At 47.7% G+C, this 117,868-nt stretch overlaps 2 protein-coding genes across 2 annotated transcripts; one reads left to right on the top strand and one right to left on the bottom strand.

Annotated features, from left to right (window-relative positions):
• Nucleotides 1-19,945: 19,945 nt before the first annotated feature.
• Nucleotides 19,946-47,755, top strand: LOC149346877 (uncharacterized). The gene is made up of 5 exons (XM_089541440.1): nt 19,946-20,024; nt 38,486-38,605; nt 41,903-41,975; nt 43,582-43,679; nt 47,553-47,755. Exons 1-5 carry the CDS (start codon nt 19,946-19,948, stop codon nt 47,753-47,755), a joined length of 573 nt encoding a protein of 190 aa, XP_089397566.1.
• Nucleotides 47,756-56,808: 9,053 nt separating this feature from the next.
• LOC149346876 (retinol dehydrogenase 11-like) lies at nt 56,809-70,363 on the bottom strand. Its single transcript, XM_089585462.1, has 6 exons — nt 70,110-70,363; nt 68,634-68,870; nt 62,151-62,243; nt 61,370-61,549; nt 58,642-58,751; nt 56,809-57,882 (listed from the first exon to the last, which is right to left on the bottom strand). The coding sequence occupies exons 1-6, from the start codon at nt 70,297-70,299 to the stop codon at nt 57,715-57,717; spliced, it is 978 nt and encodes a 325-aa protein (XP_089441588.1). The 5' UTR covers nt 70,300-70,363; the 3' UTR covers nt 56,809-57,714.
• Between the last annotated feature and the right edge of the window lie 47,505 nt (nt 70,364-117,868).

The following is a 117,868-nucleotide window of genomic DNA, read 5'->3' as shown; positions in this document are numbered from 1 at the left end:
GTGATTGACGAGAGTGCAGATTCGTATATAAAACCTTATATGCCTGTCAAACTTGACAACGACGTTTTGACTCACGAAGAGTTGTGATGTTGGCAGGTCTGTTCGTAGTGCAGTTTGCGGGAAAGAAACTGCAAAAGAAAAATGACAATACCTCACGAAGAAACGAAAGGCCCATCAACTTTCGCACTTTCGGTGGATGCATGACCCTCTCAGTGAAAAAAATGGATGCGGAAAGGAGTTAAAGAAGGAATAGAGATAAATGCGCCATATTGGAGGGCTAAGGATTTTTTGAGGGCGCTTCTAAGTGACCAGCGACCACTATGTCACAGGGACAGAGGGCGCGCACTGAAAACTTAAAGATTATAGGCGGGAATGCAACCCCGAGTCCCTTAGGAAATTCAGGAGCGCTTTCACCGCTTTCCGTTGTCTGGAAGGTTGTGTCCAAGGCCCAGAACGTTAGACTCTGTTAAAGGACGCGAGTCCAAGCGGAGCAGAGAAGCAACTAGGGAACCGCGCTCTCGCTCAAAGCGAGGGCAGTCACAGAGGAGGTGGCTAATCGTCTCGTCACAACCACACTGGCCACACGCAGGAGAGTCAGCCATTGAGATGAGATGGGAATAGGCGTTTGTGAACGCCACTCCCAGCCACAGGCGGCACAACAGCGTAGTATCACTGCGGGAGAGGCATTTCCTTGCCGCTCTTTTTCCTTTTTTCCCCTTTGTTCCCCTCCCCAAGTGTAGGGTAGCCAACTGGGCATCGCCTGGTTAACCGCCCTGCCTTTCCGTCCTTTTCTCTCTCTCTCTCTCTCTCTCTCTTTGAGGGCGCTAGCCCTGTATACTATGTTTGGCGGGAAAGACGTCGGAAAGTCCAAAAGTGTCTATAACAGGCACCAAAATAAGTAAATAGGCGTTCAGTAATTGTTTATTCTCAGCTTACATCGTGGTCCGCTTTCATTCGTGTTGTGGCAAGAACGCCTCAAGCGTATTTCAAGCTGTAATAATGAATCAAAGGTTGGTAGGAGTTTAACGAAATTAAACCGAATGTACATGCGCAAGCAGGTATTCATTTTTCAACTGGAGGGGGCATTTGAGCTCAGCCTTAAGCGTATGAAGCAATAATTTTCGTGGGTTAATGTCCATATATGCAGAATTGGTCATTTTGGTCAAATATTTAGAGAAATCTCCCAGCAGAAAGCAACCGCGGTGCCTCAGTGGTTATGGCGCTCGGCAGCTGAGCCGAGAGACGGGGGTTCGATCCCAGTATATACAGTTGCATTTCGATAAAGACGAAATGCTAGAGGCCTCTGAACTGTGCGATGTCAGTGGACGTCAAAGAACCCCCGGTGTTCGATATTATCCGGAAACCTCCACTACGACGTCCATTATAGCCCTTGTAACTTTGAAATGTTAAACCCTGTAGATAAAATCAAAGCCGCACGCATCCACATTACGTTCGCGCCCCAGCCAGGTCACGGCCTGCAACTTCGGCCAAGCCCAAAGCCGGCCCAGGCCCGTAACTTCCAAGCCCGGCCCGGCTCGACCCATCCCCCGCAGAACTAGGCTTTCGGGCCGGCCCGATGCCGTGCTGGGCGCTTGGACTCTCCATCGACAGCGTCGCACCCTCAGAAAGTGCACGGGTTTCTTTTCGACTTCATCTCCGTCGAAGTGCATCAGCCACGGCGAACACATACTTGTGCGACTTAATGCTCAGTCGTCGAGCGTCCTGATCACTGGGCTTCCACAGTGATAAACAGTGCATGGCTGCTAAAGACATAATACAAACACGATGCTGATCATAATAGCCCCATTTATAGTTCAGAATTTCATAAACAGGCGGGAATAGGGAAACTAGACTCTGAAATGTTTCATTTCCCATGTGTATAACCATTAAAACATATTGGTTGCATGTCAGAGTGCTGCTACTAGTCTTCGTTTAGCTCCGTCACTTTCTTTTTATTTATATGTGGTAGACACCAATGAGTTATGTCATAGCCTACGCCGGCTTTCGCGTCAGATTTACATCAAACATGTAGCAGCGATACGCCACTTAAACATAGCACTAATAGTGCTAGTTGCTACTGGCGCCTAAAACGACGCAACCGTTTTTCTAAGATCGATGGCCCCTGATCAGATCGCCTGGTAACTTGACAGAATGGCTCAACTGCCGGTGGACACCATTTTATTTTCAATCGCCATTCTTCGAAGAGTGCCACGGGTGTGATTGTGGCGGTAGCCAAATCACACTGAATTCTAGAAACTATTGTTGCTACGCATCATTCAGGCCGGGTACTCTACGCAGTCGACGCAGTGAATGTGACTAGAGTAATGTGACTCCAGTGAAGTGACAGGCGTAGGGTGCGCTACAACTTCGGCCAAACCATGAGGCATGACATCGCTCGCATTTCTGATCAACGGCTGCTCTACACTGCTATGCAAGTTTTTCAAACCGTTTGAAGACCGATGGGCAGAGAATTTTTGTTATACTTTCAAAATTATAATCAGTCACGATAGCCGCAGCCTCCCAAAATTTTGAGAACAGCACCAGCCACGCGAACGGCTTGGTGAGAAGATCATAGCGCCCCTGCATCCAGATAACCGTGTGCGCTGCTATACAGCAAAAGAGACATCTGGTGCGCTCGTGGGCTGCCAAAGAGCATGCGGTTTAAGCAACCGGTTGCGAAACCATCAGTTCGGTCTGTGCAGCACCCCAAGCACACAATCGATGATCCCCGCAGATAGAAATGTGCAGTCGTTCTCAAAAGTATACAGACCAAGGGGCCTGCTTCTGAGCTCTACAGCGTGGTTCCTCTTGCATACTCAGAAACCCTAATCTCAGGAATGCGGGAGGAATTTAATCTTCAACCCACCTAAGCTTAGAACTGTCATATGCGCTAAGGAGCGTCACTACACGCCTTGGAAGTAAACCCCTTGGGCTGTATATTTTTAACGAATACTGCACAGCAGCCAGCGTTCAGCACCGCCCACCCGCCAGAAAAAGAGTCATCAGTAATACAAATGGCAGTTTTCTAACAGTATTCATATGCACAACTACTATCAGGAGGTTGCAATCCTGACTCCACAATAGGAAAAGGCGATTCAAAAGAATCATTAATAACCCGTGAACCGTAAAAAAGTATAGCCTGCCTTCAAGCGGTTTTCCTGTATCCGTTTGATTTATATTATTAAGCGCAAAAAAACGCGGTTACTAGACAATGTGTTGTAATGAAAAATATATCGGAGGCTCTTAACGTAGTCCCTGATTTGCAAAAAGAAGTTTTGATTGCTGATAGACACTTACAGCGAAACAAAGTTGACATCTGGTTTAATGCATAAGCACTAATCTCATGGGTACCAACCACGAGCAGAATCGTCTGTTGTCTGTTCGCCTAGCGCCAGCGCTCCGTCCTACACCACAGCCCGTTCATCGTCGTCTTCGACGTCAATAAAGCTTGGTAAGGGGCTAGTTGCTCGTGCATACTGAGACTGGGGGGCGCTAGGTTCTAGACAAGGGAACAACACACACAAAGGAACAACATCAGACATGAGCGCAAAAAGCAAGAAGCCATACTTTCCCACTGATTCGAGCGTAGTAAACATTCTATGTAGTTATTTCTGCTTCAGTTGAAAAAAAAAACGAGTTTGAAATTTTAGTTCAAGCGCGTGGTACTGACCATGATGTGCTAAATTTTGTAATGATTGGCTTTCTTCCTCAAGGCCTACTTTGATGTCAGGAGCCGCATTTCATGGTTTCCAAATAAAAATAATGCTGTCTGTTCAGATTTGTGCTGAACCTTGAAGAGCAAATATTATTCAACACAACGAAACGAAATTGCATCTTTCAACCGGGTCTTAGATTGGCTAACAGACTTTACCAACGCTACCTATCAGAAGAGAGTATTTCGTTTTATACTCGAGAGTTTTAGCACTATCTTGCATGAGAAACTCACGGTAGAAAAAGCGCTCGAAATTCCGGACGAAGACATGGTCTCTTCTCGAAGTGTTGGATAGCGGAGTGAGGCTCCCAATGAACTTGTTCCCTTTCTTTTGCTTGTGAAATGTTGTTGAAGTGACTAAGCTCTCTTCTGTATTCATTAGCGAATTTGTTTTCTTCTTTCGCGCTTACCTTTCGCTGTTTATGTCAAGCAGTGACCGAGAAAAGAAAATAAACCACTCAACAATCGGGATGCACTGCATCAATGACGTAACTTAGTCAAGGTAGTGCTGACATAAGTGCCTGAGTTGTGAGTGGCGCAGCGTCATGATGAAGGCCAATAGGAAGGTTCCGTCATACGTGATAATGGTCACGTTGTTCCATTTTTACGGCTTACATCGTGTGCTTGTCAGCTGATTTTGTTTTCATAAAATGATAGATGTTCAAAGGCGAAAACCTTGGCAGAATTCAAACCCGAGCTGTAGTCTCGAGCGTTTTGGTCCTAAATGTTTCTTTATCGTCGTCATTGTCTCTTTGCTTTCTGTGTTTTCAATGGCAATGTCGAAACCAATTTTCTCCAAGAGCTCGTAGCTTTTTGCAATTGAATTTAAAGAACGCCTCAATGGAAGTGAAGCAGGCTGCGTATCAGGCATATGTGCGGCCGATATTCCACCGTGTACATGTCGACGGAGTTGAGCATATATAATCTGTTGCTGCTCGGTGTGTTACGAGACTACTAATATGAAACGTGGACTCAGATGGTACCCTTTAAATGAACGCCGCAAAAATCTGAATCTTAGATTGCTCTTTACCATTTTTTAAACTGTTCTTTACCATTTTTCGTAATCACATGGAATCAGTGCTGCGAACTAATTACGGCAACCACATTATGTTTCGTCTTGAAATGACCATACATTGAAGATTCGTCCATACCAATGCCGCACTGATTTGTTTACACCATCGTTTTTTCCGCATATCATAAACGATTGGAACATATTATCACAAGATGAAGTTTGCAGCAAAACTTTGGATTTGTGTATGATGTTTTGTGCAAGGTCACTAGATTACCTTGAAATAGGTTTTTCGGGCACAAAGCACAGCAGGGCACAAAGCACAAAGCGCTGAACGGCGTTCACCGACAGTCAGCGGTTGGTTGGTTGGCCTCAAGTAGAATGGCACATACCCACTACGGGGGAGTGGCCAAGACACAGGCGAAGCACTAAGGCGAAGCACGAGCTCGCCAAGAGCAGTCCCGCCGCCGCGCGGGCACTTCTTCGTCATTACGCTAGTAACGTTGGTTTTGTGCCTCCCGCTGTAATGCCCTATATGGCGCGCGAGTATCGCACGAATAAATAAAGAATAAATAAAGGCAACGCTCTGTCACGCGCCACCTGTGAAGCAGGGAAGAAGATGACCACCGGCAGACGTGCAGATCCGATCTCACAACGTAGCGTCTACCTAACCTCCAAGGAGGCCTTCACGGAATACGATCCGCCTAGTCCTCCTCTAGGGCTCGCCGTCTCCCGAACCCCAACCGCTACGGTCTCCGGCCCAGTCCTTCAAGTACAACAGCCATTACCCCGAGATTTGTTTGTCACCGCGGACGCCGGCGCCTTTTCTCCAGGCATCCAACGTTACCGATCCCTCTCCCGGCCTGGTGCCTTTCAGCCCTCAGCAAGAGCTACTGCCAATACAGTCGATGCCAGCGCTAGACAATGGACTGGAGCAGCCGCAGGAGCCGAAAAAGGCGAGCCCGTCTTGTGGTTCCTGTTCGCAATGACCTATGTGATCGTCACGATCGGTGCGCTGGGATTAGCCGTCGCGTACATCATGATGACCATCGACAGGGGACACATTGCAACAAGGGACCATAGCGACGTCGATTTTACGTTGATGCCCACGAACGCCTCGCTGTTGCCCCAGGCCTCAATGGAACCTACCGCGCTCGCACGTCAAGCTGTGGCATCGGCAAGTTACGACACCAGGACCACACTCTCGCCGACGCATGCTGAAGAAGTGTCCAGCATAACCGAGGGCGCGGACACTTGAATACCACCTAAATCTGCTTGGCGCAAGCAGCCTTTTCCTTTTTCCTTAATGCTTGCTTTTTAACAGTACCCTCAAATATCGACAAAGTTCACGCCAATATGATGTTTTCCCAGCCTACTATGCTCGTCCCTTTATTTGACATTCTGCAGTTGTGTGCAGTGTCGTTCCAATAGGAACTAATAGTTCTGGTTTGTTCAACTCTCTGAAAGCAAATAAATATTTTCATATATCTCAGGGAACAATATTGATCAGTTGTCGTAGTGGCCTTCTGAGGTGCACTTATTCTGATCGATCACTTGCCACACTCTGATCCTCCTTTAGGGATACAGCGCCATGTCGTTGCTCCAAGTCTAGATCAAATATTAAAGCTGCGGATTCATATCGTAAAAAGTTAGTGTTGTGCATACCTAGGCTAAAGTATCCTCTTGTCTAAAGTGTTCGTAATTGATCTCCCTGACAGGACGAAGTTCAGTCCCGTAGCTCACGCAGGGCTTCAGGAGTGCGTTTGAGCAGGACGCTGGGAGATGGCCTTGCTACTCTTGTTGCGAGTGAAATCCGTAGCTGTGCTGAAGACAACAAGATATTCGTTATGTTTCAGTGGGGTGGACAGAAGTACTGAAATTGCTATTCTGGATACTACAATAATGCGTGCTGAGAAAATTGAAATAGGAGCACGATAATGTGCAAAATATTAGTTACGAGAATTCTTTCAAGCTCCACCTAGAGGCATCCCCTTGTGTACAACGCTGGGGCCACTGTGAACTTGTAATAAAACTGCTGGGGGCACTTTTCTACTTACGTGCTATGAATGCGAAGGCATTGTGCGGTACTGCTGTTTGTGTTGGTGCGTTTGTGCTTTGCGCGTTTGTGTAACTTTGCGTTGGCCACCAAACCGTGCACCATTAGGAGCTCCAGGGCTAATGCCCATATATTCAGAATTGGTCATTCTCTACTTAACATTCAAGGATGGTGGTGAGTCCTCACACTACTGCCAGCGCAGCGGTTAAGCGATACACTACTGCACTGGCAGGCGGCTGTTCCTATTCCAGCCACCGGTAAGGACTGTGCGACCCATGTTGCTCTTCGAGCAACCTTTCCCGCAGCTGTCGCGGCGCTCCTCCGAGCTTAGATAGATAGGTATGTTCATTTGAGTGCGCCTCAACAGCCAAGTGGCCTAAACCAGCGCACACTAGGTCAGATACATCAGAATGACCACTTAAAAACATTTAAAACCAGGCATGAAAACAACAATTAGGCAAATATGTCCATGTCAATAAACGTTTTGTTGTACAGGATTTGTAAACGAGTCACTGGACAGATGGCGTGCAAACCGGGATAAAATGTGTCGAAACATTTCGCGGCTTTTGCATGCGGCACATGAAAATTCAGCGACATCAGTAAGGTCCCAGAGGTAATGAAACCGCGCACGACTTTTTGCAGAAACTGCATGTCACGTATGCGTCGCCTGTCGCCAAGGGTACACATATTGAGGTCTGCCAAGAGAGAATCGTAGTCGTAGGAACGACGGCGACCAATATGTCTATCATAATAGATGCGTATGAACTTACGCTGGACATTTTGAATTCTCATGCAATAGGCGACAGATACGCTATTCCAGGCTACTGACGCGAACTCAAGACGCGGTCTCACGAGGGCACAGTATAGAGTTCGTAGACATTCGTGCCGTCGAAATTTTTTTGTTAGTCTAGAGATAAGACCAATATGCCTCAGTGCGCGTAACACAAATGAATTTACATGCAGTCTAAAATCAAGCCTTGAATCAACAACAACACCAAGGTCTCGTACAAGGGCCACACGAGAAATTTGACCCGCCAAAAGTGTGTAATCAAACGTAACTGTGTCGCGTTTCCTAGTTAGAGAACGGACGGAAGTCTTCTTACCCGAGTAACTCTTGCACCTTACCCGGGTTAATACAAAATATATCCTTACGTCGTTATTAGTACCCAGTAACCGATTTACCGAGTAGTTCAGGTATGCTCGCTTAAGTGTTCATACTTTCTGGTCACACTGTCTGTTAACACTTTCTGTTAACGTTACTCATGAGTCAAGTAGTGCTTACGGATTAAAAAACTTAAACAAAACCACGGTGCAGATAAAATGGTCGTCCCCCATGGCTTGCAGGTCAATATTGACTCTTGGCTGATGATGATGATGGTGATGATGACGTAATCATCCAGAATATGCGATTTTCATTTCAGTCTCCTCAAAATATCTCGAAATTTGTTATTCGCTTTCCTAGATTCCTCAATTTTTAATTATGAGCTGCTTGAGATAAGTCTCGGTGAATTTTTTTCCTCTTTGGATTTGCACCAAACTCTGGCCAATCCCCTATCGTGGGTATGTGCCATCGCTTCAGAGCCAACAACAACAACAATAGGCGGATATGTTCTACTGATTGCGAGAGGAAGAAGCCGAAGAAATGGGTGAGCAATACTCAAGACCCAATGTCTCTTTCACCTGAATTAGCGCAGCTAGGATACCTCCAAGCGTTGTAGGACTGCCTTTCTATAGAAACGGTTCTCTTTTCGATACACACGAAGCGAGTATTATTTTCTGTCGTTAGACGGGGCATTCCTGGCGTTGCAGCTGAATTACCACCGGCAATTCTTCTTGCCGCTGGCAGCGCGGAATCTTTCCTTACAAACTCATTGCGGTCGCTATTAATATTGCTTTCAAATACGCTGCCTCTTCGCGAAAGATTCAAGAGGCGTTCTCGCAATAGGGCAGATTTAATTGTCGGCTGCTAATGGAGTCATTTAGATACTCTGTGTCTATAGTAGAGGCCATTTGTAGGGGTCATGCTCAAGAGGAATAGGTGTAGTACGGTCACAAACTATTGGTCGCTACATTAGCTTTGTCAATCATTTGAATTCGTCGTTTATGTTATGACGACCATTGGTCATATGACCTTGCTCCTTAATGGCATAAAGTCGTCTTGAAAACGACCACAATATATAGAAGGGGAGCGGCCAGGAGGGTCGGGTTATAGCCGCATACGGTGAAAAATTATTACCGACGACTATCATAACCAGAGAATCCTGCGAATACCAGCGCTAGCTTGTGTAAGCACAAGCTAAGGCATAGGCATGCCGGCTGCGAACCCATGATCTCGAGCTCTGTACCAAAACTGCAAAGCCACTGTGGCATCCCGGAGAATAGCCTACTTGTTCCTGATCTTCTCTAATAGGCCCATTTCATTTCATTTATTTCATTTCATTTATTTACCTTAAAGGCCCCTTTCGGGGTATTACATAAGGGGTGGGTTAATCAAAAATTGGTACATTTTTTCACGATGACATAAGAAGTTCAATGTTGGCGTTGAAGAGTGACGGGCAGGTGATAGCAGCAGCGGAGTGGGAGAGGCCGTTCCAGTCTGACGCGGCTCGTGGAAAGAAGGAGGTGGAAAAGGTTACGGTACGGGCACGTGGACGAGTAACTTGAAGGGGGTGACCAGTGCGATGTGATATGCGCGGCGGAGGTGCGCAGATGTATGGTTCATGGCCGAGTGAGCTGTAATAAAATTTATGAAAAAGAGATAGGGTTGCGACGCGACAACGGCAAGAAAGACTTCGTAAGTTGGACAATGATTTCAGGGATGACACACTGACTTCGTATGAGTATTGGGAGTGAATGAAACGGGCGGCGCGATTTTGCACGGCTTCAAGTGCATCGATTAGATATGCTTGATGGGGGCTCCAAATGGGGGATGCGTATTCTAGTTTTGGTCTTACCAATGATGTGTAAGCGAGTAATTTTACCTCTTTTGTTGCGTGACGTAAATGGCGCTTCAGATATCCAAGGGTTCTGTTTGCAGATGAAATAACATTAGTAACATGTTCCCGCCAAGTTAGATCATGACACACAGTGATACCTAAGTATTTATATGAATGAATGGGCTCTACTGGATTGTTAGAAATTCTATAGGAAAAGGACAACGGATTAAGCCTGCGGTGAAACGAAATAAGCTTGCATTTGTTAGGGTTAAGTGTCATTAGCCAATCATCGCACCATTTTTCAATGCGGTTAAGATCATCCTGAAGGGCTTTTTGGTCGGAAGTGTTAGTTATTGAGTGGTAGATAACGCAGTCGTCGGCGAATAAACGGATATTGCATGATAGATGTTCTGGCAAGTCATTTATGTATATTAAGAAGAAAAGAGGACCTAGGACAGAGCCCTGAGGTACGCCTGAGGTTACGGGGGCAGAAGGAGATGACTGGATGTTAACAGCAACTGACTGAAAGCGACACGTTAGAAATGCTTCAATCCATTTTAAGATGTTAGGATGCAAGTTCAGCTGCGATAGTTTTAGCATCAAACGTCGGTGGGAAACTTTGTCGAATGCTTTAGCAAAGTCTAAAAAAATTGCGTCAGTCTGGATATTCAAGTCGAGGTTCGCATGCAGATCGTGAAGAAAGAGTGCTAATTGTGTGTTACAGGAATAGTTTTTGCGAAATCCATGTTGTGCAGGGTGAAAGAATTTGTTACCATCCAGGAACTGCATGATTTCTGAGTAGATGATATGCTCCATGATTTTACACGGTACACTTGTGAGCGAGATAGGACGATAATTTAAAGGTGAATTTTTGTTACCGGATTTGTAGACTGGAACGACCTTTCCCTTCTTCCAATCATCAGGTATGGTGCCTGTGGAAAGTGACTGAGCAAACAGTAACAATAAATATTCGGCAGAAATGCACTTTGTGTTCTTTAAAAGTTTAGAATTTATTTCGTCAATTCCTGCTGCCGATGAAAGTTTCATTTTATCTATTAAATACATTATTCCATTAGCAGAAACATTGGTTACAGGCATGGTGTGCGGAATGGTTGTAGGCAGAATAGGTAAGGGCTCATCAGGCTCGGTTGTGAAGACAGAGGAAAAAGCAACTGAAAAGATATTAGCACATTCAGTATCGCTAAATGGCTCTCCTGAATCTTTATTCAGGGTAACTGAATGCGTATTGGTAGGGTTTATAATTTGCCAGGGTTTATAATTGGTAGGGTTTATAATTTGTCTGACAGGTTGATAACGCTTTATGCCGATTGCTATTCTCCAGAAATGTTTGCTAAGGTACATCGAGAAGGAACGATTGAGCAACTTCGTTGACCTTAAGTTTACTAGAGGTTTAGTGGCACTGTTTTTGTGACGTGAGAGTGTGCCTTAGAATATTTAAATTCGCATACGCGACCCCATGTGGGAAGTGTCAATTACTTGACAGCGATTTGCCCATTAGATCACGAAATCGCTCGACGAGCAATGCTTTCTCTTGTTTGTTGTGGAGCCAAGCATGCAACGATACGCTTTTTTTTTTCACATCAATATCCGGGCCACATATATTTTGTCTGACATATGTCTTTTCCAGCACTGTTCAGCGAGATTTACCATGGCTCCCTGCGTAAGTACTTAACACTCAGTAAAGAAGGTTTTGCTCCGTGGTTGTAACTCCCTTTCATCGCTAACGGAAAGAGATTTCTGGATTCATAGAAGTAAATTACATTCTGCTTCAGTCTACAAGTTTTCAAACAGTCGACAGGCGGGATGGTAATAAGTGAACGCGATTGATTGCGCCATCGACCGTTTTTTTTCGCTTACTTGGGCAGGTAACAGTAGAAATCAGAAATCACAAAGTGGCGTCAATAATTTTAAGTACTAAATGCAATGAAAACACTGCCTTCCTTTTATTCCCGGCGTGTTTTATAGTATTTTCGGCCTTTCGGTGGAACTCACCTTTTTTGAACTGTGTACTCGCAAGTTGTTTACGCCCTGCTAATCGATATTTAGAGGTCAAAAGTTTATACAGAAACGATGGCTGGTACCTGATTACCTATGCTGCCATGCCGGTAGTTAACCACTTCTCGGGCGGTGCTTTTGCCGTTATTTATAAAAAGTTGAATGTCCATCTGCAAATTTTCATGTGCAATAAACGGGAACTCCTTCTTTATCTTTAATTAGATGTCAGCACCAGTTTCGCATCAGTACGTTCTTACTCGGCAGGATTCGGTAATGCGTACTAAAATATGAAAGGAAGAGAGCCGAAAATAAACTTTTTGTTTTGGCGCAATCCTAAGAGGACATGGCATTTATGCGGCCTTTCTCCTTTCTGTGTCTGCATGACATTTTTTGGTTTCTCTTCGGGCACATCTGATGGGCAATTTTTACACACTGCCGTGGAGTTTTTCTTGTGATATGGATTCGTGAAACGCTGTAAACGCAAAAGCAACTTTTGGGTAAGCAATTATATTATTTAAGACATGACCGATTACTGCCGACTTTGACGATTGACCAAGAGAAATCTAGAACTTCACTCTTGCTTTGAGAAATGTGCTATTTCCTGTGCCCAGAAGTCCCTTTTTTTCTCTCTCTTTACCGGCAGGTCCCATCCGGCCGGGCGAGCCATTGCCAGGTAATTACTACCGAATGTATCATTCAGCCAATATCTTCATTCCGACACCAAGTGCGCAGATATTGAGGGCCGTCAAAATTTTCCCAAACGCGAGCTTTTTAGGAACAGCGAGGCTTCGCATTCCTTCAGCCAATGGAAAAGGCCGAATACGGGGCGCCGTTTATCTAGAGCGAATAACGAGGAGCAATAAAGGGAATATTATACCGTGCAAACGCTGTATTGCGACTTTCTTGGTCAGTGCAGTCCGTTGCGTTGTATCTTAGTCAGTCTCAAACCAACTCGCCAAACAAGCTTAATTGAAAAACGATTGTAATATTCTTGCCGCTTTGGATCTCGAATTTTGGCGATTAGTTTGGTGCCGTCATAGCGCTGCCCCGACTGTAGAGCAGGTGCGCCAGTGCCGTGCTTGTGCTTGACTTTACGTAGGTACCAAAATTATAAGTTTGAAGCACCAATCAGAGTAAAAAGTGAGCAGGGTGTACTTTGTATTTCCTAATCACCACATTTTCCTTCTTTTGCAGATGAGTCAAACTTCTTCACCTACCCCGAGCCGACGCCACAGCCTCAATCGTACTTTCCTTACTTCGCACCTCCGGACAGCGCCTATTCCTACGCTGCACCTGAGCAACCATACCCTCCTCCTCCTCTGCCGCCTCCCCCTCCTCTTCCTCCTCTCATTCCGCTTGCCTACCTTCCTTCTGAGATGGAGGGCCCCATCAGCCTCCAAGGTGCGCTAAACTCAACTTACGTACAGTCGCGAGCAAAAAATATTAGCACAGATCACTGGCGATCAGAATTAGGATATCTCACCACGCGGCGCTGCGGTACGCAGAAAAGCTGAGCATGGTGGCAATTGCCACCACCCCGTTTCAAAGGGGGCGCTCCTATCCATCTATCCATCCTGCATATCGGGCCGTTTTCATGTTAACAGCCTAGGGGGGACGGCAGGATGTAAGCTTTATCAAGCGTGCACCGCCCGAGCGTCGAAGTATTGACCCTACGTGACTGAGCATGCAGCATTTATTATGGCTCGGTTAACATGAGCGAAGGAGACTTCTTTCTATTACTGTTTTTTTTTATGTCCGCGATGGTTTGTCAAAAGTAACTTGCGGGAACAATAGATGATAGCGCTGCTTTTAGCCAGTAATTTTGCTGGTCCGTGACAGTCCGCTGAACCCCCCTAATACTGTAAAATGGGACCGGCCCGGCAATCTTGTTATCAGCCTCTTCGCCACCCACAGCGCCACGCGTTGCCATTCCAGCGCTCCAGTGTCCGTCATGTGTGCTAATCTTTTTTACTCGCGACTGCACACTTGGGCTAAAGGAATCACCCATTCGTCGCTGGAAGCCTCCACATTATTGTAGCAACATAAATTCAATGCTAACAGCTGGCAGGACGATGATCTGTTAGGACTTACATTCTATTTCCGACAGAGCGGAAAAGCTTTCATATTCTGTCCTACGTACCACAGAGTCCTGCCTCTTGCAACGTAAATGTCCCTGACCTGCGCTCCCTACGGCGGCGAATTCAGATGTGACAAAACGAAAAATAAGCTACGGCCACGGGTGTTTTGCTGGTCAGTTTGACTGCACCAAAGGAGCTCGTCGTTTTTAAACGATGCATACATATAGTGCGGCAAGTTTTTCTGAAAACTAGGGTAAAATTGCCGCTTCACCTCACGAAGTTGTTTGCGTTGTTTTCTTTGACGGTGGGCGAAGAGAGGGGATCCTAATATAGCAAAGCTACTGCAACTTTCATAAGCACTCTCGGCGTCCTGGACAGTGGTGAGAGATACTTTTCATTCGGACTATAATTCACGGACTGGAGAAATTAGAATGCACGAAAGGCTCTTCTCGCAATCGTGTTAAAACTGCCCCGTCAACACCACCCCTTACGTTGCAACCAGTTACAGAGGTGGGGCATCAATCGCACATTTTAAAAAAGCTAATCAATCGCGTTCTGCTCTTTTATTTTTGCAACCAAGTTTTTCGTAAGATGTTTCAATATATCTTTCTTTAATAAATACTGCAAACCGTACGCAGGTCCAAGCACGGTGGGCAAAATTACCAACGTTGCAATAAAAACGAAGTTAATAAAATGTCGAACTATTAGAGCGTGGCTAGAGGAAATAAAAAATCATTCCAGTCGGTTGCTGCGCAAGGAAAAAAAATGCAAATTTTAATAAATCTGTTAGTGAAAAATACGCCATCAGCGAATTTAGATGATGACGGCGAGTGTGCCTCGACGTTAAAGGAAAAAATATTAAAAAGCGTACTCTAAACCGGATGTTCCAGGTTAAATATTTTCGGAAGAAGTACTATCTTTTGTTTTCATCTTCACTTTTTTCACGTTAATATATGAGTTTCAGAAAACGCGATGTGAGTATTGGCTTATCCAGTAGCGCTCGTTTCGCTTTACTGGAAAAAAAAACTAACAAAAGAAAAGGTTAGTCCGTCTCTGAAGCCCTCATGTGCCTCGAGATGTATTGAATTGTATTCGTGCTTGGAACACGTATTTACTGTCATTTACCTTTTTCAGCCCCTCCGAACACACAGAACGAGTGAGTACCACGCCAAAGTTGAATTACAGGGAGCGCCCTGGGAGGAGCTGGCGCACGCACCTTAGAGCCTCAGCTCAAGCATGCGCAGTAGACTTTTGCTCTTTAGCGCACTTATGCGTGAACAATGTGACGTGTCTCGGAAGGGCCAGCAATTCATGGCCTCTAGCCTCAGCTCAAGCATGCGCAATAGACTTGTGCTCTTTAGCGCACTTCTGCGTGAACAATGCGACGAGTCTCGGACGGGCCAGCAATTCATGGCCTCTAGCCTCAGCTTAAGCATGCGCAGTAGACATGTGCTCTTTAGCGCACTTCTGCGTGAACAATGTGACGAGTCTCGGACGGGCTAGCAATTCATGGCCGCTAGCCTCAGCTCAAGCATGCGCAGCAGACTTGTGCTCTTTAGCGCACTTCTGCGTGAACAATGTGACGAGTCCCCGACGGATCAGCAATTCATGGCCTCTAGCCTCAGCTCAAGCATGCGCAGCAGACATGTGCTCTTTAGCGCACTTCTGCGTGAACAATGTGACGAGTCTCGGACGGGCCAGCAATTCATGGCCTCTAGCCTCAGCTCAAGCATGCGCAGCAGACTTGTGCTCTTTAGCGCACTTCTGCGTGAACAATGTGACGAGTCTCGGACGGGCCAGCAATTCATGGCCTCTAGCCTCAGCTCAAGCATGCGCAGCAGACTTGTGCTCTTTAGCGCACTTCTGCGTGAACAGTGTGACGAGTCTCCAACGGGTCAGCAATTCATGGCCTCTAGCCTCAGCTCAAGCATGCGCAGCAGACATGTGCTCTTTAGCGCACTTCTGCGTGAACAATGTGACGAGTCTCGGACGGGCCAGCAATTCATGGCCTCTAGCCTCAGCTCAAGCATGCGCAGCAGACTTGTGCTCTTTAGCGCACTTCTGCGTGAACAATGTGACGAGTCTCCGACGGGTCAGCAATTCATGGCCTCTAGCCTCAGCTCAAGCATGCGCAGTAGACTTGTGCTCTTTAGCACACTTCTGCGTGAACAATGTGACGAGTCTCGGACGCGCCAGCAATTCATGGCCTCTACTTCGAACCGTAGCGATTGCCGTCATGGGTCACTCAACACCTTTGCCTGATTTATTTTTCTTTGTTTGGAGCGAGTCGAGCTAGTTTTCGCTTCTAAAAACTTGAAAATATAGGATTTGCCACAACTGAACGGTTTCTTGTCACCGCATAAAACATAAATTTCCGTGCTGCATGTACTTCATGTCCGCAGGTGATAACTTTATAATATCCTAGAAAACGTTACATTTACGCCTCAGTTTTTAAGAGAAAACAACAAGGTCGCGGCTCGTGTTTTCGAAGAGAAGTTGAGGCCTTGGAAATGGAAGCACCGAGGAACGCATAGCAAGCAGCAGCACGGTTTCACCCTACGCAGGGTAAACGCTTGCCTCGTTTATCTGCAGTCAGCCCTAATAAAGGCTCATCAGTACGTGCACTGACCCTTGTACTGTGCGATGTCAGTGCACGCTAAAAAACCCCTGGTGGTCGAAATTTCCGGAGCCCTTCAATAGGGCGTCTCTCATAGCCTGAGTCACTTTGGGACGTTAAACCCCAATAAACCAAACCAATCCAAACAGTGTTTTCTGAAATGACCATCAGTTTGAGTTCATTCTGCACGACTTCATGGGAATACGTTCTACTTCTCGGCGGTCACCCAGCGCACACAGACCATTTTTTAATCGTTAGAGCGTCCTTGTATGTTAGTCTTGAATCATCAAAAATGCGTGAAAAGCTTGAAAGCTCTACAGCGTCAACATAACGAAGCGAAAGTCGCTTTGAGAAAACGTACGCGGTAGCCAAAAGATTCTTAGGGTGATTACGGGGCTGCCTAATGCGAACTTCGAACGCAGCTCTGTCGATGTCTCGGGCTAAGTAGGCTACTTGTTTTCGTTTGCTGGGTAGTCGGAGGGTCTGGCGATGATATTAGTTCGATAGTAGTCTTGGATGAAGAAGATGTGCAATGCACAGTGCGCGAATATGCCTATATAGGTTCGATAGCAGTGTTAGTAGAGGTAGACGGCGTTGTAAAATGCACAGCGAATAAGTGTGTTGTAAAACGGAGAGTTGAGCTAGTTGGTACATGTTGCTGGGAAAAAACAGCGGTAAGACGCAGGACAAAGAAAAGAGGACAACAGGACCCGCGCTGACTATCATCTGAAAGCTTTATTAGATGGAGTATTTATTGCGTGTTGTTTCTAACAAAGCTTTCAGTTGATAGTCAGCGCCGGCCCTGTTGTCCTCTTTTCTTTGCCCTTTGTCTTAGCGCTGTTTTTTCCCAGCAAGTGTGTTGTAGTTTAACACGAGGCGTTTTATGGTTTTATGGGGGTTTAACATCCCAAAGCGACTCAGGCTATGAGGGACGCCGTAGTGGAGGGCTCCGGAAATTTCGACGACCTGGGGTTCTTTAACGTGCACTGACACCGCACTGTACCCGAGGCGTGATCAGCTGCCTCAATAGTCTGTGCTCTTGTGCAGTCGCCAACGAAGCTGATCTCTTCGCGGCACTGCGGATTAGAATGTCACTGGCGGCAATGTTTATTTTATTCTTTTATTTGTTGTTTGGCTCGGTCACACCGACCGCGTCGATGTGTCTAAATCCTTTAACTGGCGTTTTAGAGCTGCGCTCTAAATGTTCGTGCCGTTTATGATGTTGCGTTGTAAAAGTGAACGTTAATATTGAAGTAATGGCATCATGAGCAGAAAAAAATAATCTAGTTGGAAGTAGAAACAATTGCTCCGACGAGCACGTTCCTGTTTCTTAGTCAGAGTAACCGTAGTTTGAGCAGTGGCGATGAATAATGGAGGTGTCAAAGCAGCTCAATTGGAGCTTTCTGCTCATTTACTTTAAGGTGGGTAGCCAAATCAAGCCGTAGAATACGTCCAGCCTATATAAATAATGGTATGATTAAAGGTATTGCCAAACATTGGCTCGAAAGTTAAGCTTGGAAGATTTGCCTCCTAGTTGTAGATCCCGGAGTCACCAGTCACACGTGTGCTGCTCACACGTGTGCCAGACACACAGCAGCCACGCATGCTGTTAGTTTTCCATTCGTTTCCGGGTTTATGATGACGTCACCACACATCGCCTGCACCGCACTGAGGAGCCGTTTGAATTGAAGAAGTGGTGCCCCGCACTTCGTAGACGCCAGCAAGGAACGACGAGTGACGACAGCCGATTTGTGATAGCTCTACGCGCACAGTAATGCATTCACATTGGACCCAGTGCACACCAGAGAATAAAATTAAAACTTGAATGGAAGCCTGAAATGTCCCTAGTATTGGCTCTCACCACTGGACACTGCATATGTTATACCGGGAGACCTTTTTTACACGCATTCAAAGCTCGATTTTGATTCGCTGCTGTCCGAACTGTGACTGCTTTGAAGGGGCAATGCTTGCGTATTAATCGTGGTCAATGTTCATGCCCACACCCTAGGCAATTTTTCAGCAGACTAGCTTGTTATTTCCGCACGAGTGCTTTCACTTTCTTTTTTTGCTATTCTGAAACAAAAACAATAACTATTCTACTACTCTCCTCCCTCGTTCAAGATACCTTCGGTCGCTTATTAAAATTAGCGCAGTAAAACTTGGAGGCAGATGCGATAATGGTGAATGGTTGGGCGGAAGCCCCTGGAGTCGGTTTGGCAAACCAGGCCTTCAAAAGCAGCTTTAGGAAACATGGAGAGCTTTGAGAAATGACGACATGCTTGCACTGGCTTAAGGTTTTATTACCATGAACGCAGCTTATATCTGCAAGTTCACAAGCGCCAAATGGTATAACGCGTATAACACTATCGTCGCTACCATTCCTTGCTGCGCAATCTGGACGTTACATTGCAACCAAATGCAGCGAATCCCCAGCAGTCTTCCCTCCCACCTTTCTCCCTTCCCTTACGGCGCGGTTCAGGTGTCCGCCGAAATGTGTGACACAGATACTGCGCCATTTCCTTTTCTCAAAAACCAATTTACCCCAGCAGTCTGTGCCGCTCCGTGCCGTGGAACTCCACTAAATGTTGTCATCTGTCCTTTAGATTGGGTTGGTACCTTCCGGGCACTTTCTTACTACAACGGTAACCGCAGCAACTGACCTGGATGGGTATCGTTCACCACTGAGCACGCGTAGAGTTGTACCTCTCAGCTTGCCTCGAAACCAGCTATTCACAAGGGAAAAGCATAGCTGTCCGCATTGCGATCCATTCTTGAACGTTTACTTTTTGTCTTCCATCTTTTCACTTTATTTGTTTATGTTATTTATTTTGAACATATTGCAGGCTGAGCGCCCAAGCAGGAATGGTATATATTGACACAAAATTCAACAAAGCATGACAGCACAAGTTACGAAACACATGAACACATTGCGTAGACCAGTTGAAACGGTTATTACTGCACATAAAATATAAGCACACAAAAAACTGACACAATCAAAACCGACACCAAAGAACTGACAAGAGGCAAGATTTCATAATCATTGCATACATAATTCCAGCATATCTAAAGACTTGAGGGAAGAAGCAGGAAAACTATTCCAATCTGCAATTGTATTAGGGAAAAAGGAGAATTTGTATCAGTTAGTCCTTGCAAAGTGAGGAGTTAAAGAGAGGGCATGAGAGTGGCGTGTCTGCCTAGTGGTAAGAGGGAAACGTAAGGGCTAGGATCAAGTGCGAGTTTGTGATTAAGTAAGAGAAGTAAAAATTTAAGACGGAGGAATTTCCTTCTTGCTTAGAGAGTGAGAATACCGTTTTCTGCCATTAATTCAGATACCGAATCGGTGCGACCGTATTTGGAATAAATAAAACGTACTGCCCGTCTCTGAATTCTTCTCGGAATATTCTCTGCCCGTCTCTGAACATTCCAGTGTAGCCTGCACTTACGAAGGGCCATTCACCACTAATGTGCACTGGGTTCCCTTCTTTCATTTTAGAACACCGCCAGATGAAAACCTACATCCCATGTACATGGTCGCCCTCATCGCTCTCTTAGCACTGGTCCTGGTCATCGCGGCCGCCTCGTTTGCATGGGCAGTCGGAAGTGAGTACTCCAGCCAGCTTAAAAAAGAACTGATCTCTCACCTCACGGAAACGACCGGCAATGCTAAGGCATTTACCGTACACATGAAAGGATGCGGTGCAGATCCAAGATAGGAGTTTTACAAGAACAGGACGTTATAAGAGGAACACAACACACGTGCGCACTCACAACCAAATGATAACATATGCCAAAGCAAGCATCTATGAACGATGCGGCGGGACGTCCCGGGAAGTTAGAAAGAAAGGAAAGAAAAAAGCAAGCGAAATCAACTACCACCCTAAAATGTAACACATCTCTTTTCGGTGCTGGGACACGTGCGGAGTGCTGACACATTCTTCACCTTTTAAACGCTATTTAAAAATCGGTTTGGTTTGGTTTATGGGGTTTAACGTCCCAAAGCGACTAAGGCTATGAGAGACGCCGTAGTGGAGGGCTCCGGAAATTTCGACCACCTGGGGTTCTTTAACGTGCACTGACATCGCACAGTACACGGGCCTCTAGAATTTCTCCTCCAAAGAAATTCCAGCCGCCGCGGCCGGGATCAAACCCACGTCTTTCGGGTCAGTAGCCGAGCACCATAGCCACTGAGCCACCACGGCGGCCTATTTAAAAATCGATTTAAACTATTATACACGTTGAAGCGGGATGCAAGGATGTTCCAGTCACAGCATTCAAGTGCTTTGCTGCTGGCATGCCGCATCATAATCACCATCATCATCAGCCTGACTACGCCCACTGCAGGTGAAAGGCCTCTGCCATGTTTCTCCAATTAACCCTGTCCTTTGCCAGCCGCGTCCACCATATTCCCGCAAATTTCTTAATCTCATCCGCCCACCTAATTTTCTGCCGCCCCCTGCTACGTTTTCCTTCTCTTGGAATCCGCTCCGTTACCATTAAAGACCTGCGGTTGTTGTGCCTTCGCATTGCATGCCCTGCCCAAGCCCACTTCTTTCTCTTGATTTCGACTGGGATATCATTAACACGCGTTTGTTCTCTCACCCACTCCGCCCGCTTCCGATCTCTTAACGTTACACCTATCATTTTTCTTTCGATAGCTCGCTGCGTTGTGTTTAACTTAAGCTGAACCCTCTTTGTTAGCCTCCACGTTTCTGCCCCATAGGTGAGTACCGGTAAGATAAACCTGTTGTATACTTTTATCTTGAGGGATATTGGTAAACTGCCATTCATGATCTGAGAAAACCTGCCATATGCGCTCCACCCCATTCTTATTCTCCTAGTTATTTTCCTCTCATGATCTGGATCAGCTGTCACTACCTGCCCTAAATAGACATATTCTCTTACTATTTACAGCACCTGGCTACCAACTGCGAACTGCTGTTCCCCTGCTAGGCTGTTGAACATTTCTTTGGTTTCTAGCTAATCTTTCCTACACCATTCGCTCATTTGTGCCTGTGCCCGTTTGGCGAGTGTAGCGTAGGCCGCATGACACCGAGCCAAGAATCAGCTTTTCCCAGTAAAATACGCTCCACTTCCAGCCTCGTTGGCCAGCATTCACTTGTCACCCGGGCTACGCTACACTGCTAGACGAGCAGATGCATAAATGAGTGGTTGCGGGTACGTAAGAAAAGCCTCGAATATTGCATGCCAGCAACTAAGCCCTTCATTGCGGTGACACCGAGCATGTTTTCACCTCGTTATTTGTTTATTTCTTTATTTTTACATACTGCAGCCCGGCCCCATGGGGCTATTTCAGGAGTGGGGCTAACAATTTGGAATAAATGGCAATGTACAATCCACACACAAAAGGATTACATTTGACATGGTTGAATACACAGCGCGAACAATGTGTAGGCAGTAACTAATAAATTTAAGCAATGTACAATGAACACAACACAAAGAAAACATCATGTGGCACCGATAGCTGTTAAAAATGAGTTTAATGGAAGAGACCGCGCTGTGCCAGGAATTAAGTTCCAATGTTCAATAGTACGAGGAAAAAAGCTGTGTTTGAAATTATTAGTATGGTCGAAGTATGGCTTAACATTATGGCTGTGATGGCTCCTGGGCGATCCTGGAATATCAGGGGTAAGGTAGACATTAGGTGTGACATGATAAAGTGAATTGACGATGCAGTGCAAGAACTTCAGTGAATCCAGCTCACGGCGTGCGGACAAGGGGATTAGATTCAACGCGGAAAAGGCACAAGAAGGTGAAAAATAGCTATCATATCGACAATGAATGGACCTGATGGCTTTCTTTTGGATGCTCTAGATTTGACCAATTTCGCATTGTTTATGAGGATTCCAGACGGGAGACGCGTATTCAATTACGGGACGAATTATGGATTTGTACATTAATAGCTTAGTTTCTTTTGGTGCATTCATTCAGTGCGTGGCTGTTGAAAGATTCAGTGATCAGAAGGCCCCAGAGAAGTGCGAAGCAATACGCATTCTTCTCAAAACGGAACAATGCGTGCGTCTTGGTCCCTGCACTGATATGAGCTACCCTAGATATTCGGCGATATTATTTTCCGTGCCGTCACGCCGCATCTTCGTAACATGCTGGTGTTGGCATACGAGGCCACTTGGTTGCTAGTGCGCGCGTGTGGTGCGTTTCTGTTTCAGCGACCTGTTTTCGTTTTTTTTTATTCATCCCTTCTCGTGAAACAATAGACCACCAAAATGCGTAGATAGCCACTCTTCTCACAAGTCGAGTGCTTCGAGCCTCAAAAACCAGGAAACAAAAAGTCGATCGTCTTTTCTAATCTGGCTCTGTTCCTAGTGGAATATAACTTGTTATTCGTGCATTTCCGTTGCTTGTGCTGCGGCCTCAATGACGCTGTGTGCCCGATAAGCCACTTGATACGTCATAGTGGCGCTGGGCATTATTTTTCCGAGAGACTGCCTTGATTGATGGATTGTGACTTTGTCTCGCGTTCCTTCTCTCTTCCCTTTTTAATCCCCTCATTTCGTTCCCCATTGTAGGGTAGCCAACCGGAAACCTTTCTGGTTAACATCCCTGCCTTTCCTTCCTCTCTGTATCTCTCTCTCTCTCTCAGTAGCAGCGTACGATCTGACGGGCATGTCATTTCAAGCTAGCGACTTTTTTGAAGTTCGAAGCATCATACAGAAAAAGTAGTCGAGAGCCTGCTTGGTGTAATGGAGAGGATTTCATGCCCTTTGCAATGTGATCAGAGTCGAAATAACTCGCTAGTAGGAGTGTCAGGGGTTTAGTGGCGTACTGGCTGAGCACTTCGGAGCCCGTCACTCTGATATAAGATAAATCGCCCTACCCGTCACTCTGATATAAGATAAATCGCCCCTAAACTATTCGTAAACATCGTACATACTCTATTTTCTCGGCACAGATACTTCGTTTGTCTATTCATTGTATACAGACTGTTTCTAGACGTTTTGCAATGGGGAAGGTAGCCGGGCCAGATGGTACATGAGTACAGAGAAAACAGCGCGCGGAAAATGGGACCGCGACTAGAGGAAACGCACGCACAAGGTCTGTCTACGACCTGAAGATTTACTACGGAGCATGCAGTAAATACGAGTACTCAACGTAAATAACATAAGGAAAGCAAAAAGCGTTCTTTTTCCACTTCCTAGTTGTCACTAGTTTGCGACTGATCGAATCTCTTTACTTGTCAACGCCATCCATGGGGTTCTTACGCAAGTCACGCCTGTTTTTTGAAGCGAAAAGCTTCACTACGCTAGTCAACACCGCGCTTCGCGTGAGCCGGCGTATGTCGGAGCACGAGTGACGTCACGCACGGCGCAGGCTATTGCACATGTGCGCCGCCACTTCTCCTCGCCACTGTTTGACCTTTCGCCGCAGCCGTGCGCAGTGCGCATTTGAAAGGAGGGGTATATAAGGCTCGCTTGACCATAGAACAGGCGCACGCTGCCGCGCGCTATGCGTCATCGTTTGACGTTCGCCGCAAGCGCGTGTTTAGCGCGGAGGCTGGCTATAATACCCCTTGCCAGAGAATAGGCGTGCGCATTCAACATGGAAGGAGAAGAGAATGATACTACCGATATAGAAGTGATCATAAAGCAGAACCATAAGCTAAACCATAAGCATCCCCGCAGCTTTTCGCTTCGAGATATCCAGGCTTAACATTAGCTAAGCCCCAGCCAACTTTTTTTTTCGATGCATTCATATAGATCGCGCTTGTGCTGATGGTTGTATGAACTCAGAATCTGGCATCTTCCAAGATGTGGAGTGCGTTTACAGTAAGACACCAGCGTGCTGCTGTATCACGTAATGCCATGTTCTCTCAAACTGCCATTAGCACAACTCCTTGTCACTCTCTCTCTACAGAGTATATACGTATAAGCACACGTGGTTTGCGAAGGTTTAGAATGCCCCAGTCGCACTTACGTAATGGTTATGATTACGTTCTGTTCATAGGAAGAATCTTGTGTGGACCTATACGCTTTATTAAATATTCTCCAGGAGGCTCTCAATGTTCCCTATTACAAGAGGAAGCATTGGTGAAAATAATTAAACGAAAGAAAGTAAGACAAGGTGAAAAATTAATAAGAAACGAAAAAAACTAATTTTGTGTCGTTTCTATGTGCTCGCTTTCTCTCAATGCAGGAAAGATGCATTTTACTGGACGTACGACTCCTGATGAAGACCTCCAGTGACGCTAACGAGCAGTGCTGATCTTCGAGGCCAGAACTCGTTATTCGCCTCTACGGGTTCACCAGAGCCAGATCGGCCAGCCTCCGAAACAGCAGGATGACTTGGACAATTTACCTGAGGATGAACACATATTCATGTTTCTGCGCACGCATACGCTGTTTTTCTTTTCCGCCTACTTGAGACTGCTTGGTGTCCTCGCATATTACCATCCGTTATCTATGTCTTCAATTAATTCCTAAACGCCTGGACAAAGGTCCTATACCTTGGTCCTTATTTTATACGTTTTCTTTTTTTTTGGCTTCTATCACATGTCTTTGCGTTTCATTCCTAAAGACCTAACTAAAATTAATTTTGTGATTTGATGGGTCGGCAACAACGAGCTATTTTAAGTGAAATACATTGCTTGGAGCGAATACCGCAAATTCTGACCAAGTCTTAAGTCTAAGAATTACAACTGCATACGTTTAATTTGTAAATTATTAGAATACACGAATTTCCAGTGGTTTCCATGACTTCCATTAAAAATGAAGTATCACCTACAACTACCTATTATCAATATTCACTCTTTATTGTGCATGGAGTAAATGTTAAACGAGTAACAATATAAATGAGGAGGTTGAATGGAGAGCCAGTGGTTATAATATATATGTAGAAGATTGCTACAGGTCCTGAGCGATCACCTCACTCATCCGGTCTGCTTTGTCTCGACAGAATCACGGGGTGAAGTATTACGAAAGCTTCACAAGCGTAATCGACGAGACTGGGTCAATATTCACAACCAGATGCTGTCAGAATGGAACACAGGAGGCACTTCAGAATGTGTTGGATTAAGAGAAAGTACTCCTCATTGCATCTTGTGGCTTCCCCTTCATAAGCCTAGAATATGTGGGAAGGGCTGTTCCCGACACTTTCTTCGTCGCTTCGAAGCAAAATAAAATCTATTCACACCTCCGTCACGAATTTAAGGCAGTAACTGAGTTCTAAAAGAACATACTTGAAACATTTTGTTCCTGCGTGTAGTTATAATGCCCATTTCTCTCTAGATATTTCTATGAAGTTGAATGGTGGACCACTAGTTGACGCGTAATTCTCCTTTATCAATGGTACAGTACCCCAACTTCTGGTTTCGCCTCTCGGCTCGTTTGTAAGTTTTTGCAAACGGCTATTTCGACTGAAAGTATCTAACAATGTAACCTAAAATATAACGCAGGCTGTGGAAAGGCGGCCGATTATTAGAGGGCTGTTAGTTTCTGGTGCGTAGTAAAAGTACGAGAAAAATTTCTTCGAGTAAAGTATTCGAACTGCTGTATCTCTCGCTCTAATACGCAGCCATAAGAGATTGTGCTATGCAACCAGTTTGAACGAGCGCTTTTTTTTCTGATGTTATTTCTTTCCATAGCATCTCTCATTATCCGCCAGGTGTCAAAGCTTAATCGGAAGTTGTGAGACTGTACCTTTGAGAGGACGGCATTATGTCTAGAAAAGAACGCGTGAGACGCCCGCACGTCACAATGCATTCAGCCAGAATTGAGGACTATGTAATGTCACCCTGCCGCGCTTTAGCTCTGAATCGTATGCACCGTGAATGGCAGGAACGCACCGACGTCTTGCTTTGTGCTGTGCTGTCGGCAGCGGGTCTTTCGCCAGACAATAGTGCTTCATACACCGCTTGGACACAAGGACCTGATCATCGTTCACTGCTCGACTTCATTAGGTCAGCGAACCTTTACTCATTTATTTAGGCATCCTCATCTCGAGCGCTTTTTTTTCTGATGTTATTTCTTTCCATAGCATCTCTCATTATCCGCCAGGTGTCAAAGCTTAATCGGAAGTTGTGAGACTGTACCTTTGAGAGGACGGCATTATGTCTAGAAAAGAACGCGTGAGACGCCCGCACGTCACAATGCATTCAGCCAGAATTGAGGACTATGTAATGTCACCCTGCCGCGCTTTAGCTCTGAATCGTATGCACCGTGAATGGCAGGAACGCACCGACGTCTTGCTTTGTGCTGTGCTGTCGGCAGCGGGTCTTTCGCCAGACAATAGTGCTTCATGCACCGCTTGGACACAAGGACCTGATCATCGTTCACTGCTCGACTTCATTAGGTCAGCGAACCTTTACTCATTTATTTAGGCATCCTCATCAATCATTACATACCGTTTTATGTCCTGAGGCAATCAACATCACATAAAAAAAAAGCTGATAAACGCAATGATAAAGCAAAACTTCTAAATTGATCAGGAACAAAGGCGTTTCAACGACCAGCTGATGAATGCCTGAGTGACGGCCGCACACGCCGGGAAAAGAGCCAGATATCGCTTTCCACATGTAGGTAGGCTTCGTCTCTGATGCATATCGCACAGCCGCAAGGTTAACGAGTAATTTATCCAGCCACGGTGTTCTTCGTGGTTCTTTACACGGGCACAGTTAATATAACGATACTTGCATTTGTGTGCTTTTTTTTTAATGCAGGGCTGAGGGAAACGACCACAGAACCTAAGTATCATGCCCAAAAGAGAATATCGATGATGGGGCGCCAAGCTAAATCTGCTAAAGCTGTTGCCGGCTTCTTAAAGAACCATTTACGTAAAGATCGCATGCTCAGTAAGCTAAGCTCTCTTCACTGGGGCTAACGCTCAAAGAAGGCCTCTCAAATTTTGTGGCACCCGAGCGGTAGAACAATTATTATGGCGGCGAACTGCACATGTTCCTGCCTATTTTTGTTCTATTTTTTTCCCCTTTAATGCGATTGGCCGTTTCAGTTAAGAAACAGACAGCGTTATAAAATTGTCTTACTCTCCCTCCCCTTTCACTTTTGAAGCAAAAGCTTCACTACAGGACCTCGGGCTTCAATCGCGGACCGTGCAAATTTGACCTTCAGCTGATTTAGAGGTCAAGCCATTAAAAGGAGAAAAAGAAATGGAATCACTATCCATGACAGGGAGTCGAACCCGCGTCTGCGCGAGCAGATTTTCTTTAAAGGCCGCTCAGCAAGACCACTATAGGCTAACGCCGCTCTTTTTTTTCTTTCACGGTATTTATTTACATGGTTTTGTACAGAAATGATATATACATATGTGTGTGTGTATACACACACACAAAAACTATTTACAGAGCACGTAGGCAGGCGCTACGTGGCACGAACATAATAGTAAACATATTATAACTAAAAGGCCGGTAAGCATATACGGCGCATCGGGAGAGGAAACCAATCCGGTAAAAAGTCAAATTCTTTGTATATATCCGTTACCTGCAGCAACATTTGGATAAAATGAATTCTGGGCGAAACAACAGGTTCAACATTGCGGGCTTGTATGCGCGTTTTCCGAAGGCTATGAAGTCCAATCAGGAGAATCATATCATAGGGGCTCGAGTCAGGTGGGGAAACAACAAGGTAGCGCACGCTGTAGGAATTTATGAGAAAATCTTTCTGTAGCGTCCTCTGCAACACATCCCAAAACAAAATCTCGTCTTTGCAGTCTATCAAACGATGTTCAATTGTTTCAGGCACATTGCACAAACGACAGTCTACAGAAGACACAAAAATGTTTTTCCTATCGAGCCACGTGTTGACAGCTATGGTTTCGGTGCGTAATTTATAGAAAAAAGTTTTGGTGCAAGGAGAAATTGGCATTTTACGCACTCGCTTTAAAAATCGTGACCCATTAGCCCAAAGTAGACATAACGATGCAGTGGGGGCGGTAAGAGCGTCGATATCAAATGCCTGTACTGATTTTTGCGCGAAACAGAATATAAGTACTCATTTGAAAACCGAAGTGTAAAAAAACGCACGGAGGCATAATTTTCCTGCATAAAGCCTAGTAAGAGGGGGCGTTCAGTAAAATTTGAAGAAACTACTAAGTTCGCGCAGCCAACACGCCTCGCACAACTCAACTTCCATCTTCTCCGTCCCGCGGCACTGCCTGCTCACCGTCGTCTTCTGCGTAGCACAAATCCGTGCTTGCGCTCCGATTCGAATGTAGTAAACATTCCCTGTAGTTTTTTTTTCTCTCTCTCTCTTTCTCTGACCGGAAGTGTAAAAGTGAGGGTAGCAGCGAACAGGAGCCTTTTCTTCCTTTTGTGCATTGATTACGGCGTATCCACATAACCTTACCACAGGCAGCGAGTTAAGAGCTCTTTCATTAGGCAAGTTCGGAGACTCCCTATGGCACGCGCGTATAAAAAAATTGTCATTTTCTGACCAATATTCGAAGACCAGTACGCTCTCTCGTCACGTCAGCAACATTTAGACTCTAAACGCAGCGCCCCCAATAGCTGGCTGCCCTACTTATATATGGAATCCCCATCTCTTAACCTGCGCGAAGAAGCAGCGGAGAGCACGGCTTCTAAGCGGGCTTTCGCAACTTGTATGATCCCGGCGCTTGTGTCAACACTCTCTGTGAACGACCGCTCAACGGGTGAACTTCGTTAACGATACAAGTTTTCTTTATACTGCAGCGGGTACACCCTCTACGAAGATAACGGTAATGTGAGAAACAAAGTTTCGTCTGGAAAAGAATGGCGCTAGATGAGTTGCGAAAGCTGTAGAAAAGAGGCAGGATACTGAGACTGATAAAATATTCCCGACGTTACGAGCGTATTCGTCGCTCTGGATGTAACAATACAAGCGCTAATCTGTACAGGAGATGGGAGCTCCTTTAGGAATTTTGTAATTTAATTTCAATTTTTAGTTCTTCCTCTTTCATTAATGTTGTCATATAGATTAGCTGCTTTCCCTCGCGGCCCTTTCCAACTGAGTCCTTCTTAAGCGAACCGATTCTCACGCCTTCACGGCTCAGTGGTTATGGTGCTCGGCTGCTGACCCAAAAGACGCGGGTTCGATCCCGGCCGCGGCGGCTAGAATTTCTTTGGAGGAAAAATTCTAGAGGCCCGTGTACTGTGCGATGTCAGTGCACGTTAAAGAACCCCAGGTGATCGAAATTTCCGGAGCCCTTCACTGCGGCGTCTCTCATAGCCTTAGTCGCTTTGGGACGTCAAACCCCACAAACCAAACCAAATCTCACGCCTTCACGTTGTTGTTGTTGTTGTCCTCTAAATAATGGCGCGTGACCACTGTGGGGGATTGGCCAAGACACAGGCGGCAACTATAGGTACTCAGAATGTTAAACAAGAAAATTAATGATGGGAAAAAAAATCAAAATAATAATGATAATAATAGTAATTAGGAATAAAATGAAAGAAATTCAGATGTGTCATTGAAATAAGTTATACAAATACCCTCTATGCGTTATGTTATGTAATGTAGAGGGTTATGTAATACCCTCTTGCAGAGGGCCTTTAGGGTATTTGAATAAATAAATAAATAAATAATAAATACTGAGAGATTGGTGACTGAAATAGAGAACGGGGCTAAATATTCCATGTTCCGGAAAGCTTTCGTTGGAGAGAAATATTGATCATGCGTCTTTTCTAGTTGAAGACGAAGAAGAAGAGCAACCTCGCAGTCAGCTCGTCATACGAACGGCAATGGGTAAGCGTAATTCTAAGGGCGCCATATATACGACAGCAGTTATAGCTACGGCTTGCCTAGAGTCGATTTGACAGCCACTCTACTGAACTGCGTTTCTTGGCTATTGACTCGGTCATTCCGGGGATTTATTGGAATGGTTGGGGGTTGGTGAATGGGTTTACGTCCCAAAGCGACTGAGGCTATTAGGGACGCCGTAGTGCAGGGCTCTGGGTAATTTCGACCTCCTGGAGTGCATTAAGGTGCATTGACATTGCGCAATACTTGGGCCCCAAGCATTTCACCTCCATCGAAATGCTACCGCCGGGGCAGGGACTGAACCCGCGTGTTTAGGGTCAACAGCCGAACCCCATAATCATTGTCAACTTGTCGGCTCTTTTCGGGAAGGGACACCTGACTCTCAAGGCAGTGGCGCGTCGCTTAACTGCTGCACCATGGCGCCAGGAGTGGTATGAGGAGAGGACCCCCAGTGATCTATGAGTGTGAAGTAAAGAATGACCAATTCCGCATATGTGAGCATTAGCTCATTATCTCTATCCGAGTGACTTCCGTCTATGAACTGTGGATTCGAACATCGAAAATGTTCGAATCCACCTAATTCGCCGTTGGTGTAACTGCGCACATAGACCGTCAAGGTTGGTTGGTTGGTTTTTGAGGGTAGGAAATGGCGCAGTATCTGTCTCACATATCTCGGCGGACACCTGAACCGCGCCGTAAGGGAAGGGAGGAAGGTAGGAGTGAAAGAGGAAAGAGTGAAAGAGGTGCCGTAGTGGAGGTCTTCGGAATAATTTCGACCACTTGGGGATCTTTAACGTGCACTGACATCGCACAGCACACGGGCGCCTCTTGCGTTTCGCCTCCATCGAAACGCGGCCGCCGCGGTCGGGTTCGAACCCGGGTACTCCGGCTCGGTAGACGGCGCCTTACCCCTGAGCCACCGCGGCAATATTTTTTATTTTGCAAGATGCTGTCACCTATTTTTACTTTCGCTTTGCTTTCGTCAAGAATGGAATATTTTCCGTAGAGTTCGCAGACTGCTGTGTGTTGTCGAAAAGTACAGTTTGAGGTTGGGTACTGCGTTGCGACTGTAGAAACATGCCGCTATATAATTAGGTACAGTACAGGGTTTTGTCTCCATTAGGGCGGACCATGGGCTCGCGGCTCAGCGCAGAGGCATTGAATTCCAGTGTGTCACAGCACAAGGAGCATTCAGCAAGCCAAATACATGTGTGTAAGGTCAAGGTCCGAAAGGATACATGGAACCAAAGCAGCGAAAGTTAAAGATCCAGCGGAAACGAAGTGTGTTGCGGCAATAAATATAAAGCTGCGCTACTAGGCTACCTGACCGCTAGTTATAAAAAGTCAAGCTGTATTTTTTTGCTTTTTTTTCTGCTATTGAAGGCTACTATAAAAAAAAATCACCTTTGAAGCAGCCGAGATACCCAATAAATTTTAAATTGTAAGTTATAGCAGCAGAAAAGAACAACAATTTTGTTCGCAGTTCGAATGCCCCCTGGGGCAAACCATTTGCAGCCAGAGTGTTGTGCAACCTCTGAATCACTTACGTGCAATTTTGATTCTAATCTGACATTTTAAACATTTACCTATTAAACATATTAAACATTTACCTCTGCTCCTTAGGATGTCCCGCTTATACACGACGTATTGCGCGCTCTTGAAGGTTAAAAATTCAGTGGGCACTTTGACTGTCTAAAGTGCGCAGAGGCGAAAGCGTTTTCCGCACCACTTTCGCTGTTTCTGTGGCACTGATGGCGTCACATATAATTGAATGCTAATTACTAAGTGATGACAAATCACTAATTAATGGTTAAAAACTAATTAACACATAAATACTAATTAACTGTTAATTAATGACGCTGAAGCTTCGCCTTTAGGAGTCGAACGCCACAGCGTGTTGTAGCGCTGCCAGGCAGTCCACGGAACCCCACCACACGTTCGGCGCGATGCCTTGCCCTTTGAACGCAACGATTTTTGAGGAAAGGAAATGGCGCTGTAATTCTCTGTGATCTCGGTGGACACCTGAACCGCACCGTAGACGAAGGGAGGAAGTGGGAGTGAAAGAAAAAAAGATGGCCCGTAATGAAGAAAATGAAAATTGTATTTGAGGAAAGGAAATTACGCAGCAACTGTACCCATATCTCGGTGGACAGCCGTCAAAATTCAGGAGGGCACTTTTTTGACCTAAAGTGTGGTCACTGATGAGTGGTTAAGATGTTAAGCTTCGCCTCTAAGAGTGGAACGCGACAGCGTCTTGCAACGCTGCCAGGGAGTCCACAGAATGCCATCGCCCATTTGGTTCTACACCTCGCTCGTCGGTAAATTGGTTTTTCAGGAAAGGAAATGTATCTGTCTCTCATATCTCGGTGGACACTTAAACCTCACCGGAAGGGAACGGAGGAGGCTGGGAGTGAACGAAGACACCGTATTCACTAGACGCGCCTTTTTTCATTCTGATGAGAAAGGTCATCAGACCAGATAAATAAATAAAACCGAGCAGGAAATTGGTCGAGTTCGGGAATCGAACCAGGGCCTCCAGAGTGCCAGACGAGCACGCTACCACTCCGCCATGCCAGCTCGATGGTTTGGAATGAACAAAGGCGCGTCTAGTAAATACAGTGTCTTCGTTCACTCCCATCTTCCTCCCTTCGCGTTACGGCGAGGTTCAGGTGTCCACCGAGATGTGCGAGACAGATAGATTTCCTTTCCTCAAAAACCAATTTACGGACAAGCAAGCCGTAGAGCCGAACGGGCGATGGCGTTCTGTGGACTCTCTGGCAGCGTTGCAAGACGCTGACGCGTTCCACTTTTAGAGGCGAGGTTTAAGATCCTAACCACACATCAGTGACACAAGCAGCACAACCGTGCTTAAGGGTTCCGACTCACCGCACTTTAGGAAAACAAAGCGCACCCTGAATTTTTTTTCTCATTCAGTGTCCAGTAATCACAGATTATGTGAAAGAGCATCACCAATTTTCCCCTGGTAGAACAATTTTTTTTTCTTGCGGCAAACCAATCAGTGTGGAATTTCAGCCAGAGCAATATGGGCAGTTTACATGAGAGTGAATATAATCTTCTGTTCTCAAGCTTCAAAGAATGTTTCTTTCGTAACAGTGAACTTTTCGTTCTCGCGTTTCTTTCCAGTAGCAGAACTTAGTGAGCTCTACCATGCATCTCTGCGTAAGTACTGACCTCCCTTTCCACACGTGCTAGAGTTGCGCGTTTCGGAATGCGTTGAAGGAAGGGAAGGGAAAACTTTATTTACAGTAATGGTTCTTCTGCGGTTTGGGGGCTTCTTCAGAGACGTCTTGGTTCTACCCCCAGGAGCCTTCTCTGTCGAAGTCGTCCGCCTCTAACCAGTGGTCGGTTGCCCTCAGTCCAGGGCTCCGCTGGCCACTGCCGCCCGTTGAGCTCGCTGTACCAGACCTTGTTGGTCTTCGCAGCGGTCGCTGGACAGCAGAGTCTCCCACTGCTCCGCACTCGGGTTTTGTATTTTGGGGACCACGTCTATGTTTTGGCAGGCCCATGTGATGTGGTATAGTGTAGGTTTTTCGTCGCACCAGGGACATTTGTTCGTGTATATCGTAGGGTGCATTTTGTTTAGTATATGTAGGCTTGGGAAAGAGCCTGTTTGTAATTGTCTCCAAGTGACAGCTTCCTCTCTGCTGAGAGATTTGTGCGGTGGGGGATATCGCATTCTTCTGCCTCTATAGTTTTGTAGTATGGCCGAGTATTCCCTGGGTGCTGGCGCGAGTTCCGCGGTCTCGTCGGAAGCTCGGAAAGTAATGTATCCTCGAGCTATCCTGTCGGCCTCTCGGTTCCCTGCAACCCCCGTGTGCCCCGGTACCCACACAATTTTGTGTAAGATCTTGTCGTTTTGTTCTTCCCGGTTTTTAATTCTGTCACTCGCTGCGAGGAGTATACGGAGCGCGTGACGACCTATCCTGCCATTCATGTAATTTCGGCAGGCTGTTTGAGAGTCCGTAAGTATTGTTAGTGACCGCCCGGTTCTATAGCCCTCCGCCACCGCTAGAGCAACGGCTACTTCCTCGGACTCTGCAGCTGTGCAGCCTCGGAGAGACGCGCTGGTCATTTCGCGTAAAGACGAATCGACCACCGCCGCTACAGCGATTTTGGTATCTCCTCCTCTCCAAGACGCGTCTGTATACACGGTCGTGGCTTGAGGAGCGTATGTTTTCTCGATGAATTCGGCCCTCGCTTCTCTTCTGCCTCGATGGAGGTTGGGATCCATGTTTTTTGGTATTGGAGCTACCTTGAGGGTCTTGCGAAGCTCTTCGGGGATCGTTGCCGTCCTCGACATTTCTCGCATCTGCTTGCGGTATCCGAGCCTCTGCAGGAGCGCTCTTCCTGTCGTTGTTTGCAACAGCCTGAGTTTTTGCGACTCATGCTGCGCCTCTCGTAGCTCCTCAAAGGTGTTGTGTAATCCCAGGGCCATGAGTTTTTCTGTAGACGTGTTGCGTGGTAGTCGGAGCGCTGTCTTATACGCTTTGCGTAGCAGGGCATCCGCTTGTTGTATTTCATTTTTGTTGAGGCACTGGTAGGGTAGGCTGTACGTGATTCGACTAACTACTAGGCTTCTGACTAGTTTTAGTGTGTCTTCCTCACGCATGCCATGTCGCCTGTTGGTGATGCGGGTGATCATGCGTGCGAATTGTAGCGTTGTTGCTTTCAGTAGGGTAAAAGTGTGAGTACTGCGCTGGTTGGATTGAACCCACATGCCCAAAATTCTTATTGTTGTCTTTTCGGGTATGGGCGTCCCATCTAGGTAGACGTTGAGTTTTAGGTCCTCGTTGGTTGGGACGGTCCGGTTTTGCTTGCCTCTCCAGACTCTCAGCAGTTCCGATTTCTCGGAATGCGTTGAAAACTACGAGGTAACTTCATTGGGAACTAAAATGGAACACAAATCATCCTCGGCAAACTGTACGCTTGCCCTTTAGTAGGCTGAAGAAGTGTACCATAAATTCAGGCTTAGCGCTGTTGAAACGCCAAGAAAGACAGCAGCTTAGATGCTGGCAGCCCCCTTATCATAATTAGTTGATGAGCTGCGTTCTTGATGGAACTCCACGCTTAGGCTCGTCGCCTCGGATGTTGTTAATAATGTTGATTGGTGAGCTAGTTGGTTCATGATCGTATAAATGAGCAGCAGAAAGGAAACAAGGACGTCGAACAAACATACAGACGAGGACGATGCTGCATCGTCCTCGTGTGTGTGTTTCTTCGACGTCATTGTTTCCTTTCTGCTGCTCAAATATAAGTTGGATGTTCTGCTTATTTTCTGACCGGAAAAGTGGGACAGCCAATATGAGCTCCACGGGCAAAACGCCATATTTGTGGCCGTTCGTACATGTTCTGCTTGCATTGCATGCTGAACAAACAATTCAAGAATTTTGCGGTTTAATATTCGTTTTCCGGTTAAGCATAGGCGGTCCTCGCGCATTCCATAATAATGGAGGAGACAAGGCACAAGGGTGAAGATTATGGAAGAGTAGGGAGGATATGACAAACCAGATGGGGAAGCTAGGCGAGTGGGTGAGAACGATGAAAAGCATATGAGAGAAAATGATGCACTCAGGTATCGGAGAACGAGCGAACACATGAAATAATGTGTGCTCAGCCTCAGTGCTCGTACACGCTTACCGACAACTTGGAAAACTGTTAAAGTACTTGCCCCGTGTACATTAATTTCCCTGGATGCGTATTTTCGTAACTTTACCTACTTGAGGCCTTCTTTCAGAAAGTGCTTTTTGCGTTGAATTCGTGTCGTAGAATCACGCGTTAAAAGGAATGAACGTGATAATCAGTATCGACACTAGGAACTTTAGTAATCGAATGCTAGTATAAATAGTCGTTGCACTCGACGCAATGTTCACAGATTCCAAATGTATGGAACTTCTTTATTGCTCTAAAATGCTTCGTTTTTTTTTTCATGCAGGCGCCATTTCCCCTGACAAGCCCCTACCAGGTAAAACCTCTTCGTACTCGTAAAAAGCGTAATATTGCATGAGAGTTTCTTCCCGCGCTTTGCTACAATCGCGAGTATTATTGTTCTCGGAGACGCGTTCACCGAAAACTACTTGCAAAACAATTTTGCTAGTCCAAAAGTTCTGGATGAAGCTTTAGATCACTTCCTCCCTCGAGCTACCACAAGAAACTTAATACCTGAAATGCCTTGCAGAAGAAAAGATATAAGTTCATACAACTGCAGTTGTCTTTATTAATAGCAGCCGTTTTTACTTTTCAGAAAGACATTTTACTAAGACTTGGAGGCAGGTGACCTGCAGTTCACCGCTGTTGAGCTAAACAAGAATGTTTATTTGGTTTCATGGATCCGAAACCAATAAATGGCCCCTAATTGTTGCCCCCAGCCACTTGAAAGAACACATTCTAACGTAAACTTCTAAACAGAATATTTTCCTTCTGTTTGAAATGGTTCCTTCTGCTGTATTTTGTGTTTTTTTGCTTGGTTTTTCTTTCTTGCTCCAGATTTATCAAACTGTGGTATACTTTTTACTGTTTTTTGGGCCGTTGTGTTTTTCTGGTGACTCACTCCTGTATGAGCCTGTAGAGGTTTACAGTATTTCTAAATAAATAAAAATAAATAAATATCACTTATTGAAGGGGGAAAGCTTCCTCATGAGATTTAGATAAAAATCAGACATCTGTACAGGTGCAATTGTTACGACCCTTTTCTTAATACTGAACAGTGTTACTGCAGTACAAAATATAGTTCGAACCTAGCCGAAGGTCCCAATTTCACTCCATAGCACTTTGCGGCCGATCTCTCTGCCGGAGGGCATAAAGAAAGAGATACGTATGCCCACTGCAATGTAATAAAGCGTTTCCTTCTGGCATGGTGGATGCAAGTCGTAAGCCTTCGTAGTGTCGGCAAGGAGTCCAGGGAGTCAACCACGCGGGATTCAAGAGGAGATTGTCAGGACGTTTGCAGACATCCGATAGAGAGAGGTGACAACATTGCCTTCCTTAAAAGAAAGATACAAAACAAAAGATACTGCATACGCTTAGCAATAATTAGGACCACCACTGAAAACACTCTCGAGAAAAGTGGTTCGAAAAAAAGGAAGCGTAAAGGCGGTAAGCCTAAGCTCTACACAGTTGCGTGAACTCTTATTCTGCTTCCAAGCAATCAACACTTCTTTTTTCACAAGCTCTTCTATAAGCCATAAGGAACCCGTTAAGCGCTAATGATAAAAAAAAAAGTCCGCCGTGGTGGCTCAGTGGTTATGGCTCTCGGCTGCTGACCCGAAAGACGCGGGTTCGATCCCAGCCACGGCGGTCGAATTTCGATTTAGGCGAAATTCTAGAGCTCCGTGTTCTGTGCAATGTCAGTGCACGTTAAAGAACCCCAGGTGGTCGAAACTTCCGGAGCCCTCCACTACGGTGTCTCTCATAGCCTGAGTCGCTTTGGGACGTTAAACCCCATGCACTAAACCGATTACAAAATAGCCCTTTAAGTCGTAACTTTCTGTGTTGAGCGCTTAACTGAGTAATTGTCCTGCGCAGTTAGAGGTCATTCGTCACGTCGTACGCTTAGAAATAAGAGAGCAAAATGTTTGTACTGCTTTCACTGATGCGCATACTCACACCCGAGGGCCACGGAAACCAAATGATTCAATCTCCTTGAATAAAATGAGCCCTTCCCGATTCAAGCCTTCAGCTAGAATTTTAAATCGAAGCCGAAATATTTTTTCGCTTGGATAACTTTTGCTTCCCATGTCTGGTGGCTTGGCGCTGGTGGCCTTAGAAGTCTTTGTAGCACGAAACTACAAAAAAAAAACATTTATAACCCATTTCACAAGATCTCTAGTAGTTTAAAAATTTCTACTTCTGAGCCGGGTAATCCCACAGTAAATAGCTCTATTGCTTCGTTATTAACAGCTTGAACAGTGGAGATAAAAATATTTTGTTTTCATGAAAACAGGGAGTGCACAGCTAGATAGACAAGATATATAGATATGACGTCATCCTGTTACTGGTGCAGCTACAAAGAGCACTTTTCCCGGTTCTACGGTGTGGACGTTCGTGTAACACGCCACGCCTATTGGTCAGTATACAGTGTCGTCACGCAGTGACATCACTGCAACGCCCCGTAACGACGCGCTGCTCTCAGTGGTCCGAACAGAGTGACTATACAAGGACAGCACAGTAACATCTTGTGTACGCTGCCAGAGAAGAGGGATAATTTTGACGAATGAAAGTTAATATACTCACAACCACCATGAGCTGTCACTTAATCTTACGTAACGCAGTGGTAACCATGCTGTGAATTTTCTCTTTCCATATTCCTACGCGGGACAGATGAGAGCGGTTTCTGGGACGCGCCGTCCACTCCAGGCAGCTACTTGCCTTACCGCATCCTGTACACGGATCGGGCAAGACCACTGCGGCCGTCTGACTTTCCCGGCACGAGCAACAGCGGTAAGGGCGAGAGCTAGTGGTCACCCAGCGACGCTTTATGGGCTTCGATAAACAAAGACAAGCAATAGCCGCGCTGGCATCAATGAGAAAGCATAGCATCGGATCAACTTTCTGGCGTATCGCTGTCACGTAAACAGGGAAAACGCGATAGGAGAACGCCTAGCACTAATCCGCCAGGCAGGGGTAGATCTAGAAGGACAAGCTGATATCCGCGATGAATGGAAACAGGTTTGAAGGCACAGCTCCCCCTCCCTGGGGTGCCCACACAATAAATACCTCCTTACCTCGCTTTTAGGTTTACCCCCGGCCGGTTAGGTGACAGCTAGATTTGTACTCTACGATAACAGCTGCACAGCTGAATTGTACACCTATAAGATGAGGGATTAGTAAAACTTTATTTCTGTAATCTTCGCTGACAAGTCGTGTTTCTGTAACTGTACTTATTGATATCAGCAGGTTGTTATATGACAGCCTAACAGCTCAAAGCAACGCTGAATACTAACGGAACTTTCGCCATGCATCTATTATTCCCGAATAATTAAATAAGTTGCTCTCAGAGACATTTGGCACTAGCCAAATTTCCAAATTTAACAACGTTGAAATTCCGGCTTGTTGGTTGATACTTCGGAGCAATAGCGCGAACTGGACAAGGGACAAAGAACGAGTAGACACACTGGGCAAACTTCCACCAACTTTATTAGAAAGAAAAGCACAAGAATTTATACATGCACTTTTGCCGTGTCATCCCAAAGCATGCGCAAATTCACTGCGAGCGTAGGTAAGCTATTTCTTTTTTTGAAAGTCTGACAGAAGTCTGACAAATCTGAGAAGTCTGACAAGTCTAAGAAATTTAATGAGTTAAGTTATGCCCAAAAAGGTGCATTCAAACCTTAAAGAGATATTATAACCGCCAAAATCTGTACCTGTCCTGGTCTTAAAGCTTCGTTGATGCTTGTTTTCAGAACCAACGCTGCAAACATCGGAGTAACCTAGGGCAAGGGTGCTTTCCAACGATTCGACAAGAGGACTTGTCTTAGTCAAAGTCCTCTTAGTCTCGAGGACAAGTCCAGTTGTCGATACTTTGTCTAAGCACCCTGAAGATGCCCTCCTCCCTCGTTCAGCTTGTGTTTATTAGGACAACGAAGTTAACAGACCAGAAACTTCTTAATAATTTAACCACGAGCTTTCGCCTTTACAGGTGAGAAGCGGAGTTTCTTTTTGAAGCGGTGGCCAGAATTTGCAACCATAACGGTACTTTTTGAATGGCAGGATGAATCTAAAGTTTAAGAGATGCTGAAGTCAGCTCCACCCGATTCGCGTTCACACAGAAATTGAATCTGCGTCGTTTTTGAACTACAGTGAAAATTGTGCGCCAGAAAAGACGCTTTTCATGATGGCCAAATTCGATTTAAATTTCCCCCATCTCTCTTTTCAAACATTTGACCTCCGTATCGATATAGGCTCCGTGATACCCGTTTTGAAGTGAATGGCACTGTAGCCTTTCCTCTGAGATCCGCTACAAAATTTTGTCGAAGCTAGCAGTTTAATTGTGAAATCGGGCAGTGAGTGCGACCACTTTATCTCATTTGATGGCCGCTTCTGTATGATAAAAGCTCCGTTTTATGTGCGAAAGGCCGCTTTGCGGTTATATTAGTGTAATGTACCGACACAGTCACCATTAAATTTTTTCGCGGAGTTCCTTAAAGCTTCTACCTACCTGTAGCCCGCCAAATGAGTCCCCTGTAAATCGCTGATCGACTCAGAGCGCGTCACGTAAAGTTTTCACTGCATCATCACGCTACGGTAGACCACTTAAGCTACGGTTAATTGTTTCACTCTAGGGTTCCGTGGGTGCTGGAAACTGGCCCCCAACGAAGGGGAGGGCGTCCGCTAATGCATGTGACTAATGGCAGACAGTGAAAGCCCACAGTCCACACCCTCCTCCGGCAATCGGTGGCATGGCTGAAAAGCCCCTTCCTCAAATGCGCTGCCTAGACTAAGAGAAGGCTCATTGGCGAGAAACTGCGTGTGATTGTGCTTATTGATTTTGGCACAGTATGAGCCTTTGCAAATTACCATGAACTCTCTTGACGAGTGCTGATTGGTTATTTATTTATTTATTTATTTATTTATCTGATACCCACAGCGCCTTTCGGCATTACAGTGCGGGGGGGGGGGGGGGGTTACAAACGCAAGAGTAGATAGCACAATGCAAAATGCAAAAACACGTCACATACAAGTGATGAGAATAACACAAAAAGTATGCAGCATAATAACAAAGAAAGCAGACACGCGGTCGTACACACGAATATGGGAACGTGCGCATGTGTTTACATACCAAGAGGGACAAGGCTGTCGACACATGTAATCGTGACGTATGCCAGGGAAGCAAAAAAAAACTATGAAATGAGAACACACACGTATAGAAGCATAGGAAAATAGTTATCACCTCCACGTGCAACCAGCAAACCTTATCTGCAGTGAAATTGATTATTAAAAAAGCAGAAATGAGCCATTTCAGGTCCGCTAAACCTTTTAGTGCAGATTGGTCTTCCGTGATCTAAGTGATAGGGTATAACACCCTGTTCCATGTACCCTTGCCACCACGTTGACGTCGCTGACTACTTAGGCACGTCAGGCTCCTGGTTCCATACTCTGAAGGCAAAATACTTTTCAGCCGACTCCCACCAGTTGCTTAAGAAACAGTGAGTGGCTGCAGCTCGCACAGGCGCTAAAATTTGACAACCTACTCTTTTAAGCTTTTAAGCAAGAAAAAATTAGTCTCTTAATATTTGAAATAGTCTTATCGGGGTCTGTTCCTGAAAGGGACATGTAGTGCAATGAGTGAGATTGGTTGAGAATGTAGTAGCGTTGGGCGTTTCATTCTGGTACGCATGGAGTTCAGTGCCCTCAAGGAGACTTAACGGGGCCGGGGAGGGGGAAGCGGGGCATGGCTGCAACAACCATTTCAACACCGCTAAAACCGAATACATCTACTGAGTCAAGTGGAACTTTTTCAATACTGAGTCAGAAGCAACTAGCCTGAGTGAAAATTTTGTCTGGGAAACTGTTTTTGTCAAAACTACTCAGTAAATACCTCTTTACGTTTGTTCGCTTCGCTGCCTATTTTTTTTTCAGCGCTGCACACATTGAACTCCACACGTTTGAAGACTGAATCTTCTTTCCCTGCTAGGCACGCCACTCTTGGAGCGAAAAATTCAGTAGACGTGACGTTGCTTGGAGTTTCTTTAGGTGTATTCTTGCAGTCAATTAAAGCCCCTGACATATGTTCCGCAGATTCTACCTCGTCGCAGAGAGAGAGCTCGTCTGAAGACACGTCGACTGACATCAGCAGTAGCTCGAGCTCTGAGTGAGTACTGCCAGAGGCAGGCCGTGTACACGCGGTGGTATCTGTGGCGAACCGGCACCGCTTCTTTCGAATAACGATGTTAGCATCTATTTTTCTGCGTGTCTTTTAGACAATCGCGTGCCACTTAACAAAGGGCGGTCAACACTCTCAGAAGAAGCAAGGACTGTGTGAATAAGAACAGCTTGATATTCTTTAACGCAGGCCAACCTAACGCTAATGCACTTGTCATTCTTAATTATAAAAAAGCGTAACATTGAGTACACAAAGAACTAGAGAATAAATACAGGCTCGCCATATTGGTTTCCAATTTATGGGACTAACGAAGACAGGAAACAGTTGCCGCGTCCCCAGAAGTAGTGCTCTACTACTGTGGTAATCATAAGTGATAGAATCTTTTTTTGTGGCTAAGCAACCCATTTCCACGGAACTCATGTGCCACACATTGTGCGCTGTAGGAGCTCATGCATACCTTACGGATAGTTAAGTAACAGCCAGTAAAGGTTTATGCAACGCTGAGGGCTCCAGCGCAGTTATATACAAAATGAAGAGCTCATTTTTTCAGAGAAGTCGTGAGAAAATTGACTAGCGGTAGCTATCGGTAGTCGCGTAAACGCAAGGGAACTTAGGAGGTGGGAAGTTTGGAGCAAATCACTACCGAATGCTGACTGAGAGTTTTATGTTTATCCAGAAACCTAATAAGGAGTGACATTGTCGAGAGATAGTTGAGAGCAAGACTTTTTCTGGTGTCCCCAAAGAAAACAGAGGGGTACAGTCGCTAGTATAAAAGATTACCACTAGAGACGTGCCACCGGAGCGAAGACAGCAATGCTTGGCGGTGCGGTTACGAACACGTCGATAACAAACGTGTCATGTGGGTTCGCAATGCACGCTGCCGCGACAGCCGCAGTGTGCGATTTTAAGGCGAACGGCTTTAATGGCTGACACTCGCGGCGATCACCCCGTTCTTCTGTGTACTACATCTGTAGTGAGTCATAACTAGTCCTTACTAGTCACAATTCCTGACTAACTAGTCATTAACCAGTCATCAACTAATTAGTCATGACTAACTAATCATTAACGAGACTTATACTAATGAGCCATGACTAGTTAGGCATTAGCCAATAATGACTAGCTACTCATCCACTAATTAGTCATCACTAACTAGACATTAACTAGTCATCAACTAATTAGTCATGACTAGTTAGTCATTAACCAATCATGGCTAGTCAGTCATGGGTCATTACTAATTAGTCAAAGTTGCGTGGAAAGACTTTCGCCTGGAGCACTTTAGATCGTCAAAGTGCCCCCTGAATTTTTTTCCCGCTCCGGTGACGTCATTGTTGTAATCTTTCTCACTGGCGACTGTACAGCACCACATTTGTTTCGGCTCTGCTATAATCAGTCTTGCTTCCTCACTTCCCTTTGGCTGCAAATGCTTCGGTCTGCCGTTATCACTGACACCATGCATTCATTGAAGCGTATGATTACAATAGAATAGGATCGAGGGAAAAGGGCCATCCATTGTTACAGTCCACGTTCGATGTAGCTTTTCATGGTAGTGGAGAAGGTACCCAGTAGTGTGTTCAAACTTTTTGTGACGTCGCAGGACTACTTTTCCTCTGCACCCGTGCATCTGGGTCACCATACTGATGCTCGCCTCGCTCTGTTGCGTCCTCTCGTTCCTCCTCGTGGCGGTTGTAAGCGGTAAGTTGACTGTGCTTCAAGAACACACTTGCTCATATCGGCAACGGAAGTCTCTATGTACGTAAAGTACGGTCTAGTTGGCAGCACGTCATCAATTCCGGAACCCTTCTGCAGCAGTCTGGCTTCGGCATCGTTTTGCCCTGAAATAATACGGGAAGTCAAATTTAAAAAATTACTGGAAAATTGCAGCGCAGAAGTAACAAGGACGAGACGAGAAGGACGCAAACACAAGCGCCGACTAACAACTGTGTTTTATTGCTCTGAGCCAGCCTATATAAGAACTAGGTACAAAACAACAAAACAGAAACCAACACATCACCTCACGCATTCGTGGCACGATTATCGGAATTGTCTCAAGTTCCTCCAATCTTTCGTCCTATCATTGGCGTTCAGAAATGACATTTCTTTTTCACTAAGGCGCACAGAGGGGTTTCTGACACACTTATCTGCGCATTTTGATATCGCCAGAGCTTCTGCTATCAACCTTGTGGCGGTTGATAGCAGAGGCTCTGGCTGCAATTTTCCAGTATGCAGAACCAACTAGCCAGTCACTATGTTTTAAGTAAAAAATTTACACAATGCACTTAAGAATACTTACGTGCTGTAAAAGCGAAATTATTACCTTTTGTATATTTTTTCCTTCCTTTCTAATGACAAAACTCACCATTAGCATACAATGATAAGGCAACGCATGGAGTCGGTTCACCTTTATTCGACATAAAGGAACGCAATTTCGGTGCCGTTATGGTCAGTAAAAAAGAGCTTCGTGGCTAATGCTTTGCGTGCTTGCCTCACGATCGAAAGTCCTTGATACAAATGCCCACCTCTTCGGAAAATTTTTTCTTGATGGGGTTTCGTGGACCACTATTCCTGGCCGCCGATAGCGATGCCAGTTTTAGTTTTTAGTTGCTAATAGGCCGAATAAGGCTTTCGCCTTAAAATCTTACATGCTGCAAACCGATCCCAACTGGCCATCGAAGGGCCCCCCCAATAGAGGTTATCCCCTAGTGCAGTTAGCGGTACTGTGCTGCACGTCTTGCGGGCTCTCCTGTCGCAGCCTCCATGTCGCACGCACTCGACAGATTGGCTCGTGATTGCAGACAGGAAGCGTCATTGAAGGAGCAGGTAGCGCGAGGGGGTTACGGGCCTCTGCTGTACCAGGAATTTATTTTTCACATGCACTATTTGTTGTTTCGTGCAGAGCTATAATTTTATAACGTGGACACAAAAATTGGGGGACACCTAAGAAACTAATATGACGTGTAAATGCGAAAGCAAGTTCCACTGGGTGCGTGAGTGAGTGGACTCCTCAATCGCGCTTTAAACAGTCAGGGTGGTCCACCTACAAATGGGAGAGGCCAACAGCCACAGAAACCAAGGGGCACACGGGATTTTTAATTAATTTATTTATTTTGTGGTGTTGATACTGAATATGTTATCGCTTAAAGCTAATTGATTACAAAAGCAGAAGAAAAAACAACCACATGCCGCTGGCGGGATCTGAACCCACGACCTCAGTTATGCTTATTTCATTGTCTCAAAACCAGCGGCAGGTTCAGTGCGTTGATTCTGAGCAAAGGAAAAGGCACACAACTGGATCGCTGGATCAGTGGACACCTCAATCGCGCTTTAAGGTTATGTGGTTGAGGGGACGCTGCCAGCCTATTGCTCCAGGCGGGCTGATGGCGTCATTTGCGTGCAGCGTTTCGGCCATGGGTTTTTGATGACGGCGGGGTTTTCGCGCAATGAGCCAAGTAATGCTCTTGCATTAATACTGCCTTTCTCTTCCTAAATAGGTGTTCATTTGCTCTATTGCCATAGCTTGCAACGAGAACGAACTTCCCAGCTGGTCACTAGCTCAGCTTTAAGACTGTAGGTCGGGAGTGCGTACTACGGTGGCGACTACTAGCAACAGGCGAGACTGCGATGGAGTGTAGAGAGCGTTACATTTCAGCCTCCCTGCGGATCCACCGATTTGAAAGGTGCTGTGCACTGAGAACTGATGAAGCACTAAAACGGGTTGAACTGTGCGCTTTTCCATTCGAGCGTTATCAACTCGTAACGTCATCCCCATTCGGGTGCAGCATGAATGCAGTGCTGAATTACCGGAAACAGAAGCCCGCCATGACCCTATGAGCTTTCCGTGAATTACACCACAGCTGTCATTCCGTTCAACCATAATCATACGTTGGCTACACACAGCACTACAGGCAACAAAACTAAGCCAATCAGTTAACGAGACCTTCTACGTAAATGAGGTAGTTCCGTGTTTTTAATACTGCAGATGGCAGAATTTTCTTATCCCGATCAGAAAGATACTCTCATTGCGCTGAATCTTTGTGCTAAGCCATGAAAGCTGCAACGAGTGAAGACAAGACTCTGGTGTCTAGATCTGTGGAGGTCTTCGGTTGTGATTAGAATGAACAACTCCAGCAGTGCACCTAATCGGCCCAATATTAAGGCAAAGGCCTTTAATGGCTCATCGTTGTCGACTGAAAGTTTTCAGCAGAGGTGCCACGCTTTTTCTAGTCAGACCAGAAAAAAAATCTTTGTGGCGATGGGATTCGAACCACCATCCTTCCGTTCCGCAGCTACGCTACTTCCTGCCAACGCATATGCAGTTCTCCTTGTCTACGACGCTGGAGAGTGTTTGCAGAAAGGCGTCGAATCGACGGATGCCTCCCAAAAGCCCTCCAGTGTGTCGAGAATTTAAGATTCACAAACAGTTAGAAGAAAGTTAGGTTTTATTGTACGCCAAAAAATATACAAAACATCATATATGTACAGACGAGGGTCCCAAAGTCAAAGACTGCACCGGGACCCTCGATAAATCAATAATACAAGAAATGGTTACAGCATAGTTAGCGGATAAATACAAAATATAGAAAATATCAAATCAACACTTCACAAAAACAAAGTCAAAAATCACAATAACGCAGGTAATATACACAAAAAGGGAATAACACATCAGCATTCCAATAAAAATACTTTGAGCTTGTTTTTGAATTCAGGAAAAGGAAATTGATGTTTTTAGATTGGGTGGCAATGTGTTCCAAATTGAAATGGCTTGAAAAGACGACGTCAATTTTGCCATAATTGGTATGGACTTTGGGCAGCAGAAAATTGTTTCTTGCTGCAAATCTGGTAGGCTTGTGAATGATCTGCTGAATGGGGTCTACAAACTGAAAATGTAGGGTGGCATGTAGTAATCTAAAGAACATGATTGCAAGGTGATACTGGAAAAGCTGGTGGACTGGTAAAATATTGTGCTCCTGTAATAAAGAACGAGCATTAGTTGAGAAAGAACGCGGGTGGCCCAGTTTTGTAACTGTTGCAGAGACGACAGATGGCAATGATAAGTATTTCCCCATGCAATAATCCCGTAAGTGATGTGACTATGTATGAAGGCATAATACAAAGATAGGAGGTTGCATGGAAAATATGGACGCACCTTAATTAGGGCTCTGATGCCAAACATAGATCTTTTTTTTTTGATGAGCGATATCCCAGTTGTGTACATAATTGACATCTTAACCACACATCAATGACACAAGCAGCAACACCGCGCTAAAGGCTTTCGCCTCACCGCACTTTAGTTCCACAAAGTGCACCCCTGATTTTTTTGAAAATAAATGGCAAAGGCCAGTCTTACAAAGGACCAAAGTGAAACCACCCATTTGCAATATTGGGCCGATTACCTATGCTGCTTGGCCCTTTGCTGTAGTAATTCATGTTCACCGTTACCGGTATACACAATGTTTTGAGAAAAGGCGCGCAAGAGTAAGCCCTTTAGTTCTCCCTTTGACAAAAGGTGTATAATGGATAGTTTTGAAAAGGGATGCAATTTGGAAACGTTGAAATCGATGTTTCCAGAACGCAGGGTGAAGGCGCCGACGGCGACGCCCGACGAATCGGCTCTCTTCGTCGACCCCGTCCAATTCATGGGGAGACAGGAGCCGGACGTGGACACTCCCGGTTATGACGAGACCACGAGCGAAGCGCCGTCAACGGTGTGGCCGCAAGTGGATCTCGTCGGACGGGTCGACGACGACCAGGAAAGAGAGCCGCGAGCCTGACAGCCGGCCACAATTAATAATATATTAGTACCTATCCTTGCATCTAGAGCAATAAACTTGTAATTATTTGGGTGGACTTACACAAGCCCTGATTGGAAGACGTACAGCGTTTGCGAAAAGTAACCAGGTGCACAGTTTGCTTCTCAGTCGTATTTTAAAGCGATTATGCCAGCCCTCAAGCTATGAATCTCTGTATGGTAAGGAAGGCTCCTGTCCTCAATTTCAAAGGTCTTCTTGATCCCTAGGGAAGCCGTAAGGGCTCTACTATACGAATGAGAAGCAAAACATTCAGCCTCGTTACTTTTGGCAAAGACTGTACAACAAAACAGCATATACATTACATATTTAAAGGCACCGTAAAGGCTCCTTAACGGACTAATAGCCTTCTTAATCAATCAAAATCTTCTTTTCAAAGCTTGAAGCGCATTGTTGCCACCAAGTGATCGAAGGACGCGATGAAACCGCTAGCTTTTGTTAAGCTCTTCTGCTGATTTAAGTGAATGCCGTCATTTCAGAACGCGATATGCAAACCACCCTATGCAGTTATTGGGATCTTCGTTTATCCTTACGTGCTGAACCGATTGCATAAAACAAAGAAAAAATCGCTCTGAGTGGCGTAACTGTATACGCAATAGGTGTGGCGCATAGGTTTATATAATTCAATCGTGGGCTTTCCTATTGCAAACACCAAGCCTTGCAAGCAAATGAATGCTGAACTGTCCTAAACAAATTGGAGAGTTGCACTGTGCTCTGAAGTAAATTTTATTCGCAGTGAGAAATATGTAGTGTTAAGACTGGCGACAACAGGGTTTACCTCGAATCTGGGGTATGCTTTTGCCATCAGAAACCAATGTGTTAGCAAAGTGATGACAGCATGGCGAACGCATGCGGATCACAAGGAGATCGCGTGGCAAACGCCTGCGGGAAAGATGGGGAGCTCGTGTCGACCGCCTCCTCCTGTCTTCGAAGCGCTGACGATGTGCCAAGGAGGCGGAGAGAACCTCCTAACCTGTGAGCCCGCCTCCTCGCTTGTGCGTGTCAACGAATGAAGGTGTGTATGAGTACCTGCGAACTTTTTTACCTCATACTGGTAAGTCCTGCATCAGCTAGTATGGCATGAGCCCATGCACAGTATACCTACCATAGCTACTAGCCCAGGAACTAGCAAACGATAGAGACCATGTTGTCTGCATTGAGAAGGGAAATTCTCCGCTTAGGCCTACACAACGCAGATAAATGCGTTCCCCTTGTCTCCTCACCATCAACGTCTTTTACTCAATGACAATCCTCTCTTGGTGGAACGGATGGTGATTTAGACGGACACGTCCGGCGACAACCGAACACCACTTATAGCAGTAACTAGAGTAATCCATGGAGCAGCTGAGTGCCTCTACCATTTCTGCCGCCATGCGCACGCTACTCGTCGTATTTGTCGAGGGGTCAGCGTGTATAATAAAAAGGGGAAGCGTGTTTATGGCGCCGTGTTATTTTAAAAGAGGACGGAGAGATAATGAGATTAAACGGTGCCATGAAGATAGAGACTGTTTAGTGCGCCTAACTCATTTATGCCTGAACTTCGGGAAATAAAAAAATACATTTTTAGGCAATGAATGCTTATTTAGATTTTGAATTTAGCATCATCGGTTTATCGCAGCGAATATTTTCTCAATGCCGACTTTTAAGCCAGTCTGCATGTAAGATACTAGGCGAGTACACTGCCTGTTGCGTGTGGACGAACTTTTGAGATTTCACGTGGACTCTGACGTCACATTTCTCCTGAATAACAGCGCGAACTTGGACGAGGAAGAAGAAACTTTCTCTGGCGGACTTCCTCTGGCAAAGGACCCTTCTTCAGCTTCGTGCCTCACAGCCCGAGAAGCCAAAGACTGAAAACATCATCCACACCGCCGGAAACGTTACGCTCCCCAGTGATGTGCGTCGTGTTCTCTCCCAAGGGCCGAAGTACGCCACGGAACCCAAGAGGTCACCGGCTGAACTTCTGAGCATGGTGAAGCAAGTCTCCAGGCTAGCACCCGCAGCCGAATCCGAAAGATGCGTGTCCGAAGCAGTGGACGCCTTGCTGCGTTGCAACGTCCCGAAGAATCAGAGTCCAGTCGGGATTACAGAATCATGTTTGAAGAAGCAGTCACTGTGCGTGATTCCTGCGGACAAAGAAGGGGTCTTCCTTGTGCTTCCGCCCCAAATTTACTTATCCAATGGTCAGGAAGCTAATCTCTCCTTATTCAGTGTTCAGAATGTCTCTTTGGCCAAGGCCAAATCTAAGGCTAAGAAAGTTTGTAAATGCCTCAATCTGGATATATTAAGTAAATCAACAGGCAAAACCAAACGACTCAGCTTACAGCTATCTTTTAGTGCGAAAACCCACAAGCCAGATATTCCGTTTCGCGTTGTCGTTTCTGAGAACGGAACATGGCAAAAGTCTGTTTCAGTTTTTCTTAAGAAGATTTCAAATTCTCTGACCTCTGAGGTGAAAAATTCGCAGGACGTAATCCACTTTTTGGAAACCCACAAGAACAAAGGTCTCTTAGCCTGCAATTTTGACGTAAAAGATTCGCGCTGTTATTCAGGAAAATGCCCTAGCAACACGCCCAAGCTTCCGCTTTAACGTCTCACATTTCTCGTCACATGTGGTGGTTTTCTCGTGGTAATGCGAAAATCTAGTTTGCTTTTTCAGCGGGATGACAATGCAGCCGATGTGGCGGCTTCTGCTCACTGCTTCCAGAGAAGACTGGCCGCTATTTCATCATCAGCCTGATTACGCCCACTGCAGGGCAAAGGCCTCTCCCATGTCTCTCCAATTAACCCTGTCCTTCGCCAGTTGCGGCCACCTTATTCCCGCAAATTTCTTAATCTCATCCGCCCACCTAACTTTCTGTCGCCGCTTGCTACGCTTGCCTTCTCTTGGAATCCTCTCCGTTACCCTTAAGGACCAGCGGTTATCTTGCCTTTTGTATTACATGCCGTGCCCAAGCCCACTTCTTCCTCTTGATTATAAGTAGGATATCATTAACGCGCGTTTGTTCTCTCACCTACTCCGCCTGCTTCCGATCTCTTAGCGTATGCACCTATCATTTTTATTTTCATAGCTCGCTGCGTTGTCCTTAACTTAAGCTGAACCCTCTTTGTTAGCCTCCACGTTACTGCCCCATAGGTGAGTACCGGTAAGATACAGCTGTTGTATACTTTCCCCTTGAGAGATATTGGGAAACTGCCATTCATGATCTGAGAGATCCTGCCATATGCGCTCCACCCCATTCTTATTCTTCTAGTTATTTAGCTCTCATGATCCGGATCAGCTGTCACTATTTGCTGTAAATAGACATTCTCTTACTACTTACAGCACCTGGCTACCAATTGCGAACTGCTGTTCCCTTGCTAGGCTGTTAACATTACTTTGGTTTTCTGCATGTTAATTTTTAGCCGCTATTTCGAAACGTCCACAAAGCAATAATTTCTCAAGAACACATTTAAAAACCTTGAGGAAAATGATGAAGACCTTTAGGGTGCTTTGTTATTAGCAGCGGCGAAGTAGCCACAAGTGCTCTCCGTAAGTTTCTGTGCTCTTTTCTGAAATTTCTCCGAGGTGCCTCTAAGGGGAACTGGTGAACTGAAAGTCGGGGTACTGTACCTTTGAAGAAATGGAATCTTAATGGCGCATGGCTATTAAGAACGATTCTGGGCGTCCTACATCAATTGCAGTGACCGCATCTATATTGAAGCGAAATGCGAAACCGCTGTTTTAATGAAGTATCGGTGCTTGTTAGCGAAGGCAGGTGGCTGAGATCCGCAGACTTCAAAGCGATAGAAAGTTCAATAATACTTTACAACTGTAAGCGCACAGTGCAGCTTTTGCTCGTGAGGCCGATGAATTTCTAGTATTAACCGTAGCTGCAAAAACTGTCTTTCGACCGCGGAGGTCGAATATCGATAGAGGCGAAATTCTAAAGGCCATTGTAATGTGCGATGCCGTTGCACGTTAAAGAACATCAGGTGGTCCAAATTTCCGGAGCCCTTCATTACTGGGCCCCTCATAGTCTGATTCGCTTTGGAAAGTTTAACCCCCACAAACAGAAACAGTCTAAGCCGGTGCTTGCTGAGCAGTTCAGATTTTCCGGTAGAAACACCACAAACGACCAGTGGAGTTTTGAAGAAGCGTAGCTTGATGGGATAGTTGCTGCATGATCACAGGTAAAACCAGCTGAAAAGGAAGCATCACAAGAAGAAGGAGTGTACGGGGTGACCTGCAGACTGGTTCTTCTAAATGCGTCCTTTTCTGCGGGTTTTTTTTTTCCGCCGTAACCAGTGGAGTTATCATTTTCCAATACAATTCATCTGTGTGAAGGAAGCTAATACGCAATTAAGTACCGTTATTGTGATTGAACCATTGATTTGATGCACTGATGTGATCTAGCTAGAAGCGTGTTCTCTGAAATCGTGGCACCCCTCTAAGACTGTGATGCTGCATATGAAAGCTGCCTGCAGACTAGTACGATGGCGATAGAGTTTAGGCAGGAGCACGCGTACAAGCCATCAAATGCTAATGAATCTATACTCCAAACACGAAGACACCTTATGGGATTAAAAAGGATGTAAGCGCTCTTCTAGCGCACTTCGTTTATGGACAGGGTATGCTGCCCAAGTGCCGGGTAGATTTAGATCAATAAATATACGGTATGCTTACTTTTGGCAACGGAGGCATATTTCTACGCAAAGCATAGGTACGAAGGAGAGTTTTTAACACGTCACCGGAGTTCTTCAGGTTAGCAAATAGAGGAGGCTGAAACCTCGTTTAAAACCTTCATGACTGCTAACTTGGCATGTTCTGAAGATGCTGGTCGTGTGTAGAAACACGTGTAGAGGTCTGCAACCACAGTCATTGATCAATGACACAAATCTCGTCGTAAGCGCATCGACAGCGTCTAGTAATGTGCATCTGCTAACCCTAATTGTAATAAGACTTCCCTGCGCATTTTTTCGGCCACGCATCACAGAAGCTAGGCTGCAGATATATTTATTTGAGGCCACGGAGTCCTTTTAGTGTGCTGTCACTCAAGCTCGAATTCATGGAACTGGCCGTTTGTCTTCAGGCGCCCGGTTTGACACCTGCCACAGTGGGCAGGTTGTGATGACGTCACTATGTCGCGTGCTCTAAGTCGCAGGTGGGCCACATGCTTTACCGCTCACAATACCGCCGCCACCAACGACGCAGGAATTTCTACAGACGGGAGCCATGATTGGTATGTACGCATAGATCGACTGTGATAACACTGTCATCTCTATTGTTCTTCATCCATGACGTGGAAACACATATAACACACGGAATACACTTAATGTACCGTTTTAATCACATAGCAGTGTCATAAATAAAGAACAGTCACAATAAACAGTGCAAAGCCAAACAAAGCGACGAAAAACAGTGGCCACATAGTGCTAGTGCACCTAATTATCATTTGTCTTAACTATGCTGAATCAGTCTTTTTCGACGTAGAAACCACCAGCTTGAGCTGAGGGCAGGGAAAAGTTTTAAATACAATGTTCAATGCAATAAATGCATCTGTTTCTGACCGATACACAGCAGCATTCCCAGAAAGAGCCATGGATTTAACAAATTTTTACTGACAACCAGAACTTGACGGATTTGTCTTCGGCGCCCTTTTAAGACGTTCAGTAATGGAGGGATTGCTCTCCTTGCCTCGATGCATAAAACGGTATGTAATGATGGATGACGAGGATGCTTCAATAAATGATAAAAGGTTCGATGACCTAATTTCGTCTTTGTTATTTAGTAAGAAAATGGCCTTCTTTTGACTGGATGCTAGAAGTGAAGTGGTCCGCAGTATTGCATGAATAGGTCTAGAACGTGACGCTATCTTCCGCGATGGGCACGTTCCACTTCGAAGACGAAGAAGATGGCCGGCAGGACTGCGGAGCTCTTGTCCCAAGCCAGCGTCTACGTAACTTCTCCGGAGAACCAGGTGGGGCACTCAAAGGCTACTGCACATGTCGGAAATGTTGCCTCAAGAAGCGCCACGACAGCCAGACCCAGCCCTGCCCGTCGGGAGCAGCGACTGGTGTCCAAAGAGGTCTCCGGGGCCGCCGTTTCCGCCCACGTTCCTTTAACCAGCCACCATCCTCGCTTCGTCTCCCGAAACACCACCGACCAATTCATCATAGTGCCGGGGCCAGGAGCGGCTCGCGTGATTGGCACTGCCGTGGGCGGAGACCAAAGTGCTCCCGACTTGTGGCTTCTGTGCGTGCAAACCTGCGTGGCCAGTGTGGTTCTGACGCTCATTTTATCCCTGATGTACGTCATAATGTCGATGGACACTGCGGGGCTACTTCAGACTGACGACGATGTTGACATTAATTTGCCATCGAATGCTACTAAGTCGCCCGTATACACAGTGAAATTCACCCCTTTTAGTGACCATGACGAGACATCAACGAGTCGCAAGGCTACCGTTTTAGTCACGCCAACGCATGAGGGAGAAATGTTCACCGCCAGTGAGGGCACCGTCACGTGAATTCCGCTTAAACAAGGCGTGGCCGGGACGATGTCACTGTGCTTTATAGTTGTTCTTTCTGCCTCCATTTCAAAAAAAAAAAATAACGAACACGCGCAATGGAACAATTCCGACCTCAACACGCCCTAGTACTCTCACTAAACTGCTTCAGAACTCCTTTCCTGGGACTGCGACAGAGACAATTTTTGGGGCATGCTGGCGCGCCGTTTAAAAAAAACACTACAGTGAATTTTCATTACCGCTGCACAGAATGATTTTTTTAATAAACAAGAATGTGCTGTTTATGAAATATACATAGCCCAGTTTTTAACCAATGACAAGGGGTTCAAGGAATTGTCGATGGGCCTCAGTGCCACTATCGCCGCGCCAATCTTGCAGCAGCACAATCATTTTGCGGTCAGCTTTATCGGCTTTAAGTGTGTGTAGCCTTTAACCTTAAAGGCTACACACAGGGTACTGCCGTCTGAAATACGGAGATCTTTCCACCCCATTCCATTTAAGAGCGTAGCTCTTAGGCACTCGTTCCTTTCTTCCGCGTCGTAGTCGTCGACTTAGCCGGTTGTCCAAGTAGCAAAGCGAAACGACACCAGAAAGTTGGCTCCCACGGCAGGATCCTGGGGTGGCGTGCATCCTGACACGCCACCTGGCATGCCACTACGCACCGGGGTGAAACATGCCACCTGACAGGTCAAAGGTCACCCTTTCACCTGTCAGGTGACAGATTGCAGTTACTAGCAGAGCGAAGCACCTCCTGCCACGGCGAAAGCGGAGGAATGGAAATCCAGAAGGTGGCTCCCGCGGAAAGATCCCGAAGGGCGGCCAACAGTGTACCACGCCACCTGCTAGCCATGAAGAGCTGCGCTCAAGGTTCGCACCACCGGCTATCGTAATCATATGTAACTTATTTTACTATTGCTTCGAAAAGCGTGTTTCAATGGACAATTTGGATGCAGACGTTACTTGCAATTAAGTCTGGCACACATGCAGCCATTTTTTTTTTGCAGCCGAAAACGCGCCGCGTTTGCAGGAGGCTACGGAAACAAAAATAGCACCTGTAATGTCAAGTTCTCAACTCCCATTACTTCTCTCCTCCTTCTGTACGGAGATGATTGCCGTTCGAGAGGTGATGTGCATTGCTGCTGCCATTCCCATGCTTCCTACAACCTGCATTTTCATCCGAACCAACGCCCTTCCAATAACACGCCTACTCCGACGCGTCATTCGCAGATCAGGAAGTTGCCAAAGCATCCATCGTGCGGCGGCACGCATCCCGCAGTCAGTTCGTAACCAGTGGATCCCAAGTAACCTTTTGAGTTGTGCAAAGCCATGCAGATTCTGAAACACGTCAAGCGACACCAACCACTACATTGTCTCGATTCCTAAACGTGGGTGAGGCCGCTTCCAACAAGAAAGAAGCTCCTCCAGTGCCGCACACCTGCTGTCATCCTTGCGTCTCATCCCTCGTGTGGTACCTATGTGGTTTTCCTGGCACTGACGTGCACGAAAATGCGGCATCTGGCCGCAGCAGGTCTGTCGCCGAACAACCCTTCATCATATACCGCTTCGACGCAGGAATACATCATCGCTCACTCCTCGACTTCATTAGATCGGCCAACCTATTCTCATCATTTAAACATGCTTTTCTTTCCACCAGTATTACATATCGCCTCGATGCCGGGAGGTAATAAATCTCGCTTTTATAAAAAGTGATAGGTGAGACAGCCACCGGTCGGGGACACGAAAAACAAGCTCAGGCAAAACTAACCCCAACGCCACCTTCGTTCCAAGCACAAAGCCGGAACAGCTGCCTCGTCGTATGCGACTGCGTAGCGTATCACTGTGATTACATTACACATAGTCTTTGGCAAAAAGAAAAACAAACCCTGCCACAATGGCTCAGTGCTTATGGTGCTCAACTGCTGACCCGAAAGACGCGGGCTCGATCGTGACCACGGAGGTCGCATTTCGATCAAGGAGAAGTGCTAGAGGACCGTGTACTGAGCGATATCAGGATGCATTAAAAATCCCCAGGTGGTAGAGATTACCCGGAACCTCCCACAACAGTGTTGCTCAAAGTCTGAGTCACTTTGGGGCGTTAAAATTCATAAAAAAAGTTTTGGCAAAACATGCAGCCCCCAGGGTTGGCTTCTGGGTACCGGAGCGTCATTTGTTTTGTATCGTCAGTGCACCTACCATCTCCAAGGTTTGAGAAGCCGTCCAAAACTATGGACTCCCAATGGTACCAGGGAGCTTCACTAAAAGGCTGTGGGGCTTTACATATTCCTTCTACACTGCCTTTAATTTAGCTTGATGTCGAGCTATTTTTTTAATAAGTGGCCTTGAAATTCCATTTTCTGAAAACATTGGGAGGGCAACACTTCAACACTTTCAATGGAAATGCCATTTTTCAACGGGTACAAATCATAACACAAGCAAAAAGTATGTCATTAGCTGTTCAGATTGTTTCTCAATAATTTAACCATTCAGCTGAAGAACTGATGCAGTTACTCATGCCATTGATAATTTATTTATTTGACCACTCATTCAACTGATCAATCTTTGGCTGACATGGGTACTCCCACTGTAGTAGCAGTTCGTTCTCTCGGAGCTGACAAAGCAAAGGTATATGAACACCCACAGTTCTTACCGCACGGAAATCTAGCACCAGCTATTTCGCTACGAGCACTTTTACGGCGGAATAAATTCGATTTACATGTCTCTCATTTCCACTCGCTCAACCCTTCAAGGCCGCTCAGCCCATAGGGTACTGGACTGCTGAACCCGAGTATGCGGGTTCAATCCAGGCCGCCTGGGCGAATGTCGATGGAGGTGAAATTCCAGGCAATCGGATAGTGTGCGATGTCAGTGAAAGTTAAATGAGCTCAGGTGGTCGAAACCAATGCAGAGCCCTCCATTACGGCGTTCCTCATAGTTAATGTGTTCCCTTGGGGTATTAAGCGATTTATACCTTATAACTTACTACTTGTCCTCACTCATTATCGCCTTATGCGCTTAGTGCGAAATAGTTCATCTTCCGAGGTGTAATGTTTTTGAAGCTGGAAGAGAAACTTCCAGGGATACGCCGCGATGGTTCAATGGTTACGGCGTTCTGACGGTAGCCTCAAGGTAGCTAGTTCGAATGGGAGGCCGCGGTGACGGGTTTGGAGGCTAAAAGATAACTCAATGTCGCTGAAAGTATTCCCGAGTAACCCAATATGGTAGCTTTCACCGTTAAGCTTCGAGACGTTAGTGCTATCGCCGTCTAACTATGGCTCTAGCCACTGAGCCCGTAATTCGAAAGCTCCTTTACGCTGGCAGTCTCTGTAGCATTGTGCGAGTAATGTCTTCAGTTCAATAAAGTGATGTAAACTACCAAAAAAAAAAACTTTGATGCTCGGCTATTTCAAGTTCTTGTCAGGAGAGTCCAGTCATGCGCTGAGAGATCTCCCACAGGACCCGCGCGTCATCTTCCTTCCCAGGCGCTATGAAAGGCTTGCAGTCGGCGAACAACTTCCCGCTGAGGCTTTCGACTTCTTCCGAGACAGCCAGGTGCACCGACGTCTGCGCTCCGTCCTCAGCACTCTGTCCGAGAAGAAGGGAAAATAGTTTGCTGCATGAGCGTATGCGTTATGTTGTGCCTATCTCCTTAAAAGCAAATTCGAAATCCAGATTTCATTGCCCGACCCATTCGACATTTCAACCCGAACTTTACTTTCCACTAACGTCTATGGTTCGGGTATCAACGAGTTTGATGAAGTAACAAATACGGAAGAGAATACGTGGGTCATATAGGCTGAGTTGTAGTTCAAGGGCGAGACGGGAGCTCAAGCTGTTCATTTGCGTGCTTCTTTACTTTGCTGTAATTGGTTTGGTTTGGTTTGGTTTATGGGGTTTAACGTCCCAAAGCGACTCAGGATATGAGAGACGCCGTAGTGAAGGGCTACTATAATTTCGACCCTGGATAAACCCTGGATAAACAACTTTTTATTTTGAAACATAGCCTTAGGTGGTATAGGCGACAGCTTTTCTCTTGGATCACCCCTGCTTGAAACACGTGATGGATCTAAAAAAAAAGGAAACATGAGCATGCGCAATCAATGCTAAATGGCAACTTCGTCCACTATGATCTCCATCAATCCCGACAAATTGCAGGCGAAAATGAAAAATAGTACAAAATAGCGCATAAAGAAATGAAGGATTTTCCTAGCTCCTATAATGGGCAGCGTCCTAGAAAATATAGCTTTAGTCTAAGTTTGATCATTACGATTACAGCAAGAACACCATCGACACACAGATATGTAGAAATTTTCTCGTATGCTGTCGTTCCACTTCGATGCTGACCTTTCCGAACATATGTATGATGAAGTTGATCAATCTTGTGTAGAGGTCACCATAACGGTCCGCAAAACATGACTTGACGACTCCTGGATGGCAGCAGTTTACTGTTACTCCTGCAGCAGTAAAATGGGAAAATGAACAAAACGACAACAATCTTAATTTACTGAGCGGTCAAAGCAAATCATCTCTGAAAAAAAAATGCTTCGTCTCGGCTTTACTATGTAGTGAGTTGGTTTAGCTTAATCTGGACTAGTTGGTTTATCCTTAACTAAAAGCCAGCACAAAAAACCCGTGCACGAAAAGACATCTGCGTCTGTGGGCATTTCTTTGCTGTTATGCCTTCACGTTAAAAATCGGCCGGAATCATAAGACATATGGTTTCTGCTTAGGTGGTTTCCACTTATGACAGCAGGACGAAAATTCAAGGACATAATTATGGGTCCTAATATACTTGTGCATAATTGCATTATGTCTTAGAAATGCAACAAAATTAAAAACTATTGATGCCCTTACCGCACGTTTATGGTTTATGGGGGTTTAACGTCCCAAAACAACTGAATGCAGGGAGATTAGCAATCATAATGCGGGAGTGGTGATTTTTTAACTGATTATTTAAAAATTTGAGCTTTTTAGGGTTTTGGCTTCACATACGGGTATACAATTTTAATTCTTCTGAATCTTACATTCTTCCTCGAGTTTGAATCGCAATAGTGTCGATAAGAATAGCACGAAAAAAAAAAAACGCCGTCAAGATGGCAAGCCCTGTAGTTTCAAGAGCGCTGCTTGATGCAGCCATGATATAGCCTTGCTCGAAACACGCACCGCGTGTTATCTGCCTCCCCTCCCCCCCTCCCCCATATGCTTTTCGAAGCAGTCTCGTGTCTCTCGGATTTTCCTGATATAACCAGTGTCGGCCAGTCTGAATACGAAACACGCGTAGCGTGACCTTGTCCGTATGCCAGAGGAAGGCACTGTTTCTTTTTTTCGCTTTCATTCGTTCTTTTCACCCCGCGTGCGTTAATCACTGCATCTTTCAATCTCCGTTGTGCATTTCTTCTTATAGCCTGCGGCATTTCGTACCGCAGCCGGCGAGCCCTTGGACCGAAACTTTCTGAAAAGCTTAACAAAGAAGGCAACAAGCGACGCGATTATGTTAAGTGGAGGGCAGCGACTCCGCAGACGCAGAAGGGAAGAGGGAGTGAAGGAGAGGAGAACACATTACCTGTCGTTGCCTCGTACCTAAGAGCGCTGTTGTTTGAACCTTCAAACGTAGCTAAATGACCTTGAAGTCAGCGTGGGGTGTAACTGCTCCTTGCGGTGCGTGCGCGTAAGTCTAAGCGCAGCATACCACGCTTTTCCTAGCCGGCACAGCCTTCGTCCTTGTATGCAAGGCTTACTGATCCCGCTGGACACAACACGTGAGCATCAAGGTACGCCGCCAGGTCTCTGTGCAGAGCCGTTGAACTAATATGATCCTTAGCACGGCGTGCGTAACTATGATGAGTTTTCTTTCTTTCGTTTTTTTTTTGCATTCCTTGATGTCAGCGTCGTGAAAGTACTCCATGATATTGTTATTATTTTGCGCTTTTTGATAATCAAGCTTCATTATCAGTGACGATTACAGCCTTTCATCACTCCTATCTACAAACGAAATGGTGAGGAAGGGATAAAAAAAATATTACGGGACACACCAGATATCTCAAGTAACGTATGTTGCCGGGCTTTTTGATTGCGTATGGTAAGTTTTCAACGGGGTGCTACAAAAATACGCAAAAAAAGATGATAACCATTTCAGGCGCTTGTGCTAGTAGTTCTCTCTTTTTGTGAGCATTTATTCTTGAAGCACTTTGTTTAAAATTTTGCATGCAGAACCGAGCCCGGAAACATACAAGGCTAAAAGGTCTCATCGTCCCGTAATTGTTTTATTGTTCACCATTTTTTGATCTGTACAACGCGGTTATGCTTCTTTTTTATTTTCTTCTTGCTTATCCTAACACTATTTTCAACCGGCCATTTAAAGCCAGAAAAATTTGTGTTCCGACTCTGGCACCACTGGCCATGCTGACAGGGGAGAACAGAAAGGCTGTGCACTCTGCTATTTCGTTCGCAACTATTACAGAGCAGCAGCGTGAAATTCTTAGCGTTGAATTCAGCGGCTTGGTTAAATTTAACTGAGTCACTTCGTTCGCCAACTTCAGAGCACTATTTTGAAGTACGATGACGTTTTTGAAAAAATGCAAAGAATAAATAGAATGAAGAACCGTTAAAAAATCGAACACCGTGCTTGATATTAGGCCAATGTACTTACAAGAATCTTGCAAGTTGGAGTAGGCTTCAGATAAGCAAGTAATAATGTGCCTTGAGATGGCAGGGAAGAATAATACTTTTATTTCAAATCCACTTTCACTTGGAGAATACCCCTAAACACAATGGACTCACACCGTTTTCATTTCGAGTTGTTGATCAGTTCTGCCTTGAACTGCCATCTGCTATTCTTCCTGGTTAGATTAGTTAATATGACGACTGCTCCAGAACGACAGTGGTAATGGAATAGATCACCGGACCAGGACAATTTTCTTCAACTTAAATGTTTCTGTACAGCTTTTCTTTGTAGCTGTAAGGCCATTGCTTGCGGGGATGCTAATGTGCAAATACTTCCTTACTCCGGAGTCAAACGTTGTGTGGACGATAGTATACAGTTAACTGTGTGCATTAAAAATAACGAGCTTACCAGTTCCAACAAGTCGGCGAGCCAGCTCCTGCGTAAACAGCATGCAGAAGAGCTTTGCGCTCGAGTAGACGTGATTCCGGCTGTACCGCTTGAAGCTGATGTCGCCATCCAATGCCCCTATCCAATGCGCTAAGGAGCCGACGTTGACGACACGGCTTGGAGCACTCTTCTTTAGAAGCCCTGGGAGTGTGTAGAAGCAGGTGGGAATTCAATATCTTTATTGCGAAACATGGCTAAAGTGTGACGTTGAGTGATGACCCCTACGTAGGGGGCAAGACAGTCGCTTCCGCTAGAAATAGTCTTTGTTAAAAGTAACCGGATCCAAGGTTTGCTGCTCATTCGTATAACAGAACCCTCACGGCTTCCCTAAAGATCAAAAAGTTATTTGAAGGTGAGAACAGGGGTTCTTCTTGTCATACAGAGATTTAGAGCTTGAGAGCTGGCATAATAGCTTCAATATACGACTGAGAAGAAAAAAAACGTGCAGCCTGGTTACTTTTGACAAAGACTGTACATGGTCGTCCACTCTTAGTGGGAACACATGAGCATATGGTCGTGTTCGAGGGCCTCTGTGTCCTACAATGCGCACACATCGACAAGTTTAGCGCCGTTATAGAGCATTGGTATGCATTTCTGCCTGCTCTCGTTACCTCTGCACTTATCGGCACGCCTTCAAGGGGCGAAAAAGGCTGATGAAACTGGTGACAAGAAATTGGGGCACATTTTTTCCCGTAGTACCTACAAGCTAAAATTGTTAAATTTTAAATGTTTGCGAACTCACCGAGCAGAAGGTTCGTCAATAGAAAGTGACCCAAATAGTTGGACTGAAAAGTGACCTCAAATCCATCTTCTGTCTGGGTTCTCTGAGGAGGAGCTGCAAAAAAATAGAATATTAAATCTGTTCGCTTGGTGTTTGTTCTCAAGAATACATCGAGTAGGTAAGTGATATTCCCATCAGTCATCAATAGTAAAAGCAAACGATTTGCGGTTCAGTCCCAGCGATAATTTGTCATGCACGTCATCACAATTTTTCTTAGATGCAGAAGCCTCCCATTATATTCAATTGCTACTGATGCGTTATTAAGCTGAGATATGAAAGCTCACAGCGTGAATCCTTTTGTCGTACCAAGGTCCAGGACATTAGGTGCTATAATTAATTTTGAATTTCTACAATGGAAATAAAGTTTTCGCAAGAAAACTTGGTCGAATCCACACCAGATCCACTTGCCCACGCGGGTGTTCCAGGGAACGAGGGAACGAGGCCGCTCACCACTATGCTCAGTGAAAAACTTTATTAAGCTCTAAACCACGGAATACAACCGAATCTAGAGCTTAATAAAGTTTTTCACTCACTCCAGGGCTCACCACTACGCTCGAGGTTTTGTCAGCCTAGCCGGTGACGGGGTCTCGGACCCTGATGCCCCAAGAGGTAAGACGCTAATTACATATCAGGCCATAACAAATTATTACATGGAGCTTAATAATAATAATAATAAATTATTTATTCGAAAAATTACACAGTACAAATACGAGCCCGCCCAAGCCAACAATGCGCTTGTGGGGCAGTGCTCGGCAGAATGGAGCAAGCCAGAGAACGGCACAGTTAATCAATACTTCACAAATTTAAAATGAAACTAAGGAAAGGCAGTGAGAAAGGACGGGGGGGGGGGGGAAGAAAAAAAAACAAAACAAAAACAAAATTACAAATACAAATCAAAGATAGCAGATTTCACTTCTTTTCGAGTGCTGAAAGATAAAACATTATCTGGCAGGTCATTTAACACATCAGGTACATAAAAGGCACGGACACGTTTACCATATCTTGTCCGTACTCTGGGCAAGGTAAAGCGGTCGCGTAGGCGTAATGCTCTGGCGGGGACATACGGGAGGCAGAACTCATTGTTCCATATATACATAAGAATCACAGTTTCTTTGAATAATAGCCTGAATGAAGGCATGTGCGAGCATGAAAAAAGATTGGAATTATTAGTAATGTGCACACCATACATCACAGCTCAAATTATAGATTTTAGTAAGGAATTCACTTTGTTGCGCCAAAACACTGAACAAAAATAAAAAGAACAAATTCCACATTGCAGCACACTGTACGCCAATGCATGTGCTATTGTTTTCCTTATGTAAATTGGGCATAGTGTTTTAATAGAATATAGCAGGCAGGCTATTTTGCGCAGCCGTTCACAAACGTTAGCCAAATGAGTGTTCCAGGACATGTTAGAATCGAAATGGACACCCAGATAATTGACACTTGAGAGGTATGGAATAGGAGAGCAAGAGCAATTGTTACACAGAGGAGAATGAAGAAACACTGGAGTGATGACAGAAACAGATTTCAGCGGATCGTGAAAACAGACTAATCTAGTTTTATTTTGGTTAATAGAAATTAAGTTGTTACGGTAGCAACTGATAACATTTACAGTGTCAGTTTTTAATTCAGCCACGGCTTGATGGTAATTAGTATGACGCGATATTAAAGCGTGTCATCTTCGTATTGAAACACCCGACAGTGAAAAATTGTTTGCCTGAGATCATTAACGTACAGGTTGAATAAAAGGGGAGCTAAAATCGACCCCTGGGGAACTCCAGCGGTCAACTGTCTAGGTTTGCTTTTAATATTTCCGAAAACTACTACTTGGATTCGACCGTGCAAATAATTCTCAAGGAAAGTTAGGAAGGGCCCTCGGAAGCCATAGCTATGAAGTTTACGAAGTAATATTTCATGGTTTACGGAGTCAAAAGCTTTTAATACATCTAGAAATAATGCACAAGCGAATGTACTACTTTCGAGAGTACTATTAAGGAAATCAGTTAATTCATCTAATGCTAACCTAGTGCCACGCCCGCAAGTAAATCCGTATTGATTAGGCGACAGTATGTTGAGCGCATCAATGAAGCTCTGCATTACGTGAAAAATATGTTTTTCAAGTATCAGAGCAATGCACGAAAGTATCGAAATGGGTCTGTAGTTTGTGACAAGATTAACCTGTCCGCTTTTGAGAAGAGGAACTACAAGCGCTTCCTTGAGGCCAGGCGGTATTACTTGTGTGGCTATAATGTTATTTATAATTGCTAAAAGAATATACTTCAGGGCCTCGAAATTTCTGCGAAGGACGTCCACAGACACACCATCTAATCCAACCGACTTGCGCTGTTTAAAGTTGAATAAGATATGACGAATATCATCTTCAGTACACTCAGGCAGGAAGGCAGACTCAACCACCGATTGTGGCATACAATAACTAGCCGTATTACCGGACAAACTTGTTGCAGCAGACGAGAAAAAGGAATTAAATTGGTCTGCTAACGTTATAGATGGTGGACCGAAGTTCTTAGCAATAGTTTGGTATGCGCCTTTCCGGGGACGACCCCTTAATTCGTTAACCACAGACCAAGCCTTGGACGGGTTATTTCTAAATTCAGAATATTTACCTTGGAAGTGCTTTCGCCTGGTACCTCTATGCACAGGAGTGATTTTATGGCGAGCCATCTTGAAGCGAGCTGCCTCCTCCGCTCGTTTCGCTCAGCCGCGAAATTAAATTAATTTTTTTAAACTCTCCTTTAGGTGGTGTTGGCTCTATTAAAAAAAAATCAGGTGGGAATTTTGTTGACCTAAAGTGCAGTTAGGCGAAAGCCTTAATCGCGGTGTTGCTGCTTGTGTCACTGATGTGTGGTTAAGATGTTTAGCTTCGCCTCTAAGAGTGGAACGCACAGCGTCTTGCAACGCTGCCGGGGAGTCCACGGAACGCCATCGCCCGTTCGGCCCTACGCCTTGCTCGTCGGTGAACTGGTTCTTGAGGAAAGGAAATGTATCCGTCTTGCATATCTCAGCGGACACCTGAACCTCGCCGTAACGGGAAGGGAGGAAGACGGGAGTGAACGAAGACACCGTATTCACTAGACGCGCCTTTGTTCATTCCCAAACCATCGAGCTGGCATGGCGGAGTGGTTAGCGTGCTCGTCTCGCACTCCGGACACCCTGCTTCGATTCCCCAACTAGACCAATTTCCTACTAGGTTTTATTTATTTATCTAGTCTGACTAGAAAGGTTAATTAGGCTTATTGGTTAATTAAGCAATTAACTGAACTCAGTCCAACTTACTTAGAGCATCACTATACGATCCCTTTAATTGGTTGCATGGTTACTAGGCAAAGTACAATTGGCCCCATTTTAAATTCGCGCACTGTTACGTCATGACCATTTCGACCAATTGAAACAAGCTCAGCGTAGCTACGACGGCCACCTGAGATCTCGCGTTGGCGGTCGGAGTGTTTCTTTCGTAAAAAAAAAACATATATCTCGCATACTGAATGTACGAATTAATCAAACAGTTTCGTCACACGACTTCACGCAACCCTTGCCTTCACGCAAAGCGACCCTTGTCTTACTTAATATTCGCTCACGGCGATCTTCGAAGAGTTTTTATTCTTCAAAGTACGATAGAACGCTACCTTAAGAGCCAAGCAGTAAGAACATTGTAAGATAAAGTAATTAAATAATAAATTGGTTTCTGAGGAAAGGAAATGTAGCCTCTTGCGTTTCGACTCCATCGAAACGCGGCTGCCGCGGTCGGGTTCTAACCCGGGTACTCCGGCTCGGTATACGAGCGTTTTACCACTGAGCCATCCCGGCGGGCCATTGTAAGAGCAGATTGGGGAATTTGTGCTTAAATTTTATCTGCTATGCTATTTGGAAATGACGGATAAATCATCTCTTCCTGGAATAGGCACCTCACATGAATGCTTTTCGAAAGGGACGACTATCTATTTTTTTTTAGAAAAGCTTTTGCTTTTCATGTAAAGGGCTCATCTACGTCTGTAGCCGCGCGCTGAATGCATTACACGAACGCCGCATTAGGTTTTAATTAATAGTAGAATTCTGAAGGGTTCGGAGAGAACAGTTGCGCGAGGTTTGACTTGGGGTCAGCACTTTGCTCCCGCAGGAACTTGGAGAGTGCATTTCAAAAAAAAAAAAAATGGAGGACGCTTAAGCTCAGTCTGTAAGAGTGGGACGCGACAGCATGTTGCAGCGTTGCCAAGGGGTCCGCGGAACGCCATCCCCCGTTCGGCGCGACGCATTGCCCGAAGGAAAAGAAAAAAACGCCTGTCTCTCATACCTCGGTGGACACCCGAACCGCGCCGTAAGGAAAATGAAATGAGAACTGGTTTTATGGAAAGAAAACGACGCCTCTCTCTCTCTCTCTCTCTCTCTCTCTCTCTCTCTCTCTCTCTCTCTCTCTCTCTCTCCCTCTCTCTCTCTCTCTCTCATATCTCGGTGGACACCCGAACCACGCCTTAAGGGCCCCCTTAACCCTTTCGGCCCTGGATTTTTTATTTTGGCCGTAGATTTTTTTGCTCCGGGTTTTTACGATGCCTAAGGCCCCATAACCATGCAGTAAAAACTTAAAGCTTGTGGTGCAAGTGTTAATCGATTTGCAGGTATGGTGTCAAAATCTGACATCAGGGCTCAATGGGTGTAAAATGCTAGTGGGACCGTTTTGGTAACCGTAACCGACAAGAAAAAAATGAACGAAAAAATTTCTTATTCTGCAGTGTGGAGACCTATAAAGATGCTTTTTTTACTTTGTAAGGGGTAGATAATCTCGCAGTTTCCACAAAAAACTTCGCTCACTCCTGTTCACCTTACGTTCTGTATCATACCTCCGCGTTCTTGTTCCTGCCAGGTTTGTGTTCCAGCTTGTTTAAGTAACGTCAACAGCTCACATGCTCAAAACTTGCGTAGCCTTCCTGGAAGGCGACTGTGGTCAAGATAAAGGCTTTCCTCGAATCTGTAACGCCCTCCTCTATTGAGCTTCACGAAGCACTTCCGTAGCGCCCAGCGCGAAGGTCGGCAAATCTAAGTTCTAAGCTTGCGCGCGGCACACTGCATCTCGCTTGCGCTTGTTTTCAAACCAGCTGTTTGCTATAGAAGAATTCATAAAGCGTAACATAATCTCTTTGTGTCTGTGTCTTGACCGAATACTGTTCCCTTCAGGTGAAAGGAAACTCCCTCTCATCCATAGGCTTATAAGTTCAGGATATCTCTCGGCCGAGGAGAAAGCAGAAGCTGATTATCAGCACACCAAATACGCTTTCTCAAGAAAACACAACCGAACACGCTGCATTGATCCGAGCGTCGAGGGCGCGCCACATGCGCTGCACGAGCGGCGGAGGGCGTTTCATTGTAAATACCCCGGTCGCTTCTTGCAGCTCAGTGTCGATGCTCACAGCTCACAGGAGGAGGAGAGAGGTAAAAAAAGGAATAAAAGCGCAAGGTCAGGCGTGCATTTGTTCTCGCTATTTCTTTGGTACGGTTGCTGTTCGCCGATATCGGCATGGTCATTTCCAGGCTCAATCCGAATATTGACCACGTACGATAGCAAAAATTTCCATTTTCCAATTCATCAGAAAGCAAATTTTAAGATTTTGTCCATTTTCTGTAATGAACATTCATGTCAGCACTCCAAAAAGGCCGTTAATATAGGTGCTTCTGCTAAAATACTAGCAGATTCTTTTGTACAAAGATGACCTATCATCACCCAATGGCTACCGCTGGCAACCGTTGAGCCCTGATGGTGTCAAAATCGCACATGTAAAAAATGTGTTCAAATGCAGCGTCTACGCATTCAGTAATATTTACGACGGGGATGTGAGCTTGGATAGGCATTTCGCACAACATAGAAAAATCTGAGAGGAGAAAAACGAATGGTTAGTGAGATAAAAATGCACAAATTTGCTACACCTCGGCTTCTTCACTCCATGCCTCCCATGCTGCTACTTCTTCTTCATTAGACCGCACAGCTCAATTGAAGTCCGTGAGCAGCGATGTCGATAGCAGCAGGGATCCCTAAGGAACGTTTGTATTAAAAATTAATAGTATTTTCTTCTGTTACTGAGGCGTGAGCGTAATATTTGTGTTGTGGTGTCAATTGACACCGCCAGGGCCGAAAGGTTTAAGGAAAATTAAATAAAAATTGGTTTTAAGGGCAAGAAATACCGCTGTCTTTCATATATCGGTGGACACCCGAAAGGAGTGGCCACCACAGTACGTCGCTCTCAGGATTTTTCGCTCACAACGTGGACGACGCCGGATTTTCTCCGGATTTTCTCCAGGCTGTACCTGTATAGACCACGTTCCGATGCTTGCGTCAAAAATGATAAAACTGGAGGAGTATTTCACAGTAATCCGTAGGCGTTTAATCCTGAAGCTGGTGCAGCTTCAAGGTTAATGTGCAACACTCGTACTCACCCATGCCGCCAGCGTTGTTAATGAGCACGTCCAAGTGCTGTTCGCGCTCCAGTATCTGCTGGGCGAATAACCTGATCGACTTGAAGGAGCACAGGTCAAGCGGCAAACAGACGGGTCGCAGACCGGTCTCCCAGGCAATCTCATCGGCCGCCAGCTGAGCCTTGTCAAGGTCCCTGCACGCCATGATGACGCGGGCGTTGCGGCGACATAGCTCTTTGGCCGTCGCTTTGCCGATGCCTGCGGAGGACCTCTGCTTATAGCTGGGGGGGTACCAGTGCCTTGCAGAAGGGGCGTGACTACGGTTGCATGATAGCTGCGAGCTGGTCAAATTTAGTGGAAATCAAAAACAATTGCTCACTGACATACACCCGAGCGCAACCATGCGGCTACAAAGGAAAGCTATACAGCTTTCTCAGAAACTTCGTAGTTAAAGGAAAACTTGTCCTGGTCCGGGGTTCAAACCCAGGACCACCGCTTCACCGGAGCAGTCGCTCTAGCAGATGAGCTAACCGGGACGGCAAGCTTATGGTAGGGCGAGGGCGAATTGATCAATAACTCGAAGTGGGAACTGTGGTTGTGAAATGTCTACAGGAATCCCCCAAAGTGGAGTAGATTTGGTCGGTAGAGCGACTGCTCCGGTGTAGCGGTGGTCCCAGGTTCGAACCCCAGACCTGGACGAATTTTTCTTTAACTGCGAAGTTTCTGAGAAAGCTGCATAGCTTTCCTTTGTAGCCGTATGGCTGCGCTCGGGGGGTGTCAGTGAGTAATTACTCCCTTTTTACAAATATACTCCACCTTGGGGGATTCCCCTAAACATCTTACCAAATCGAGAACACCAAGCAAGGCTTCTACAGAAAACAGCAATGGAATAATTTGTGCCTTGCGAATGTTCATGTCCAACATTCTCGGACCAAAAAATTTAAAAATTAGACAATTGTACGATACTGTAATGGAAATATTGAAGGAAATGATCCATTCTTCTGGTACGTCACAAAATGTTTCTTGTAAAGTATTTCCATCTATGGCATCGAACAGTTAAGACTGCCGTAGAAAACCAATGGGGAAAGCTGTCGACGGTAGCAAAAACGTTTATAGAAAAAAAAATGCAAGACCGCCATCAGGTGAACTGCAGATATGTTGATTGTTATAGTGAAATCTTGCATTATATGAAAAAATTGCGTTCATCAATGGTTTCTCGTCAGAAGTGGTTTAGTCCAGGATTGTTAGTTTGGGACTTTTCCCTGACACTTTCTCACTGGCTAGTCAACGGTTGCTGTCCTGTCTTTTTGGCGTGCATTACCTTATTTCTTTCACATTGACCTATAATAAGAATGTATTTCAGTTTTTCAGAAATTCTCCCTACCACTCCCCTGTCGACTCCATCAATATATTTTTAAATGCTCTCGTCGACGATTCACGGAAATTGCTTGAAGGTAATACCGATGTATTTTTCAATAAGTGAAAGAAAAGCTTTACCTGAGTTAGCTCCCGTGATGACAACCGTTTTCCCGGACATGTCTCGTGTTGATTTGCACCTGCCTACTGTTAGCACGCTGAACAACTTCGCGAACACCACGAGCACAACGGCTGTCAACGCCAGGCACTCCAGAAACGACACTGGCCACATGATATCCTCTTGATGCGCTCCTGCAAACTCTTGTTTCATAGCCGTCACAGCTCACTCAGGGGTAGGAGTCTACTCAGTCAATCTTAGCGGTGCACTTACTGGAGGCACCTAGTTTCCATGCTTCAGTACGCAAGGCTGTAAAGAAAAAGAAGAAAATACTAGTCAACGCGGGTGCTGTGAGGCTTAAACTGAGCACTTTTTTGCGGCAGTGCAGTAGACAGTAAAGGGGGACACTAACTGAGAAGAAACAAGAGGTAAACTGAGAAAATGAAAAGAGACAGAACAGGAAAGAGAGAAAAGAGGGAGGCGCCGACAAGCGTAAAGGCTGATTTATCAAATTAATCTTTATTCAAGTCTCATGGGGCCCACACCGTCATTTGCATACCGGTATGCATGCCCGGCATGGTAAAGATCGGCTCAGAGAACAGGTTTTTTTTTAATGAGGTAGGGGCGCTAACCTTGGAGCGCTACTGTAGGAAGTGGGGATGCTGTTCTGCCTGTGGTTGTAGCGCGCTTTTGAGGAAATATCTTACAAATTTCACGCGAGAAGTACTAAGATCTTATACACCAAAACGTGCTCATTTTGCGCTGATCAGCCTTCTGGTGCACTCAGGAGAATAGAGGCGCAGTAACGTGAATGTGGCCTTTCCTTTCCCTCAGGACTACCCTGAGATTGCTTTATTAAGTTTGCCCTCGCCAGTTTCTTCCCATGCTTTCAATCGCCTACTTATGTATCCTTATATTTTACGTTGTGTACGGTAAAGTGTCTAGTAAAGATTTTTTTCAAATAGAACAAGTTAAGACAGCATATATCGCCATGCATACTCCAACAGCCTTCCATGCTTCACCTTTAGTTTTAATATTTGTGTCTTTTTCATAATATCAGGCTTTCTTTTGGTAGATAAGCATTAATAAGGTATGAGAAAATTTATCTCGAGGCACCTACTCTTTGTTCAGTCCGTTATTCTTCTAGACAAAAATAAGTAAATGCGGTAGCGAAGGAGCGTTAACATGACTGAAATGGATGAGCTCCCTTGTGTCTTGCACAGAGTCCCGGCAAAAAAAAAAGAGATACGTATGACACAACGCACAAAATGCATTACGAATTTCAGAACACCAACAAACACTTAGTGATATTGAAAGCTGGGCCCATTATCTCAATTCACATATATAAACACGACGCAAGCCAATTGCAAATATACTGTCTGATAATCTGTCAGACAATAAACACTTCAAACTAGACCGTACATGTTTCGATCGGCTTCTGATAACACTAATAAATAACCACAGATATATAAGCCCCCTAAGAATAATGTAGAACCATTCAAAAATATTAAGGGCCCCCATGTACCCAACTAAACGCGCATTGTACATCTTTGTAAAGCACGGATCGACCAACGTTCCAAGGACTTGGTTCCAAGGGTGGTTCCAAGGAACACAGATTTCGACAGTGTGTAAAAAAATGTGCCTGGAATTGTGCCAGAAGTGTCAGTTTTGCAGTGTGCCCAAAGTGGGATGGCGTGTTCATGGCGAGCTGATCTTCCCACTACACTGACGGCAGCTCCTGCCCTGCTGCCCATCATTGATAATTTGCCGATGTGTGTCATGTTTGCTCCACTGTGCTGCGTGACTGCAGTACCGCAAATTTGCGGCAGTGCGAAATCATGCACTCAATGTACTCCTCTGAACCTCCGCAGGAATTGTATTAGAGCCATCATCATCATCATCACCCTCAGCCTGACTACATCCACTGCAGGGCAAAGGCCTCTCCCATGTCTCTCCAATTAACCCTGCCCTTTGTCAGTTGCCGCCACTGTATCCCCGCAAACTTCTTAATCTCATCCGCCCACCTAACTTTCTGCCGTCCCCTGCTACGTTTGCTTTCTCTTGGAATCCACTCCGTTACCCTTAAGGACCAGCGGTTATCTTGTCTTCGCATTACATGCCCTGCCAAGCCCATTTCTTCCTCTTGATTTCAACTAAGATGTCATTAACCCGCGTTTGTTCCCTCACCCACTCCGCCCGCTTCCGATCTCTTAACGATACACCTATCATTTTCCTTTCCATAGCTCGCTGCGTTGTTCTTAACTTAAGCTGAACCCTCTTTGTTAGCCTCCACGTTTCTGCCCCATAGGTGAGTAGCGGTAGGATACAGCTGTTGTATACTTTTCTCTTCAGGGATATTGGTAAGCTACCATTCATGATCTGAGAGAACCTGCCATATGCGCTCCGTATTAGAGCCAGCTGGCTCTAATAGCTGGCTGGCAGCTGGTATTAGAGCCAGCTCGGCCTATTCTGTATAAAAAGTTCCCTGTGGAACTGGTGACGAACCACAGACATTGCACTGGGGTTAGAAGAGAGCGGCTTACAGTGAGAGGAATTCCAAACATGGCACTTCAGCCAATGTGGAAGAACAATGAGCTTTCATTAAAAATTTCCAACCCGGAGCCCGGCGGGTCATCTCACAGGGACTGAGCGGGAGGCGTAGCTTGAGTGATGCATTGCCCACATCATGCAGTCCGAAGGAATTAAAGACGTTCCATTTTTTCGCGCACCGTACATACGCGGCAGCGTCAAACTTTGTCGTGTTTTCTTGACAATTTCCAGTTAACTACTAATTCATTGTTCGTGTCCCTACACTGAGAGGCTAGGCCTAGAGAATCCCGTGTGGTGGTGTGGCGACAAGGACTCCATCAGAGAAGCGAAGAAATTTCCTTCAAGAGAAAATAAAATGCTGGAAGGATTTCAAAAGCAGAAAGCGTCAACCACAAGCGAGCGCTAAGCACGCACCTTGAAGCAATCAGGACATTGCCTCGGTTAACACGATGATTTTCAAGGCAAAAAAACCGGACTTGTTCTCTGGCCGTTGCTGTAAGCATTTCTAATTCAATCAGGGCGTAATACGGTACGCAGGACGCAGGGAAAGATTTCATTCACACGTGCAAAGACTTTATGTCACACGTTCTCATAAAATTACCAAGTGTGTCTCAACTGGCGCCCGTGAAAACAGAAATTGTAAGGGTACCGAAACGTTAATTCCGTAAGTGCCTAGGAGAGTAAGCGCAATATTAGATTTCCTTTCAGTCCCTTCCTCTAGGACAGCATACAATAGAAGGTAAACCAATAACCGCTCAAACGCGACTGGGTGACTGGGTGTACAAGAAAGCGTTCCAATAATCACAAGTACTCGGCCCAATATTGGAACCCCAGGTGGTCGAAATTTCCGGAGCCCTTCACTACGGCGTCCCTCATAGCCTTAGTCATTTTGGGACGTTGGACTCCCGTGAACCAAACGAAACCAATATTGGAAATGGATGGTTTCGACCTGGTCCTTTGTAGCACCAGCCTTTGCCAATACGTTTCCAGTATTGGGGTGATTACCTTTGCTGCTGGGGGTGGTGCTGTTTCTGTAAATGCTGACGTCAAACTATCAAAGTGCATACATGTTAGGCGCAGCGCTGAATTACGCCTGCACCCGCTCTTCACAACGCGGCCATGGTGTCAAAGTTTCCCTCCGTGGCTGTTTTCTTGTATAGACTATGCTCGCCACGACCCTAGCGTTATCTTCCTCCTTTTGATGAACGCATACCTCATGGCGCAATACCTTTTATGTAGTTGGAGTGAAAAGCAAGTCCATAAAGTTCAATTTCAGAAATACAAACTAGGTGAGTGAAGGACAACCTATATCATTCATATAAAGTTAAAAAAAACTACTCAATCACATTTTTCAACGGGCTTTTCAGATATGTATTTCTGGGAAAGAAGGTTCTATTTGTGAACAAATAACATTACAGTTTACTTTTATGTCATAATCTCCCTTTTGTCTCCCGAGTAAGGTTAATGAATAATTCTGCTAATAAACGCCTTGTGGTATTTGTTGGGGCCACAGTGGTTTTCAGGATTGAGAGTTGCAGGCAAAAATGTCTACAAATGCACAAGGATCGAGGGAAGGCAGCGATGGGAACGCGCTGGCTTACTTACAGTATACGTTGCTTAGCGCTGTTTTGTGAGGCACAGCATTTTAGATTGGTGCGTATAAGTCCTTTACCTTTTAACCCTTTATGCTTTTTAAAAACTTATCGTAGCACACAGGTGTGCTTGCGGCGAAATATGTACCATATGTTGGGCATTCGAACCGCTGTATTCCACTTTAACCTGTAGCACATGTGTAATGTGCCTGCGGCGCTGCGCTCTGAAAGACGAAATAATTTATGCCGTCGAGGTTGGACAGCGGAGATTTTTCGTTAATTAGAAACGCAGACCTTGAGTGGTGCGTCAGTGTTGAATGTGCAAAACTGTCACAGAGAAGGGATTCGAGAGTGCTTTTGTGGCCAGGTTTTAGCGGAACGAAGCCTTGTTAGAGAGGGAAAGCAGACTGACTTTAGGAGAAATACGTTAATAAAACTGGAGTATGAGCGTCTCCTAAATGTATCTATGTATTTATGCGCGTTAAGTATATATGCAAGAGTAACCAAACGAAAATTCAACAATAGCCGAAAGCAGGCAATCTTCAATTTTTCAGGGTCTAATTTATTTAAGTTGTTGAACTCTACAACACTCCAATCATTATGCCTTGACCCAGCCTATAAATATCTACTCATGACATCATCGTCAGACAGGCAACCGGTCCGGTCGCGTCACTCGAAGCGCGATGTCGCACTGCAGTGTGGGTAGACCAAGCGATAAGGTTCCCAACCTAACACACTGCTGACGCAAAACTGGCAAAACCTGCGAGTAGCGATGGCAATCGTGCTCCTGCGGGAACAGTGGGCGCGCGGGTGTTATGACCTCTAGTCGCAGCTTTCACAGGCGGCCGCCAGGTGCAACGATACGTTAAAATGCTTGTCGCATTTATCAATTTTAGCAGTCAAGCTCTTGTTTACATGCAAAAAAGCAGCTCCAAATGTTTGATCCAGTATCCCGTTAGCGAGAACGCAGCGAGGTATTGAAAGAAAAATGATAGGTGTAACGTTAGCGGAAAGGAAGCGGGCAGTGTGGATAAGGGAACAAATGCGGGTTAATGGCGTCTTAGTCGAAATCAGGAGGAAGAAATGGGCTTGGGCAGGGCTCGTAATGCGAAGGCAAGATAACCGCTGGTCCTTAAGGGTAACGGAGTGGATTGCAAGAGAAGGCAAGCATAGCAGGGGGCGGCAGAAAGCTTGGTAGGCGATAAAGAATTTTGCAGGGATACGATGGCCGCAGCTGGCAAAGGACAGGTTTAATTGGAGAGGCATGGGAGAGGCCTTTGGCTGCAGCGGACGTTGTAAGGCTGATGATGATGGTTAGGAGCCAGACGGCCACCAAGGCGCCAACCATGATTTGGAGTCGTCTTTGAAAAGTAGCCGATTTGGCGCAAACTTGACACCAAAGCCCTCACTGTTTCCGATGTAGCTAGTGCTACTTTTTGAGAAGAAACACTTAAGGGGGCTCTGAAAGGCGCTGTAATAAAGTTGCGGTAAGCCTGGGATGTTGAAGCACGCTACCTGATGAATATTGTCCAGGAAGAATTTTTTCATATCGTTTTCTAGAACCTCATTTTCATGTAGTCAAATTTTGAATTCCACAGTGTTCGCGTCTTTCCATCTCTTCGCGTCACTATTTGCACGTTGGGCGAGCATGAAAGTCACCGGGAAGGGCTCGCCAACTTTCGATCGTGACTGTGGGTTCTCTGCTGCGTTTAGAAATGTATTGTATGGCTCCGGTGTTCATGACCACCCAATGCGCTGGTTGAGCGAGTTGATGTGCTCTCCCCGGAAAGTGTTTCAGAACCTCCGTAAATGCTTTCAAAGGAAAGTAAAGGAGCGCTCGTTATGACATACATGACGGAAGCCAACGATTACCGCAACCAAGGAGCTTAGGGCATATGATGTTGGTTTTCAATTTGTGTTGTTGATTACTTTGTTATTATTTTATGGCTTAAAGATTATTGACAAGAAAGCATTAGAACATGCTACCGCACGCAGCCAGTGGGATCCCAACGGCGGCCTGTGGTTGTTTTGCCTTCTGCAGCACAAGCCTCGAGACAGAATCTCAGTCGCCGCGGCCGCATTTCTGTGTATTGGAAATGCGCGATGACATGTGCTGTTCAGCATTACAAGCGCAGCCTAAAGAATCCCAGGTTGCGAAAAATAATCCAGAGTCCTTCACTACGGTATCTCTCATAAGTATTGCGGATCTCTTTGACGTTACACCTTAATTCCATACGATATTGATAAATTTGGTAAGCACAAGTTCCAACCAATGCTTGCTAGAGTCACGATTAGTCGCACAATAGTGCCCAACTAAGCTTTCTTGTTTCATACTCGCGCACAAATACTGTTGACTGAAATAGTAGAAACGAAGGGACCCCGTAAATCTGAGGCCGTACTCTACAAGCTGTCCATTTCCTGTTGCCTATGCTGCGTCCATTCGGTTCTCTTGTCAGTGGTCACTCTTGTCACTCACGGGTTCTTTTGTCAGTGGTCACGCTTGGCAACCGGACCTCACTATCGGCTGAAATTGGGTGAAATATGCAGCCATTGGTGCGATGCACCGCAGCGCTCAGTCCTTAGCATGCTACCGGACCTGACCACAGGACCTGACCTCCATTGGTTGAGATATACATTGCATGGTGAGGTCTCATGGCCAACCACCGAATTGCCGCGTCGTTTCCTAGAGGCGCTTGAAAGCCGCGGCTCTGAGTGACCACTGAGAGAGGACCGAACGAGTGCGAAATGGACAACAAAAATGGGCAGCGTATAGAATACGGCCTCTGGTTTATAATCATAGCGAAACTCCAATGAACGGAATCGCGAATTGATAACAGAAAGACGAGAGGAAGGGGCAAGATAACCAAAGCGTCAGAAGCAACCGGCCGCAGCTAACACCGCTGGGGGTCCTGTTTCCACTCAGAACGTAAAAGTGTAATCACCCAACGACGACTACAGATAGGCCCGGTCGTCCCTGGATGGGCGTATAAAGGGTGATAATGCTAGAGTGTGCATTTTATGTACGGTGCCGTAGTCAACCGCGCGTTCTCCGGCAGATGCTGAAGGACACGGGAGCAGACGAAGAACCCTTTCTTTCCCTTTCCTTCGCGATCGTGATTTGGAAGATTTTCGAACATTCCATCACATGATTATGAATACACCAGAGGAAGCGAGTTTACATTGACGCGTTTCATTTGCTCAATAATGAGCCCCTAGAAGCAGAGCGCTTCGGCACACAAACAGTACGCTATTCAACGTACTGTTCGCCACGCGCATTTGGAGGTTTGGTTGGTTTAGTTTACTGGGGTTTAACGTCCCAAAGCAACTCAGGCTATGAGGGACGCCGTAGTGAAGGGCTCCGGAAATTTCGACCACCTGGGGTTCTTTCACGTGCACTGACATCGCACAGCACACAGGCCCCCAGAATTTCGCCTTCATCGAAATTCGGCCGCAGCGGCCGGGATCGAACCCGCGTCTTTCGGGTGAGCAGCCGAGCGCCGTAACCACTGAGACACCGCGGCGGGCCTCGCGCATTTGGAGAGTGAGTTGCCTACGACAGATAAGGCAGCTTGTCATTTATAAAGACAGCAGAAAAAGGCGACGTGCTCGGCAAGACGCGTATAGTATGGGAATAGTCGCATATGAAAGGAGGAGCCTAATCTTAATGCTCTAAGGACACAATGGGCTTTAGGTGCTCGTTAAAAGAGTTGCAGGACAGGCTTTACAAGATTGTAACAATTGTGTGCAAGCTGCCAAAACGTTGTAAACCGGTAAGGAAGGTCGCTCCGTCCTGTCAAACCAGCTCTTCCCTGGAGGTGACAGCAGGTGGATCTCCGGCAAAAACAAGGACGATTAGAAGAGATCACAGCCAAGGTCTCCCGAATGAACGCCAGCTAGAGGTATTATCGCACGGCGCTCTTGACCTCAAAGATAATGCAAGGAAGCAGACTGCGGTTAACGAGAATATGCTTGTTATACGAAAGCACTACAGGGACCACTCGTATACAATCGACGGAGGTAAAGACGAAATCGCGGATGATGATGATAGTGAATTTTTATTGCTCAAGTGCATCTGGGCCAAAGAGCGCTATGGCAAAAGGTGTTTTTTGTCTTCTCAAGGGGGGGGGGGGGGGGAGGAGGGGGGAGTGTCAAAGACCGATTTCCCAAGCATTTGACCCTAAAGAAGCCGAGCATGAGAGCAAGGGAAAGCATGTATCTATAGTACAACCGATTGGTACCAGGTGGCACTGATGATTGGACCCTGCTCCTCACGCATGCGAGGAGAATGCGCAAACCGCTAGGCCATCGCTGCGGTACACGAAATCGTAGAGCTTAGTTTACCAAGGAAATCCCACTTTCTCCGTATTTTCATGACAAAAACGTCAAAGAACGCTGAATCCAGACTGCGCAAATTATATGGCTACCGTCATCATCATCGTCATCAGCCTGGCTACTCCCACTACAGGGTAAATGCCTCGCCCATGCCTCTCCAATTAACCCTGTCCCCACAAAGGAGACTGCATGTATGTTTTGACTTGAATCGATTAGTGAAGTCATATCCTACCAAACTTTTGAAATGCCGCTTTATAAATTAGTTCGGTGCACAGCTAACCCTCTTTAAATAAAAAATTCTTATTGTTATCAGAAGCCTGCGCTCGTAACTTTGATGGCTGTCTTCTACATTAGGGTGGTATTAATGGATTCTGATGAGGCGGCTCCCATTATGATCTTGGGGGAAAAACACAGCGCACTCCTAAGACACGGACGAAGAAAGGCAAGACGTTACAGCGCTATATCGTCTTGCCTTTCTTCGTCCGTGTCTTAGGAGTGCGCTGTGTTTCTCCCCCAGGATGAACTACCAACTAACCCCCTCTTCCACCATTGCAAGTCCCATTACGATTTCGATTACTGCTGAATAGCGAAGCACGTGTCGGAAAAAAACAAGCAAAGTATTGCACCCAATGGCATTCAATGAACTACTGCTGAATTTCAATCCATGCCCTCCTCGACAAAGACGCAGTCCAGGAAACGTGAGGACGGCTGTGCGGCTTCCCGGACTGGTACGTTAACCACGGAATACGCACAGTATTACGTACAGCACAAAGATGCAAATGCATATAGTTTCCATTTACGGCAGCAAAGTAACCTAAAAATCGTAATGACATTGCGCAAGTCGCAGAGCCGAACAGATTTCTGAAAGAATAGAAAAAGTATCTGCTACAAGACATGCAGAATGCATGTCCTAAGGCAAACTGCTACTAAAAAATAGCCCTAGAGGTGATACAACCTAAAATTCCAAAAGGGAGGAAAGCTGCACAACTTTCCAGTAGAATGATTTTGATATCTGCGAATATTTTGTGTTACCGACCGAGTATGTGTAAAAAGTTCTTTGCGTTTTTCCTTTCGACGTCAGCAGCTGCGCTAACTAGCTTTCTTTTTTTTTAATGTGGGTTAAACAAACAGTTTATTGTATTTTTCGTAACGTCGGGGCAGAACCCCATTATGCAGACACTACAAAACATTTTCACGCATTTTCATATTCTGTGCGCATTAAAGGCGAAAAGCCAGAGGCATAAATTACATTTATATTTTGGACAGTGTGAACCTTTGGTTAGTACTTGTCAACGAAAAGAATCCTTGTTTTTCCCTCAGCGGTTTAACAAGGTTGGCAATGTTGGTACGCACTGTGAACGTAACTATATTAAAAAAAATGCTTGTGCAGAATTTCTTTGCTTCTACTGTCAACAGACCTGTCAAGGGATTGCAATATTTTTAGACTGGCAGCACAGTAAAGAAGAGCCCCCACGAAAAACGATGTCAAAAAGTTTCAACTACACTCAACAGCTTCAAGTGTAGAGTTCCAGGGTGAAATAAAATTTTAGGTAATCATGTGGTAGAAAAAGATTCAAACTTCTCGTATGAAATCTGCTTTTAAGTTAGCCGCAAAACCTTGCAGAGTTCAAAATTGAAAACTTGTTTTTGTGCGCGCGCAGATTTTAAAAATGTTTCCGAAGCTGTGCTGCATGCATTGAGGTGAAACAGCCCTTTTGACTTGGGCCCGTAGTCGTCGATCTCTTTGCTCGCTTCGAAAATAATTTTTATGGTATGATGTTGAATAAAAGTTTTGGGAATGCCCCATTAAGCTTGTATTCTTTCTTTCCCACACGAAAGCTTGTATTAACAGCGCACAGACTTTTCAATAGAACAAACATTAAACAAGGTAATTCTACCAAACAACATTCCTCAGCCAAGCGTGATTTTTTTTTTTATGAAATCGCCGCATTTCCTACACATCCCGATCCAGGAAAGAAGAAAGTACGAACCTATAAGAGCCCGGTGCGATGAGGCCTGAAGCTGTTCTGCAGATCCTACGAGACAATTCTCGGAGTGGTCATACGCATATGCAGAGTGGAGAGCCCCAAGCATTTCCCTCACTTTGCACCGGCGGAGAGGAGGCACGATGGATACAAGTCGTCCTGCAAGCCGATTAGGCAGAAAATCTTGCTCGCAGAATGGGCTAGTATTTTATTTTTTCTCTTGTGCCCTTGGAAACCTTGATAAACCGCGAGACCCCGCTCTTTGGCGGCGACAAGGCCGGCAAGGAGAGATGCCATGAATAGTATGCGTAATCGCCGATCGAAAAAGAAAAAAAAACGAAGAAATACAGTAGCGGATAACATCTGGGCGCTTTGCCAGAGACATTTGCGCCTCTGTCTAGAGCATAGAGTTGTTCTTCGCGAGCGCTGCTTGTTTATTTATCGTAAGTTAAGCAATTTAGTGCCGTTAATATTCATGCGTCCATAATTTTAGGCAACAAGCTTGGCGCGTTCGCTTAAAGAAATTCAAATTAATGCCTGCTTCTCAACTGGTTCCTTTAAAGTGGTTAACCGAGCTAGCTTACTGTAGATAATGTTTAAAATATAATAAAATACTAATAATTCTAGACTTTCTAGCTCAAGTAATTTGTCAAGAAATATGACTATAGGAATCAAGTTGCCGGATTAGCTTGAGTAAATTCTTCTTAGAGCCTGTTTTAGTGGCTTCTACCACAAGCTGCTTCACAATCTGCGTCATCGTTTTCGTCTTTTCAAAGCCGCTCTTACTTGTTACTCAAAGTAAAGAAAACATGCTTCTGGGAATGATGTATAGCACGTTTTCAGGTTCCCGCGTTATAAACTGCGTTTTCAAGCACCTCTCCGACACCTTTAACCCCCTAAATGCATTTTCAAGTTGAAGAAAAGCAGTCTTACACAGCAATAAGGAAGTGTGTGTGTGTGGGGGGGGGGGGGGGGGGGGGTGATAAAGTGCAGCCCGCACGTTACGGTTGTTTTGTATTCTAAATTTACCAATTTCGAGTAATACTGACACAGTGAACCTGCAGCGTCCTAATCCACTGCAACAGGGCACGGGGTTACGATGTAAGCGTGACGTGAGTGAAACAATAAAAGAAACAACAAAATAAAAGGACAGAAGTTCGCGACAACAAGAAAAAGAAATGCCCACCGCATCATCGCGCTTGGCAAATTTTCTGTCACAGACAATGTGTTGTTGTGGAAGGCAGAGAGAGAGAGAGAGAAAACTTTATTTACAAAGGAATTCGGGGCACGCCCCAGGGTCCCCGCACGACCCCACTGCACTCAAGTGTTTATGTTCCTGAGGTCCATAACACTGGCAGCACGGCCGGTGGCGATGGTCTGCACGGCCGGGTCCTCCGAGTGCAGCAGGGTCTCCCAGTCCTCCCTGGTCTTGAGGTTCTCTAGGTCCCGCGGGGGAGGGTCCGCCGGGCAGAGGGAAAGGATGTGGAGGGAAGAAGCGAAAGGTTCTGGGCATAGGGCGCAAGCAGGAGTGGGGAAGGAGGGATGATAGTGGGTTAGGGTAAGGGGCGAGGGGAGAGTATGTGTTTGTAATCTGCGCCAGAGTGTTGCGTGTCTGTTATCTAGGGAGGGGTGGGGCGGGGGGTAGAGCTGGCGAGAGGCTCTGTATGCCTGGGTCAGCTCACTGAATGAGTGCATGCGATCCTTCGTGAATCCCCGATCCCAGGCCACCTGAGCCCGGTTTAAAGAACCTCGGGCTAAAAGGTTGCCGGCCTCGTTTCCGGGATTCCCGGAGTGCGCAGGCACCCATATCAGCTCCACTTGACGGGGCGGGGGTGCATCGGGCGAGTCCAGTATGCCAAAAGCAGGGACATGAACTCAGCCTCGACCGAAATTTAGAATCGCAGTTTTAGAGTTAGTTAAAATATACCGGGCTTCCGTGCGGGTTATAGCAAGTGCAATGGCGGCTTCCTCTGCAGCCTCTGGCGACGTATCTGGAGGGAGAGGTAGTGTGAGGAGGGTGGATGAAGAGGAGTCCAGCGCAGCTGCTGTCGCTTCATCACCCGTGCAGGCAGCGTCCACCCATACGGCGTCCGGCTGGGGGCCGTACGCTCGATGGAGTGCCTTCGCACGGGCTCTGCGGCGCTGCTCATGGTGGGACGGGTGCATATTCCTCGGGAGCGGCCTGATGAGAAGCTCTCGGTGAAGGGATCGTGGGATGGCGAGAAGGGTTGGGTCGTTGGCCGGTATTTTGATTCCCAGGGAGTCCAGGGTATACCGACCTGTGGAAGTTTTTGTGAGCCTGATGTATTGGGCCTGTCGGTGGGCCTCCACCAGTTCCCCGATCGTGTTGTGGAGGCCCAGGCCTAGTAATCTGTCCGTGGGTGTGTTGAGGGGAAGATGAAGTGCTACCTTGAATGCCTTGCGAATCAAAGCATCCAAAGCGTTTATGTCATGTCTAGTTAGTTGTTAGTATGGGGTAGTGTACAGCACACGGCTGAGGACAAAGGCATGAATGAGGCGAAATAGGTCGCGCTCCTTCATGCCTCTATGACGTCCCGAAACACTGCGGATGAGGTGCGATATCGCGCCTACAACCTGCTTGAGTTTCTTGAGGGTGGTGGTGTTTTTGCCATCGTTCTGGATGTGCAGGCCCAATACACGGAGGGTGCCAACCTCAGGTACCGGGTAACCATTCAATTCAATGGCAATGGGGGAGCGGGGACAGCGGTGGTTCTTAGGCCGGATGAGGAGCAGTTCGGACTTCTCTGGGGAGCAAGACAGTCCGATGGTCCGTGCTTAATTTTGGGTGAGGGTGGCTGCTTCCTGTAAGGTGTTCTCTATGTCGCCGTCACTGCCGTGGGTGGTCCACAGGGTGATATCGTCGGCATAAAGAGTGTGCTTGAGGTGGGGAATAGTTGCCAATTTCCGGGCGAGGGGTATGAGGGTTATGTTAAAGAGAAAGGGGGAAAGGACGGACCCTTGAGGGGTGCCGATACTCTGAAGTGTGTAGGAGGTGGAAGACAGCTGTGCGGTCAGAGAGGAATGCTTGAATGTAGGCATACGTGCGCACACCCACATTCAAGGGCGATAGAGCAGTCATGATCGCCTGATGTTCAATGCGATCAAAAGCTTTGGAGAGATCCAAAGCTAAGACTGCCTTGGTGTGGCCTGGAAGAAGCGGGTCAAAAAGGTCGTGTGTGAGTTGCAGCATGGCATCCTGTGCGGATAGATGAGGGCGGAATCCCACTATGCTATGCGGGTAGAGAATGTTGTCCGCCATGTGACTTGTGAGTGTCGCTAACACAACATGCTCGAGGAGCTTCCCGAGGCATGAGGTTAGCGAAATCGGGCGAAGGTTTCGAATGTTGAGTGGTTTGTTGGGTTTTGGTATAAATATTACCTTCGCGTGGCGCCAGGACTGCGGGAGGTTACCCTCCCTCCAGCACTGGTTGAAGTATTTCGTAATGTGGGTGAACGATTGGTCATCCAGATTACGGAGCATGGAGTTTGTGATTTGGTCTGCACCAGGTGCGGAGTTGGCGCGGAGAGTCAGGAGGGCCGCATCATCGCTCTTGGCAAATTTTCTGTCACAGACAATGTGTTGTTGTGGAAGGCACGAACTCAAGGAAACCGCCCAAGCAGTCCAGAGAATAAGCCAAATATTGCAAATGGATGGTTTCACTTTGGCCCTTTGTAGGACTCGCTTTTGCGAATATGTTTCCAATATTGGGCTGTAGAGCTTTCCTGCTAGTGCGGGGTCGTTTTGTTTAACCTTTACCTTCCCCCGTCGATCGTTGACCGGCCGGCGTTAACTAACTTCTGTTTCAGGCAGTTCTCTCCGTGAGAGAAAAAGGGACACGAAATGTGGTGGGCGACGTACGGAGCTGCACAGGCACAGTCGGTAGGAAATCGGAGGCGGGAGTGGTTCAGGTCGCTGGTTGCGTGCATCTTTGGGCCCAAGTAGGGCACTGGAAAAGCGCAACAGCTATAGCCCCTCGCCCGCCGTCACTAAAGGAGCGGCCGAACGACTACCACATGCTCCAGAGCCGTCGCGTCGGTCCTGCAGTTCGTGGAAGCTTTCCACCAGCCATTTCTTTGTCTTGTTTATTTTGTAACATTGCAGACTTGTGTCTCTTGTACAGTCGGTGCTTAATTACATAACTGTTCAAGTTCTAGTGTTCTATTGTTTCTCTTTGTTTTCTTCGCTGTTTCTTGTTGTTAAATTTGCAGATTCCTTTGCTCTTTTCTCTTCATGCGTCGTGTTTTTCCCTGCAGATAAATAAATGTTTTGTTTGCTGGCCTCGCCTCCCGAGTTTCGTTCTTTGTAGCCGACGCACAGGCACATGTGCAGCCCGCGTGGGCTGACCGGCCTTAAAAGCATTCATGTTGTCTAGTGCTTGCTTCCAGAGCAACAAGGTAACGGCAAAACAGCCCCGTACATCTCTACGGCTTTCATCTGGGAGCCGCTAGAGGATCAATTTATGACGGCGTCTCATAAAACAAGTTCTATCAGGAATAGGTGATCGCAATGAAGGCCATGTTAATAATTATATTCTCCAGGAATGATTCGCATTCTGCCCACGCTTGAGAGCGAAAAGGGAACGACATACACACTAAACAGGTAACGTTGTGTGTGAAATTTATGGCACCTTAGTAGTATTTCTTTTAAGCATGAAATGCTTTTAGCTCCCGTTGTCGGCAGTGTGGTAACGTCACGCCGAGACCGACAGCCAAAATCCGGGCACTGAATTCCACTCATCAGGGTACTGAATTCCACACATCCGGGACCTGAAACGAAAGCATCCGGGCACCGTACGATATTTAACGAGACTCTCTAAGCCCCCCTACAGGGCCGGCATACAAACGCCGGCAGCTACCCGCCGCGGTGGCTCAGTGGTAAGGCGCTCGTCTACCGAGCCGGAGTACCCGGGTTCGAACCCGACCGCGGCGGCCGCGTTTCGATGGAGGCGAAACGCAAGAGGCGCCCGTGTGCTGTGCGATGTCAGTGTACGTTACAGATCCCCAGGTGGTCGAAGGAAGGAAGGGAAGGGAAAACTTTATTTACAGTAATGGTTTTTCCTGCGGTTTGGGGGCTTCTTCAGAGACGTCTTGGTTCTACCCCCAGGAGCCTTCTTTGTCGAAGTCGTCCGCCTCTAATCAGTGGTCGGTTGCCCTCAGTCCAGGGCTCCGCTGGCCACTGCCGCCCGTTGAGCTCGCTGTACCAGACCTTGTTGGTCATCGCAGCGGTCGCTGGACGACAGAGGTGGTCGAAATAATTTTCCGGAGACCTCCACTACGGCACCTCTTTCTCTCTTTCTTCATTCACTCCTCCTACCTTCCTCCCTTTCCTTACGGCGCGGTTCAGGTGTCCGCCGAGATATGTGAGACACATACTGCGCAATTTCCTTTCCTCAAAAACCAATTTACCAATTTAGCGCCGGTAGCTCCGCGCGTGGCGTTCCTCCCTCCCTGTACGGTGCGGTTCGGGTGTCTATCGAGATGACAGAGAAGTACTGCTACATTTCCTTTCCTCAAAAAGCCTTGCGTTCAAAGGAAGGCATCGCGCCGAACGGGTGGTGACCTTCCTCCCTTCCTGTACGGTACGGTTGGGGTGTCCTCCGAGATGACAGAGAATTACTGCGTAATTTCCTTTCCTCAAAAAGCATCGCGTTCAAAGCGCAAGGCATCGCGCCAAACGGGTGGTGGTGTTCCGTGGACTGCCTGGCAGCGTTACAACACGCTGTCGCGTTCCACCCCTAAAGGCGAAGCTTAAGCATCATTAATTAGAAGTTAATTTGTATTTAGTTATTAATCAGTAATTAGTCACTGATTAGTAATTTGTCATTACATTGCCATCAATTATGTGTGACGCAATTCAGTAGTGACGTCAACAGTGTCGCATAGGCAAAGTGGTGCGGAAAGCGCTTTCGCCTCTACGCACTTTAAACAGTTTCGAGCGCGCTGCATATGCATTCTTGTCAGGCCTACGTCTCGTCGTGTCCGCGTACGCTTCGTGTTATGCCCGTAAACAGTTCATGCTTACTCTACTCTCGGTTACGGGAGAGGCAGCTGTTACGCTAGTCACAAAAACATAAAAAGGGAACATCAATACAACTATGCAACTTAAGTACAGTCCTCCTAATTTGAACATTCATGAAGCCGACGTATTGAAAACATCATAGCATGTTGTGTTAGCGAGACTTACAAGTCACATGGCATGACAACAATCTTTACCCGCATAGCATGCTGGGATTTCGCCCCCATCTATCGGCACAGGACGCCGTGCTGCAACTCACACACGACATTTTCGACCCGCTTCTTCCTGGTCACACCAAGGCAGTCTTAGCTTTGGATCTTTCTAAAGCTTTTGATCGCATTGAACATCAGGCGATCATACTGCTCTATCCCCATTGAATGTGGGTGAGCGCACGTATGCCTACATTCAGGCTTTCCTCACTGACCGCACGGCTGAGATACACTTCGGCCCTCTGTCTTCCCCCTCCTACACGCTTCAGAGCATAGGCACCCCTCAAGGGTCCTGCCTTTCCCCCTTTTTGTTTAACATTACCCTCATCCCCCTCGCCCGAAAAATGGCAACTATTCCCCACCTGAAGCACACACTTTATGCCAACGATATCACCCTGTGGACCACCCACGGCAGTGACGGCGACATAGAGAACACCTTACAGGAAGCAGCCACACTCACACAAAATTACGGACGGACCATCGGACTGTCTTGCTCCCCAGAGAAGTCCGAACTCTTCCTAATCCGGCCTAAGAACCACCGCTCCCCCATTGCCATTGAACTGAATGGTAACCCGGTACCTGAGGTTGGCACCCTCCGTGTATTGGGCCTGCACATCCAAAACGATGGCAAAACACCCTCAAGAAACCCAAGCAGGTTGTAGGCGCGATATCGCACCTCATCCGCAGTGTTTCGGGACGTCATAGAGGCATGAAGGAGCGCGACCTATTTCGCCTCATTCATGCCTTTGTCCTCAGCCGTGTGCTGTACACTACCCCATACTAACAACTAACTAGACATGACATAAACGCTTTGGATGCTTTGATTCGCAAGGCATTCAAGGTAGCACTTCATCTACCCCTCAACACACCCACAGACATATTACTAGGCCTGGGCCTCCACAACACGATCGGGGAACTGGTGGAGGCCCACCGACAGGCCCAATATATCAGGCTCACACAAACCTCCACAGGTCTGTATATCCTGGACTCCCTCGGAATCAAAATACCGTCCAACGACCCAACCCTCCTCGCCATCCCACGACCCCTTCACCGGGAGCTCCTCATCAGGCCGCTCCCGAGGAATATGCACCCGTCCCACCATGAGCAGCGCCGCAGAGCCCATGCGAAGGCACTCCATCGAGCGTACGGCCCCGAGCCGGACGCCGTATGGGTGGCCGCTGCCTGCACGGGTGATGAAGCGGGAGCAGCTGCGGTGGACTCCTCTTATCCACTCTCCTCACACTACCTCTTCCTCCAGACACGTCCCCAGAGGCTGCAGAGGAAGCCGCCATTGCCCTTGCTATCACCCGCACGGAAGTCCGGTACATTTTAAGTGATTCTAAAACTGCGATTCTAAATTTTGCTCGAGGCCGAGTCCGTGTCCCTGCTTTTAGCATACTGGACTCGCCCGATGCTCCCCTTCCCCGCCAAGTGGAGCTGATATGGGTGCCCGCGTACTCCGGGAATCCCGGAAACGAGGCTGCCAACCTTTTAGCCCGAGGTTCTGTAAAGCAGGCTCAGCTGGCCTCGGATCAGGGATTCACGAGGGAGCACATGCACTCATTCAGCGAGCTGACGCTGGTTTTTGAGGAAAAGGAATGGCATCTCTGTCACACTTCTCGATGAACACCTGAACTAGAGGGAAGGCGCATAGCTGCCCTCTTGGAACAGTGGACACCTCAATCGTGCTTTAACCTACGTGGCGGTAGTGACAGATGTGCGCTCAATGCGTTGGCATCAACAACGTTGTGCCAGAAACGTGGCACTGAAGCCACGGGCCGACAGCGTTCATTGTGTTCATTGGCTCCATGGGTCAGTGGACGCCTTAATCGCGCTTTAGGTACGTGGGTTGATGAGAGAGAGATGTGGACGGCATGCGTTACGACTGGCAACGTTGCGGCAGACACGCGGCACTGCTGCAGTAGGCCGCAGCGTTCATTCGAAGAGCAAACTCTCGTGATCAACCTGTCACTGCCACCTGCCAGGGTGGAAGGGTGGTCGCGCTGCCCATGCAGGGTCCGGAACGCACTCAACGATACAGACGCCAAACCGCTTATAGTTGCCCGATACACCATAGCTTTCACTTTCTAACAAGGTGCACCAATGGTGGAACCACAGCTAATTTTTTTGCTTACGTTCGAGGTAAAAACTTACATGCACTTCCGTGCTCGCACTCCTCATGACGAGAGTGGTTGCCCAGGATATAAAAACAGGAACTCAACATTGTGGCTTAGATAGCAATTCTCCAGCACCTTTCTTACGGCTGAGGAAAGACTAAGTAATAAGGCGCACTACACGAACGGCGCCGTACTGTGAACCGTTTTAAAGTGGCTCGTATGCAAGGTTGAGTGAAAGTGTCGTCGGCCCGAAAGGGCTCGAAAGCCTCCAACATCAAGGAGGACTCAAGTTCTGCATCGCCGTGACCACGGCTGCGGCGGCACAGAAGCTCCTAGCGGAGGGATCGTTCCCAGTGAACGGGACCTCTGTCCCAGTCTCTTGCGTGGGCCCCTCCGTGGTCCACGTAACTGCATTCCGGGTGCCGCTGTTCGTCGGGGACGCGGCACTGGCCTCGGCACTGAGCCCCTTTGGCAAGGTGCTCGAGATCTCCCATCCGACGCTGAAGGGGCGACGCCACGTGACCAACGGCCAGCGCCTCGTGAGGATGGAGATGAAGCAGCTGGTTCCTAACTTCATGTCCGTGCAGGGTCACCGCGTTATGTTCGATTATAGGGGCGTCCGGAAGGTCTGCTCACGCTGTGGCCAGGACGGTCATGTTGGCGCGGCCTGCCGCACGCCGAGGTGCGCCCGCTGCGACGAGTTCGGGCACGAGACGGCCGGATGCGAGGCGGCGTGCCGACGCTGCTCCGGAGCCCACGCCACGGCCGACTGCCTGCGGCCGCGCTCCTACGCGGCGGCGGCCGCTTCAGGGGGACCCCAGAAAAAGCCGGCATCGGCAGCGGCGCAACCGCCGCAGGTCTCGGTTCCTGTCCTCGCGACTGCGCCCCCTGCGGAGACCCCGCCTTCGCAGGACGACGACACGCCCGCCACTCACGTGTCGGAAACCCCGGCCGGCCCGGAGCCTGCAGCTTCATCGCAGGAGGAGCCGGAGAACACCGCGGACTCGGCTTCGTCGGACTCTCTCGCGTTCCCGTTCCTCGGCGAACTCCCGCCGATCCCCCAGGCGAGCTTCTCAGACTCGTCCTCCTCTGACGAGGACGACCTCTCCACAACAGCGGACGAGAGCAGCGGAGCGCCCTCGCGCGACGCGACGCTCCGCCTCACCGGGGACGTCACGTGTGAAAAACCCGGAGTGACCGACCCGCTGAGCGCCGGCGGCCCGCCTCGAGGTCCACGGCGCCGACGACCACCAGAGGCCGCGGATGGGAAAGCCCAGGACTCCACTGACCGCAACCCGTGCACGACACCTTCCGACCCCGACTCGCAGGGTGCGGTAAGAGAGGCCACCGATTTTCTACCCTCTCCGTAACCCATGGACTTGAGTAGGGTCTCGGGGAAGCACGCGTTGTCGCAGTCGGCTGACTCGGACGGCTCGACCGATCCGACTGTCCCCAAGAAGCTAGCGCGTGCGGGCGTCTCCGCCAATGGCGGGGCCTCCTAAACTTGTCGGCAGAATGTCGGCGCCCTGCTTCTTCATCATGGCGACGGTGCATCTCCTCTCCCTGAACGTTCAGGGATTCCGGTCGCTGGATACGCAGAGGGAGGTGATGCACTTCGCCCGCGCGCAGGGCGTCGACATTCTCTTCCTTCAGGAGTGTAACTTCCGCACCGCTCTCGATGTTACAAACTTTAAGAATCGCTTCCTCGTGCCTGCATTCTTTTCGCTTGCCGACACAGCGTCATGCGGTGTCGGCGTAGTATTCCTCAATAGTTCCCTCCGATCAGGCGCACATTGCACGTACGGCGTCGACGGTCGCACTTTGGCCGTCGACTTTTCCCGGGTGAGGGCACTGGTTGTATACGCGCCGGCGCGACGAAGCGATTCTTCGTCGTTTTTCGAGTCGCTGGATTGTTACATGCTTGACTCCTACCCCACTTTTATAGTGGGTGACTTTAATTGTGTACTCGACCCCTCACGTGATGTACGCGGCCCAGGTCAGGGTCGGCCTTTCGCCGGCGCGCGCTCCCTGCGTGACCTATGCACGCAGTTCCGTCTTTCCGACGCGTGGGTCTCGTCGCATGGCGACAACTTCGGAGCCACATGGGAGAGGGGGAGGTCGGCCAGTCGGCTCGACAAGTTTTTGCTCCCGCCCGTTCTCGCGCCATATGTAGCTTCATGCGAGGTGCTCGCGTTTCCCGCGGGCACTCCGCGCATCACCGACCATCGACCGCTGTCAGTAGTGCTGGATTTCGGCGGGTGCGCCCCACGAGCAGACTTGTGGCGAATGGATGCCAGCCTACTGACAGATTGGTCGAGTCTCACGTCGTTGCAGCGTGCGCTGGGTGCCCCGGGCGCGCGCGCTAGCTTATCAGTGCCGTGGGACGAGCGGAAGGGCGAGTGGCGCGCACTCCTTATCGCGGAAGGCCGCCAGCGAAGAGCGCGCATCACCCGCGAACTTAACCAGACGCTGGCTCGCATCCGCATAGTAAAGAGAGGCGCGCCGCTTACGTTTGCTATGCGTGACTACTATAATTTATTGAAGGCTCGTTACGAGACGCTGTTGCGGCAGTCGTCGCGCGCTGCCAGCCGAGCCCTCGTTCAGGGTAGGCCCGTGGCCGATCCGTCGGTCCTGCGGCAGGTACGCGCAGGTGCCCTCGATGAGGACGCGCCCGCATTCATCACGGAGATCGCGCTGTCCAACGGGGCCACGAGCAGCAGCATCGCGGAGATACGCGAGGTCCTTACACGTCACGTGTCCGAACTTTTCACATCCAGTGTTGAGCGAGTGGGCGACCCCGCGTTCCGCGACGCACTCCGCGATTTTTGCCAGGGTCTGCCCGCAGTCGAGGACGAGCTCTCGCAGCAGCTCTGCGCGCCGGCGACGCCAGATGAGCTCCGCGCCACAGTAGCGGGAATGAATGCCGCCTCGGCCCCCGGACCTGACGGTATCCCCGTCAGCTTCTACGCGAAGCTATACGACGTGTTAGAGGGTCCTCTGCTCGAAATGGTCAACAGCTTTCTGACGGACGGAGCTCGACCAGAGTCATTCAGAGAGAGCCGAGTCACGCTCATCCTGAAGCCGGGCGGGTGCCCATCTGACCCGCAGGCGTGGCGTCCGATCACTCTGCTCAACGCAGACTACAAGATCGTGGCGTCACTGCTGGCGAACAGGCTGAGCGCGATTCTGCCCTCGGTGGTCAGCCCAGCGCAAACGTGTAGCGTGCCCGGCCGTTCGGTGTTTTCCGCTCTCGCACTTACTCGTGACTTGTTCACATTCACCTCGAGAGCGGGGATCCCGGGCTGCGTTGTCTCGCTTGACCAGTCGAAAGCTTTTGACCGTATCGAGCACTGGTACCTGCTGGGTGTGCTCGAGGCTTTTGGCTTTCCAGCAGCCTTCGTAGCCAGAGTCGGGCTCCTCTACTCGGGGCTTACGGCCCGCCTGTCCGTCAACGGAGCGATCAGCGCTCCTTTTTGTATTTCCAGAGGCATTAGGCAGGGCTGCCCTTTGTCGCCCATGTTTTTTGTTCTTTGTCTCGACCCACTGCTGCGTCGCATCGCCGCGAGCCCGTCCGTGCGCGGTTTCCCGCTGCCAGTCCACGGCCAGGTGAAGGTCTCGGCATACGCCGACGATGTGTCCCTGTTCTTGCGGGACGAGGACAGCTACGTAGCGTTTTTGCGGCTGTTTAAAGTGTACAGCGAGCTTTCCGGCGCCCTGCTGAACAGGGGCAAGAGTAGAGCGCTGCGCTTTGGCGCGTTCTCCTCAGACCTGTTGCGCGACGTGCAGTGGGTTTCGGCCGTGAAGGTTTTAGGGGTGTATTTCCTCGCGTCCGGTGAGCCAGCTCGCGAGACGTGGACCCGGCTGAGAGAGACCGCCGAGAAACGGTTGTCAGTGGCGGCGCGATTCCGTCTCTCCCTCACGGAGCGCGCATTTATCATCCGCGCGTCGGTGTGCGCCCCACACTCTAAAAAAAAAAGGTAGTTGAGGTTACTACATTTTGGGGTAGTAACGACTGTCACATATATGACTACCTAGGTAGTAACTGTACGTAGTAACTGCAAGGTAGTAACATTTACTACCTCTCAGTAACTGTACGTAGTAACTGCGAGGTAGTAACATTTACTACCTCTCGAGAGAAAACACCTTAAGAAATAATCTAATGACTTTTGACATTAGAATCTTATGCATATGAGATAGTAATAGTGCAAAATAAGAGCCAAAATAAAAAAAAAACTACAGCAAAAACAAAAATTTTTTTTTAAAATGCCTGCTTTCAGGAGGATTCGAACCGCCGACCTTTGACTTTCTATCCTCAAGTTGTTCCTAACCTGTTTCTATACTTTCTATCCTACCACGCTAACCACTACACCACGCCACAAGACGTTAACTTGTCAACTTATGTGCCGTGATATGTGCAGCCGCAGTTGTTTCTTGTTCTTTTCATTGCATGTAAATGTAGCAGCAGCATCTACATTTTCGCACGGGACAACAATGTTGTTGAGAAGGACCTTTCAGTGGCTGATGGCCAATGACATAAAGAAATCTTCTGTGTTAACGAAAAAGAGTCTCTGCTGAGTTTTTATTGTCGAAAGACATGAATACCTGACTTCGTGGTGACTTTCTAATGTGTCACAAGGAGTGCATGAACATGACATCAGAAACTCAACGCCCATTTTTGTGCATCTTGTACTAAACCAGAAGGAAAAATGAGCACAAGTCAGGCACAATAGCTCGGGGTTGGTGAAAAAGTGCAATTAAGAAATCAAACTAAAGAATGGAACACATACGCGCTGCGTATATTGTATTGAAAACAAAAAACAGCACTGGCAATTTTGTTAGATTTGCTGCCAATTAGGAAACCCTTTTCATTATATAAAAACATAGGGCATTGAGTAGCAATGTCACCGGGAATGTTAGTATACCTACATGTGCATATTCCGATCATCCATTTCCAGATCAAGGTAGTAATGGATACTACCAGGGTTATAATGAGGTAGTGCAAGTGTAGTAACTGCCAAAAAATGTAGTAACAGCAGAGGTTACTACCTTGTTACTACTTAATTTTCTTTCGAGGTAGTAACAAGGTCGTAGCAACATATACCTAGGTAGTAAGGGTTAAAGAAAGGTTGTAACAGCAGCCGTTACTACGTTTTCACTACCTTTTTTTCTAAGAGTGCACTGTACTACGTCGCACGCGTCGCCCACCCACCCCGCACCTTCACGCGCCGTCTGATCACTTTATGCGGCTCGTTCTTTTGGGCAGGCAAGTCGGAGTCTGTAGCGCGCGCGCTCCTCCGGCTTCCTTCTAATATGGGGGATTCAGCATTCCTCACCTGCCCACATTCTGCAACGTGCTCGCTTTGCGGGCAACCAGCGACCTGGCTAACCAGGCCGGCTACCCGGGCAGAGCGCTGCTGTCATACCTGCTCGGTATGTCGCGCACGCTTTTCTTTCCCGAGCAGAATGTCGGCCCGACAGCCTTCCAGCAGCCTCGGTTTTTTCAGCGAGTCTGCCAGACGCTCAGGTCCCTCACCGCAGCGCTGCCAGAGGTGGAGCTTTTCTCAACCCCCGCCTCTCGGGTATGCGAGCTCCTGGCCTTACAAGAAGCCCCACGGGAGAAATTGGCGCTTAGCAGAGAGGTGCGATGGCGGGACCTGACGTCGTCATCCCTTCCCGCAGACGTGCGTGACTTTGGCTGGCTGCGGGGCTGGCGGGCCCTGCCTACGGCAGATCGCCTGGCGGCTTGGGGCGTGGCCCCCTCCGACCGATGTCCGCAGTGTGGCCTTGTCGAAACCCTGCCGCATGCACTCTTTGAGTGTTCCGTTGCCAGGACATTTTGGGTCCTGATGTCGAGAATGTTTGCAGCGACCCTGGGCCCCAACTCGATGTTTCGCGACCCATTCACACGCATACTTCTTTGCGTCGGGGCATTCGTGCTGTGGCGCCAGAGAGGTGTGGCGGCTCTGCAGGGACGACCACAGAGGGCCATGTACCCCATGTTACAGCGGGTACGTGCACGCATGTTGGCCCAAGCCTGCGTGGACCTCGTGTCGCTGGAGGAGCACCAGTTCCTTCGGCGCTGGTCCACCCGTTTCATCGACGCGAGCAAGGGCCGTGTGTCGGTACGGCTCCTGCCGTATTAAGTGTGGCGTGCCCGTGTGGTGTGCGTTCTGTTCGCGCGTTCTGTTCGCGCGTTCTGTACGCGCGTTGTGTTTGCGCGTTCTGTACGCGCGTTGTGTTTGCGCGTTGTGTTTGCGCGTTGTGTTCGCGCGTTGTGTTCGTGCGCGAGGTTTGTGCACGTGATTTGTGCACGTGATTTGTGCACGTGATTTGTGCGCGTGATTTGTGCGCGACGTTTTGTGCGCGATATTTGTGCGCAGAGTTTGTGCGCGTTGTTCGCGCTTTAGTTTGTGCGCGTCACTTGTGCGCGATGATTGTGCGCGGGCTTTTGTGCGCGGTTTTTAAATCCGGCGTGCTTCCCCCGCGCGTTTGGACTCTTGAACTTCCTGAGACATGTTGTGTTCTTGGACACTTAAGTTCACCGCGTGTGTATGTTTGCACCGGGCGACGTCAGTCGCTGCAATGTACCTTTGTTTTGTAGAGGGACGGACGTCCCTTTTTGTCTAAGGGTCCAATAAACTTCTCTTCAAAGGTTGAGTGCATGTAAGGTTTGGGTATTTGTGCCATTTTTGGAGCCACTATTACAGGGGCGGTTAAGTACAATGGGTGAGGCCCTATGGGGATCACGAATTCCTCGGAATGTCCCTTCCCCCCCCCCCTCCCAACCACAGAAATAAAGGCGTTCAGCGTGGTTTTCACTTCAAAAATCAGGGGGCACTTTGACTGCCTAAAGTGCGCAGAGGCGAAAGCGCTTTCCGCACCACTTTCGCTGCTTCTGTGGCACTGGTGACGTCACATATAATTGAATACTAATTACCAAGTGATGACAAATCACTAATTAGTGGTTAATTACTGATTAATTCCTTAATACTAATTTTACTGCTAATTAATTACGCTTAAGCTTCGCCTTTAGGAGTGGTACGCGACAGCGTGTTGTAGCGCTGCCAGGGAGTCCACGGAACGCCAGCACCCGTTCGGCGCTATGCCTTGCCCTTTGAGGGCAAGGCAACGTTTTTCGAGGAAAGAAAATGGCACAGTAATTCTCAGTCATCTCGGGGGACACCTGAACCGCACCGTAGCGGAAGGGAGGAAGTGGGAGAGAAAGAAGACAAAGAGGGCCCGTAATGAAGAACATGAAAATTGTATTTGAGGAAAGGAAATTACCCAGTAACTGTCTCACATATCTCGGTGGACACCCATCAGAATTCAGGGGGGGGGGGGGCACTTTTTTGACATAAAGTGTGGTCACTGATGTGCGGTTAAGATGTTAAGCTTCACCTCTGAGTGGAACGCGACAGCGTCTTGCAACGCTGCCAGGGAGTCCATAGAATGTCATCGCCCATTCGGTTCTACGCCTCGCTCGTCTCGTCGGTAAATTGCTTTTTGAGGGAAGGAAATGCATCTGTCTCTCATACCTAGGTGTACACCTAAATCTCGCCGGAAGGGAAGGGAGGAGGATGAGAGTGAGCGAAGGCACCGTATTCACTAGACGCGCCTTTGTTCATGCCAAACCATCGAGCTGGCGTGGCTGAGTGGATAGCAGGCTCGTCTCGCACGCTGAAGACCGGGGTTCGATTACCGAGCTCGACCAATATCCTACTCGTTTTTATTTACTTATATGGCCTCACTAGAAAAGTTAATTAGGCTAATTGGGTAATTAATCAATTAACTAAGCTCAGTCCCACTTACTTGGAGCATCACTATACGACCCCTACAATTGGTTGCATGGTTACTAGCCAAAGTACAATTGGCCCCATTTGAAATTCGCGCACTTTGATGTCGCGACTGTTTCGCCCTATTGAAAAGCGTGACATTTCTGTCGACAACAGCTGCTTACAACGATGAGACATTAAAAGCTTTCGCCTTCAAATTTCTCGCATAGGAGGGGGAGGATCCGACAACCGGAAAGGAGCCGTAGCCAGAGGCCCAACGCATCCCAAAGTTCTTACCACACGCTGTCAAGAAAACGTCGCCTTAAAGGGAGACTGAAGCAATTTTTGCAAAAATCGGGCTTGCGACGGCACCTTACAGTTTTTGATGCTGCAAACTCAAATTTCGAACTGAAATTGGGTTTAAAACAAGCAGTAATTGCCGTTTTTAGCAGAAATATGCAGCAGGCGCCTCGGGGCTCGTCGCGGGTCGCGCCGCCGCCTGTGATTGGCCAATGTGACGTGACGTAATTTTGAGGACCGGCGAAGCTGCCGATATGGCTCCCACGCTGCGTAGGCTTTGTTGTGTGCACATTGCACCTCTTGGCGGTGTTGTAAAAGCGATTGTACGACACTTTTGACACTCACGTGAACATCGGGGTTTCGCTCTATGTGTTCGTACTTGTTGCGCCCAAGAACGACGCATGATTGCGGAGAGCGAAGATCAGCCGGGAACTTCTACCGGCGTTGGGAACCTGCTCTGGTACGTGAGGGGTTAAACCGGTTTGGGTATCAATCGCATGTTGGCATGGGTCCAGGCTGATGGGAACGTCCCAGCTTGCCAGTGGTTATTAAAGAGCTCCGTGAGTTCCTGGAGGGAGACTTCGTCCAGAGTGAGTAGCGCCTTGTACGTTATGCCATCCGGCCCCGGCGCCGTAGAGCGGCGAATACTGAAGAGTGCTCGGCGGACTTCGTTTAAGGTGATGTCGGCATCAAGTTCTGGGTTAGGTGGAAGTAGATTGGGTGGAACTGCTGACTGAAGGGGTGTGGGTATATAAGTGTCCCGTAGTTGGCCAATTACGTCGGTGCCCTTTTGGAGCTCTAGTTGTATTAGACGTTGTGTGTTTACTTGTGTCTACAATTCAGCGGTTGTTGGATCTAAGAGAGCGCGTAGGAGGGACCACGTGCGTTTTGTGCTTAATGTACCCTTGAGATCGTTACAGAAGACGGCCCAGTTTTCCCGGGCTAGCGTATTCGCGTAGTCTTCTGCCTCGCAGGTGAGAGCGGCTATGCGGAGTCTCAATTTGCGATTTTGTCGCTGGTGGTGGTGGTGGAAAATGTTTATTTGCTCTATTTTACGAATTTTTTTTTTGCGGCTTAAGATGGAGTCTTCCATCTTATCATGAGGGTCGGTTCCCCTAGTCCAGGGCTCCGCTGAGGGTAGCTGCCCTGCTTGCAGCTACTAGTCCTTGTTGGACTTTCAGGATGTCGCTGGATAGCATCCTCTCCCACTGTTCCGCACTCGGGTTTTCAATTATGGTTACCTTGTCTATATTCTGGCATGTCCATGTGGTATGGTATAATGTTGGTTTGTCTCCACACCACGGGCACTCGCTCTTGCACTTTGTGGGGTAGATTTTACTTAGGATGTTTCGGCACGGGAATGTTCCCGTTTGTAACTGTCGCCATGCTACGGCGTCTTCTCCATTGAGTTGTTTGTGTGGGGGCGGGTATTTTCGTCTGATCCCTCTGTAGGAGTTAAGAATGTCTGTATGTATCCTTGAGATCGTTACAAAAGGTGGCCCAATATCGCAGGCTAGCGTGTTCGCATATTTTTCTGCCTCGCGAGTGAGAGCGGCTATGCGAAGTCTCAACTTATGATTGTGTCGCTGGTGACACCAGCGCTTGAGAAGTCCCTGTCGGGCCTCCCATAGATGAGCCAGATGCGGATCAACCTGCGGTGCCGTAGGGGTATTTTTAATGCTTTTTCTGTTCGCCTGGGTGGCCTTCACCAGACGGACTGTCCAGTCAGTGACAGTATGGGGTTCTGTAGAATCAGCTGCCAAGTATGAGCGCAATTTGTCTCAGTCAGTGAGAAGCAGCGAACGAGGGTTGAAAATCTTGGAATCATAAGCAATAATAGTGGAGACTGGAAAGTGGTCACTTCCAAGGCTCTCTTGGAGCACCTTGTGAGACTTAACGATTATGTTCGGCCTGGCCCATGTGAGATCGGGTGTGGTGTCGCGGGTGACACTTGTGCCAATGCGAGTGGGTACGGTGGGGTTTGTGATCAAGCTAAGGTTGTAATCAGCCATTGCGGTAGAAATGAGGTTACCCTTGGGGGTATCCGAAGTGTATCCCCAGTGCGTGTGACGTGCATTCAAATCACCCACCACAAGGAGCTTGGACGAACGAAACGAGCCCAGGATGCCCGGAATAACTCTGCCTTTATATTTAGGATTGCTGTATATGTTAAGAATAGTGAGGCCATATGTGTGTCCCGGTGAGCTGAGCTCTATTGCGGTATACTGAGTGCCGTTGCTGTCGGGCGTGTTTGTCTGTTACATAGGCAAAGTGGTCCGGAAAACGCTTTCGTCTCTACGCACTTTTGACAGTCAAAGTGCCCCTGAATTTCTTATCGCACGGCGCTCTTGACCTAAAAAACAACGCAAGGAAGCAGACAGCGGTTAACGAGAATATGCTTGTTATACGAAACGCACAACAGGGTCCACTCGTATACAATCGACGAAGCTAAAGATGATATCGCGGATGATGATGATTGTGAATTTTTATTACGCAAGTGCATCTGAGCCGAAGAGCGCGATGGCACTAGGTGTTTTTGTCTCTGAGGGGGAGGGGGGGGGGGTCACAGACCCATTTCTCAAGCATTTGACCCTAAAGAAGCCGAGCATGAGGCCCAGGGAAAGCATATATCTATAGTACCACCGATGGGCACCAGGCGGCACTGAGGAAAGGACCCTGCATGCGAGGAGAATGCTCAAACCGCTAGGGCACCGCTGCGGTACATGAAATCGCTGAGCTGAGTTTACCAAGTGTTGTGTCCCCTTATTGCCTTTGTGTGTGTTACCAGTGCAGTGTTCCTTCCTAACGGCCACTTGCCCCCTCTTCGCGCGCTGTCGCCAGATGCCCCCCCCCCCACGGTGCGCCCCCGCATCCTCCTCCTGTTTTGGAAAGCCACTCCCTCCCGTGGACGCTTCTCCGCTCTCTCCTTTCTTCGGGCGGCCAGTTCGGCTCCTGCCTCGGTCGACCAGCGTCGACCGAGGCAGCTTTAAATAAACAAAGTCTTAAAGTACCGTGTGCGTCTTTCGCTGCATTGAACACAGCGACAGGACACGACAGTGGCGACGAGAAAGTGGATTTGACCCGCGCTACGCAACGCTATTGACAAGCCATGGCTACGCGAGGGTTTCCCAGTCAAACACCAGAATTCAACGGCTCATCGTGGTCATCGTTGGTTGGACGCCTTCAGTTCTACTTTGAAGCTAACAACATCACAGACCCTGCCTTGAAGAGGGCCAACCTGCGGACGCTGTGCGGGGGGAGACCTACGACACTGTCTGCGCCCTTATTCAGCCAAGCACACCAGCGGCAGTGTCTTAGGACGACATCGTATCAACACTGCAAAAGCACTACGACCCAAGGCCATCCGAGGTCTACAGCAGGGCTCGCATCCAGCGACGAGATCAACTGGAAGGAGAAACTGTGAGCGCCTACGTAGCCGCGCTCAAGAAGCTCGCTGCCGACTGCAATTTTGGAACGCTGTCGACAACAGCTACCGAGCAGGAAGGAGACGCGGCCTCTTCTGCTAACACCACCATGCTTCAGTTGGACGTGATGTTACGCGACAGATTTGTGTGCGGACTGAGTGATGAGTCACTGCAGCAGCGCCTGTTCGCTGAGAAGGACCTCACATTGAGCAAAGCTTACGACATCGCCGTTCGAGCGGAGAGCGCCGGTCACTAGCAAAGAGGGATTCGCCGGAACACCGAGCCGGTACACCAAACAAGCAACGAGGTGCGCAAACCTTCTGTTGTTGTAAAATCGGTCAAAAAGGCACAACGCTGCTGACGGTGTGACGACCAACACAACCCCCAGGGATGTCGATTCCAGTCAGCTACGTGTAATTTTTGTCACAAGCGAGGGCATATCGAGAGAGCATGCATTACGAAGCGGAGACTTGCCAAGATAAAGCCACCTTCCCAGCCTAATCACAGCGTCGACGCCTCAGAGAAGACGCCGCGATCTCATCTCCATGGAACAACATGAGCAGCACCATCTGTGTTGTACGACCTGAACACCATGAATCTCGGCACGCGACAGAATATTTTTACAGAAGTAAGCGTACATCACCAGCTGATTAAGTTCGAGGTGGACTCCGGCGCGGCCTGTACTCTGATCAGTGAGGACACGTTCCGAACTTCGTGGCCATCTGACGCACCAGCCCTGCAACAAGACGACACGCACCTGCGAACGTGGTCAGGACAGAATCTGCCACTATTGGGCTCTGCCAACGTGCAGGTTAATTACAACGGCCAGACCCATACGCTACCTCTGCTTGTTGTGAAGGGCTCAGGATCAAGCCTTCTAGGGAGAAACTGGTTTTCTCCATTAGGCGTGATGATATGCGGCATACACCAGACGCCTAGCCACAACATGGTTGAGCAACTGCAAGAGAAATACGAAACAGTATTCTCGGAAGAGATTCCAGGAAACGAAGGGCCCCCGGTCACACTGGAGTTGTTGGACAACGCGCAACCCAAATTTCTGAAGGCCAGGCCGGTGCCGTTTGCTCTCCGAGCTTCAGTTGAAAAGGAGTTGGACACACTGGAGCAGCAAGGTGTCACCGAGCCGACGCAACATTCAGAATGGGCCACACCACTTGTCGTAGTTCGCAAGAAGAACGGAACCATACGCCTCTGCGGTGTGAGCACGGATGCATTTATTTTACCGTTGAACAATAGTTACAAAACAAAAGGCTTGAAAGACGCTTGGCGGCATCTCCGCTCGCGGCCGAAGGCTCCCTTCCCGCCTCGCACTCCGAGAGGGAACACGCGGAGCCAGTCAGGGTTGCCAGGCCACTTATGAGTTTGGCTGTTCCAGGCGGCGAGTGGCTTGCATCTCACATCCCACCCCGCCTGCAAGTCCAAGTCCTCTTGGACAGGTACATTAGTCTACTAAGGCAAAGTCGTAGTCAAGCAGTCGCTTGGGTGGTGCACGGTGACGCTGAGGTCGCTGGCTCGCTGAACCAGTTGGCTGGTCCGGCTCATTGGTCATAGGTGGCATTTGCTCGGCCTCGTCTTCATCAGGACTCGGGATAAGTTGCACGGCTTCGCATGTGGGCTCCACTAGCACTGGGTCAAAGTACGGAGGGTGGTACAGTTTCATTTGACTTATGTGCACTGTACGCGCATCTGGTGAGGGTGTGGCGGAGTTCGTTATGCGCCGAACGTCGTAGGTGACGGGTGTCCTTTTCCGTGCCACCTGGTAGAGTCCCTTGAACTTTGGCGCGAGCTTTTCAGTTCCGCCAAGTACTGGCTCTTGCTTTCGCACCCAGACGAAGTCTCCGATGTCAAATGAGGCGCTGCGGTGGGTGCGTTCGTAGACTCTCTTGCGGTTCCTTTCAGCTTCCTGGGAGTTACTCGCAGCCTCGCTGCGAAGGTCTGGCAAGTTCATAAGCCTGTCACGAATGTCGGCCGCTTGCGTTGTGCGGACTTTCTGATATGGGAGTTTCGGCAAAAATCCAAACAGAAGCTCGAATGGCGAAAATCCTGTACTTCTGTTGCGGGTTACATTGACAGCGAAAGCTGCTTCATCGAGCTTGGAGACCCACAGTGCCTGATCATTGTTGCACAGTTTTCGGAGGACAGTCACAAGTGTGGCATTGGCACGTTCCACCAGTCCGTTGCTAGCTGCCCTGTAAGCTACTGAGAAGTGTATGTTCACACCATGCATATGCACAAGGGCGTCCGCAGAATTTTTTGCAGGGGGGGGGGGGGCCCCGTTGGTGCCCCGGGGGGGGGGGGGGGGTATGTTCGTAGCAGAAAGACGCTATTTGCGGAGTAAATTTATTTATTTATATATAAATAAAAATTAAACAAAATGCACACATGAAAGAAAAATTACAAACAGCAAATTAAAGCGCGGCTAGGAGAGGTACATTGGAGTTTATCAACGAAGAAACAACTAAAATTAATAAAAATGCAAAAAGATGCTATATCACTTCGTGGAGAAGAGTGCTCAGTCTTGCTGCATACGGGTTCTCGACTCACCCGGATTGATGACCAGCACACAGCACAATATGTTCACAAACACGCAACTACAGTCACTCAGTCAGTCTTCCTTGAACAGCAACTGTAGGCGCCTCGGATTTTTCTGGGCGAATTGCGTAATTACACGTGTGATAAATTCACTTCTGTGCTTCATTACACGCTCTCGGTGCACACTCATCATACACATTGATTGGAAAAACTGTTGAACGCGTACGTTGAAAACAAAAGATGACTATATATACAACGAAAACTTATTTACAAGATAAATGCACGCTCGCAGCTTCATACACCTCGCTCCATCTTGCTTGCGCATCCGCACAGTCGAGCAACCGCACACACACTGCTCTCCGCTCGTCGTTTTCTCGTCCGCTGTCTTGGTTGTTCTCAGCTTCGCTGACAACCGGCCACTAAAAACACCCAAGCACAAACACAGAGGCGCGCACACGTGCAAGGGCTTACTTGCCGCAGTATCCCCGAATGCGCACTTTGGGGGTGAAAGGAACGCCGCGCAACTTCCGAGGGGAAGGGACACTCGCCACTCCAGTCGGAAAATTTGTTTTTGTGTTTTTATGGGGTTCAGAGCCCCAAAACGACTCAGGCTATGAGGGATGGAGTAGTACAGAGTTCCGGGTAATGTCGACCACCTGGGTCTCTTTACCATGCACTGACACGCACAGTACATGGGCGCTGTTATGATTTGAGGCCCAGCCAGAGGTGACAGGCGAGCCAGGCAGGCGCCATCGGGCTGCGTTGACCAAAGGCGCTGGTTTTCGCAGAAGACGCAAAGAACGCTGGTGTGGGGGCGCCTCGGGAGACTGCGTCGCCGTGAACAAAAGCAGCTAATCCCCTTTGCCGGAGATTCTGAAAGCGGCGCTTCTACCGAACTGCGCTACCCGTAGATCGGAGGAGACAGCGAGCGGCGGCGGCGCCAACTCATCGCCCGCTTGCCTCTGAGCAGCCCGACAAAGCGGGGGTGGACACGGCTGATTTTACCTTCCCTCCTTAAGAATTCATCGGTGACCGGCGTAACGATAGGCGAAAACAAGATGCCCCGTGCACTGTCTGCCTCCGTGTCGCTATCTCTCTAGAGATCAAAGAAACAGACACCCATCTCAAGGCGGCTCGAAACACATGCTCGCCGGTGCCGCTGTATGTCTGGAACAGGTCGCCCTTCAGTAGAGCTAACGATGGCGTGGTTTGAAAACGGCGGAACGACGCACGCCCGGACGCGGCATTTCGCAGATGTGACCATGCGGGGCTGCTTTTACCCTTTTGACTGAGCGTACCACCGCCCCTGGCGTGCGGCCATCACTCACGGTTCGAGTGAGTGATTTTCCAGGGGGGTGCAGCCGCCCCCCCTTGCCCCCCCCCCCCCCCTCCGGACGCCCAGGCATATGCATGAAGTTCTTGAACAGGTGTGATTCAAATGACTTGGCATGGTCACACAAACAATCGTCAGGAGCACCGAACCTGTAAAACACTGAGTGCAGGTGTTTCAAGGCATCTTTTGTAGAGGTTGTAGGCACAGCAGCTGGAACAATATATCTCGTTGAAAAGTCAATGACATTAAGTATATATTTGTCCTCTGCTGGGGTCATTGTGATGTGATCTAAGGCTATTGCACTGAATGGAAGTTCTGTTGTCGGCATAAAACACATGGGACCAACTGACCGTGTGGTAGGGCGGTTGTACACTTGACATAGTTGGCAGGCCTGAACATAGTCCCGTGTTGTGGCTGCCATGCGCGGCCACCAATAACGCTCCTGCAGCTTCGCCAACGTACGTGAGGTATCCATGTGACCACTGGCATCATGTACGAGCTCGAGAACCTGCTGCTGCATCTTGGCGGGAACGACAATGGTTTGTAGCTCCGGGGACACAACCTTGCACAGAATTGCATCAATAACGACAAAGTCCTGGGTGTCTTCGCCTGATGTAAGCCTGACGCGAATGGCCTTGCAAGTTTCATCCTCTGCTTGCATGGCAGCAAGAGTAGCTGTGTGGGGGACCGTAGCACAGGAGTACCGCGATAGCATGTCTGCCACGCAGTTCTGGCGTCCTGCTCTGTGTTCGACCGAAAAGTCAAACTCGGACAGGTCGAGCAGCATTCTAGTGAAGCGCCGTGAAGGCTTGAAGTTAGTTGTCAGGCAGGCTACTGACCAATTTTCGGTCAATAAATGAAACCGGCGGCCCAGCAAATAGTGTCGAAACTTGCCTGTTATGGCCCATTGTAACGACAAAGCCTCCCAAACGTTGCTGTGAAGTTTCCTTTCAGGCTCAGTGAGTGATCTACTTGCGTATTCAATTCAATTCAATTCAATTTTATTCAACATCTTGAGGATGTTGGGTGCGCCGACAAAAAGCCAGAGAGAAGGCTTGACAGAGGTCGACGCACCCTACAATAACTTGACAGCAGCACCAGAATGTTGTACAGTACACGGCAAGTGAGCACACAGGGGAAAAAAAAAGTACAAATCATGAGTAAAAATTTCCGTGACACGAAGTGCCGACGGTACCTAGGGTTACAGCAATTTAGATGCCTTATTTAATGAGCACGGAAGGGTATAGCAAAGCATTTGGCGACCGTAATTCGTTCGAGTTTTTGGCACGAACCATGTGAAACCAGTACGTGTGGTGTACTTCTGTTCTTTACATTTTAAGTTCGACAGGTTCATCATAAATGGATTGTTTTGTCTAATACTTGTTTTATACCGCCTTAACAGTATACTTTCAAAAACTTGTGGGAGGGGGGTAATGCTAAGAGATGCAAAAATCGGTTCGGTGTGTTCAAATCGTGAAGCATTAACAATATTCCGAACAATTTTCTTCTGAAGTATGTGTACCCGTTTAATATTAATAAATGATGTTGTGCCCCATACCAAAATACAATAATTAACAACAGAGGAAAACAGTGCATTGTACAGCATCTGCTTAATATGTTTTGGTAAAAGGTATCGCAGTCGGGACACGATACCAGCAACCTTGGACAACTTGTCCCTGACCTTTGAAACGTGTTCATCCCAAGATAAATGTTCATTAAAAAGCACTCCTAGACTTTTCACCGTGGGAACTATTTGAATGAATGAGGAAGCCATTTTCAGAGAAATTTGTGAGACAGCAGGATCCTTATTGCGAGGTCTAAAAAGTACAGCTTTGCTCTTTTCGGTGTTCATGACAAGCGAATTCGACTCAGACCATTCGTGAAGCTGGTGCAAACAATCTGCGGCTTGATGTTCAAGATCACGCACATGTGCCACTCGGAAGAATAGAGTGGTGTCATCGGCGTAGATCACAAAAATTGGCAGTTTACTGATGCAGACTATGTCGTTAACATAAAGGAGGAAAAGAAGCGGCCCTAAAATACTACCTTGCGGCACGCCAGAAAACAGATGTTTAAAATTTGATGACTCGTTGTTTACCGTTACTTGTTGGACACGTCAACTAAGGTAAGATCTGATTATTTGATGAAATTTTCCGCGAAAACCATAGTGCTCGAGTTTTGCCAACATTGTTTTGTGATTGATGCGATCAAACGCTTTCGAAAAGTCGATAAAAATGCCGAGAGTGAAAAGTTTTTGTTCAAATGACTCTAAAATTAGTTCTTTCTGGGTTAGAAGCGCAGTTTCTGTAGAAAAGTTTTTTCTGAAGCCGTGCTGGCTAGGTGTTATTATTTTACATTTCTCGCAGAAACTGGACATTCGCTTGTATAGTATTTTTTCAAAACACTTCGAGAAAATGGGGAGGATAAAAATTGGGCGATAATTTGACATATCGTTTTTGTCTCCACCCTTATGAACAACAGTTACTTTGGCAATCTGCAATCGTCGGGGAAACACTGCATGTTCGAGGCAACAATTAAAAATGTGCTCTAAAACTGGGCTAATTTCATCGGCCACATATTTTATTGGTTGGAGTTTAAGGTCGTCTACGTCTCGTGACCTACTATTGCGCAGAGTCAAGAGGCAGGTTTTAATTTCTTTTGCAACCGTTGGCATCAAGAATGCCGTGGAAGACACCCGCGGGTCAAGGCATTTCGTAGTATTGGGGCCGTGGCTGCCATTTACCAGTGACACGAAGAAATCATTAAATTTTTCTGCCAAAAGTTTCCCACTGATTGGTGTGTTATCTACCAAGACCTCAAGTATGCCGTTGGCATGTCCACCTCGGTTCAAAACTTCATTTAGTGTTTTCCATACAAGGTCACTCCTTTTAATTACGTCTGGATTAAATAGTTTTTCCATATACTCTTGATTTGCTTGCCGAAAAAAGGAAGTGACTTGGTTTCGGTACACCTTAAAGCGCGCTAGGTCGTCAAGGGAACGGCTTTTGATAAAGCAGTTGTAAAGATTCGTTTTTTGTTTTATCATTTGAAGGCATTCTTTTGTTATCCAGAGCTTGCGGGCCTTGCGGGGTTTTTTATAAGTCTCAAGTGGAAAACTTTGCTCCTAGATACACTTAAATGTAGTAATAAAGGCACCATATGCGTCCTCTGAATCATTTTTGCCGATCACGTGATGCCAGTCCTCGCCTGCAAGTGCTGCCCGAAAGGAATTTAATGTGGTCTGGTTTATACGCCGATAGTGTACCACAGGAAACTTGCGTTGTTTTGGTGGAGTTAAAGAATCCATAAACATGAATATGGTAGATGGTCACTCATCTGGGCATTAATGACTCCGGAATGAAGACAGTGAACTGAACAGTTACTAATGAAGACGTCAATGGCGGTCGCTGCCTTCGGCCGTGTAGGTTTATTTATAACATTTACAAATCCGTTGCTGTGCAATACGTAGTCAACCTCACGTTTATTTGCAGATTGGGATAGAAAGTCTGTGTTAATATCACCGCCTAAAACTAGATTAAGCCTGTTTTCTTTAATCCATTGCAGATATTCATCAAGAAAGCAGATGAAATTAGAAACGCTGCCTTTAGGAGGCCGGTATACAACGGAGAAGACGCTACTGCCGCTTTGCAACGACAGTATTTCGTAGTCCTCATGGGTTATAGAATAGTCTGTAAGAATGGTGCATTTGTAAGTTTGTTCGGTTGCTATCAGGACACCACCGCCTCGTTTACCAGTACGGTTCTGCACATGCGTGTTGTAACCGGGCAAGCGCAAAGTTTCGTTACTGCTTTCATACCACGTTTCTGTAATCATTATTACATTGAAACAGAAGTTTAGTGTACAAAAAAATGCTTCTAACTCGTCACCCTTGCTTCGCAAAGATTGTGCGTTAAGATGAAAGAAGGATACAGCATTCTTTTTCTGAGCAGACACAGCACAAAGGTCAGAAGGCAAAACTATTGTGCACATCTTGGGGCATCATTTTACTGTTTGGTACTAGAAAAAAACGCCAGATCTATGCTATCTTATCCAGGTCTCGCTCGCAGGCGATACGCACAATCGTCGATGACTCAGTCTTCCTAGCAAGAATGTGCCCATTTTTCGTCCAAACAAATTTCCATTTCTGCTCCTTCTTTCGAGCTACTGCCATGCCCAGCAATTTCTTGAGCAGGGGACACAAGTGCTCATTCACATAGACAGTATCCGAACCATCGTAACCGAGGTCTTCAGCTGCAAGCTTTGTCTTTTTCGCCTTTGCCAGCACAGTGTCACGCTTGGTTCGTGTTTTGAATTGGACAACCACATTCGAGCTAGTCTTGTTCTTCGTTTGAACACGGTGGCAAACATCAACATCGCTTTCCAGTATTGGCTCTTCGATCATTTCGCCGATTTTTTGCAACATGTCTGACAGGCTTTCATTTTCCTGGGATGGAAGTCCCTTTATCTCAATGTTTTTATTTCGAGAGTACTGTTCCAGGCCTATTAGTCGTTGCTCAAGGTCAGAACATCGCTTCTTCAGTTCCTCACATTCGGATGAAATTGCAGCATTTTCGGATTTCAATGCCTTGTTTTTCTCTTGCAATGATGAAACCCTAGCGAGCAGATCATCAAATCCATTGCTGCAGTGTTCAACACTTTTAGTTAATTCTCTTGAGTCGTTGCGCAAGTCGCGTTCTAGCGAGTTCCGCATAGCTGCAATCTCTTTTCTAAACTCTTTTCTCAGCTCTTCTCGAAGTTTTTCCATTTCAGAAGGCATAGCAAAAAACACTATAGGCAACTGGCCCTATAGGCAATTGGCACAAGCGACAAAGAAAACCAGTGCGGCGACAAAGAAAACCAGTGCGGCGTCAAAGTGGCAGCAGTGACGGCAACAAAGCATAACAAGAATGTGTAACAAGAATACGATAAAACTAACCAGTAAGTAGACAGGGAGCGACGTAAGCAAAGGGCGATGTGCTCACGGTGCCGTCACTGCTGCCAAGAAGAGGCGCCGAGCGCGGAGGGCCTTTATATACGGTCAAGAAGCCGGTCGAAGCGCTGGTGATGGAGGCCAGGGCGCAGGCGCAGATTGTAGGCGTAACCGGCACCTGGCGCAGGCTGCTTTGTCAGCTCGAAGCGACTGGGCTTCGAGTCAGCTGCACGGACGTCGGTAGTGATCCTCGGTGCAGATACAGATGTGCTGTAAGTAGACAGGGAGCGACGTAAGCAAAGGGCGATGTGCTCACGGTGCCGTCACTGCTGCCAAGAAGAGGCGCCGAGCGCGGAGGGCCTTTATATACGGTCAAGAAGCCGGTCGAAGCGCTGGTGATGGAGGCCAGGGCGCAGGCGCAGATTGTAGGCGTAACCGGCACCTGGCGCAGGCTGCTTTGTCAGCTCGAAGCGACTGGGCTTCGAGTCAGCTGCACGGACGTCGGTAGTGATCCTCGGTGCAGATACAGATGTGCTGTAAGTAGACAGGGAGCGACGTAAGCAAAGGGCGATGTGCTCACGGTGCCGTCACTGCTGCCAAGAAGAGGCGCCGAGCGCGGAGGGCCTTTATATACGGTCAAGAAGCCGGTCGAAGCGCTGGTGATTCAATCACCACATCCTTGTCGTCTTGGCGCTGCGTGAGTATCGCTCCGAGGGCTGTTGCTGATGCATCTGTGGTGACTGTTGTAGGTGCCTCATTGTGGAAGTGTCCCAGTATAGGTGCTGTTGTAAGTGCGGAGCGAAGGGCTTTAAAGGCTTGTTGACACTCAACTGTCCACTCGAAGTCAGCCTTTCGGATGGCGGCTTGCAGAGGTGCGGCAACTTTCGAGAAGTTCGGGATGAAGCGCCTGTAAAAGTTAGCTGTTTGAAGCCAAGATAACAGGTGCTTTGACGAGCGTGGCATCGGCATGCACATGATTGCGGCAATCTTTGATGGGTCTGGCTGTTTCCCTTGTTCCGAGAGGGAACAAGGAAACTTCACACTGGGGACAGCAAACTTGCATTTGCTCAAAGAAACTTTGAAGCCGGCTTGTAGAAGGAGAGTGAGGGTCTCGTCTAGGAGGTCAAGAAACTCTGGAAAGTTATCACGGAACACGATGATGTCGTCAAGATATGTGCGTACACCACATCCTGAGTGTCGGGCTTTGAGTCGAGAAAATATTTGGTGCATCGCTTTCTGGAAGGTAGCTGGTGCATTTTTCAACCCAAATGGCATTCTTGTCCACTTGAAAGTTCCCTGGTGCGTGATGAAGGTGGTTTTTTCTTGGTCTTCATCTTTTACATTAATCTGCCAATAAGCGCAGCAGAGGTCAAGGATTGCAAAGAGAGAACTTCCTGCAAGGTCGTCAAAAATGTCATCGGCGCGAGGCAGTGGTTGGAGCACATTCATGGTCATCCTGTTAAGAGGTATGTAGTTAACACATAACCTCTTTTTGTCTTTCTGCGTCACGACAATGGCAAGAAATCCCCAAGGTCCAGATGAAGGACGGATGATGTCATTTTGAAGAAGAGATGCTGTTTGGGCTTCGAGGAACTTCCGATCACTGGCTGTGTAGCGGTACGGTTGCCGTCCATAAGGCTTTGCGTCCGGCAGTAAGTTGATCTCGTGCTCGATGCCTTCGTACAGGCCAATGTCATCAGGGCTGGTAGCGAAGAGACGTGAGTGGCGGTGCACTATTTTCTTCACTGATTGCTGCTCTTCGGGCTTGAGTTGGGTCCCGATGGTGATGTCAGGGAAACTGTTGTTGGGTGTGGATGAACATGGCTCAGAAGGAAGTACGCTGCACGAGGCTGGCTGGGGCTGGGCTCTTGTAGTCTGCTGGCTGAGTTTGAGACTGGGCTGCCTTGTTGAGCTTGCTCCACACGGGCTCGTGTTCGTCTGGTTCAAAATCCACTTGTAGGGGTTCGCTGGTGGTATGCGGTGGGTCAAAGCGAGACAAAGTTGATGTTTTAAGCATCACTGCATTGGACATACGTGGTAACAGTTCCTCTTTGCACAGCACGACAGTGTTTGTAGAGGGCTGGCAGATAACAGGAAGGTGTGGCGGCCTGAAATGAAGTTCCGCTTGAGCAGCATAAAACCAGTCCTCTCCCAGGATAAGGGGAAGGGCATTTCTTTGAAGGACTGCGGCTTCCACAATTGCAGAGAGGGGGCCTACGCTGATTCGCAAGAAGACAGATCCCTGAGGTACGACGGAGCCTCCTCCTACGACGAGAAGGGGTGGCTTTGTCAACGGCTCTATGCTGAGGTTTTCAGCTAGGCTGGCAGCGAGGATAGTGACGTTCGAGCCACTGTCTGGGAAGGCATTGATCTCTCCAAGGCCCTTGACGTGAGCCGTGATAACCGCACACCTGAGCATGGATCCCAGCAAAGGGTCCTCGGTGCGGCCGACACATGCTGTTGGCGCTTTAGGGATTGTTTGCGTCTTGTCTCGGGAGGGCTGTCCTTTCTCAGTGCAGTTGCTAGCCAGATGGCCCTTTTTCTTGCAGCTATAACATACCGCTTCGCTTAGGTCTTGCCCTCGTCTGTAGGCAGGTGCACCATACTTGGAAGAGATTGCCTCGTACCGATGTTCTTGGTCAGCAGCTGGTAGGTTGGATATTCTCGGGGGCGGCAGCCTTGCACGGTTTGGTTGCTGGTAGGTGCTATTTATAGGTCGGGAAGGCTGGCGGATGTCTGCAGTGCTCTCGGTCGTGGCTGTAGCACTGGAGGTGATAGGACGCGGCTGTCGACTTGAAATTGGCGCGGATGGCTTTGTCAGTCTAGTCATGCGAGAGTGGACCATGGCACGATCAACTTCTGAAGCGATGCTGACGAAATCCTGGACAGTCTTCGGGCGTTGAACGACGATCGCTGTAGCCACTTGCTCATCACGGATGCCCTGAATTAAATACTCGATGTGCTCTTTGTCAGTCAATGAAAGCGGGCACCTTCCAATTATCTTGAGTTTGGCGAGAGTATAGGTAACCAGGCTCTCACCGGGGGTTTGCTCACGCGCATCGACAAGTTCCTGCCACTGTATAAGCGACAGTCGCTCGCCGAACTGCGCTATAAGCGCTTGCTTCCACTCTGACCAAGTCTTTAGCTGGTGGCCAGTGGTTTCCTTCCAGTCAGCGGCTGGGCCACGAAGTTTTGAGAGGGCGATGGCTAGCAGGGTAGCGGGTTCCCAAGAGGCAAGCTGTTGGGTGCGCTCGAGATCGTCTATCCATCGGGTTACGGATAACCCTCCGTCGCCACTGAACGTCGGAAGCGTTGATGACAAGTCCGGCAAAGTTGTTACGTGCACTGCTCTCGTAGAGACTTGTGACAGTGTCAAAGCTAGTTGGTTTTGAAGGTAGGCAGTCAAAATTTGCATATTCTGTACGGGGTCGGCGCTGAACACTGGCATAGGTTGGAAAAACTGGTCACCTTGAGTTGGAGCGGGCTGTGTCTCGGTGACTGATACAGTTGTTTCCAGTGGCGAGTCTCGTTTTGCGGCAGGGTCAGCAAGGATGCGACAAATAATTTCGTCCTTGGAACCAGTATTTTCCAAATTGCGTTGCGATAGTTCATCTCGCAAGAAGTCCACTGTAAAACCAGCGAGGTCCGAGGCGGTGGCTTCCTCCCAGTTTATGAGCGGCATGGCGGCGACGGCGGCGGCGGTGAGACGAGCGGCGGGCTTCGGCTGCTGGTGCTCGACACACGTTGACACTGGCTTTCGGTGAAGTGGCTTGCGGCTTCGAATGGGCGGGCTACACCGAGGTTCGGGACGTCGACTGCGCCATATGTGAGCACGGTTGCATTTATTTTACCGTTGAACAATAGTTACAAAACAAAAGGCTTGAAAGACGCTTGGCGGCATCTCCGCTCGCGGCCGAAAGCTCCCTTCCCGCCTCGGCACTCCGAGAGGGAACGCGCGGAGCCAGTCAGGGTTGCCATGCCACTTATGAGTTTGGCTGATCCAGGCGGCGAGTGGCTTGCATCTCACAGCGGAGAATACCGGAGCACCGTTAACCTTGCGACTAAAGCGTCCTCTTACCCGCTACCGACACCTGAAGAAGTATTCAGTGTACTACGTGGCGCAAGAGTCTTCAGCACATTGGACCTCACCCAGGCGTATCAGCAGCGGAAGGTGAGCGAGTCAACTGCTGAATTATTGGCAATTAATACACTGAAAGGCTTATACAAAGTCAAGCGACTGCCTTTTGGCGTAGCTGCAGCCCCGGCCATATTTCAAAAATTCATGGAGAGAGTGCTTCAGGGTATTCCAGGAGTTTGTGTCTACCTTGATGATGTAATCATCAGTGGCACTTCTTCTGAAGAGCATGCAGCGCGCCTAGAGCTCGTTCTCGAAAGACTAGCAAACGCTAATTTGTGCATAAGCAAAGCGAAATGCCATTTTGCGGTGCCAGAGGTGCAATTTCTGGGACACCGAATTGATGCGCAAGGCATTCACCCTACCGAGGACAAAGTACGAGCGATCACAGAAGCACGAGCTCCAACAAACAAGCAGGAGCTACAGGCTTTTCTCGGACTCTTGACGTTCTACGTCCGGTTCTTGGAACAAAGAGCTACCGTGGCCAACGACTTATACCAACTCCTTCGGAAAGATGTGACATGGACATGGTCGCCACGCCATCAGCAGTCATTCGATGCCCTGAAAGACCTGATTCGAAGATGCACAGTCCTCCGCCACTACGACGAAAGGAAGCCTCTGCTTTTGGCTTGCGACGCATCTCCGTACGGAGTCGGCGCGGTTCTGGCTCAAACTGACGACCAAGGAAGGGAAGCTCCCATCGCCTTCGCCTCACGTACGTTGTCGCAAGCAGAACGCAACTACGCGCAACTTGACAAAGAAGGGCTAGCCATCGTCTACGCGGCGACACATTTTCACCAGTACATTGCCGGCCGAAAGGTGACCTTTATAACCGATCACCGACCGCTATTGGGCATTCTGGGACCACAAAAGCCTATGCCAACAACTTTGTCTCCACGAATGACACGTTGGTGCATCAAACTCTCCGCGTACGACTACGATCTGGTCTACCGCAATGGGAATAAACATCAAAACGCCGATGCGCTGAGCCGCCTGCCATTAGACGCAACTGTTGACGAACCATTTCCACCAGGAGACGTTCTGATGTTCGAAGCACTGCCAGAACCTCCGCTTACAGCAGGCACAGTTGCAGCATCTACGCAGAAGTGCGCAGCTCTCCGGCTAGTTTACACAGCTGTTCAACAAGGCGACGTGCACAAACTCAAAGGGGACAACTTCGACGCTTACCGCAGGCGAGCTACAGAGTTGAGCACCCATAACGGCTGTATCATATTTGGGTCCCGAGTTGTGATTCCGAGTGAACTACGCGCACAGGCTATGTCTCTCATCCACGCTGGACATCGGGGCATCGTTGCAATGAAAAAGTGTGCCAGAAGCTACATGTGGTGACCTGGCATTGACAACGACATCGAAACAGTGGTGCGAGAATGCAGGCCTTGCCAGAGCAGCCGGAGCGCCCCGCCGAAAGCTCCTGTCCCAGAATGGGAAAAGCCAGACACACCATGGCACACATTGCACATTGATTTTGCAGGACCAATTGAGGGCTGCACTTTCCTTGTGGTCGTAGACGCCTACACAAAGTGGCTTGAGATAAGGCAAATGGGACAGACGACTTCGGCAGCAGTCATTGACAACCTCCGATCACTGTTCGCAACGTTCGGCCTGCCGCGCAAGGTAGTGTCGGACAACGGAACACCGTTTGTGTCGGCGGAGATCCTCAAGTTTTATCGCGACAACGGGATCTCATCAGTTACATCGGCCCCCTACCACCCAGCGACAAACGGACAAGCCGAGCGCTACGTGGCCGAGCTAAAACGCGCCCTTGAAAGAGATCAGACAGGCTCACTGCAGCGCCGCCTTGCGCGCTTTCTCTTCAAGCAGCACACGGCGGTTCAGAGCACAACAGGCCAGACCCCAGCGAAAAAGATGTTCGAGCGCGAAATGCGAACCCAGCTCACAGCCATCCTCCCCGAGCCAAAGGCAGAGACGTTCCGGGAAGAAAAACCAATTCCGCGCTGCGGTACGCTTAATGAGGGGCAGCGCGTCCTCGCCCGACAGTTTTTCAAAAAGCCACGCTGGGAGGAAGCTACAATTGTCAGACGCATAGGCCTGCGCTCTTGGCTCGTCAACATACATGGCACAGTAGCACGCCGACACCTCAACCAGCTGCGTAGATTTACGACGCCGTCTGAGAGCCGTCCGGCAGCGAAGAAAACACGTGCACCATCGACCCACATAGCCTGGCACCTCTCCCCGGAAGATGAGACTTCGCCCAGGGCAGACCTAGAAGACACAGCGAACAACAGCCAGCCTACAAGTGTTTCTCCCCCGAGCGCACAAAGCCAGCGCGCCTCCACGCGTGAGCGCCGAACTCCTGCGCGCAACCAGGCAACTTTCTAAGGGGGAAGGAAGTGTTGTGTCCCCTTAATGCTTTTGTGTGTGTGTTACCAGTGCAGTGTTCCGTCCTAACGGCCACTTGCCCCCTCTTCGCGCGCTGTCGCCAGATGCCCCCCCACGGTGCGCCCCCGCATCCTCCCCCTGTTTTGGGAAGCCACTCCCTCCCATGGACGCTTCTCCGCTCCCTTCTTTCTTCGGGCGGACAGTTCGGCTCCTGCCTCGGTCGACGCTGGTCGCACCCTCATCAGCTTTAAATAAACAAAGTCTTAAAGTACCGTGTGCGTCTTTCGCTGCATTGAACACTGCGACCGGACACGACACCAAGGCAATCACACTTTTTCCGTATGTGCATGGGAAAAGCTTCAAAAAACAGTGAACCCAGAGTGCGCAAATTCTATGGCTCCAGTCATCATCATCATCATCAGCCAGACTACTACCACTACAGGGTAAATGCCTCTCCCATGTCTCTCCAATCAACCCTGTCCCCACAAAGGAGACTGCATGTATGTTTTTACTTGAATCAATTAGTGAAGTCATATGCTACCAAACTTCTGAAATACCGGTTTATAAATTGCTTCGGTGCATAGCCAATCCTGTTCAGATAAGTCATTTTTATTAATTGTTATCAGAAGCCTGCGCTCGTAACTTTCATGCCTGTCTTCCACATAGGGGTAGCAGTAATTGATTCTGATGAGGCGGCTCCGATTATAATTTCGGCTACTGCTGAATAGGCAACGGGCAGTCGTCAGGAGCCGCCACGATCGCTGAACAACCAGCGCCATCTCGCGGGCAGGCGGGGAACATATCGCAGGATTGCCCCGCCGTAGCAGACGGCATGGCAGCCTTGCGCGAGGCTGGTAGAATGGCGGTGGAAAGCGTGCCGATAGTTATATCGGCGGCATTTCGCGATTTGGACGATTTGAATTCCTTCTTCCGAGGAGCGAACTTGAAAAAGGGCAAGCTTTTGCTTGAAGCCGGTCACGTGCACAACGTGAAAGAGCTCGTGCTTTCAAGCGGCTCCGAAATAAGGGGGAAATGCATGGCGCAGACCCCTGCTACACGGGCGTTTCGAATGCCTTCCAACCGAATGTCATTCGACTCGACTGCCGAACTAACGCTGCTACACGAAGTTTTTCAACGGCATTCGGTTCAGATGACATTCGAGTCGACGGAGCTCCGCGGAGACATTCCAGATTTCTGCCTTCGAAACGCAAAGCTCAAGTTTGGGAGCGCGACGCCAGCGCCGCAGCGGCGAGCAGCGGAAACTCGGGGCGGCGCCGTAGCAGACGCCCTGCTAGCTTTGTGTGCACGCGCGACGGGAGAGTCGCGCGAGGCGCAATCTTCGCGTTGACAGACGCGGTCTCGGCGAAGCAAAAAGGAGGTAGTACGAAGGCCGTAATGTAAAAACCAAAGCGTATGTACACGGTGATCCACTCTTACCGCGAACACGCGAGTATGCGGCCGCGCTCTTCGGAGAGCCAGTGAGTCTGTCCCTACCATCCACGAAAAAAGTGGCAGACGACGCGCAGGCAAGTCGCTCGCTGCTCGATTGTCCAGCCTTGCGACTGCGAGTCGCAAGCCGCTGAACTAATCGGCGAGACAGTCGAGCTTTTGGCAATGACGCCGTCCGCGGACAATCGAGCTTTCGGCAACGACGTCGCCCGCGGCCACGCCGGGCGACGAGCTGCGCTGCTCCCTCGCTGCGCTGCTCCCTCGCTGCCGTAGTCGTCGCTAAGCCTAACCATTTCGCATCGATGCTGCAGCTGAGGGCACTTCGGAACTGGCCAGCGCTGTAATAAAGGTGCTACTCGCGTCACCGTTTTACTATGTTCACCGTCACATAATAAAACAAAGACGTGATCGATTTCCGTGATGCCTTTAACTGCGGAGCCAGGTGACAACAGGCGAGCAGCACTGGGCCTCAGCAAAGCGGCTTTGGAAAAGAAATATGCTTGTATCGCAGTTATCACTTCTACCAGCAGCTCGGTATTGGCCAACGATCCTCAAAAATGATTCATTTTTGATGTTGCTCTACTCCAGGGTTTGGTATGAACGCGAACAAGCAATATTAGCGTATTTTTCTGACGGCGGCGGCAGGCCGGCCCTGAGAAGAGCGCCGCTGTCGCTGTCATCATGACGCTTATACGACGGCTGTGC

Source organism: Amblyomma mixtum, chromosome 4 (genome assembly GCF_055824585.1).
Source record: "Amblyomma mixtum isolate Tamu chromosome 4, ASM5582458v1, whole genome shotgun sequence".
In the NCBI taxonomy this organism is placed as follows: Eukaryota; Metazoa; Arthropoda; class Arachnida; order Ixodida; family Ixodidae; genus Amblyomma; species Amblyomma mixtum.
The sequence above is the reverse complement of the archived record's forward strand: the minus strand, read 5'-3'. Positions and strand labels throughout refer to the sequence as shown.

Bases quoted from the DNA above. Each gene is read 5' to 3' on its own strand.
- LOC149346876 (XM_089585462.1), bottom strand. From the start codon at position 70,299: ATGAAACAAGAGTTTGCAGGAGCGCATCAAGAGGATATCATGTGGCCA. The intron at 68,871-70,109 runs GTAAAGCTTTTC...GGTCCTCCGCAG, and splicing joins CATCACGGGAGCTAACTCAG to GCATCGGCAAAGCGACGGCC. The intron at 58,752-61,369 runs GTAAGCTCGTTA...TTACTGCTGCAG, and splicing joins TCGCCGACTTGTTGGAACTG to GAGTAACAGTAAACTGCTGC.
- LOC149346877 (XM_089541440.1), top strand. From the start codon at position 19,946: ATGTACATGGTCGCCCTCATCGCTCTCTTAGCACTGGTCCTGGTCATC. The intron at 41,976-43,581 runs GTGAGTACTGCC...GTGACGTCGCAG, and splicing joins AGCAGTAGCTCGAGCTCTGA to GACTACTTTTCCTCTGCACC. The intron at 43,680-47,552 runs GTAAGTTGACTG...CGATGTTTCCAG, and splicing joins CCTCGTGGCGGTTGTAAGCG to AACGCAGGGTGAAGGCGCCG.